Source organism: Peromyscus leucopus, chromosome 2 (genome assembly GCF_004664715.2).
Source record: "Peromyscus leucopus breed LL Stock chromosome 2, UCI_PerLeu_2.1, whole genome shotgun sequence".
NCBI lineage: Eukaryota > Metazoa > Chordata > Mammalia > Rodentia > Cricetidae > Peromyscus > Peromyscus leucopus.
In genome coordinates, this window is record NC_051064.1 from 140,414,067 (window position 1) to 140,555,392 (window position 141,326).

The 141,326-nt window shown below is 48.3% G+C and overlaps 1 protein-coding gene across 8 annotated transcripts; it reads left to right on the forward strand.

The window, feature by feature from the left end:
- The first annotated feature begins 2,149 nt into the window (after positions 1–2,149).
- Ubr4 (ubiquitin protein ligase E3 component n-recognin 4) lies at positions 2,150–118,568 on the forward strand. 8 transcript variants are annotated; one of them, XM_028875261.2, is made up of 108 exons: positions 2,150–2,373; positions 10,513–10,610; positions 13,326–13,429; positions 14,238–14,367; positions 14,473–14,612; positions 15,440–15,542; positions 15,680–15,821; positions 15,948–16,072; positions 19,012–19,136; positions 19,731–19,790; positions 19,872–20,062; positions 24,053–24,152; positions 24,284–24,421; positions 24,979–25,096; positions 26,048–26,235; positions 27,155–27,314; positions 27,393–27,478; positions 31,050–31,219; positions 32,350–32,632; positions 33,180–33,318; positions 33,524–33,603; positions 34,373–34,501; positions 35,273–35,455; positions 35,595–35,717; positions 35,806–36,035; positions 37,809–37,930; positions 38,804–38,901; positions 40,064–40,221; positions 40,908–41,117; positions 42,460–42,561; positions 42,859–42,959; positions 43,182–43,380; positions 45,028–45,216; positions 45,767–45,830; positions 47,109–47,300; positions 48,199–48,269; positions 48,349–48,496; positions 48,856–49,083; positions 49,549–49,719; positions 50,943–51,125; positions 52,083–52,241; positions 52,532–52,684; positions 53,039–53,266; positions 54,274–54,431; positions 55,319–55,490; positions 55,809–56,010; positions 56,763–56,926; positions 57,365–57,581; positions 58,707–58,923; positions 59,648–59,680; positions 60,786–60,849; positions 61,164–61,298; positions 62,374–62,548; positions 63,269–63,352; positions 63,442–63,582; positions 64,595–64,716; positions 65,584–65,695; positions 67,199–67,329; positions 67,440–67,617; positions 67,986–68,090; positions 69,532–69,669; positions 70,273–70,447; positions 71,738–71,834; positions 72,406–72,513; positions 73,446–73,562; positions 74,455–74,664; positions 77,028–77,177; positions 78,595–78,822; positions 79,595–79,673; positions 80,071–80,316; positions 80,971–81,139; positions 81,532–81,676; positions 82,371–82,456; positions 83,673–83,760; positions 84,013–84,206; positions 85,488–85,727; positions 85,839–85,977; positions 86,618–86,743; positions 86,846–86,974; positions 87,675–88,018; positions 89,630–89,720; positions 90,005–90,089; positions 90,227–90,354; positions 90,671–90,800; positions 90,897–91,054; positions 92,226–92,335; positions 92,764–92,905; positions 93,233–93,314; positions 93,600–93,773; positions 95,814–95,935; positions 96,670–96,867; positions 97,507–97,587; positions 98,415–98,502; positions 98,953–99,080; positions 99,895–100,002; positions 100,406–100,525; positions 101,067–101,257; positions 101,692–101,865; positions 102,182–102,281; positions 105,387–105,605; positions 106,511–106,624; positions 107,741–107,883; positions 108,215–108,376; positions 109,539–109,733; positions 111,925–112,149; positions 115,090–115,180; positions 115,842–116,004; positions 118,182–118,568. In XM_028875261.2, exons 1-108 carry the CDS (start codon positions 2,198–2,200, stop codon positions 118,244–118,246), a joined length of 15,702 nt encoding a protein of 5,233 aa, XP_028731094.1. In that variant the 5' UTR covers positions 2,150–2,197; the 3' UTR covers positions 118,247–118,568. The 8 variants fall into 8 exon arrangements, with proteins under 8 accessions (XP_028731094.1, XP_028731097.1, XP_028731095.1 ...); XM_028875264.2 differs by having other exon boundaries at positions 108,251–108,376; XM_028875262.2 differs by having other exon boundaries at positions 69,538–69,669.
- Positions 118,569–141,326: the final 22,758 nt, after the last annotated feature.

Sequence of the window (141,326 nt, forward strand, 5' to 3'; positions counted from 1 at the left end):
TACTGCCCAGCTTTTAAATTTTATTGAAAAGATTTTTAAAGGACTTATTTTTACGTGCATGAATGTTATGTCTGCATGTATGTGTGTGTACCATTTTTTTTTTTTTTTTTTGGTTTTTCGAGACAGGGTTTCTCTGTGTAGCTTTGCGCCTTTCCTGGAACTCACTTGGTAGCCCAGGCTGGCCTCGAACTCACAGAGATCCGCCTGCCTCTGCCTCCCGAGTGCTGGGATTAAAGGCGTGCGCCACTACCGCCCGGCGTGTGTGTACCATTTGCATGACCGGTGCCCTCAGAGATCAGAAGGCATCACATCCTTTGGAATTGGAGTTACAAATGGTTGTGAAGTTGCCATGTGGGTGCTGAGAACTGAATCTGGGCCCTCTGAGTCATTTCTCCAACTCCCTTAAAATTTGTTCTTATTGCCAAGCAGTGCTGGCTTACAATTTTAGTCCCAGCACTTGGGAAGCAGAGGCAGGTGGATCTCTGAGTTTGAGGCCAGCCTGGTCTACAGAGTGAGTACTAGGACAACCAAGGTTACACAGTGAAAACCTGTCTCAAAAAACAAAGTATTAAAAATTGCTTTTATTTATGTGTACCTGTGTGCCCAACTACTAACTCTAGCTCTAGGGGGAAGGCCAGAAGAGGATGTTAGAGGCCCTGGAGCTAGAGTTACTGGTGAATATAGGTTTTGGGATTTGAACCTGGAGCCTCTGGAAGAGCAGCCTATACCCTTAATTGCTGAGCCAACTCTCTAGCCCCTACAATTTGAAGGTTTCCGAGCCCTCCCCAGCCTCTCAAGGTTAAAAGTCCTTCATTTTTATTTTTAGTTAATAAAATATTACTATTCTGTAATTCCTATCTTATTTTTTAGGTCAGACTATTGATCAAACTTGTGCTTCATCTAAACTGCTTAGTCTTGTATATTCCTGGCAGGCTTGTATTTGCTATGTAGACCATGCTGAATTTGTGGCATTCCTCGGTCTCCCTAGTGCTGGCACTACGAAGCCTTTTAAAAAGATTTACTTTTAATTTATGTGCATGTATGTGGGGTGGGGTGGGGTGGGGGTATGTGCACGTCGGAATGCAGGTTCCCATAGAGCCCAGGAGAGGGCATCAGATCCCCTGGAACTGGAATTACAGGCCTTAGTGAGCAGCTGAGAATGGAACTCTGCTAAACCATGTCTCCAGCCCCTCAATCTAGATTTAGAATGTAAACGTTATCCTAAGTCTTTGAGACAATACAAGAACAAACCTCCACTACGGAAATGTACTTGATTTGCTACTACTGCCGGTGGCCGGATGTGGTGTGCACACCTATAATCTCTCAGCATTTGGGAGGCTGAAACAGGAGGATTGCATAGTGTTCCTGGCCAGCCTGGGCTACAGCGGAACAAAATAACCCCTCACCCTCGGAGTTCTAAACCGATGTGGAGACCCACACCTGTAATTCCACCGCAGCAGAGATAGGCTTGCCCAAGTCCGAGGCCCCTGAAAGAGCGTCGCGACGGCTCCTGACTGTGACAAGCCAGCACTCTGGAGCCTGAGGGGGGAAGGCTGAGAGCACATGTCAAAAACCTAACAACCTTCTCTCACGATTATTACTGAAGGGTCCCAAACATTCGAAGAAGTGACAGCAAAACTATGAACTCGTGAAGAAAATCATTGCTGTGAGGTGGTGTGCGGAGAAAGCTTTGTGAACTGGGAAGCGCTAGAATGTCTGCTCGTGTGGTACACGGGGCAGAGGAAGCGGCTAGCACTGAGCAGACTTTGGCCTCCTCTTCTCGTCCCTAACTGTCCCAGGATGGCACCATTTCGTTGCCTTGCACACCTCTTCCGAACCCGAGTCACAAAACACATTTTCCTCAGGATGGAAACCGTATTTCCGCTTAGTGCTGGCCCCGCGCACGCGCAGTAGTTAGTGCTCCCTGCGAGCATGCGCAGTGGCGCGCGCACCTCTGGCGCACGCGCAGAGGACATCGCTCCAGGCTCTCCTCCCCCGAAGCGCTCAATGCTGCGCAGGCGCACTGCCTCGGGTTCCGCCCCGAGAAGTCAGAGGCGGCACAGCGCCTTGCGTTTTTGTTGAGCGACCCGTGGCGCGCTGTCTGACGCGCACGATTGCGTCACTTCCGCCCCCTCCCGGGAGGCGGCGCTGGGCCGGTGGCAAGCCCCCGGAGGGAGCCGCAGTAGTACGACGGAAGATGGCGACGAGCGGCGGCGACGAGTCGGCGGCAGCGGCTCCAGCGCCCGGAGCCCCGGCGACCGGGCAGGACACGACTCCGGGCTGGGAGGTGGCGGTGCGGCCCCTACTGTCCGCGTCCTACTCCGCCTTTGAGATGAAGGAGTTGCCGCAGCTGGTGGCCTCAGTCATCGAGAGGTACCGGGCGGCTGTGCCGCCGGGCGGCGCTGGTTGGGGGGAGGGGAGGACCTGCGGGGTCGTGAGTCTCCGCTGCCCTGCAGCCTCCCGCGGGGAATCCGCCCCACGCACGGTTTCGGGGCTCCCGGGCGCTGGGGACTGGAGCTCCCAGGTTTCCTCCCCTGGCTGGCGTAAACCATCCCTGACTCGATTTCCCCTCCAGAGCAAAACTTTTATGGCTGCCCTTGCTGGAGGGCGTGGCCTCCAGCATTTGAGAACTGGATTTTGAGATGCAAGGTGCTCCTTGGCCAGTGTCTCCCGGGCTGCCCCTCTGTGTTAAGGTCAGGGTGTGGATGAGTTTGCATTTCTCCCTGCCAGCGGAGCCCGAGATTTACTTTGGACATCTACCACATAGTTTAATAACGGTCTTTCTTTGGTGTTGTGATCACTGGGGGCACGTGCTGTTTCTGTGACTGAAGCCACTAGTTACCACTTCAGTTTTACTTTGCATCTCTCGTACTTTGCACTTTAACTGCGTGTGTCCGAGAGCCGAGTCCTTCTCTTTCTCAATAAAATACTTTCAGCCTCTTACTTATGGGACTGTTCGTTGGCTTGCTGTTATGTGCTCATACCTTTTTGTACCGATTGTCAGATTGCAGGAGTCGTATTTCTTCATAGGAAGGTGGCGATCTTAGTGTCTACCTTTTCCTTACTACTGTGCTCAGTAGTCTTTGATGAGTTTAATAGTAGACTCAGGCTTTTAAAGTCTGTTTTCTCACTTTCGTTTTCCTAACCACACCTTGCTTAGTAACTCCCTGAAATTGCTAAGCGGGTCATTTTAGCTTGTTGGTCAACAGAGCATATCAAAATGTTATTTGGAAAGTTAGAAATCGCTGTGTGTTACTCAAGGGAGGCTCATGGTTTGACACATTATTTATCACAGTAATTGTCACTAACTGTGATGTTTTGAATGAAGGATCTTTAACAATTTATAATAAAACAGTGATTAGGTCTGATAATGTAAGATTTAACAGGTAGATTTTCCTGCTTAATCATGTTCAATAATGTTCTGAAATTGTAAACAAGTACCAACAAGTATTACACTCATATTATGTAGCCTCTTTTTATTTTAATCTTTTCTTTTTCTTTTTTAAGTTTATGTGTATGTGTGTATCATGTATATGTGAATGCGTGTGGAGGCAAGAAGAGGGCTTCAGATCCCCTGGAGATGGAGTTATGGGCAGTTCTGAGCCACCTGACACCGGTGCTGGGATCTGAACTTGTGTTCTGGAAGAGCAGGAAGGGTTCTTAACTACTGGGCCATCTCTCTGCTGTTTGTTAATGAATCTAATTATTTTAATCAGTGTGTGTGTGTGTGTGTGTGTGTGTGTGTGTGTGTGTGTGTGAGATGTGAGTGTGAGAGTGTGTTCTACTGCAGTTTGGAAGACAAGTTTTAGGACTCGATTCTCTCCTTCCGTCTTGGTTTCCAGGGATTGAACTCAAGTTTTCAGATTTGGATGCTGGACACTCTCCCAACCATGCATGCTCCTATTTTACTGTCTTAAATGTTTAAATTACTGATATTTTTCCTGAATCACACTACTTTTTTTGGTTTTTTGAGACAGGGTTTCTCTGTGTAGCTTTGCGCCTTTCCTGGAACTCACTTGGTAGCCCAGGCTGGCCTCGAACTCACAGAGATCCGCCTGGCTCTGCCTCCCGAGTGCTGGGATTAAAGGCGTGTGCCACCACCGCCCGGCTGAATCACACTTACTGCTTATAACCAACAATGTTCACTTCCTTTTAGAACATTTTCTTTTGTATTTATGGATGTGAACTGAGGTTATAATGTCATTTGTTGACACTCGTGTATATCCTATTCTCGTACATCCTATTTTTTTTTCTTTTTAAATTTAGAGCAACCTCCCCCCGCCCCTCAACCTGTTAAACCCAAACATGGAACTAGATTTGAATTTTGCTAAGCACTAGTCACCCCTCCACAATTTTCATTACCTGAGAGAACCAGGGGAACCGTCTGTGTTTGTAGACATGAGAAGATCTCTTTAGAGTTTGAGGAAATGTCATGTGTATTTAGTAATACTGTGTTTTATTGGAAGTCAGGAGTTTAGAACTCCATGTTCTGGTTTTTATAGCTTAGTGAAGTTTGAAATCCTGTTCTGTCTTCTTGGGAAAAATTTGATCACACAAAAAGAGTAAACCTCTGGTTCATAAGTTCCTTACATTGTAACACAGTGTTGAGTGTAGGGCCTTTCTCTAAAGGGTCAGGTAGTAACTGTAGGTCTGTGGACTGTGTGGGCAGCTCACTTCTGCCATCTTAGACCAAGGCAGCCATGTGTGATATTATCCAATTTTGACCACACATGGTGTGTTTAACTTCTTACAGGCTTTGAATATGCATTGCAGAAGATTCAGCCATTGAAAGATAATAAATCCCCTCGCACATAGGCAACTATCTGGGTTTAGACTATGGGGCCGAGTTTGCTGACGCCTGCCTTAGAGCACACTAATTATACTCTGTTACCAGTTTCCCAAATGTTTTCTTTCCAGAAAAATGTAGTAGGGGACCCAGAAACGTGGAAACATTTGTTGCCTAGGGCGTTAGTGTCAGACTTAGCCCAGGGTTTCCGCTGGGGTGGGCATTGTTTCTAGCTGCTGTGAAGTTCAGGGGCCCAGGCTGCCACTGTGCTGCTGCGGTGCTCGTGGGAGCGGTCCTCCTCTTTTGCACTCCCTTGTTTCCTTCATGGTTACAGCTGCCCTCCTTTTCCCTTCACCTCCAGGGACCCCTGTTTTTCTGTGGCAGTGTGCTGTCCTCTGCGTCCTTTTTCACTGCAGTCCTTAGTCCTTGTCTGTCTGGCAGTCACTCCCTCTTTGAATGTCTCTCGTGGAGCTGCTAGGTCTGACCCTGGCCCTAAGAGATTCTTCTCATTTCTCCATTTTACCCCTTGTCTCAAGTCAAGCTTTGTAATTGACCTTTTGAGGACAGACTCCATTGAGAACTCTTAGGATCTGATCTTAACTGTGTGATAAGATTGCTTGATGCTAAGCCGGGCGGTGGTGGCGCACGCCTTTAATCCCAGCACTCGGGAGGCAGAGACAGGCGGATCTCTGTGAGTTCGAGGCCAGCCTGTTCTAAAGAGTGAGTTCCAGGAAAAGGCGCAAAGCTACACAGAGAAACCCTGTCTCGAAAAACCAAAAAAAAAAAAAAAAAAAAAAAAGAAAAAAGAAAAAAAAGATTGCTTGATGCTAAGACCACGTTGAGAAACAAAGGGCAGTAGATTAGCATAGATGAACTGTAATGTGTACCCTCAAAAGTGTCATTTGACACTTTTGAAAGAAAATGATGTCTGAGTTTATTTAATTGAGTTCAGGTGGCTTCTATTGTCCATAGCCCACAGGTCTTTTAGTACATACTGAACACCTTTTAAGTGTTGAGTGCAGCCCTCTGTGTTACATGGCCAAAAGAATTCCTTTCAGAGCTCTACCAGACATGGTTGGGAGCATAGCTGACCCTGAGTCTTCATAGATTTTAAAAAACCATCCCCGCCCCCCTCCTGTCTCTGGCTTCTTTTATGATAAGCATTTTTGAAAAAATTCTGTCTCCCAGGTATTTTTTGGAATTTAGGGCAGAGCTACTGTCTGGAACAGGGAGGCTGTTAGAATACTCTGCCAAGTAATGCAGGTCCTTCCTAGAAGTCTCGAAGGAAGACAGTGCTGCACTGACTGTTGTCTTTTGATTTTACTCACTTTAGAGTGACATAGTTGACAGCTGGGCCACAGCAGGGAACCCATTACCAAAAGATAGAGTGTGCTTGGAGGTCAGTCCTGGTGTCTTAGTGTCACAGTCACCACTGGTCAGTCAAGAGCATGGGAGAAACATTGGACAGAAAACTCACAGTTCTTGGATTAAATGAATAGGTGTATATATAGCTGCCTGTGTGTGTGTGTGTGTGTGTGTGTGTGTGTGTGTGTGTGTATGTGTGTGTGTCTCGAAGTAATGTGAAGGAAATAACATGATGGATTTTGTATTTAGGAGTTGAAGTTGATAAAGGGGTAGGGAGTTGTTGGGCTTCCACGGTCTATGAAATCTAAGGGAAAAAGTGAGATGAACCCATATCTTTTATAATGCTTCCCTCCTCAGATCCCCCATTCTTTCTTTTTTTTTTTGGTTTTTCGAGACAGGGTTTCTCTGTGTAGCTTTGCGCCTTTCCTGGAACTCACTTGGTAGCCCAGGCTGGCCTCAAACTCACAGAGATCCACCTGCCTCTGCCTCCCGAGTGCTGGGATTAAAGGCGTGCGCCACCACCGCCCGGCTGCAGATCCCCCATTCTTTCTAAAATGAGCTAGATATTTCCAGATGCTAGCTAGTCCATCTGTTTGTTCTCTTGCTTCCTTCTTTCCTTCCTTCCTTCCCCCCTTCTCTCCTCCTCCTCCTCCTCCCTTTGCTCCTCTTTAACTTAAACCCCACATTAGATTCTCTGACTTGGCTGCCTTCTGTTCTTCTCTTTCCACTGACTAGGATAGAAAACTCTCATGGTCTTATTTTATTTTTATTTATTTATTTATTTATTTTTTGTTTTTTTTTTTTGAGACAGGATTTCTCCATGTAGTTTTGGTGCCTGTCCTGGATCTCACTCTGTAGACCAGGCTGACCTCGAACTCACAGAGATCCGCCTGGCTCTGCCTCCCGAGTGCTGGGATTAAAGTTTTCGACACTATCGCCCCGCCTCTCATGGTCTTTGTCTAACAGTTTTAGGTGCTGTGGGGACATTGTAATGGTGTTTCAAGAAAGTGGCTGACATGCTTTCAAATCTCATTTTTCTTGTGTATCTATGTTCAGTTTCTTCGTTCTCCCTTCTACTGACCCTTCTGCCCTTTGTTCCTCTTCTCTGGTATTAGCATCGCTGGGATGTTTGTGTTTATAGGTTTCCTGGGGGAATGGGTGACAACAAATTGTTATTTGGTGACATTTCTCCAAAAGCAAGAGATAAGAGAATCATGTCTATTCTTCTTTCTAGCCTTTTAAAAGCTCTTATTCCTGACCTCCCTAGTTACCCAAAGCATATTATTTTATTTTTATTTAAAAAATTTGTGTGTGTGGGGGGGCACTTGTGCTCTGGCACACATGTGGAAGTCAGAGTATAACCTTTATGTGGATTCCTGGCATCAAATTAAAGTTGCCAGGCTTTTTGTAGCAAGTACCCTTAACCATTGAGCTGTCTTGCTAGCCCACCATAAACAAATTATAAGTGGAGCTGAATATAGTACCATTTTTCCTTTACCAATACCTATCTTCCCTGCAAGGTCCATTCTTGTTACCTTATTGGAGTAAGGTTGCTGTATATTTGCAAGGGAGGGTGGTTGCATTTCTAATATGTCATCGTGGGATCTATGAGGTCCTGGGGTAAGACACACACACACACACACACACACACACACACACACACACACACGCGCGCGCGCGCGCGCCCTCGCGCTCGGGTGGGGTGGGGTGGTGGTGCTGGGGGAGAAAGAGAAAGAGGGAGAGCACAAGCACGGGAGCAGGGAATGTAGCTCTGGCAGGATATACTTGGCACATTCCTGTAATTCCAGCACCTGAGAGGTGGAGGCAGAAGGATCACACACTCAAGTCATTCACTCAGCCATATATAGAGTTCCATGCCAGCCTGAGGTATATTGGACCAGTGGTTCTCAACCTGTAAGTTGTGACCCCTTTGGGTTTTCAAAGGACACTTTCATAGGGGTCACCTAAGACCATCAGAAGACATAGATATTTATATTACAATTCATAACAGTAGCAGAATTACAGTAACGAGGTAACAATGAAAACAGTTTTATGGTTGGGGGGGTCACCACAGCATGAGGAACTGTATCAAAGGGTCACAACATTAGGGAGGTTGAGAACCACGCACTAGATTCTGTCTCAAAACAACACCAAATAGGGGGTGGGAGAAACGGCAACCCACCAACTCTCACATCACACCTCTAACTGAGCCAGGCAACTAGATAAATTGACTTATTCCTGTGTGTGTGCATGTGTGTTTATTTGTTAGTAACTTTATGTTGTTACCAGAATGGGAATGAATGTGCAGAATAAGTTCATCCTTTGGGTGAGTAGTTTTTCTCTAAGACTTGGTAAACTTGTGGGCTGAAAAGAGTGGAGGTAAGCAGAACTGAACTTTAGAAATACAGCAGCGAAGGGCAGTGACTCAGCAGACTACATGGAATTGAGGAGAAGGAAAACACTCAAGCAAGATAGACAAGGGAACTCAGGTGTGTTGGTGAATGGAAAGGTGTAGTCGGGAGCCTTAGACTCGGGTCACTAGGTAGAGCATGGAGCTAGATTTCTTTTCCTTTGCCTTTACCTATCATGACGAGTAGAGGGGTGCAACCTGATGGGCAGGTGCTCCAGGACTCCTTTTCTGATAAGGGTCTGATTTTTGATACACACTCATTTAATCCTCAGACAGCAAAGCACTTGCAGTGCCAGACTCCTGAGTGTGGTTTGAAGTGATTCATCACTTACATTGGCACTTTCCAAACACAGACATGGCATTTTGGCTCTTGTATTTATTTGGCAAGAAGATAAGCCTGCTGGTGAATGGATCAACTCTGTTTACATTTCTCTTGCTGGGTGGATACTTCTTGCTAGGGATTAATTCACTGAGGAAACTATTTAACCATCTCTCTGCTCTTTGCATCTAATAAGATACATTTTGTTCTTTTCTTTGCTTATATTAGTTCATGGTTGGTGCTTTAGCTTCTTATTTGATAAAGTGACTTAAATGTATCCAGTCTTTAGAGTGAGTTGGGCTCAAGATTTTTGCAGAAAAGGACAATTCTCAGCTAAAGACAGGGATGAGGTTTGAAACGGGACTAGATAGTCTGTTGCCATCTAGTGTTGGCCTCCACCAAGGGCCTGGACTTGGAGGAGGCTGTTGCAGTGGCTGTTGGCATTAGGGGACTTCTTACTGTGAGCTGTTGATTTTTTTTTTCCCCAAGTCCCTGTGCTCTGTGTTGTAGTTGGTCTTCAGAATTTCATTTGCTTCTGCTACCAGTAGGTATTGTGAGTGCCCTAGTCTGTCCACTTTTGGTTATCAACAATTAAGGTGCTTTCTAATCAGTAATAGAACAAATTGGAAATGTATTTTGGGCTATGTGTGTATGTGTTCTAATGCTAGGGGTAAGGGTTCTGCTACTGAGCCATAGCCTCAGCTTTGTTCTATTTGTACTTGTGTTTCCTTACTTCTCTTGTGTTTGTGTTTGTGGGGAGTGTTGGGGATGGAATGCAAGACCCCACACATTCTTCTACGGAGCCATATCTCCAGCTCCCTTTTAACTTTATTTCTGAGATAGGGTTTCACTGTGTAGACCTGAGTGGTCTAGAACTTGCTATATGTAGACCAGGCTGGCCTCAAGCTCACAGAGATCTGCTTGCCTCTGTTTCCTGATACTGGGATTAAAGATGGGTGATATTGTGCCAGCTCCAACCCCCTTTTAACAACTTCTGAGTTTGAAAATGGTTTCTCGGGGGCTGGAGAGATGGCTCAGAGGTTAAGAGCACTGACTGCTCTTCCAGAGGTCCTGAGTTCAATTCCCAGCAACCACACGGTGGCTCACAACCATCTATAGTGAGATCTGGCGCCCTCTTCTGTATACATAATAAATAAATAAATCTTAAAAAAAAAAAAGAAAGAAAGAAAGAAAATGGTTTCTTAGCAGGTGGTGGTGGCTCATGCCTTTAATCCCAGCACTTGGGAGACAGAGGCTGGTGGATCTCTGTGAGGCCAGCCTAGTTTACAGAGAGTTCCAGGGCAGCCAGCGATATACAGAGAAACCCTGTTTCAAGAAAAAAAAAATGTTTTCTCTTCACTAGCCTTTGCTTCAGATTTCTTAAACAGGATAATTAAATTTTAGTCTCTGAGCTTTTTGTTTGTTTTTGTGGTGCCGGGGTTGAACCCAGGGCCTTGTTTGTGGCCCTGTGTCCCAGCACCATCCCCAGGCCCCGTGTTGAATATAGGAATATAGGAAAGGAACGCAATTTCCTTTACTTCCTACCAAGTAGGTTGCCAAAAGGGTGGAATAAGGTGATTTCATAGAGGGATGCGAGGCACATGACAGTTGGTGACATTGTCTTCCTTGCAGCGAGTCGGAAATCCTGCACCACGAGAAGCAGTATGAGCCATTCTACTCATCCTTTGTCGCACTGTCCACACATTACATCACCACGGTCTGCAGCCTCAGTGAGTACACCTACCCTGTTACCTGGTGAGGGCTTGTGATGGGCGGGGAGGGTGTTATTCTCTCCTTGAATAGTTTGTTAATGGAGTTTTGTTTCAGCAACTCCCAGGCTGTCCAGCTGTGAGTGGGAGCAGCTGTTGATCCCCCCCCTTCCCTACCCCAGGAAGGAGTACAGAGACCTCCTTGCCTGGGTCAGCCACAGGAGCTTGAAAAGCTGCTGGCTTTACACCTGCCTCCGAGCCGTGAAGCCAGCCCTATTTTTCTTCTTAATCAAGAGCATTTTATTTTATTTTTATATATTTTCTTGCCGTTTCCATTTTAATTTATGTGATTCTATGCTTGCTTGCTCTTTTTGTTTGTTTTCTTTAGGTTTATTTTCATTTTTAATTATGTGTATAACTGTCTGTCTGGGTATGTGCACATGAGTGCAGGTGTTCTTGAAGATCAGAAGAAGGCGTGGGAGCCTCTGAAGCTGGAGTTACAGGTGGTTGTGAGCTGCTTGTTCCAAGTGCTGGGAACTAAACTTGGAACTTCTGCAAGAGTAGCACACACTTCAATGCTAAGCTGTCTTTCCAGCCTCTTTTTTTTTTTTTTTTTAGATTTATTTATTTATTTTATGTATATGAGTGCTCTATCTGCTTGTACGCCTGCACACCAGAAGAGGGCACCTGATCTCACTAGAGATGGTTATGAGCCATCATGTAGTTGCTAGGAATTGAACTCAGGACATCTGGTAGAACAGCCAGTGCTCTTAACCTCTGACCCATCTCTCTAGCCCATTTCCATTTTTTTTTGTTTTGTTTTGTTTTTTTGGTTTTTCGAGACAGGGTTTCTCTGTGTAGCTTTGCGCCTTTCCTGGAACTCACTTGGTAGCCCAGGCTGGCCTTGAACTCACAGAGATCCGCCTGTCTCTGCCTCCCGAGTGCTGGGATTAAAGGCCTGCACCGCCGCCGCCGCCGCCGCCACCGCCCGGCTATATTTTTTAATATTTCTTTGAAACCCTTACACACATACACACACTCACACACACATTGTTTTATTTATATCTGTCTTCTGCTCCCCCCTTCAACCACCTGTCCCTGCCTGGATCCCCAACACACACACACCCCTCCCTTCATGTTCTCTTTTAATTGTCAGTGCTACCTGGATGCACGCAGGTGTGGGTCCATTCAGTGGAGCATGGACAACCTGCCAGAGGCCCCACACCCAAAGAAAAACAGCTCTCCCTCATCAATTATCAATGATTCTTCAGCTGTGACTGGGGCCTTGTGAGCCCTCTCCTCCATTCATTTTTTTATTCATTGAGATTTATGGCCCAAGCTGGCCTTGAACTTGGCCTGGTGTCAAAGAATTTTGTTGAACTTGCATATACATGTACCTGCTGGCAGATTGATTTATTGAGGGTGATGCTGGTAGGTCATGACTGTGTTAGCACCTTCTAAGGAGGTTTCTGCTTCCTGGTTTTGGTGCGAACTTGAGTCTCTTATGTTCTTTGGTATGTGAAGAGATTTGATCTTTATTCCTTGTTTGCTGAATTTTTCCACCTTCAAAGTGACCAAGTTCTATTTTACATTACTTCAGAATTTCTACATTTTTTTAGTTCTGATGAATTGTAATTGTTTACTTGAATAATTTGCTCAGCAAGTAAACTGAAAGGAGCCTGTAGACTTGCTTCTGAACAACTCTTCCAGTCCAGTGTTGTTTATTACAAGCTCTGGCCAGCTTCTGGAAGCAACTGCAACCTTTGCATAACATCACTTAGTGCCTATGACAAGGAGAGGTCGTTCTCTAGTGACCAACAGCATGAACTTGTGAGGCAACCCTCCTGGACTTGATTATAGTTGTGTAACTCTAGGCAAGTCATTTAACCTGTGTATGCTTCAGTTTGCCCATCTGTTCCAGAGGTGAAAGGGAAGAAGGGTGTGCTGGTGTGTTCTGCGTTCCCACCATTTGGGAACGCAAGGCCGGTGTACCAGAAGTTCAGAATCAGTCTGGGCTACATAGTGAGTTTGAGGCCAGTCTGAATGATGTATTGAGACTGTTTCAAAAACAAAAGGAGAGGGGCAAGAGAGACGGCCTAGTAGTTAAAAGCAATCGCCGCTCTTGCCAAGGATCCAGGTTTGGTTCCCAGCATCCATGTGGTGGCTCACAATCATATCTAACTTCAGTTCCAGGGGGTTTGACACCCTCTTCTGACCTCCATGGGCACTAGGCATGCATGTGGTGCACATACATATGTACAGGCGAAACACTCAAAAACAAAATAAATAAGCCTAAAAATATGGTGGGAGGGATGATACTATTTCCCTTACAAAGTGGCCTACGGATTAGATGAGCTGATGCATTGGAAGTGCAGGAAGTGCAGTGTGTTTCCTGTTAAAGATATTCTTTTTTTTTTTTTTTTGGTTTTCCGAGTCAGGGTTTCTCTGTGTAGCTTTGTGCCTTTCCTGGAACTCACTCTGTAGCCCAGGCTGGTCTCGAACTCATAGAGATCCGCCTGCCTCTGCCTCCCGAGCGTGAGCCACCACCGCCCGGCTAAAGGTATTCTAATATCTAGTAAACACTAGATAAACTGATGTATGGGTAGTTGGCTTTTGTCATCCAGGGAGATTGCTGCTGAGTGAATAACCTATGAGCTAGCTCAGTGCTTGTTCTGCTGCTGTGTTGAGTGGGAGGCTGAGCTGTTGGCAATTAAGTGAATCTTTTTGCTTTCCCAGTTCCCCGGAACCAGCTTCAGTCAGTGGCAGCGGCCTGTAAAGTCCTCATTGAGTTTTCTCTCCTTCGTCTGGAGAACCCAGACGAGGCCTGTGCCGTGTCCCAGGTGAGAACAGAGTGTCCGTTTCTGATCTTTATTTTCAAACGAGCTGTAAGTATGGGAACTGATGGGTGGATGGTATCAGGCAAGGTAGATAAACCTTTCTTAAGGTTGGCCAGATCATTATTTGTGGACCATACTATGTCTGTTGCAGCCTGCCAGCACAGTCTTTATGCTGCAGACACAGGAGCAGAAATGAATATGAAGAGCTACAGCCCATTGAACTTCAGAAGTGGCTATAGTTTGCCAGGCTGTAGACAGGCTAGAGTCTTCCCAGGATGGCAAGTTTCTGTATGTGTAAGCAGGTAGCAGTGAGAAGGGTGTCCTGATGGACAAGTTGGCAGACTTGAAAGAAAAGGGACCAGACTTACCAAACTCTGACTATGGCTCATGGTTGCCATGCAGGATGGAGGCGTCAAGCTACTGTGTTGTGGATAATTGAGACTCATAAGGAATCTGAGTTTGTCTGAAGGCCTTCTGTTTTTATAAAAGTTAACCACAGCCATAAATTGAAAACAGAAAACAGTTATACACTCTGTGAGAATAAGACAGACTTGAAAACTAGTTAGCTATTGATTACCATTAGTTTGAGATCTCTGCTTGGGTATTTTTCACTGAAGTTATATTTTTTTTTCTCCTCCCCCTTCTGGAGGCTTCAGGGATGAACCCTGGGCCTGGTGCTCCAGCACTGTACTACATTCCCAGTCCTTCACATGGCAGTTACTTGTATGAACCTAAATCTGACCCCATACTAGCTAGACTCCCAAAGTATAGAATCTTCTAAAAGACATATGTGGATATGTTTTGTTTTCAGAAACACTTGATTCTGCTGATCAAAGGCCTGTGCACTGGCTGTAGCCGACTAGACAGAACGGAAATTATCACCTTTACAGCAATGATGAAATCTGCCAAGCTTCCACAGACAGTGAAGACGCTTTCAGATGGTGTGTGCCCGACACACCTGGTTACATGACCACCTCCGTGGCCATTATTGCCTTCTGTTGGCACTCTCCTCATTCTGCCCCCCTTTTTGTTTCTCAATTTTATAGTGGAAGACCAGAAGGAGCTGGCCTCGCCAGTAAGCCCCGAGTTAAGGCAGAAGGAGGTGCAGATGAACTTCTTGAACCAGCTGACCTCAGTTTTTAACCCTAGAACCGTACCATCTCCTCCCATTAGTCCACAGGCTCTGGTTAGTTCTTTTGCTCAAATATCCTCGTTTTCATGGAATGTGTTAAGATGATAGAACTGAGAAAAGATTGTATTTTATGTTTTACTTGAAAGATACAGCCAAAAAAAAAAAAAAAAAAAAAAAAAAAGTTGGGCAGTGGTGGCACATACCTTTAACCCCCAGCACTCGGAAGACAGAGCCAGGTGGGATCTCTGTAAGTTCAAGATCAGCCTGGTCAACAGAGTGAGATCCAGGATAGCCAGGGCTACACAGAGAAACCCTGTTTCGAAAAACCAAAAAAAAAGAAAAGAAAAGAAAAAAGAAAAGAAAGATGAAATATACCATTTTGGTCAGGAACAGAGCAAGTATACATGAGGATAAAACTTTATTGTCTAGAGACCTTGTAGACATCTTGGTTCGTGTAAGATTACTCAGATACTTGTCCAATGATAGAATCATTCAGTGAGGCATTTCTTAGATTATATTTCCACTGTTAAGTGACATGGCTTTGGTGGAAAAATATACCAAACAAGTCATACAAAATGAAGCAAATCTGCCTCCCATCTTCCTTTGTGTGGTTTGTTCCACTTGCAGGTTATTCTCTTGTACTTTTCTCAGTGGGATGCCACAGACACGTGCAGTTTTCCTCACGAGGCTTCCCTCTATGCTCGATGTAAAATAGACAGTTTATGAGCTGTTTGTTTCTGTACTTCTTTTGTAGTTTCTCCTGGGTCAGTAGTTTCCCATGTGTAGCTGAATGTCACAGCATGTCCAGGAACCTGGCTTGTACCCAGCAAGGGGCCTGGCAGCCGGCAAGTGGTTGTGACAGGGCCTGTATTTCTCTTCAGGTGGAAGGAGAAAATGATGAGCAGCCATCCACGGATCAGGCCTCTGCTGTCAAGACCAAGAACGTGTTCATAGCTCAGAATGTGGCTAGCCTTCAAGAGCTTGGTAGGAGTCTGTCTACTGTTAGAAAGCTGGTCTGTACAGATGTTTACCAAAACATCTTAGCTGTGCTTCTTCCGAGTGGAGGAGAACCAGGCTCCAGACAGTGGCCTGTTGGACAGTGTGCCTTTTTGTTAATCCAGGTGGCTCCGAGAAGCTGCTCCGAGTGTGCCTGAACCTGCCTTATTTCCTGCGCTACATCAATCGGTTCCAGGATGCAGTGGTAGCCAATTCCTTCTTCATCATGCCTGCAACAGTAGCTGATGCCACTGCTGTTCGCAATGGGTAAGGTGTTTCTTGACCTTGTACTACATTCTAGTCAAAAGGGATGTAACTGGCTAGTCTTTATCCATCAGACTGTAGAAGCCAGTGGTTCTAGGGACCTTGCTAATCTCCTATGTTATGTTCCAGTTTTCACTCACTGGTGATTGATGTAACCATGGCCTTGGATACTCTTTCTCTACCTGTGTTGGAACCCCTCAATCCTTCTCGTCTGCAAGACGTGACAGTCCTTAGCCTCAGCTGTCTATATGCAGGTGAGAAGTTATGTCTGTTTTCCTTTTCTTCAGTCAAACATGGATTTGATTCGAGGAAGTCATGAGAACCCTGAGAACTCCATTCCCCTTCCTTGGTGCCCTTACCCCTGAAACTATCTAATATCACATTGTGGCCAAGGGAAATCGTTACAGGCATCAAAGTGATCCTGCTGTTTAACTGCTGGCCTCGATTTGTGTGTGTGTGTGTGTGTGTGTGTATACGTGTACGTGTGTACATGAGTTTGCATGGGTGCGTGTGTATGTACAGATGTGTGCACATATGTGTGGGTGCATGTGGAGACCAGAGGTCAACTTTGAGTGTTGTTCTTCAGGAGATGTTCACCTTCCTTCTTTTTTGAGATAGGGTCTCTTAATGCCTAGGAGCTCACCAGATAGGCCAGCAAGCCCCAGGGACCCACCTGTTGACCTCCTCAGTTCTGACATTACAAGCATAGCCCACTTAGGCCTGGCGTTTTAAAATGGGTTCAAGGGCTGGAACAGTTCTCATGAAGAACCGTGGAGAACAGAGGGCGAGGAGAATGACATAAAGCAGAATGCAAGGGCGCTAAGATGTGGACACTATTTGGACACAGGTCAGGAGAGGTTGATTGAGTCTTGCTGTGAGATTGGATTTGAGGGTGGCTTCATGGGTCAGGTGGCGTCTGTGGAGATGAAGAATGTTATTCATGTTTCCATACAGCCTCTTTCCTACTGTTAGTCAGGCTGCCTCAGAAGTGGGACCTGATAACTGGTGAGAGAGAGAGAGAGAGAGAGAGAGAGAGAGAGTGTGTGTGTGTGTGTGTGTGTGTGTGTGTGTGTTCGTGTTCCTGTTCCTGGTGCTCACATACACCCATGTTCCTGTGTACTTGCTGTTGTGAGCACATGTAGAGGCCAATCAGTGTCGGATATATTCCTTTATTGCTATCTACCTATTTATTTATTTATTGGTTTTCCCACGCAAGATTTCCCTGTGTAACAGACCTATGTGTCTTGGAGCTCCATTTTTTTTTTTTTTTTTTTTTTTTTTTTTTGGTTTTTCGAGACAGGGTTTCTCTGTGTAGCTTTGCGCCTTTCCTGGAACTCACTTGGTAGCCCAGGCTGGCCTCAAACTCACAGAGATCCGCCTGTCTCTGCCTCCCTGAGTGCTGGGATTAAAGGCGTGTGCCACCACCGCCTGGCTTGGAGCTCTGTTTGTAGACCAGGTTGGCCTCAAGTTCATAGAGATCCACCTGCTTCTGCCTTCCAAGTGTTGGGATTAAAAGCATGCGCCACCACTGCCCATTTGCTATCTACCATTAAAAGAAAAGACTATTTTATTTTGTGTATATGAGTATTATCCCTACAAGTATATATATTTGTGCACCATGTGCATGTCTGATGCCATGGATCTCCTAGAACTGGAGTTATAGGCGAATATGAGCAACATACGGTTGCTGGGTATTGAACCTAGGTTCTCTGGAGGAGCAGCCAATGATTTTTAACCACTAAACCATTTCTTCAGCCCCCCATCTTTGATGTATTCATTTATTCTGTGTGTGTATGTATGTCTCCCAAGTGTTGGAAATAATGGTGTGTACTGCCACACTTGGCCTTAGATTTTCTTTTGAAGGAGTTTGAAATAAGCAGGTCCTACATGGTTTCCACATGCTTCCTATGCCCTTCATGGTTCCCTACTGATATTTGATCCATTTGTTGTCACTAATGAATCACTATTGACACATATGAACTAGTCCATAGTCCTGTGTGTGTGTGTGTGTGTGTGTGTGTGTGTGTGTGTGTGTGTTGGGATTGTGTGTGTGTATGTCCTTGTGTGTGCACATGGGTGTGCTTATCTGAGCTTGTGTCTGTAGGGATTTGAGGTTATTGTAATCAAGTTGTGTCTTCCTCTGTCTACTTGTATAGTTTTTGAGACAGCATCTCCCAGTAAACCCAGAACTCCTTTTTTTCATAAACTAGCTGGCCAGTGAGCTCCCAGGGTCTTCCTGTCTCCATTCTCCCTAGCTCGGGGGTTACGGACATGTACTGCTGTGCCAGGCTTTCCGTGGGTATTGGGATCTTTATTCAAGTCCTTATGCTTGCATGGCCAGTGTTTTCCCTACTGCGCTATCTCCCACTCTGTAGGTGTGGCTCTGGGTTCTCACAAATGTATAACATCATATTTTACTGTTATCATAGCAAACAGATAGTCACTGTCCCAGAGACCGTCCCATCACCTCTGCTGCTCCTTTTATCTTGAACTCCTCTCCACCCTTCATTAACCATTGGACTTCTGTCCCTAGTGTTAGCTTTTCAGAACGTTGTGTCATCAGTATTATATAGGATGTGCCCTTTTCACATTGGCTTCTCTGACTTAACAGTGGCCATTAAAGTTCCTCATGGCCTTTCTGTCTTTGTAGCTAATTCAGTGGAGATATATAGAGATAGAGGTAGATAGATTTTGGGGATTAAGCCAGTGGCCTTACTCATGCTAGGCCTAATTGTTATTCTTCTGAGTTTATATATAGACTCTTTAATTTTTATTTTGAGACATGGTAGCCAAGTTGCCCATGCTGACCTTGATCTCAGTCTGTAGCCTAGACATGACTTGAGCTTGTGGTCTTTCTGCCTTAGACTCCTGAATGTTGTGTTTATAAGTGTGTATTGCCATGCCTGGCTTTGTCTTGAAGGACGTCTTGCTTGCTTCCACTTGTTGGCAGTCACAAATAGAACTTCATTAAATGTTCATCTGCAGGTTCTTGTGGATGTGAGTTTTTTCTCATTTGGGTGAGTAGCTCGGAGTGTGGCTGCTAGGTCATGTGGCAGGACTGCATTTACACTTACCCTTTGGAGTTCTTTGAGAAATCCAATTATGGAATTGTTTGCAGCTAGGGTGTTCTATCTTTGTATCTTGGATTTGAGGCAGGTCCCCAAGACTGGAATCTGTGCCTGTTCTTTTTCAGGTGTGAGTGTAGCCACCTGCATGGCCATTCTTCATGTGGGTAATGCCCAGCAAGTGCGGACAGGGTCCACAAGCTCCAAAGAAGATGACTATGAAAGTGATGCAGCCACTATTGTTCAGAAATGTGTAAGTCAAGTGTCTGGTGACATGGAAGCCTTGACTGGTAAAAATGTGGGCATGTGGCTAGTTCTACATTTTTTTTTTTGATGGAGAAAAGGCTTGAGGCATCTACAGTCTCCACACCCCTTCCCTGGACAGTGACTCTAGGAGGGATTCAGCTAAGGTATTCTGCACAGTTGCTTCTAGAGATGCTCCACTTCCTTGTTGTACTGGTCCTGTGGAAAACACAGTAGGTTTGTGGCAACCATAAGCTTTAGAAAGGACTGACATTTACTCAGTAAACTGGTTGGGGCTTACTGGGTGCTGATGTACTTTCAAGCAGGATGTAGCAAACAAGATTTTACAGTAAGTGCATAGAAAGAATTAGTTGGGATGGGAAGCTGGCTGATGCAGGACTGGGTATATGGGAACAGCTAAGAAGGTGTCACACACTGAGAGATACAGGCAGTGCCCCATGGGGTCAGAAACTGATGGCAGTAGGTTATTGAGTGACCTGATGACAGTTACACTTCTTCCAGTAAACTGGCTCAGGTAGTAGGGTTTAGATTTGTGATGACGACCTGACCTACTCAGACTGTATGTCCGTTTGTTCCTGGGCAGCTTGAGATCTACGACATGATTGGACAGGCGATCAGCAGCTCCCGCCGTGCTGGTGGTGAGGTAAGAGGCCTCTGGGCTGCAGTTACCTTCTGTCGGGTGTGAATTTCCACGCTAATGTTTGGTTTTGTCCTTTTTCACCAGCACTTCCAGAACTTCCAGCTGCTGGGTGCATGGTGTCTGCTGAATAGCCTCTTCCTCATACTGAATCTCAGTCCCACAGCCCTGGCTGACAAGGGGAAAGAGAAGGACCCGTTGGCTGCCCTCCGAGTCAGAGACATCCTTTCTCGTACGAAAGAGGGAGTAGGCTCTCCCAAACTGGGACCTGGCAAAGGGTATGTGTCCGCCTCTGACCTCCACTTCTGGATGCTGTGCCGTGTTGTTCTGTTTCATGGGGTGATGAGCTGCTGACCTCACATCAGAGCTTGTTTATTTGCTTTCGTTCTGTAGATTGTAGCCAGGGTCTGTGCATGCTGAACACACTCTGTACCAAGGATTCAAGCCAGCCTCTCCCTCTAGCATCTGGATAGGTCATGGTTCGTTTTGATCTCATTTCCTCATTGAGAGGCGGAAAAAGTGTCTGACGTGTTGTTCAGAGTTCTCAACAAGTTCAGATCAAAAGATGAGATGTGTGTTGGGTGGTGGTGGCACACGCCTTTAATCCCAGCACTCGAGAGGCAGAGGCAGGTTGACTTCTATGAGTTTGAGGCCAATCTGCTCTACAGACTGAGTTTCAGGCCAGCCAGGGCTACATAGGACCTTGTCTAGAAAGAAAAAAAAAGATGAGTGGCGCTTGCTGGGAAGGAGATGATAGTGAATGTAATGTGTTGCTCAAGGCGGTTCCTTAAATTTGTCTGAGTTTGGGTGTTTGTGCCAAAGGGGTACAGGTGGAGGTCAGGGACAAACTATAGAAGTTAGCTCTCTCCCTCCACCATGTAGGTCCTAGAGGTCAAACTGGGGTCATTGGGCTTGGTGGCAGGTGCCTTTACCTAATGGATTTTATTTATTTTATTCTTTTCATTCCTTTTATGTGCTTAGTTTTAATTATTACTTTTAAGATTTATTTTATGTATGTGAGTGTTTTGCCTGTATACATATATGTATACCACACACATGCTTAGTAACCACAGAAGTCAAAAGAGGGCATCAGATTCTCTAGAACTGGAATTATGGATGGTTGTGATTCACCATGTGGGTGCTCAGATTCAAACCTAGATCTTCTGCAAAAGCAACAAGTGCTCTTAATTGCTGAGCCATCTCTCTTTATTTGTATGGGTGTTTTGCATATATATATATATGTATGTATGTATGTATGTATGTATATATGTATGTACACCACATACATGCCTGGAGCCCAGAAGAGGGCTTCAGATCCTCTTGATCTGGAGTCACATATGTTACGTTATATGGGTACTGGGGTCCCATCAAACCTGGGTCCTCTGTAAGAGTAGCCAGAGCTCTTAATTACTGAGCCACCTCTCCTGTCCCTCTTTCTCTTTTTTTTTTTTTTTTTTTGAGACAGGGTCTCTAATAGCCCAGCTGGCCTCGCACTTGCTGTGTAGCTTATGGCCCCAAGCTCCTGGTCCTTCTGCATACCCTCCCAAGTACTTGGCTTTATATGAATCTTCCATCACACCCATTTTGGATTTTGAAGTGGAGAAATAGCAAACAGCGGTACCAGCAAGTCCATTATGGATTGTCATAAGTCTTTTGAAGAAAGAGGCCAGGGCAAGTGGTTAGCAGGAGTTGTGTTGTGTTTAGATAGGAATTGTTGAGGATGAGTTGGAAGTAGGATGAATGTTATCATCAGCAGACTCTGTGCTGTAGCATAAATCTTAAAAGGTCTTATTAATAAAAACAAACCCAGAGCCAGGTATTGGGGTGAACACTGAAAGATCAGAGAGTCAGAACCAGCCACAGCTAACCTCACCTCACCAATTCCTCAGCTGATCTCGTTTCCTCAAACTGGAAGCCTCTGGTCCTCATCCAAATAGATCTCAGCTGAACTGCTGCTCAAAAGCCTAAAAGCTTAACAGACTCTAGTTCCTGGTTTTCATGCCTTATATACCTTTCTGCTTCCTGCCATCACTTTCTGGGATTAAAGGCGTGTGTCATCATGCCTGGCTGTTTCCAGTGTGGCTTTGAACTCAGAGATCTGGATGGATCTCTGCCTTCAGAATGCTAGGATTAAAGTTGTGTGTGCCACCATTTTCTGGCCTCTATGTCTACCTATGGCTGTTCTGTTCTCTGACCCCAGATAAGTTTATTAAGGTGCACAGTATTTTGGAGAACACAATACCACCACATTGTGCCATCAAAAGTGTTTGGTCTGGAGCTAGGGAGCTAATTCAGCTGGTACTGGGCTTGTTGTGCAGTCATGAGGACTCTTGTAACCCCAGCACTGGAGAGGCAAAGACAGGCAGATTCCTGTGGTTTGCTAGTGTTGTCCTGAGGAACAGCATCCAAGGTTGACCTTTGGCCTTCATGCACATAGGTGTGCTTGCACCCGTTTTGCATGAGCAGCTGGCTTGTATAGTGTATTGAGCTAGGGAATACTGTGTTAGAAGCAGATTGGGCTGGAGAAAGAGAGAGGAATAGGATTTTTCTCTTGTTTGTGGTGAGTTTAGCTGATGGCTAGTACTTTGTTTATGAGATGTTGAGTCCACAACTGGGTATGTGAACCTGGGATTGAAGAGATTAAATGCTAGGTTTCCGTGTGTCCTTTGCTTTCACTGTGGTTCTGTGGTGCTGCGTAGAGTTTAAAAAAAAAAAAATTCTCAAGAGGTAAGTAGAAACTCAAGCAGACATGCCAGCTTGTATCTGGAGAGTACTACTACGTAGAGGCAGTTGACTTGGCTGAGGATACTAAGGCAGGCTTCCCTGGCTGACTGTGAAGTGGGTGTTGAGATGGTAGGCACTCAACAGTGGGCTGCTAGGGAGATAAGAAACTTCCATAACAATAAGTAGCTTATGTTCCTATGAAGGCTTTTACCTGCTGATCCGTCACCCTGCCCAAAGTTGGTACTTTCAATTTTCTCAAAAAATCATTCCCTTAAAAAAATTCTTCAGGTGGATCTCCAAATTTGAGGCCAGCCTGGTCTACAGAGTGAGTTCCAGGACAGCCAGAGCTACACAAAGAAACCCTGTCTCAGGGGGAAAAGTTATTTTAGAAAAGTTAATTGAGAGAGAGAGAGAGAGAATGAGAATGTGGTAGGAGTGGTGTATACATGTGTGATGTGTGTTAAAAGTGGTGTGTGCATGTGCAGTGGTACACCTGTGGGAGTCAGAGAACAACTTAAGGGAGTCGATTCTCTGTGGGTCCTGGGCATAGCACTCAGGCTGTCAGTGTTGGTAGTAAGCACCTTTACCTTCTGATCCATCTTGCTAACCCTCAAATTAATTCTTTAAAAATTTAACTATCCAGCCACAATAAAAACACACACACACACACACACACACACACACACACACACACACACACACACACACAAACCCGAAACAAAACAAAAAAACATGGTTAGTCTGGCAGTGGTGGCACATGCCTTTAATCCCAGCACTTTGGTAGTAGAGGCAGGAGGATCTCAGTGAGTTTGAGGCCAGCCTGGCTACAGAGCAAGGACAGCCAAGGCTATATAATAAAATACTGTATCTAGAAAAAAAAAAATTAACTATCATTTAAATACTAGCATTTTTGATCCAGTAGTTTTGAACTGATGTGAAATAGTTTTATTTGGAAGCAGTTCTTACTCTGAAGCATTTAGATCCTGTGACAGTCAATACCTGGGCTTTGATAATGAGCTGCAGGGGGATTTTTTTTTTTAATTAAATTTTTTTTCATTTATTTTACATACTAACCAGTTTCCCCTCTCCTGCCTTCTCATTCCCTCCTCCCACCTCCCATCTCTCTCCCCATCTACTATCTCCTTCGTTCAGAAAGGGTAAGGCCTCCCATGGGAGTCAACAAAGCATGTCATATGAAGTTGAGGCAGGACCAACCTCTCTCCCTGCATCAAGGCTGGTCGAGGCATCCCAGCATGGGGAATAGGTTCTAAAAAACCAGTTCATGCACCAGGGTCAGGTCCTGATCCTACTGCTAGGGGCCCCACAAACAGATCAAGTTACACAACTGTCACCCACATGCAGAGGGCCTAGGTTGGTCCCATGCTAGGGTGATTTTTTTGTGTATAGTATTCCCTGCTTGGTGGAAAAGTTGTAGATCCTTAAAGGGGTCTAGGATGCCAGAATGGTGAGATAATGGCCATTTCTGAGGTTGTGCTTCATTGCTTATGATCTTAAGGTCTGTGTTTCTGTTTTCATTTGTGTAGGCATCAGGGATTTGGGGTGCTCTCGGTGATCCTGGCAAACCATGCCATCAAGCTGCTGACATCTCTGTTTCAAGACCTGCAGGTGGAGGCGCTCCACAATGTGAGGAGGCTCTTCTTTGGAATCTGCAGATCAGTTTGGGGTTCACTTGGGATTTTAGCTGGAGCTCTCAGTGAGGGTTCTTTCTTACCAGGGTAATATAACTAGTGCACCTCTGGTTTTGTTATCTTCAGGGCTGGGAGACAGATGGTCCCCCTGCAGTCCTGAGTATTATGGCCCAGAGCACCTCCACACAAAGGATTCAACGGCTGATTGACTCTGTCCCTCTGACAAACCTGCTCTTGACTTTACTTTCAACTTCATACAGAAAGGTGGGTAGGAGCCAAGCCATTCATAAATTGGAGTAAGGTTGACAGGGGCATGGTTTTTATAAATGCAGACTGTGGTAATAGTTTTGGAAAAGAACCTACCCTAGAACCCCTCTCTCCTTCCTTCCTGCCTCCCTTTCTTAAGGTCTCTCTGTTGTCTGAGCTGGGCTTCCTGCACTCAAGTGAGCCTCTTGTTTCAGCATCCTTGGATTAAAGGCACATGCTGTCACTGTACCCAGCTTGACAAAAAGAATAGTTCTTGGAATGTTGGAAGCAGTTATTGATTGCCAGTATTAGATATATGCTGACTTGTGGTGACAGGTCTGAAGCAGAAGCATGGTGGACACTCCAGGAATGTTCCTTTACATTCCTTGGCCATGTCTCTGGTTGTGAGTGCTTATGTAAGATAAGGCAGTGAGAGTCCTGCGTGGGGGAGCATTTGGAGAAACCTGATTTGAAAAGCAACTGAGACATAGAGACACTTGGAGGTCGTCAAGGAGATGAAATGGCCCAGCTCCGTTTTTGGATTCATCTGTTCTGCAACCTTGTGGTTTCCCTAGGCATGTGTCCTGCAGCGGCAGAGGAAGGGCTCCATGAGCAGTGATGCCAGTGCCTCCACCGACTCCAACACGTACTATGAGGATGACTTCAGCAGCACAGAGGAGGACAGCAGCCAAGGTAGCCAGAGATAGCTCTCTAGTTCCTTGTGCTTCTCTGTCTCCTCTTCCTGGTTGCCTTTGCATTTATGTGTTCTCAGATAATGTGCTGTTTAAGAGTAGCTTGAAGGGCTGGGAGTGCTGGGAAAATGTTTGCCTAGAGTGTGTGATGCCCTGGGTTGGATTGGCAGTCCAGTAAACCAGGTGTGGTGCACACACCTGTGTAGCACACACCTGTTATCCCAGCACTAGGGAGACAGGAAGAGGGTTAGATGTTCAAGGTCATTATTGACTACTTTAGGGAATTAGAGGCCAGCCTAGGCTACATGAGACCTTTTTAAAAATAGTAAGTTGAGTGTAGAATACTAAATGATAAATACTGTTTTCAACCAAGCCCATGTAGCTTTTCATTTCTGCCAGAATCAAAATGCATCTCAGTTGCTCATGTTTCCTCCTTTGTTGACACATGCTGGGACTTCTGCCCTCCCTGTACAGGTCAAAAGGCCATGTGGCAGGGGTTTGGTTTTACCATGGATTTTTAACTTAGGGATAATAGGGCAGAGCTACTTATGTAGAGGAGATGATTCTCAGTTTTCTTTTCATGGTCAAGTTTGTGGGACAGTGGGAAACACCAAAGGGTATGATTCTTAGCATCTTGGGTGTGTACCTGGTGAGACTAGTTTGCTTTTGTAAATGTTTAGCTTCTTTCCAGACAGGCAGATAAGAGGAAATGGTTTCTCTTCTTTTGTTGGACTCATTTAAAAAAAAAAAAAAATGAAGAAGAAATGAGTTTTACGGCACTATAACTTGTGTACAATTAAATGGAAGCACTATATGTATCCATTTAGTTGTCTTGGCAGGTTGACAGGATCAGTCCCCATCCTCTGCATCAGTATGCCCTGTGGTCTTTTTGACTTGAACAGGTTCACACACACAGAAATGGTTATTTTTGTGACTTTCTCTTTCTGTTCAGATGATGACAGCGAGCCTATTTTGGGGCAGTGGTTTGAGGAGACCATCTCGCCCAGTAAAGAGAAAGCTGCACCTCCACCCCCTCCACCACCCCCTCCTCTGGAGAGCTCTCCTCGGGTTAAAAGCCCCAGTAAACAGGCCTCTGGTGAGAAGGGCAACATCTTGGCCAGTCGCAAAGATCCTGAGTTGGTAAGAGTGGATTTCTGAAGTTCTGGCGGTGGGAGGAGGGCGATTTCTTCAGTCAGATGGCTGAGTTGAAGAGTAGACCATCTGAGCTAAAGCAGTTCTAAGCTGGATAACTGGTACTTAGATCTGCCTCTGTGTAGGATTTCCAGGGAGTAATCATGTGTGATTAAATAGCTTGCTTCCAATGCTGATGGTTATTAGCCCAGTCTTTAAGTTTAGATAGAAGTTGATTTGAAGCTTGCTTTTTCCCTCTTGATGGTTCTGGGCCAGAATCTGAATGTCTCCTTGTTGGGGAGTGATTGCACCTGCCCCAAACGGCTTTGTGAAAGTGTTTTCAAAGCCCGTAGCATAGGTTTGCAGCATCATAAATGCTTACTTATTGATTCAACCAATATTTATTGATTACCTTTCAGCCCATAGTCTAATAATTTATCAGTAAATGAGTCATGTACAATTCTTTCACGTAGCCTTATATTTATAGTTTCCTATTTAAAGGTTATGGGCATAAAACATATAATCATTTAATAATTAGTTTTTTACAATAATGGCAAATCAGTTAAATAATAGAGAAAGGTGAGGATGTATGTATGTGTAATAATCATTGATGTAGGAGTCAGTCTCTAGTATGTTACTAGTTATGTCTTGAGCTGGGTAGGGTGGGCTCTGGAGGAACAGGGGGAAAAAAACCGAGTGGGTGAGCTCGGAGGTCCTGCCTCATGTTATTTTGAGGTCTACACCAAGTGGCTGTACCATTCTGTGCAGCTGATTCTCATTATGGATGTAGTCCTGCTGTAAGAATTAGGTGATAGCCTTCAGTTTTGGCATGGAGGCTTCTGGGCTTGTATAATACTAGCTTGAATTTAGGGTTGGTAGAAGTACATACCCCATGACCCTGATCTGAGTTGTTTTCTGTTCTTTTTAGTTCTTAGGTCTGGCTTCCAACATCCTGAACTTTATCACATCTTCCATGCTGAACTCTCGGAACAATTTCATCCGGAACTATCTGAGTGTGTCTCTTTCAGAGCACCATATGGCTACCCTGGCCAGCATCATTAAGGAGGTGGACAAAGATGGACTCAAGGGTCAGTGGACAGGCTGGGTGTTGTTGCAGGGCACTTATGGCACCAAGTTCCTGAGTAACTGTATTCCTCTGTCCTAAGGGTCATCAGATGAGGACTTCGCTGCTGCTCTCTATCACTTCAACCACTCCCTGGTAACTTCCGACCTACAGTCCCCGAACCTGCAGGTTGGTGTGTACTGTAGCTGCCGAGGCAGGAGTGCATTACACTTTCCCTGGGATCATTGAAGGATGCTTTGTTCTTGCTCTCTGCTGGGCAGAGTTTTGCTTGGGTGTTCTGTGTGTCCCTGTGCAGTGATTGGGATCATTGAATGAAAAAGATGTCCTTTTCCCCAAGTCATGAACTTTAAAGAAAGGAAGAAAATAGCTCAACATCTCCCAGTGCTTCTCATAGTAGACCAGTAGACGGAACTCACCAAAAGTTATTTACAAAATAAGAGTGACACATGTTCACCAGTCTGACGGGGGAAATACGAAGTTAAAGGCACTTTAAAAGTGGCCATCAGGTCACAGCAGACATGCTTGCTTTCCCTTACAAACCTATCACCAAAACTGATTCTAGGACCTTGACTGAACATGTAACTGCAGGATTCCCTCCCTCCTGAGATAGGTGGTGGTTTGAATCCTAAGTCTCACCTGTACCTATACTCCTCAAATTAGACCACTTTTAGCTTACATTGAATGGCATTATGTGCTTTACTTTTCACATAGTATTCATCACAGGATGTCTGTTGCCAAGATTCGTCTGTAATGTTTCTGTAGTCCTTACTGCACTGCTGTGTGATACCTATTGTGCTTGGCTGTATGGCTTGATTCATCTTCTCTGTTTCCACTGAGGTACATTTGAATGGTGTCCAGGCTCATTGCATTCCAGATGTTGCTGTGGTCTTTCTTACTCGTGTCCCCTGGTATGTGTGGAGGAGTGGTTCTCCTGGCGCTGTCACTTGGAGTAGAATTGTCAGGTTATACAGTGTGAGTGTCGGCACATCAGGCCACACTGCTGCACGGTGACTATGGTTTTCATCCCCACCAGCAAGGGGTCAGATCATGTGGATTCATATTGGGCAATATCATAGTTTGATAATAATTTGGTTGTTTTTTATTAAGACTTGAGTTGTTTTAGTTTTATTAAGACTTCTCTAGCTCTGGCTGACTTGGGACTCTAGCCTAACCTGACTGTAAACTCTTGGCGGTCCTCCTGTATTAGCCTAGGATTCCAGGCATGGGTCATTGCATCCAGTAGGTTTTTTGTTTTTTTTTTTCCCATGGGCAAAGTTAGTCTTTCCTAATCTTTAATGTACACAGGGATTCCTGAGGAGATGGTTTAAAATGCGGATTCTGGTTCAGGGGTGCAGCTCAGTGGTACAGCACATGCCTCCTATTCATGCAGGGCCCTGGGTTTGATTCCAGCACCACAGACAAAAGGATGATTTCTTCTGGATACCTGTCTCTCAGTGCCATTTAGTCAAGTGGATCACTGAGTTTGACCTGAAACTATTTAGAAAGTTTTTCTGTTACTGTTAATTATTTCAGTGCCTGATGCTCAGAAGGCTGAGACAAGAGGATTGCAAATTCAAGGCTATCCTTGGCAACATAATGAGACTTTCATCTACAAAAATTCAAACAAAAACAATCACTTCAGCAGATAGCACTATTTTAGAGGCTTGTCAGTTTCTTCCAAAGGGATACAATGTAGGAAACTATTGGAAGAAGTGAAATTCTTAGAATCCCAAACTGTTGGAGAGAATCCTTGAAGTTTTCTTCTGTTGTTTAAAAAGATGGTTGTGAAATGTATTAATACCTGCCTATTATTAAGGGAAATTTATTTTGGCAGGAAGGAAATAGAAGTTGTTCAGTGTTTGGCCTCTGCAGCAGCTTCCCACCCTGTCTGAAGCTGGTCCTGCCCAGTGCTCAGCTCCTTCCCCCAGTCAGTTTATTTAGGGAAGCTTCAAAGTTCATAGTCTTGTTCTGCCTAAACTCATCCAGAGAACAGAGATGAAATGCTTTTTTCTGGACTGGAGTCCCTAGGCCTCTTGTCCTGATGTTGCCCTCAGCATTTGAGAGGAAACTGCCAACTTGTACAAACTCCGGACAGAGAATTCCCAACCTCTTTTCATCTGTGCCTGTTTGGGGGCTGTAAGTTCACTGGGAAAGTGTATGCATTGCTGATAGTGCAGTGCTTGGCCTGGAGTAACTACCTGGTGCTGGAAACAGCCCTTATGATCCATGATGTTGGAATGATGTTGAATTCCAAGGAGTTGAATTATCAACAGTATTGAAGAATAGAATTTAGTTAGTCAGACTTAGAAATTTCTTCTAGTTACTGGGCGGTGGCCGCTTTTAATCCCAGTACTCAGGAGGCAGAGGCGGGCAGATCTCTGTGAGTTGAAGCCTAGCTTGATCTACAGAGTAATTTCTAGGATAGTCAGAGCTACACAGAGAAACCCTGTCTCGAAAAACCAAAACCAACCAACCAACCAACCAACCAAACAAACAAACAAAAAAAAAACAAAAAAAAAAAAAAAGAAAGAAAGAAAGAAAGAAAAGAAAAGAAAAAGTCATTCTTCTAGCATGATTTGTGTCTTCAAAAGCCATATGGCAAATCAGGCATTTGTGTGGTGTTCCAATGGCACCCGCTTACCGTGTGTGTTTTCACTTAGTTCCTAGGGAGGGATACTCAGCTGGGAGCAAGGACAGCTGTGGTTCTTTTTCCTTCCATGAAGAGGGAGGGGACAGAAACCAATAAGCAGGGTTGGATGACTTCTGAGACAGCTCTTGGGGAGACAGTTCAAGTGTTGCAGCTCTAGTTTATTCCAGAACAAGAGGGGCATATAAATGTAAGACTGGGGACGGTGGCTGAGGTATCTCCTACTTTGCATTAAACAACTCTCCCTGTCATAAAGTTCCTAGTACAAGTCATAGTTACCTTTGGGCAGCAGGGGGAGCTCTAGCAGGGAACTGTGCCAAGGGTCACAGGAGAGAGAAATCAGGCATCCAGGCTTAGGGACAGCTTTCAGATAAGGTCAGGCCTCCAGGCTTTAGAGACCTTCTCTAAATAAGGGCAGGTAGAGAGCAGGAAGTCTCACTGGGGAGGGAGTCCTCCATGTTGCTGAGCTCTGAGAGAGTTGCCAGGCCATGGTAGATAGTAACCTCTGACCAGCTTGGGTTCCCAACTGATGGCCCTGCTGAGTAACACATGTTGACTTCTCACGGGCCTCATTTCTCTTCTTAACACTGTTTACCACTTGTCAGATACACAAGTTGTCAACCGCCTCTGTGTATTTGTACACAGAGTAATTGTCTGAGGTAACTAGCTGTAAATGAAGTCCACTCAGCCAGGTGTGCTGGCACATGCCTAATTCCAGCACTCAGGAGGTGAGTCTCTGTGAGTTCAGGGCCAGCCAGGGCTACAGAGGGATGCTGTCTGAAAAAACAGTCCATCTGCTGTGATGTCTGTTGAGTTTCCTTCTGAAGGTACCAGCTGCTCACTTGCCAGCCTTCTTGAAAACAGCCTTGATTGCAAGGTCTCCAAGCACTTGTCCTTTCCAAAGCCTGCTCTAGACGCTAAGTAAGCTACAGCTGTAATTGGGCTGCATCGTATTTTTCTCAGTTGTTGGACAACGTGATTTGTTTTCGGATTTCTTGTAGACATACGCTGCCAAGTTCTTTCGTTCATTATTCAGGAAAGGAGTGTTGGTGAGTGCACATAACCTTGACTTGTGCTGTCTCTGTCCTCCAGAACACACTGCTACAGCAGCTGGGAGCCGCCCCTCTCTCTGAGGGCCCTTGGCCCCTGTACATTCACCCCCAAGGGCTCTCCGTGCTTTCCCGCCTCCTGCTTATCTGGCAACATAAAGCTGGAGCCCAAGGTGACCCTGACGTCCCAGAATGCTTGAAAGTGTGGGACAGGTAAGATCCTAACAGAAGGAAGGTCTGTGGATGATTGGAAACTATTTGCAGGAGTCTGGCTGTGAGAAGCTGCTGTCTGTGCTCACGAGGGGTGGAAAAATGACAGGGGGTTTGGCGGATGTTCTGGTAAACAGTGTGGTCTGGGAAAAGACCCTTCCAGTAGCCATGGGAGGTTTGGTTGCAATTGTCATTCAGAGCCTGGATTCCAAAGATGACTGAAGGAGAAAGGCCTAACTGCCCTGGCTTAGTGTGCTTTCTATAGGAGCCCGTTTAGAGTGGCATAGTATTGGTTTTGGATACATTTTAAAGAACTTGTTTCCTTGGGGGAAGCTCAGCTTAATCACCTAAATCCTCCTTAGATGGACCTGTTTTTTGCCATGTTTTGTTTACATGGTTAGGCTTCAAAGCAGTTTGTTTTCCTAAAAGGCTTTACTATTCTATCCCCCAGCCCAGGATCAAATAGCTGTAATGTTGGATTTGCAAGATCATAGCCCTCTTTGTGGCAGAGTTTTGCAAGAAAGGCTTCTGGGAGCTGGGGATGAAGGAAGGACACTGTATTAAAATACAGATCTCGGGCTGGAGAGATGGCTCAGAGGTTAAGAGCACTGACTGCTCTTCCAGAGGTCCTGAGTTCAATTCTTAGCAACCACATGGTGGTTCACAACCATCTGTAATGAGATCTGGCCTGCAGTCATACATGCTATATACATAATTAAAAAAAAAAAATACAGATCTGTTTCCTAAAAGCCAAAGAACATGCAGACAGTTGGCTATGCTCATTCCTTCTTGTATAAAGTCTCTTCTGACAAGTTCTCAAATATTATAATAGTCCCTTCCCCACAGCCCCTCTGCCTCCCCTCCTCCTGCCTGGCTCTGAACTCTGTGGGTATATGTGCATGTGCGCACAGTCAATCACATGTGCCACACCATTCTTGTAGAGGTTAGAGGACAACTTGTGGAGTTGGTTCTAAGAGACCTGGGGTTGGAACAAGATGTGGCAGTCTTGGTGGCAAGCGTCTTGACCCCTCTGGGACACATTGCTGGCCCATGTCTGGCTTTTTGGCTTCTCTCTTCTTTAACTTGTTCTCCTTCCAGCACTGGGTGACATGCTCCCCTTTTCTCTATGCCAGGTTTTTGTCTACAATGAAGCAGAACGCACTGCAGGGGGTGGTGCCCAGTGAGACAGAGGACCTGAATGTTGAGCACCTGCAGCTGCTGCTCCTCATCTTCCACAGCTTCTCTGAGAAGGGCCGCCGGGCCATCTTCACCATGCTGGTGCAGAACATCCAGGAGCTGAGTGTTAACATGGACGTGCAGATGCGCTCCGTGCCGCTAACCCTGGCACGCCTCCTTTTGATCTTCGACTACCTACTTCATCAGTACTCCAAAGCCCCCATGTATCTGTTTGAGCAGGTGAAGACCCACACCATCTCCTTGCTTTCATTCTGAGAGCTCCATTCTTTAGCAGGCAGTAATGTTTTATTTGTGGCTATGAAGGCTTTATGGGTAGGGCTAGCTAAGTCTTTGGGATTAGACTTTCTGTTTACTTGATGGGTTTGTTGAATTGATGGGTGGCCTCTTGTTCACTCATGAATGTTCTTTCTCATCCCCCTGCTTACTTGTATAGCCACAGTGCCATCAGCTTTGGCCCCACATGTGTATTAGTGCCTGAGGAAGGGTCCCACAGTAAATGCTAGAGTTGTAGCCTTTTGTGAAGACACAAAAGAGGATGAGAGGGTGGGTAAGAGGTGCTGTGCTCAACAGTTTTTAAACTAATTCATGGAGCATCCTTCCCCATGATTCACTATCAAAAATGATTTTCAAAAAGAAATCGGAACAATCTTCAAAATTTCATTTTCATTTGATGCTAACAAGTTTTGGTATTACTAGATCCGTTGTCTCTGGTGTGAACAGCAGATGGCGACTGTATATCCTTAACTGGAGTGTCTGTGTTTCCAAGGTGCAGCACAACCTGCTGAGCCCCCCTTTCGGGTGGGCAAGTGGACCCCAAGACAGCAGCAGCCGCCGCCGGGCCAACACTCCTCTGTATCATGGGTTCAAGGAAGTAGAAGAAAACTGGTCCAAACATTTTTCATCAGGTCAGAAAGAAGGTTGTCAGCAAGAGGGTGATGACTGCTGGTCCTTGTTGGTGGCGTTAAATCTATAGCTCAGTGACTCCTGGAGGAGCTTTGGTCTGGGCCTCAGTCTCCCCCTTGAGGATGGTCCATCACCTGCTGGTTCAGAAAAGTTGTAGAAATTGACTTTTACATGCTTCACAGTGTTAACAAGCTCATCATTTTCCAGATGCAGCCCCACAGCCCAGGTTCTACTGTGTCCTGTCCCCAGAGGCCTCTGAGGAGGATTTGCACCGACTCGATTCTATGGTACTGGGATTTTCTTTTTTCTTTCTCTCTGTCCTTTTTTCTTTATTTTTTTCTTACTCTCCTTCTGGAATTTTCTTTTTCTTTTTTCTTTATTTCCTACTATTCTTCTGGACTTTTTTTTCTTTTCTTTTTCTGCCTTTTTTCTTTATTTCTTCTCTTCCTCCTTTTAAAGAATTAGAATCTTTTCTTATGCTCTTAAGCTGGCTTTAAAAGCCTGAGGGAGGTCAAGCAGTCATTCTGTATCAGCTTCCTGAGTAGCTGGGGTTATAAGGTCTGCCCTGCCCTGCTCTGCCCTGCATAAGATTTTAAAGCCTTTTTTACCTGTGGGTCAGATGCTCCCCGCCCCCGGCCCCCCCACCCCCATGGAGCACTCTCCACTCCTCACACGTTAGCATTTGAGTGTCTAAAAGGAAAACATCAGACATTTAACAGAATGGTTGCCTCACTCTCTTCATTCCGCAGCTGTGTGCTTGTGTTAGTACACAAACTTAAGTGTGAGGCCCCAGAACTGGCACTCTGCTGTGAGGAGGAGTTGATGGGATGTCTTCACAGTCAGGAGACTAAGTGATGATGTAGGTCCAAGAGGAGAAAATGTTCCAGTATTCAAATGTCTTCTTTTTCCCTTCCTCTCCCTAAGACAGGGTCTCACTGTGCAGCCCACTGGTCTGGAACTCACAGAGATCCCCCTGCCTCATACCCCTGAGTGCTGGAATCAAAGGTGTGCAGTACCACCTCAACCTATATTGTTTTTGGTCTTTCTTGGTATTAGGCATGTGAAGTTCTTTTCTCCAAGCTCGTCAAGTACGATGAGCTTTACACCTCGCTGACAGGCCTGCTTGCAGCTGGTTCTCAGCTGGACACAGTCAGGAGGAAGGAAAATAAGAACGGGACAGCCCTGGTAAGACTGGACACTGGGAGGGGCTGGACGTGTGTGTGTGTGTGTGTGTGTGTGTGTGTGATCAGTCCTTTCAACCTCAAGTTCCCTTCTGGGCATGAACTCTATTCAACATTGTTTTCAAAACGGACTGTTTCTGCAGCATTTCTACGTAGTTTGAGTGGTTTTGTTGTTGTAATTTATGTTTTGGTTAATGTTGAGAGAAATGTGACTGGGGTTGGTGGCTGCCCAAGTGTTGACAGCATGTGGGTTTCTAGACACCTTAAAACAGGTCTGGGCCTGGCGGTGGCGGCGCACGCCTTTAATCCCAGCACTTGGGAGGCAGAACCAGGCGGGTCTCTCTGAGTCTGAGGCCAGCCTGGTCTACAAAGTGAGATCCAGGACAGGCACCAAAACTACATGGAGAAATCCTGTCTTGAAAAAGCAAACAAAAAACAAAAAAACAGGTCTGAACAGTTCCATGCTGTTTACTAAAGGGCTGGCTGCTGACTATGGTCCTGCCCAGCTTCCATCTTCCCCTTGGTTAGACGGTAAAGTACCGGGGAGCCAGAGCTGTCTGAGAGCATCCTTGTAGCTTCCTAGTGTGCAGAACAGAGCAGAGTGTCATAGTGTATCTGCCTGTTTGGCTTAGTGTTTGTGTGCTGAGATGCTCTGGGGACTCTCAATTCACAATTTCACACCATTCTGCTTGAAAGGCTATCTTTTGGAACAGTTATTACATTAGGGAGATCTTGAGCATGCCACATGCTTCCATTGCTCTGTTCACCTCCTCAGGAGGCCTGCGCCCTGCAATATTACTTCTTGATACTCTGGAGGATCTTAGGAATTTTGCCACCTTCAAAGACTTACATGAACCAGCTGGCCACGAACTTACCTGAGATGAGTGAATGTGACATCTTACACACTCTGCGATGGTCGTCCCGCCTCCGGATCAGCTCCTATGTCAACTGGATCAAGGTGCCACAGGGGAGGAAGCTCAGTGCTGTGAGGGAGCTTCACAGGCGACTTGCTTCCCACTATGGGGCTTTTAAAGTTAATGAAAGCTTTTAGATTTCTAGGTTATTTTCCTAAACACTCTTTCTTGCTGTCCAAATAGGATCATCTTATCAAACAGGGCATGAAGCCTGAGCATGCTGGTTCTCTCGTAGAACTGACCTCCACCAAGTGTAGCTCAGTCAAGTACGATGTTGAGATTGTAGAGGAGTACTTTGCCCGACAGGTATGCTATCATTCTAATCCTAATGACAGAAGTAGGCTCTGCCACAGCCTTCGGCCACAACTAATTAATATTCTGGGTGCTTTTAAAGATCTCGTCATTCTGCTCCATCGACTGCACCACCGTCCTGCAGCTTCATGAGATCCCTAGTCTGCAGTCCATCTACACCCTGGATGCTGCTATCTCAAAGGTCCAGGTCTCTCTGGATGAGCACTTTTCTAAGATGGCTGCGGAGACTGATCCTCACAAGTCATCTGAGATCACCAAGAACCTCCTTCCAGCTACGCTGCAACTCATTGACACCTACGCCTCGTTCACTAGGTGCAGAGACTAGCACTCACTCGGAGAGGTCCCTGGGGTCTGAGCCTGCACCCTCCTTGTGTGTCAGCTTTGCTTTTCCCTGTGGTGCAGAGTGTCAAGGGGTGGCCAAGAGGGCAAGTCCCAGGACGTTGAATTTTTATAATTCCATCAAAGACTTCTAGCAGTGTAGTTTCAGGGTACAGAGGATAGGCGTTTTTCTGAGTGCCACTGTTCCAGTTCTCAGTGGGAATGAAGCCCTCCCAGGGCTTCCAGTCTGTGGTACCCAGATGTAGGAGCAGTTACTAACTCTGCTTTGAAACAGTCTCACTCTGGGTTACTCCCGAGCTTGTGACAGTCTTCCTCTCTCACCTCCTAGATGCTGGGCTTACAGGCCTGAGGCAAATATTCCTTATTGGGTTGGAGGGTGTTCCAAAACCTTTCTTTTTCTTCAGCAAACCCTATAAACTACATGTTCTATAGAATTTGCTCAACAAATGACGTTTAAAAGGTTTAAAATTTATTTTCAGTATATACAAGTTGGAGATCACCCACAAATTGAGACTTCTAGTTTTTCTTAAATTAGAACTGGAAGATTCTGTTCTCAGTACTGGGAGTGAAAAGAAGGAACACCATGCCCATGCCTGTAATCCTAGCACTTAGGAGGCCGAAGCAGGGCTAGTTGACTCAGCTACATGAGACCCTGACTTCGCTTCTTCACCCCTGTGAAGTGATAGTGAGCAAGTGTGAGTGAGCTGGCAAAACCGTCCTCTACACAACAGTCGGGTTGAGTGGAGGAGTGGCTTCTCCTTGCAGCAGGTCAGCCTGGCCATCCTAAGTTCCTTGCCTGTCTGGTCCCTGGGATCTCATTGTCAGTCCCTGCTCTGTTCTGATTGTTTGCTGACAGGGACCTGGTGTAACTGGAGTCATCTTGTCTGTTAGTGTGAAGCCTTGTAGACTGAGGGCTGTAGCTGGAGGCAGTTATACTGAACAAACACAGGGCGTAACTAGTAACAAATACCCTGCTGTGTGCCAGGCTCTGTTCTTGATGTTGATGTGACGCAGTGGCCAACTGCAAAGCACGAGCCTGCCCTCTGCAGAACCTAGGCTTTGCTCTGCCTGCTGGGCCAGGGCTTTCCAAAACTGAGCTCCTGGTGGGTTTTCCTTGGCAAATAAGTTGGAAAATGTTAGGTAAATTAAAGCTGAACAGGTTTTGTTTTTGTTGCTGCTTTTATTTATTATTTGTTTGTTTGTTTGGTTTTTCAAAACAGGGTTTCTTTGTTTTTGTTGCTGATTCATTCATTCGTTCGTTCGTTCGTTTGTTTGGTTTTCCAAGACAGGGTTTCTCTGTGTAGCTCTGGCTGTCCTGGAACTCACTTATAGACCAGTCTAGCCTCAAACTCACAGAAATCTACCTGCCTCAGCCTCCTGAGTGCTGGAATTAAAAGTGTGTACCACTACCACCTGGCTTATTTTTAAAAATATATTCTCAGAGTGTATATATGTGTGTGCATATTTGTATGTATATATATATATTGTTGGTCTTCAAGGATGGGGGAAGGAGGGTAGAGTGTTCAGTGCCCTTCAGATTTGTTCTTCATGGACTCATGTTTTGGGAGATTTTCTGAGGGTGGGCTATTCTTTGGGAAACACTTCCCCATGAAGGGACTGGTACTGTCACCTGTCCTTACGTAGATTGGGAACTGAGATGCTGGTTCCTGAGTTTCTCTGAGGTTCCTTTCTCCTGAGCGTGGTGTAGGACACGATTCCTCTAGCCTCTCCTGCTTTTCCCTTCAGAGCCTATTTGCTTCAGAACCTTAATGAAGAGGGATCCACCGAGAAGCCTTCCCAGGAGAAGCTGCACGGCTTTGCAGCGGTCTTGGCTATTGGCTCTAGCAGATGCAAGGCAAACACGCTGGGTAAGTGAGCATGCGTGCTTCACTGGCCTTTCCCACTTGCTGGGCCGCCTTGAGTGTCAGGCATTTCCCTAGGCGTATCTGGGTGGATCTTCCCAATAACTCCGTCAAGTGGAGTTCTTCAGTTTGCTCACTGAGGTTTAGGAGAAGTGGATTTGCCATGACTCCTACGCAAACAGTGAAGCCAGTATCTAAACCAAGACCAGCTCGTTCCTGAGGACAAGGCTGCTTTTACTGTGCTCCTCTGGTGTTCTTTGACTTGCTGAGCTTAACCAGGACCTGATATCTGCATCAGGCCCACAACCTCTCTCCTGGTCTAGGAATGATCTGGCAAAAAATAGGGCAGAAAATCAGAGCTCTTGAGCAGGATTGGAGTTCAGTTCAGAAATTCCCCTTTACAATTTACAACTGTCTGTGTGTCCCCAGTGTCACATTTAAATACTCTTAATTTTTGGGGTCTTACTTAGTACTGCTTCAATGAATGCTTGCTGTTCATGTGGATTCATGATCCCTGCCCTCAGGATTTGTCAGGGCGGGGAGTCAGGGTTCAAAGCAACACTTCCTCTGAGACTGGGGCTGGGGGCAGCAGATTTGGTGGTGATTGGAGCCTGACTTGCTGAGATGCTTCCCCTCTTTTGTTTTCAGTTGTCATCTTTACTGTGGAGATTAGAAAGTGACTGATTGGAAGGGAAAGCCTTACTATTGCGATTGTTAGCTGCTGAGTAATTAGCTGTTTCTTGGACATAGTACAGCTGCTGAAATAGCCATGCAAGCTGTCTTAGTAATGGCTCTGACAGTTGGGGCTGCTTGAAATACTGTCATTCCTTCTTTCTTGGGATGATTGCTCTGATTGCTTATCCTTACTGTTGCCTCCAGGCCCAACGCTGGTGCAGAATTTACCGTCATCAGTGCAGACTGTCTGTGAGTCCTGGAATAATATCAACACCAATGAGTTTCCCAACATCGGATCCTGGGTGAGTCCCTATGGGTTGCAGGGCTATTACCGAGCACTAAACCACTCTGTGTGTCCTTATTCTTTGGGCTTCAGTTGGCTACTGGGAGATGATCTCTTTCCTATAGCTGAATTAATAGTAGTGTGTTTGATTACCCAAGTGTTCTCATGTGGTCCCTTTGCTTAGCAGTCCGTGTTACCAGAATACAGACCACTGTATTTCTCTGAGCCATTGCTGTGCCACCTGTTAAATTCTGGTTAAGTATGGTGTGCTGTCATGTGTTGTGCTTCATGACCTCTCAGTGTTGACTGTTCTCTTGCCTGTGTCAGGTGCTACCCTGCCGTGAGTTGATGTAGGCAGAGTTTCTCTGTGTCTCGGCAGCTCCCAAATAACCAGTCAGAGACTTCTTATTAATTATAAATGCTCTGCCAATAGCTCAGGCTTGTTACTAGCTAACTCTTACATTTTAAATTAACCCATATTTCTTATCTGCCCTCTGTCATGTGGCGGTACCTTCTTTCAACACAGTACGTTCATCTTGCTTCCCTCTGCATCTGCTTGTGACTCCCAAGTCTGCCCTTCTTCCCAACATTCTCTCTGCCCCAAAAATCCTGCCTAGCTATCGACCAATCAGCTTTTTATTAACGATGAGAATAATACATATTTACAGTGTACAAAGATTGTTCTACAGCAAGTTGATGCAGCAAATCTTAGGCTTTCTAGGTTGTTGGTTGCTGTGGCATTCTCCTTGTGTCTGTGCTGCTTAGACTACCTCTGTGGACAGTTATTCTTTCTTTAAAGTTCTGTGGAGGAGCAAAGTATGATTCATCTTCCTCTCTTGGCTTCCCAACTGTGGCCTTAGGACAATTATGATTTTAGTAATGGAGACGAGGTGCCTTGCAAAATCCAGACCCTTCCTAGTTATTCTAAACAAGCAGTAGTTTTACTGTTACATGCTCCTAACAATTGGAGGGAGTATTGGGTGTTTGTTGTGTTTAACTGCTAACCTTGTTCTAAATACAATTTATCTGCCTCCTCCCCTCAGCTCAGTGTCCTCAGGAGGAATGACAGTGGAGGGCATTGTTTGCAGACCTAGTGAGGCCTTACCTTAGGGTAGATTTCTTTTGTAGATTTTGTCCAGGGGAGATGATGTGCTCATTACTCCTGATTCTCTTCCTTTTAGCGCAATGCATTTGCCAATGACACCATTCCATCTGAGAGTTACATCAGTGCTGTTCAGGCTGCTCATCTGGGGACTCTTTGTGGCCAGAGTCTGCCCCTGGCAGCTTCCCTGAAGCATACCCTCCTCTCCCTGGTCAGGTTGACTGGGGATCTGATTGTGTGAGTACTAGAGCCTGGAGCCCAGCGTCACCCCCACCCCAAACGTGTCCATGATGTGCTGCTGTATTGTGGCTGAAGGGGAGTACAGTGCAGTTGAGGCGATGGTGACATTACTCTTTAGTGTTGCTAGAATCAAGGAGTAGGGCAGGCCGCCAGAGGGCCAGTTTGTCTTCCTGTCCTTAGGTCACAGGAGAAACATATGTTGCATTGCCTTCAGAGTGGTCCAGATTCCTGACTGCTCTTCTACTGTAGTCGAGGAGGGATTGCTTTCGCTGGTTTTAGTTTCTTTTATGCTTACTACACAAATATATCTTATTAATTTGCTATTTTAATAAACATTTTGTTTTGTGTTTTGAGACAGGGTTGTTTTTTCTGTGTAACCCTGGCTGTCCTGGAACTCATTTTATAGACCAGGCTGTCCTCAAACTCAGAGTTCCTCTGCTTCCTGAGTGCTGGCATTAAAGGCATGTGCCACCACTGCCTGAATAAATGAATTTTTTAATGTGGAAATGTATTTTGCTTCTGACAGTGAAGAATAATATGAAGTGGTGTTGCCATACACACATAAGAAACAGCTGTCAAGGAGGGACGAGGCTAAACTAGACGCTCTCCCCAGTTGGCCTAGCCCCAGCCTTGCAGCACTTCAGGACATGTTCCCTAATTTGCTTCCACCTCCATGGCTCCAGGTGGTCGGATGAGATGAACCCAGCACAGGTCATCCGGACCCTGCTGCCCCTTCTCTTGGAGTCGAGCACAGAGAGTGTTGCTGAGATCAGCAGTAACTCCCTGGAGCGCATCTTGGGACCTTCGGAGTCTGATGAGTTCCTGGCTCGTGTGTACGAGAAGCTGATCACTGGGTGTTACAACATTCTGGCCAACCATGCAGATCCCAACAGGTGAGCAGTTGAAGAGAGCTGCTGCAGCTGTTGGTGAGATGTACCACTCCTGCCCCCGTGCCATGTTGGTGACAGACACCTCCTTGGTTCTGGGCGTTTTGCTCTCATGTGGAAGTGTGTGAAGAGGTACTGGAATCTTCTGCAATGACTGACTCTTAGTAATAACTGTTGAGAGAGTGGAATGTTAAGTGTTCCAGGTAATTGAAGAGATGAGATTAGGTGTGGTGAGATATACGGAGGCACCAGTGAGGTTTCTTCTCATGTTGTGTGACTGTCTGTCTGAAATGGATGGTCTGGGGAAAGGAAGTCTTTGACCTGAGTCTTTAGGCTGTGCTGTGGGGATGTGCTGTACCCCAGGAACTGTGTGGGAAAGGCTGAAGCAGTAGCACTTCCGACCTCCTCAGTGTTGAGGACTTGGGGTTCTTCAAGGACCTTCCTCTTCTTCCTTTCCCTTCCCTGATTCTTGTTTGCTCCTCTCCTGCTGTGCAGCCAGGTCGCTTTGCACTTGGCTTCCTCTTGCCTCAGCCTCTAGAGTACTGGCATTACCAGTGTGTATTTTCTGCATGTGTGTATATGCTTCCCTGTGTGTATATGGCTCACCCTGGGAGTCTTACGTGCTCATTCTCTACTGTATTCTATCTTAGTGAGCCAGGATCTCAGCTGAACCCTGGGCTTAGGGTTTCAGCAAGGTCACTCCTGGGAATCCTGTCTTTGCCTCCAAGGTATCTATGTGGGTGTTGGGGATCTGAACTCGGGCCTTCACTCGTGTGGCAGATAGTTCACACACTGAGCCTTTCCTTAGCCCCTTCTTTTTGTTTGTAGACAGAAGGAACTTGAGTGAGTTAGGTCTGCAGAAGTGACTCATGCAGACTGTCTCCCTCCTCTGAAAACAGTCATGGGCTGACTGTTGCTCACTCCTAGCTTCAGATGCCTTTCCTCTTTTGATTTTTACTTGTACTTTTCATTTTATGAGACTAGGTCTGTCACTGGAATTCAGACTGGCCTGGAACTTGTGATATTCCACTTTTGCCTCCCAAGTGCCGGGATTGCAAGCATGTGAACCCACACCTGGCTTATCTCTCTTCTTTATTTTCCCAGGAAACAAAGTAGTAAAATAGAATTGAGGTCTTGCTGTTCTTGGATTAAACATTTATTGGACACCTAGTATTTATGTTAAACTTGGACAAAACAAAACTAGATGTTTGCCTCAAGGTCTAGTCATCATGTTCTTCAGAGTTAGTTGGGAGGGCTCTGAACTGTGGTCTTATTCCTTAGTGGACTGTGGTCTCGCTCCTCAGTGGGCTGAATGAGTCCAGCCACTGAACTGTGGTCTCCTCCTCAGTGGGCTGGATGAGTCCATCCTGGAGGAATGTTTGCAGTATCTGGAAAAGCAGCTGGAGAGCAACCAGGCCCGGAAAGCCATGGAGGAGTTCTTCTCTGATGGGTAAGCACTGTCTCCCTTAACTCAGTGTTCAAGGCCTCCTGAAAGTAGGGCCTATATGTACCAACTTAGCTGTCCTCAGGAACCACAGAAGACCTTTTTGGGTGTCTGCCTCCTGGGGAGGACTTGGGTACTGACCACCTTCTTGAATTTGTTGATGGGGGCCAGTATTCCTTGCGCACCTTGTGTGGTTGACTCACAAGTGACCATTTTCCCCCATGGAATGAGACTGAAGCAGAAGCAGATTCTTTTTATGTGAGGCTTAACGTGGGTCTCTCATTATCCCCTCACGCCTTGCAGTGGGGAACTTGTGCAGATCATGATGGCCACAGCCAATGAGGACCTCTCTGCTAAATTCTGTAACCGAGTCTTGAAATTCTTCACCAAACTCTTCCAGCTGAGTGAGTGACAGCTTTTGGTAATCTTCTTATGGGAACTTTGATGTCTGGCTAATACTGTGCCGGGCTTCTGCCTGAATTTAGCCACAGCATGACAATGCTAACAAGTGTAGAGAATCCTTCAGAGAAAGTTGGGAAAGGTGCTGAAACTCTTGAGGCCTTTCCTCCTCCTCCTCTGGCTCTGTTTGCCCTCCTCACTGATGGAAGCCTCTTGTCCTGTTTCAGCTGAGAAGAGCCCTAACCCGAGCCTCCTTCATCTCTGCGGCTCTCTTGCCCAGCTGGCCTGCGTGGAGCCAGTGCGCCTGCAGGCCTGGCTCACCCGCATGACGACATCGCCCCCGAAGGACTCTGACCAGCTGGAGGTCATTCAGGAGAACCGGCAGCTGCTGCAGTTGCTGACCACATACATCGTCCGGGAAAACAGGTAGGAGTGTGTGTGTGTGCTGCCTGGAGAACGCAGAACTCTGCAGTACAGCTGTAGCTTGCCTTCCCTTAGGGTATTTCACATCTCTTCGACTCCAGGAGTCGAGCATCCTTCTTGAGTGTTCCTATGGAGGAACTCTTGGACTGACCTAGTCTGTCAGTTGCAACCTCAGTAGATGGTCTGTGCTCTAGTAGTTCAGGTCCAGTTTTAAGATTGATATGTTTATTTATATATTTAATCATTTATTTATTTATCTCCCCCCCCCCCCCCCAAGACAGGGTTTCTCTGTTTAGTCTTGGCTGTCCTGGAGCTTGCTCTGTAGACCAGGCTGGCCTCGAACTCAGAGAGATATGCCTGGCTCTGCCTCCCGAGTGCTGGAATTAAAGGCGTGTGCCACTGCCGTCTGGCCTTAATACTTACTTTGTAACACTAAGTAGATTTTAGTGATTAAATTTGTACTTTGGGGGCTGGAGAGATGGCTCAGAGGTTAAGAGCACTGACTGCTCTTCCAGAGGTCCTGAGTTCAATTCCCAGCAACCACATGGTGGCTCACAACCATCTGTAATGAGATCTGGTGCCCTCTTCTGGCCTGCAGGGATACATGCAGACAGAACACCATATATGTAACAAATAAATCTGGGGCTGAAGAGATGGCTCAGTGGTTAAGAGCACTGGATGCTCTTCCAGAGGTCCTGAGTTCAATTCCCAGCAACCACATGGTGGCTTAGAACCATCTGTAATGAGATCTGATGCCCTCTTCTGGCATGTAGACAGAACACTGTATACATAATAAATAAATAAATCTTTAAAAATAAAAGACACTCTCGGGGGCTGAAGAGATGACTCAGTGGTTAAGAGCCCTGACTACTCTTCCAGAGGATCTGGGTTCAATTCCCAGCACCCACATGGCAGCTCCCAGCTGTTTGTAACTCCAGTTCCAGGGGACTTGACACCCATCAACATAGATATACAGACAGAGCACCAATGAACATAAAATAAAAATAAATAAAAAGGAAGACACTCCTCATGATAGTAAAGGTTTAAAAAAAAAAATTTGTACTTTGGTGGTTTCAAGCCTGTTTATATGCTTTCTGATCACTCTCCCCTACATACCCCTTAAAATACTCATTAGTTCATTCATTTATTTTTAGACATGGTCTCTTTAGCCTGGCTGTCCTGGGACTCACTGTGTAGACTAGACTGGCCTTGAACTCACAGAGATCTATCTTTCTGCCTCTTAAAAAGATTTTTTAATATTTTATCTTTGTGCGAGTGTGAATGAGTATGTTTTCCTACGTGATGTCTGTGCATCACTTTTGTGCTTGTTGCCTGTGAGAGCCTGAAGAGGGCTCTGGGGCCCCTAGAACAAGAGTGACAGGTGGTCATGAGCTGCCATGTAGGTGCTGGGAATCAAACCCAGGTCATCTGGGATAGTAACCAGTGCTCTAACTGCTGAGCCATCTGTCCAGTGGGCAACCCCCGCCCCCAGCTTCTCATTCCTGTGATCCGCCCCCACAGATCCCTTTCCCACATTCATGACTTTCTGTTTTGTGACCCACTAAGTTTACCCAGATGTTTACCTCTGCGAGACTGGATGTTTTAAACTCTCCATTGTACCCGATGTTTAATTCTTTTTCTCTTCACCAGCCAAGTTGGAGAGGGTGTGTGTGCTGTGCTTTTGGGCACCCTCACCCCCATGGCAACAGAGATGCTGGCAAATGGTGATGGGACTGGCTTCCCCGAACTCATGGTTGTGATGGCCACTCTGGCCAGTGCCGGACAAGGCGCTGGCCACCTTCAGCTTCACAATGCTGCCGTGGACTGGCTGGGCAGATGGTAAGAGGCACTTGCCTGTATAACTGTTCTGTACTCAGAGGAGAGGTGGGGAGTTGCAGGTTACTTCCTTTATAGTTCAGAGTTATTATAAAGTAAACCTAAAATTTCTTTCTTTCTCAGTGTTATGATCTAACTAGGCTGTTCATTTCAGACTACCTGCATACCTATTTGAGCATGTGAATACACACACACACACACACACACACACACACACACCCCTACCTTTGAGACTGGGTCTCACTATGTAACATAGGCAGTCTCAGACTCAAAATCCTGTCTGAGTTTCCCGTGTACTGGGATAATAGACACATTGCCATCTTCATTATTTGGTGGAGTTTCCTGCTTAGGCACAAGAGAAGTCCTGGGAAAACAAGACTGAATACACTGATGGTCCTAAGATGAGGCAAGGCCAAGCTGTGTTCACTGTGCTACTGGAACAGACTCCTTTGCTTGACAGTATCTCAGCTTGATTGGAGGCTTGTGAGGGTGCGTCCTTCCATTGGTCCCTTGGATGACTGTGTGTCCTCTCTCTCTTTTTCCTTTGGGACAGCAAGAAATACCTATCACAGAAGAATGTGGTTGAGAAACTGAATGCCAATGTAATGCATGGAAAGGTAAGGAAAGTGAGGAGTGCTGAGGCGGGGAGCCAGGGAAGAGGCTTCTTTGGTCAGATGAAAGTCTCTCCCTTCCGTAGCTCTTATGTGTCCTGGCCTGCAGAAGGCTCGGCCAAGAACCTCAGTGACCCACTTGACCGGGTAAAGTGTACCTGCTGACTGTAAGCCTTCGGGCCTCTTGCAGGTCTCAGGAAGTGATTCTCTGGTAAGGACTCAGCACAGTCCTTTCAAGCACGGGGACTTCTTGTTGCCTGAGATGCTCCTGTGTTGCTGCCTTGAATCATTGTTCTGGGGGTGAGGGGTGGCCCTAGTCCAGATCCTGTAGCTGATCAGTGTGCCTGCAGAGCTCTGGCTGTGCAGAGGGGCTTGAGGATGACAAAAGTCTTAGGTCAAGCACTTTCCTTGACTCCCCACTCATGAAACTAGCAAGCTGGTTAAATTCGGGATAGGGCTCTGGTCTCAAAACCCCAGTAAGTTTCTCCCTCCTTTTCTGTAATTATTGTCCTTTTGGCACTGAGTTGTCAGAGTGAAGAGGCTGCTGGGAATTTAGAAATCTGAGCCTGATATCTGACTTGGTGGTTGTAGGCGTTTTAATGCTTTAAAATTTATTTTATTGTATTGTATTTTTATGGGGGATGGGGTTGAGGCAGGGTCTCTGTAGTCCTGGCTGTCCTGGAACTTGTTATATTCAGGCTGGCCTTGAACTCAGAGATCCCCCTGCCTCTGCCTCCCTTGTGTTGAGATTAAAGGCATGCATTATCATGCCTGGCTTTCTATTTTTAATTGTGTGTGTGTGTGTGTGTGTGTGTGTGTGGTGGTGGTGGTGGTGGTGGTGGTGGTGGTGGTGGTGGTGGTGGTTGTGGTTGTGCCTACAGAGGCCAGAAAAGGGTGTTAGATCCCCTTGAGCTAGAGTTGAGGGCCACCTATTGTGGGTACTTGGAACAGAACCCAGTCCTGTTAGCAGCATGTGCTCTTAACTACTGAGTGTCTCTCCAGCCTCTGTCCACTGGGCTTTTAAGAGAAACACAGAACTACCTGCTATGGTTTGCTTCTCCTTTGGTCTTTGGAGCTGTGTCTTTCTGTATGCAGCATTTAAAACCAGTTAACAACTTCATGAATGGTAATGCTAATGGCAGGGAGAATGCTGATGAGCCTCTTAGAAGCCCATCTTGCTTGAGGGGTCTTAGTTTCCATTTTTACTCCATTCTTCCAATTTCAGTTTTACTTTATCTTGTAAGATAAATTGAGAACTAAAGCTTCTCTGGGTTTCTCTTGCAGCATGTGATGGTCTTGGAGTGCACATGTCATATTATGTCTTACTTGGCTGATGTCACAAATGCCCTGAGCCAGAGTAATGGCCAAGGACCAAGTCACCTCTCCGTGGATGGGGAAGAGCGTGCCATTGAAGTGGATTCAGACTGGGTAGAAGAGTTAGCAGTGGAGGAGGAAGACTCCCAGGCTGAGGACTCTGTAAGTGCTGAGGGGGAAGGGAATGGCTGTCGAGCATGTCTAAATCTTTTCTATTCTTTTCCACCCTGGGTGGCCTTCAGAATTTGGAGTCCTGTTGCATTCTTTTTGCCCACATGCCTAGTGCGAGGCCCTGCTCGTGCGTTGTTCTGGTCCTGCAGAGCAGACGTGCGAAGCCAGTCCCTTGGTGAAGTAACTGAAATGGGATTATATGTCTTTCTTCTCCCTGGAGCTGCCTGTTCTGCTTCACCCAAGACAAGTTTAGGGAGGGATGCATTCTTCATGAGGTGCGGGGCCCTTGAATTCACTAAGGGTTTTTAATTGTCTGCTCCCTGTAACGTGAATTGCTAAATGGTCTTTTAATAAAAACCCTGGAGCCAGATAGTAGAGTAAATGCTGAGAGATCAGAGAGACAAAGGAACAAGCCACAGCCACATCTTGTCTCGCCAACTCTACGAATTCTCTTGACTGAACACCTCTGAGTCCTCAGCCTAAAGCTCTCCAGCTGAAAAGCCATTAGTTCCTGTCTCCTCATGCCTTACATACCTTTCTCTGCCCGCCATCACATCCTTCCTAGTGCTGAGATGCCTCCCGAGTGCTAGGATTAAAGGTGTGTGCCACCACTGCCTGGCATCTAGGGTTAATCTAGTGGCTTGTTCTGTTCTCTGATCTTTAGGCAAAGTTTATTAGGGTACACAATATCACCACCCCTCCTCCCTCTAAAAAAAACTAGAAAATTGCACCTGAAATTGTAGGAGGCTTCAGACATCTGGCTCTTTCAAATCAGGGCAGGTTCCCACTAGACCTGGTGTGTCTCTCCATGGAGTGTTGGAGCAGATGTGTTTTATGGGTTCCAATGTGGAGATTATGTGTGATTAAAAAGACCTATTGATCTTTGAAGGATGAAGATTCTCTTTGCAATAAACTCTGCACCTTCACCATCACCCAGAAGGAGTTTATGAACCAGCACTGGTGAGTTCCTTTAAAGTCAGGCTATCTGGGCCTCTGGTGCTGGGACCTGTGACTTAGTGCTGGCTTTTGTTCCTTGTAGGTACCACTGTCATACCTGTAAGATGGTGGATGGGGTGGGGGTGTGCACAGTATGTGCGAAGGTGTGCCACAAGGATCATGAGATTTCCTACGCCAAGTATGGTTCTTTTTTCTGTGACTGTGGAGCCAAGGAAGATGGCAGCTGCTTGGTGAGAGATGGAACCTTCATGATGTCATACGGGCAACTTGTTAGTAACACAGGAATGTCTAAGGCAGACCAGAAAATTCCCATGTTAGCTCTGTATGGCCAAGGATTTGTTCTCATTCTGAGTGACGTGTCCGTTTGTGGCCCCAGCACTTCACTTAGAGCATTAAAAGCCACAACCTCCTCTTAGAGTCAAGGCCTGATGCTCTGAGTGGGCAGTGAAGATAGGCGTTGGGTGAGCCCCATGGATCTGGGCTTGGGAATCACATGTATAGCCAGTTCCTCCTCTACTTCCAGTATCTTAGCAGTATTTCATCTGGCTTGTGGCAAGAACTTGGGGACACTGACCTTTTCTGTCCCTAGGCACTGGTGAAGCGAACTCCTAGCAGCGGCATGAGCTCTACCATGAAGGAGTCAGCATTTCAGAGCGAACCGAGGGTTTCCGAGAGTCTGGTGCGCCATGCCAGCACCTCACCCGCTGACAAGGCCAAGGTCACCATCAGTGATGGGAAGGTTACTGAGGAAGAGAAGCCCAAGAAGAGCAGCCTGTGCCGCACAGTTGAGGGGTGCCGTGAGGAGCTGCAGAATCAGGTGGGGCTTCCTGATGGGCACTAGTGCATGGGACAGAGTTTAGCAAGTCTGAGTCACTAGTGTGAGGCTCTCCTGGCAGCCCAGTGTTCTCTCTCGTTCTTGCATTGATCGTGCCAGGAGTGTGTGTTGTCCTTTTCTGGGGAAGGATTTACAGTAGTGGGAGTCATTCTAGAACATGCTTTCTTGGCCAGGGGTCCTCATCTGGCCCAGAGTTCAGGAAACCATTGAGTGATAGGAGAGAGGTAGTTATACATGCTGGGTGCTTTGAATGACTTAGGGTGTCTGTGGGACCCTGGCTTAGAAATATTCCTCTCATCAGTAGTGCATTGACTGCAGTCAGAGCTAGGATTCTGGAGAGGGGAAACCAGTTTGCTAAAGGCAATAACTGTCAAGATTATTGCATATGACCCATGATTTTTCGTTCTTTTTTTTTTTTTTTCACTTGTGTATTTCGATTTCTCTCAGGCCAATTTCTCCTTCGCTCCTCTCGTGTTAGACATGCTCAATTTCCTCATGGATGCCATTCAGACCAACTTTCAGCAGGCTTCAGCTGTGGGGAGCAGCAGCCGGGCACAGCAGGCCCTCAGTGAACTCCATACAGTGGACAAAGTTGTGGAGATGACGGACCAGCTGATGGTGAGTGTGTTGTAAAGGGTAGCAAGGTTTGGTGACTATACAACCTGTGCCTCACGGCTTCCCAATATGTGCCAGAGCAACTGGGAATAGATTTAGAGTTAGTTGGTCCCAGGCCAAGCAGAAGCTAGAATCTGTGGTCTCCTCCTTCCTTAGCTATACTCTGAGCAGTGTAGAAACCCACAGATGAGCTGTGTCTGGGTATTTAGGGAGTAAGTCCTCTTTTTATTAAAGCTTCTGAATGCATGAACTCCTAATGCTCCGTTTTGGGAACACTCTAACAGAAACTCCTTTGTAGAAAAATTGAAAGCCTCTTGACTGTGTCTTCCTTCCTAAGGCTCAGTAGCTTTGTCCTTTTCTGACTTCTAGCCCTGAGTTAAAGACAGCTTTTCTTTAGTTATTCTTTCGACTTGGGATGCAGCCTGTCAGTCATCTGCCTTAAGACTGCTCGCCCAGCTCTGCGGGGGTAGGTAGAGGCAGTTCCTGGAGGGGCAAGTGTAGACGCCAGGAATGAGGTCATAATAGATTTCACAAGGGGCCTACCAGTGAGTTGTACCCAGGAATACACACGTGGACATATGCCAGTGCTTCATTAACCACCAGTCCTTTCAGAGCAGAGGATTTAAGGTTTCAGATAATGATTTCCAAAACTAAAGACATAAGTTGATGACCTATCAAGCTGCCAACTTCACTTTTGCTGGGTGGGATGCATAAAAGAAAAATACTGTATATCTCTACCATCGTTTTATAAGTAAAAATAGATTTTAACATTTAATAAGCAGCCAGTACTTAATTTACTTTCATGGAAAATTTACCCTGCTGTTCTAGACAGACTGAAAATAGTAGATTTACTCAGCTGAGCATGGTGGTTTGGAGGCTGAAGTCTATTACCGTGGTTTTTTTTTGTTTTTTTTTTTTGAGCCCTTGCTAGCCTGAACTCATTATATAGACCAGGCTAGCCTGGAAAACACAAAGATCCACGTGCCTCTGCCTCTCAAGTGCTGGGATTAAAGGCTTCTGCCACTGTGCCCTGCTACCTTTTCTTTGTTGTTGTTAGTAATTTTTTGAGAATAGTTATTTGAGAATTATATACCAGCATATAATTTATTTTGATCAGATTCACAAACCCTCAACTCCTCCCAGATCCAATGCTTTTGAATGACTAAAGTGTGCCATGCTTATTATTTGCTTACTCCAATACTTTCTCTGCTTCTCCCTTCTTCTAGGTTCCTACCTTAGGCTCACAGGAAGGTGCCTTTGAGAATGTGCGGATGAATTACAGTGGAGACCAGGGCCAGACTATCCGGCAGCTCATCAGTGCTCATGTACTCAGGCGGGTGGCTATGTGTGTGCTCTCTTCCCCCCATGGGCGCCGCCAGCATTTGGCTGTCAGCCACGAGAAGGGCAAGGTAGGTTCTGTGATTCCTTCCTAGTCATTTTAGGTCCTGATGATCTTAAATGCTAAGTGGAGCAGAGAGATGACCATGTTCAGATAGACCCTGTGAGGGGATACATCTGCTGCTTTGGTTGTGAGAATGCTTTCAAGACTGATCTCATTAAACCTTTTGGCTTGAACCTGAGTCGATTGGTTATCCCTAGAACTGAGATGGCTAGGGAAAGGCTCTGGCGAAGGCAGTGATCAGCCGGTGTTGAGGACAGCATAGTTCCCATTTGTGCCCATTTTGGGGCACTGAAAGGCACAAGCAGAGAGGCAGAATCCTTTTCAGGAAGACCCGATGTTCCTTGTGTAGTCCTTTCTGCTCTTTAGAAACACAGTGCTACTAAGTTGGGGTGGAATGTATCTGTTCTCTGTTCTTGCCTCTCATCAGGGCTGTTTTAACCTTAAGTGAAAGCATGGATAGTTCTTAAAGCAGCTGGCCCATAAAGTACTAAACGGGATGCTTGAGGACAGTGGCTCACAGGAATTAACTAGTTAGGATTATTATTGATTGGTTTTTTTGAGACAGGGTTTCTCTGTGTAATATCTCTGGCTGTTCTGGAACTTACTTTGTAGACCAGGCTAGCCTCAAACTCAAGAGATCTGCCTGCCTTTGCCTCCTGAGCGCTGGAATTAAAGGCATGCACCACCATGCCCAGCTGGAATTAACTATTATGAAAAGATTCTGCACAGAAAAGTTGGTTTAATTACTCCTTTCTTTTGCCCTCACTGGGAGGAGGGCATGAATGTCCTTCCATGTCTTTCTTTGGGGAGAAATAGAAGCTAATCTTCATCTAGACATTTCCTAAGAGATGTAATCCATAAAGCAGGCCAGTGACCCACACCCCTTCCAAGGGAGCCTTGTTCTGCTCTGGACTCAAAGGGCCATCCTGGGACTGGGGCTAAGCAGATGGTGGTTCCTTTGCAGATCACAGTACTACAGCTCTCAGCGCTTCTGAAACAAGCGGATTCCAGCAAGAGAAAGTTGACTCTGACCCGCTTGGCTTCTGCCCCAGTTCCCTTCACAGTGCTGAGTCTTACTGGAAACCCCTGCAAGGAGGACTACCTGGCAGTGTGTGGGCTGAAGGTAAAGATCCAGTGCAGGAGTGACTCCCAGAGCTCTGAGCTCTGACCAAGTCTGCCTTGGCCTCACCTTTACCTTCTCCTCCTCACTGATAGCTAAAAGCATAAAAGCTACTGGAATGCAGAGTCTTTCTCTGAGCTCGCTCCATGTCTCTCGTTTGCTCCCATATTCGTGTGTTCGGGAATCCTGAGTGTCTAGGCAGGGAATGTTAAGATGGAAACATGGGAGCTCTGAAATGGATCAGCCCACTTTACTAGGCACATTTAACAGTTTGTTCTTTAACCGGTGCCCAGGACTGCCATGTGCTCACCTTCAGTAGCTCGGGCTCTGTTTCGGATCACTTGGTGTTACATCCCCAGTTGGCAACAGGGAACTTCATCATCAAAGCTGTGTGGTTACCTGGTTCACAGACTGAGCTGGCCATTGTCACTGCAGACTTTGTCAAGGTAAGTGATGCTGGCTTGCTTTTAATTCTAGAACACTTGAATTAAAAACAAATATTCTGATGCTTTCAGTTACATTGTTAAGTAGATAGATACGTGTCTCTAGGAATTGGTTCTTTACACATCTGTGACTACTTGTTATAAATCTGTGTATTTCTTCCTGCTCATACCTTGAGGGATGTGGAAGACACTTGTTTTTATGTACACCACGGTGCCTAGCACCTTACTAGTTAGGGACTTGTTGACTGGAGGGTGAATGCCCATAACTGTGAAGTTGTAGCTGTTAGAAGTTGCTGGGGTACTTTAGGGTGGGACTGAAAGAGGTCATCTTTCTTTACTGCTCCTGTCACCCTGCAGATTTACGACCTGTCTATTGATGCCTTGAGTCCAACCTTCTACTTTCTCCTGCCGAGCTCAAAGATAAGAGATGTTACCTTCCTTTTCAATGAGGAAGGCAAGAATATCATTGTCATCATGTCCTCTGCTGGGTACATGTACACACAGCTCATGGAGGAGGCCAGCAGTGCCCAGCAGGGGCCCTTCTACGTCACTAATGTCCTGGAAATAAATCATGAGGACCTGAAGGTTAGAGACCGTCTTGACACTTCCTTCTGTTCCCTCTTTGACTTGTTTAGCAACTCCTCCGTTGTCTCCTTTCGGTTTCCTTATTTTTCCTCATGTGTACATGCATGTGCATTTAGCTTCTTCTTACCTAATAGCAAAATCTAAATCACTAAGGCAATTCAGCTGCAAGGTCCTTGCTTCTTAGAATCTGTTATCAGAGTTACTATGTCGCTATGTTACTAGAGTGACGTGTCGCTCCAGCAATGAGGGATTGCTAACGAAAAACACCTTTCTAAAAAATATAGCTATTTTATGTGTATGGGTGTTTGCTTGCATGTATGTCTATGTACCACATTCATCTGGCACTGAAGACCAGAAGAAGGTTATCAGTCCTCTGGAATTGGAATTACAGACAGTTGTGCGCTGCCATGTGGATCTGGGAATTAAACCCAGGTCCCTGGAAGAGCAGCCAGTGCTCTTAACCACTAGAGCTATTACTCCAGCTTAATACTCCAGTATTAATCGCACATGACCAGTTCTGGGTAATGCCCAAAAGGAAACTGGTCCTAAACAGAAATCCCCTTCAGCTTTTATGGTTTCACAGCCCCAAGTTACACTTGAGCAATTAAACATGTTTTACAGAGACAGAGATCCCAAGGTTTGGTTGTTCGGACAAATGGGGAGATTTACAGTGTAGAGTACTGTCAGTTCTCCTGAGACAGATCAGGGCTGCTCTTCCCAGGTAGCTATTCACCAGGGTCATCCTGCCTACCTGGCAGAACTGTGCCCTTCCTGATAGAGGCACCTGTCAGCCAGGGTCATCTTCTCTTACTTGCCCTGCAGCTAGAATTTACTTTTGTGTGGCATACTATTTTCTGAGAATGTCAGTTTATTACGTCCATCTCAACCTTCCTGTGACAATTATATGAGGTCTTATGCTTGGGGTGTGGTGGTTTAAAGTCCTACCCCAGAACCTGGGTTCCAGCTAGTAAGAGAAATCCTGCACATGTGTGTCTTTTCTCCTGCAGGACAGTAACAGCCAGGTGGCAGGTGGCGGCGTGTCTGTCTACTATTCGCACGTGTTGCAGATGCTTTTCTTCAGCTACAGTCAGGGCAAGTCCTTTGCGGCCACTGTCAGCAGGAGCACTCTGGAGGTGTTGCAGCTCTTCCCCATCAACATCAAAAGGTGAGAGCACTGGTGGGTGCCGGCCTCCTGGATGCCCTCCCTTCCCATCCCCACCCCTCGCCTCTCCACTATTACTTCACATACTGGCTCTGACCAGGCTTGCACTACTCCAGTTGAGTATCTTTAAAGACAAACAGCCATGATTGGCAAGTTGGGCTACCTGCTTGCTTGTTCTTCACCATGGAAACACCAAGCTATAACAGGCTGAGAGGATTTACTGTTACACAGAGAGAAAACCTGTAGTCAAGGCAACTGGTGTGATTTTAACAATGACCAAGTTTCAAGGAGGAGACAGTGCCAATGAGACACTCACCCTGCCCCAAGGCCCTTTCATTTTTGCCTTCTTGAGGAGCCCCCCTCGCCCCATCAGTAAATAGGACACACATCAGTCCTGGGGGTGTGGCTAGAACTGGGGCAGGTAAGCATGTTTATCAATTTTCCTGATGTCAGAGGCAGGTGTGAGGTGGTGAGTTCTGTTTAAGGAAGAAGAAGAGATTCAGAGTCTCTTCTACTCCTTAGCTGCTACAGAAGAGCTGTTTTAGATCTGTAGGGAATTAGCCTGGTTTGGAATGCCATCAAATGGGCAGAAGAACTGTATAGGATACCATGTCATCCACCTTAGGCAACCCTGTGGCTTTAATAGTTGGTAGTCTCGAAAGGTCACTCATTCCAAGTAGTGAAGTTTCAGGAGGACTCTTGCGGCACACACTGGAGTGATGGTAGCATACACATGGCTCTTAGTAAACTGACCCTTGGCGAATCTGAATCCTTGGCCAGGGATTCTGTTCTGAGTAACTTAGCTACTCTTTGTAGGACAGTCCTTTTTAAAGGCGGGGACTGAAAACCAGGGAGGGGACTGACACCACGTCTACTTCTGTTGTCTGCAGCTCCAATGGTGGCAGTAAGACTTCTCCTGCGCTCTGCCAGTGGTCTGAGGTGATGAACCACCCTGGCTTGGTCTGTTGTGTCCAGCAAACTACTGGCGTGCCTCTGGTAGTCATGGTGAAACCAGACACTTTCCTCATCCAGGAGATTAAAACTCTTCCCGCCAAAGCAAAGGTCAGTGCCCTTTCCCACATTTCCTGCTTAGAAATTTATTCTATCTCCATATTGTGCCATAAATCCATCATTCTAGCACTGGGAAGTCTGAAGCAGGAGGGTTAAGAGTTTGGGGGCCAGCCCAACCTGCATATTGAACCCCCATCTGAAGAAACAAATGAAGGAATGGCTGGGCCTTTGCTGCCCTTCTGCCCCCCAACCTGCCTGTGGAGCTGAGGTTTCCCCCCTCTCTCCGAGACTCTCTCCGAGGCTCCGAGCCACAAGTGTGAGAAGTAACCCAGTGTCCCACCCCACCCGCCTTTTATCCTCTCCTCCTAGATCCAAGACATGGTTGCCATTAGACACACTGCCTGCAATGAGCAGCAGCGGACGACCATGATCCTGCTGTGTGAGGACGGCAGCCTGCGCATTTACATGGCCAATGTGGAGAACACCTCTTACTGGCTCCAGCCTTCCCTGCAGCCCAGCAGCGTCATCAGCATCATGAAGCCTGTGCGAAAGCGCAAAACGGCTACAATCAGTAAGGCCCTCCAGAACCCTGGGGCAGGGTCAGCAGTCTTCTAGACAGTGACAGAGCAGGTCCCTGGGGTGGTCAAGAGATGAGCTGGCTTTCTTGCTTGCACATTTGGTGAGGTCAGAAGCTAGTCCTAGTCAATTTTCTGAAACAAAGGCTCATGTGGGCAACCACCATTTGCTACCTGCTTTGAGCCAGCAGTTTTTGGTGCCCCATAAAGAATGTTGTCTTCAGGTTTGGGTTTTCTTTGGAGTTAGGGAAGGTGGCTTACCTGTGCATTTGATCTCATTGAAGCGTAGATCCTTCAGTTGCCTAATTTCCCACAGACTAGTGTGGACGTCAGGTCTTGCTCCTGGCTGTGAGAGGACTCTTTGAAGAACAGGAAGTGTGATTTTAGGAGGGAATGATCCTGGCTAAGTGACGTATACTGTAGGCATCATTATGTTTTCTTAAGTTGTTCTAGAGTTTTTATGTTTGAGATGATGATGTAGCTTATCATCTTGTAAAGAAATAGATTCTGTTGTGTTATGAACTGTACACTCCATACTGATACCAGGTTCTGTATGGTGGGTCACAGGGGTTGGGGTAGTACGCTGGAGAGCTGATCTTGATAAGCATCGTGATGGGACGATGATGGAATCTCACTTGGTTAGAGATTAGAGCTTACGAGCACAGGCTCCGAGTTTAACCCGGAATGAGAGCAGAGGTGCTGAGACCCAGCACCAGTGCTCCCGGGCAAACTGGCCCTGTCCCTACAGCAGCCCGCACATCCAGCCAGGTGACCTTCCCCATCGACTTTTTTGAGCACAACCAGCAGCTGACGGATGTCGAGTTTGGTGGCAATGACCTCCTGCAAGTCTACAATGCACAACAGATAAAGCACAGACTGAACTCCACTGGCATGTATGTGGCTAACACCAAGGTGAGGAGCACACAGGGCTGGCTCACTTTCTGGGTTAGCACTCTGTCTTTTCAGCACTAGGCTTGAACCCAGGCACCCCACCATTGAGCGGCACTCCACACATCCTAGAATCAGACATAGAATATGTACTCAAGAGTTGCTCACTTTTGCTCAAATGATCCTTGAATAAACCGACATTCTTTCAACTGCTGAAGGTCTTGAGTCCCACTAGGCTAAATTTGAACTGTTAGCAGGGTTACTATGTACAGAACGACAGGGTGGTTAATGCTTGTGGGGGCATGGAGTTGTGGGGGAGGGAGCCTGACACTGTCTCTCTCCTCCCTTGGTCATGACATGATTAGGATGGAGTTAAAGAAATGAGGTCTTACCTAGTAGCCACTGAGGCAGTGTGGGAAGAAGGGTTCTGGGAATTTGTGACATGTGCTTTTGTCCTTGCAGCCTGGTGGCTTCACCATTGAGATTAGCAATAACAGCAGCACTATGGTGATGACAGGCATGCGGATCCAGATTGGGACCCAGGCAATTGAACGGGCTCCATCATACATTGAGATCTTTGGCAGAACCATGCAGCTTAATCTGAGCCGTTCCCGCTGGTTTGACTTCCCCTTCACCCGAGAGGAAGCTCTGCAGGCTGACAAGAAGCTGAACCTCTTCAGTGAGTGAGCCATCCAGGGCAAGCTGGAGCCTTCTCATTCTGACTAGAATAGACGACCACTAGGTGGCCCTCCACTGTTAGGGATTCCTGCTCTACCTAGTTCTCCCTTGATTTGAGGTGTAAGAGGTAGGCTGCCGGAAAAGGAGACTGCTTTTTTTCTTGTTGATGGTACAGACTTTTTGCATGTTAGGTGAATATTCTACCACTAAGCTATATCACGAGCTCCTTTTAAACTTATTATTTTGAAACAAACAGGCCTTGAACTTGGGATCTTCCTCCCTTAGCCTTCTGAGTATCTGGGATTACAGGCCAGTGCCAGTAGGTCTATTAAAAAGAATAGATGTGGTGGTACAGAGAGGGCATGCTCAGTTAGCTATTTGCTTTGGTGTTGTATTGGCCTCATCGATGGAGCTCTTCTATGTCAGAGGAGGCAAGACTGATCAACATGAAATCAAGAGGCATGTGCTCTATCAACTGAACTATATCCTTGGCTAAAAGCTTTTTACATTTAATTCAAGCATTCATTCATAGACAGGGTCTCATGTACTTCAGCCTGTCCTTGAGCTCACTGTATAGCTGAGTATGATCTTGAACCTCTGATCCTCCTGCCTCTACTTCCTAAGTTCTGGAATTAGAGGTTTGTGTCACAATGCCAGTTTATGTGGTGTTAGGGATGGAACCCAGCAAGCACTCAAGTGAGCTACATCCCTAGCCCCAGGCTTTCTGCACTTTACATGTCCCTGAGCATTTACTGGCCGTTTAGCTGAAGTTCTTTCTCCTAGAAATAGTTACTTTTGTGTGGATGGTGATGACCTGTTTTCTGGTGACAAAGAAAGTGCTTAGAGACCACTGGGAATAAGGTCTGGAGGTGGAACGCCAGTGAGCACCAGAGGATCTTTAGAGTGATGGTTAGGGTCTTTCCCAAGTTGGATACATCAGACTGGTCCATCGAACTGTTCTTGTGCATTCAGCAGTGAGTGCTGCCAAGTGCCTCAGCAGACACGGTTTCCGAGTCTGTGATGGATGTGATTTGCACCTGTGCCTGACTGTGCTGTGCTTTGCCTTGGAGTGTGACACAAGCTCTAAGTAAATATGCTTCCTAAAGGATTCTCTTGCCTATTGCAGTCGGTGCCTCGGTGGATCCAGCAGGCGTCACCATGATAGATGCTGTAAAAATTTATGGCAAGACTAAGGAGCAGTTTGGCTGGCCTGATGAGCCCCCAGAAGAATTCCCGTCTGCCTCTGTCAGCAACATCTGCCCTTCCAACCTGAATCAGAGCAATGGTACTGGGGAGAGTGATTCAGCTGCTCCAACTACGACCAGTGGCACTGTCCTGGAGAGGTACCAGTGTTGGCAGGGTTTGGCTTTGTTCTTAACCATTTTGCATTAACTGCAGAGCCCTTCTGTGTCTTGAGTCTCCCAAGTCTAGTCTGTGATTGTCAAGTTCTCACACTGAACATTCAGTTTCTCCCTAATACACACACAGAGCCTGGGAAATGGGCTCAGAAATCTGGGTCTCTGTCCAGATAGAAGCTTGGTCGTTTATGGAGTGTTCCATAAGCATTTGACTAGCCAGAGACTGCAGACTAGAGAGTGTTCACAGCCGTGCTCTAGATGAGGGTCCAGACTGAAACAGCAGCACACATCTGCCCTCTGTGCCAGTCCTGTCGTCTTCTCATCTTCCTCTGTGGTAATGACACTGCCAGCAAGAGAGGCTGCCGTAGCATCTTGCAGGAGAGAGCAGTGTCCTTAGAGCTCCCTACGGTGGCATTCGTCAGCACATGCTTGGCTTCCTTGTGCTGGGTGGCTGCTGGTTTGCCATGGTAGATGAAGCAGGTCCTGATGTAAGAGTGAGTTTCTTACATTGTAAAACCTGAGATAGCCATGCTTGGAGTTGCTGCGCCCCACCAGCAGCCTCCCCACTTCTGCCTTTCTTCCCTACCTCCCCACCCCCCCACCCCCACCCCACTCCCGATTCATATATCGTTTGCTTAGGATGTGTTTCTAGGTTTCTCTGAGCTTCACATTTTTTTCCTTTTTTTTTTCCCTTTGCTTCTCCCCCAAGTTCTGAAACTGAGTCCCTAACCAAGCTGGACCGGTTAGTATGCCCTGTTTCTTTTCTCTGCACGAGTGCGTGTGTGTCAGAGAGCAGCGTCCGCATTGGTGTGGCTTTGCGCTGATTGGCTTCTGTTCCAAGTCCTGCTACTTTTCTGTTGTGGTCATTGCATGGCTGCAGAGCTCTCCATGTGTAAACTGGAGCCTACCTGGGACTGTGAGTGCACCCTTGGTGTTGGCCACATCAGCCTCTCGGCTCTGTCTTCCTTAACCCATTCTTCCTGCTCATTCTGTAGGACAGATGCGAAGGGATGGGGGTAGAGGGGCAAAATGCCCTACCAGTTCATAAGCTCCTGGAGCTTGTTCCACTTCCCTTTATCCTGTGCTTCCTCCATCTTCCCTCTGTCTTCGGCGCCTTCCTTTATCCCTGCCCTTTCTCACTCCGGCTACCTTCTCAGTGCTTTCCTCTCCTGTCCAGACCCCAGCTCTCAGGATGATGGTTGTTTTACTATGCCACTTAAATTCACAGGAGTAAGCCTAGAGCATGTTATCTGATAGATTACTATTTAATGGCCGAACTTCCTGCTTCTTTCCTAATGGAGAAGTTCCATGTTCTATCTTTTGAATGTTCCAGTGGCATGCATCTAAAAATAGTTTGTTTGTTCCTGTACTTAAAGCCCATAGGAAATGCCTTGTGCATTTTCCTGGCTGTGTAAGCAGAAGCCTAACCTTAACATTGCCAGTGTAAACAGATGGCTTTAACTTCTCCCTTGTGCCTCCCTTTGCCCACTGATCTCTGAACACCTGAGCTTCGGGCACTGTTGCATCGAGACTTAAGCCCCTCTCAGGATCCCTGCCACAGGCAGTAGAAGGAAGCACATTTATCCTCTTTGAGGAAGAAAAGCTCGTCTTTGAGTGGCGGATTATGAACATGGCCTCAGGTTGATCTCCGAGCAGGAGCCAGGTTTCTTCTGGCCTGTAACACAGGCAGCGATATGCATGGCGCCTGTGGCAGGTTTTATTGTGCTTTGATTTTGTATTTGGCATTCGATAGCTGTCCCCAAGATCCTCACAACTACAGCTTGCCCGGCTGACGTGAGGCAGAGAGAACAGTGCTTGTACTCAAGCCAGGCTTTCTGTCTCCCCAGGCTGGTTGTGAGTTCTTTGGAAGCCCTGGAAAGCTGCTTTGCTGTTGGCCCAATCATCGAGAAGGCAAGTCATTTCTTCAAAGCACACGGGAGCTTTCTGAAGAGGCAGGAAGTAGGGTTGTTGGCTGAGGCCTGTTGCCTTAGAGCATAAGAGTACTGACAGCACAGTCTTGATTACAAAGCATCCCTGATCTCTGCACCTGTGTTGTAGGAGGGTTCTGGTTTCGAAATCTTCTTGTCTGATCTTTCTAGTCCATGGAGGATAGCCTGTCTTGGCTAGCCTGCAAGGAAGGAAGGGGAGATGGGGAGAGGGCAGACTAGAGGGTATTCCACACTGCATCGGGGGCTCAGTGCTAACCCTATTGTCTTCCACATCAGGAGAGAAACAAGCATGCAGCTCAGGAGCTGGCCACTCTGCTGCTCTCCCTGCCAGCACCTGCCAGTGTCCAGCAGCAGTCAAAGAGTCTCCTGGCCAGCCTGCACACCAGCCGCTCGGCCTACCACAGCCACAAGGTAATCAATCGTCCCTCTCTGGGAGTCCTTCTGTAGAAATGGAAATTGTCCTCACAGGGAGCCAAGTCAGTTGGGTCTTCGTCTGGAAAGCAAGGCCCTAGTGGAGTGAGAAGGAGGAAGGAACTCACACTGAGATTAGAGCCAGTCCCAAGTTTCTCCCAAGAGATGTACGAATGCTACTCTAGACTGAGAAAGCAGGCTAGTAGGCCACTGGAACTTGCTTTATTTTTCTGTCTGTGACAGGATCAGCAAGTTTAGAAGAGAGTGACTATGGGTGGGAGAGTGCGAGGATCAGGATGTGCCCTAGGTGATTAATATTCTGTTGTTCCGAGCCCTCAGCTGGGGGCTGGGGTGAGAGGCACACGTGTGGCAGGCAGCTGATGAGTGGGGTTATTGTTGGGCCTCAGAGGGTCTCCAGAAAAACCAGCCAATGTCTGCTGAAGGAGGTAAGCTGAGCCTCTTTGGGTAGATGGGAAACATGACAGTGCAGACCAGTTGGAGGAAAAAGCACTCGGGGGCACTGCCAGCCTGGCGTTTGTGCCTCTGTCCCGTAACATCAAGGAATGTATTCAGCTTGCCAGGCTTCCCAAGGAAAGGTTGTTCAGAAGCATCATCCTTGGGTAAAGGCCCTACTGAGGGATGGCTGCTGCCCGAGGAAGTGATCTGCTGCTGTAGTTGTTGATTGAGTAGATACTATTTTCCTAGGACACTGTGAAGCCATTTATGTGGTTGTTGAAATTTTTGTTTGTCTTTTGTTTTTCAAGACAGCGTTTCTCTGTGTATCAGCTCTGGCTGTCCTGGAACTCGCTCTGTAGACCAGGCTGGCCTTGAACTCACAGATCCACCTGCCTCTGCCTCCAGAGTGCTGGGATTAAATGTGTGCGCCACCACCACCCGACCGACTGTTGACTTTTTAAAACACTGTTGATTTTGTATCAAGCAGTTGAGCATTGGGCAGCCTGAAGATTGGTTTTGATAGCTGGTGACAGTTCTTGACAGGAGTTTCCAGCCCTCCATGTGATTTAGTGCCCTGCCTTTGTTTACGGTTAATCCTCTGTGACCCTGTGTTTTATAGGACCAGGCCTTGCTGAGCAAAGCTGTGCAGTGTCTCAACACATCTAGCAAAGAAGGCAAGGACTTGGACCCTGAGGTGTTCCAGCGGCTAGTGATCACAGCTCGCTCTATTGCCATCATGCGTCCTAACAACCTTGTGCACTTTACGGAGTCAAAGCTGCCCCAGATGGAAACAGGTGAACTTGGCCTATGTGGCCGTGGTCCTGAAACCTGCTAAATGCACTTTCTTTGCCCTCTGTCATGCTCTTCTTGTTCTTGTTGGCTCTGATGACAGATAATCTGTTCCCTGTTTTTTAACTTTGTAGGGTCTCTGATGTTGCCCCATTTTAACTAACCTGACCATCCTTGAATTTGCTTAGTGTTCTGAACCTCAGCTAGTCTGTTGTGAAGTTACGCCAGGGTGAAGCTGAGCTTGGTTTCGCCCTGGTGCCACAGCAGAAGTATGGCAGGAGTGGGATTTTCCTACACTGGATCTCTTTGTAGAGGGTGCAGAAGGTTATGCTCTGGGTGAAGCTGAGCTTGGTTCCGCCCTAGTATTTGGAGGCAGTGTGCTGCGTGCTGTGGTGCTGGTCTGGCGGCAGTGTACTGTGTGTGCAGTGGCTTCTCAGTGCTTCTTCCATCCTCTCCTCACATTGGCTGGCTGTGGCTCAGTACCAAACCTGGTTTGCCATCATTAGAAAGAGCTTGTGATGCCCCTGCAGTCCCCTGTCACCTGTGTGTTCCTGTATGCCATTGCTTTCCTGTCTGTCCTTCTAAGGATGCAACCCTGCAGTCAATCCCTTTGGTTTAGTCAGACAGTTGAAACAGGCATCTTTGACTCTGCTGTACAGATCCTGAATGCTCCCCTCTCTATCTAATTCTAACACACAATGTTTTCTGTGATGTTCCTTTCCCAGACTGTTTTTTTCCCAGATGTGCCTGCTGGAATCTAGGGATAGTTGGCATATTGATTGGGGCCCCACTTGAAACTCCCTCCGCAGGCAAGCTTCCTTGACCTGAGTTAACCTTAAAACAAATTAAATTCTTTCTTAGATTTACTATCGTTAATAATTTCTTTTCTCCTGCGTAGAAGGAGCGGATGAGGGGAAAGAGCCGCAGAAGCAGGTGGAAGGAGATGGCTGTAGTTTTATCACTCAGCTTGTGAACCACTTCTGGAAACTCCATGCTTCTAAGCCCAAGAATGCCTTCCTGGCCCCTGCCTGCCTGCCAGGTATCATGCTAGCAGGGCTCCTTGGACTTGAGACTAGTGAAGTAGGTGTAAGCCCTTCAACAGTGTGGCCTTTTCCTCCAGAGCAGTGGCAGAGAGACGTGTGTGAGCTCAGTGCATTGCACCCATGGAAACGAGCAATGTGGTGGGCAGGTGTGCATGTGTCGTATATATATCCTACCTTCGTGTGGGATTGCATAGTTCACATGGGGCCGACGATGATGACAACTCTGTACTTGTTATTCAAAAACAAAATATGTGAAAGATTTGAGATTAGCACATGCCTTAAATCCCAGCACAGGCAAAGGCAAGTCAGTGTCTGTGAGTTTGAGGCCAGCCTGGTCTACACAGTGAAGTTCCAGGATATCCAGGGCTGTTACACAGAGAAATCCTGTTTTGAAAATAAATTAATTAATTAAAAAATAAGAAGAAGAAGAAAGACTTGGTTGAGAGACTTATATTCAGAGGTAGGAATATAAGAGAACCTGCCATGGAAAGTGTTTTCATTTCCAAGCTGTTGTTGCCTTGGTTCTCTTATGTGTCACATTCCTGAAAGCTGGGGGAAGAGGGAGGACCCCACAGCCAGAGAGAAGAATAGATGTCCAGGGCCCATTGTTGTTTGAAGATCACTTGAGACCTACACCCTAAAAGGTCTGTCAGAGACCTGCTTTGTCAACCCCCCAGTTTTTGGAGAATGTGGGGATGTTGTTACCTGCCCACACCGAGTTTCCCTGCCTTGCCTGGAGCTGTCTCCAGTGATTCCTGCTTCTCTGGGACAGGCTCTGCAAGGGCTTTTGAGGACACTTACAGCATGGGGGCCTTAATAAAAGCAGCTCCATCACAGCTGACAGGCCACTCCACAGTGTGGGTTGTTGGCCTGCTTTGCTGTGTGTCTGTCTGTTTTTGTCTTGCTGCCTTCTATGTGATAATGAGAATTTGTGCTTTTGTCTCAGGCTTTCAAGGTAGGAGTTGTTTTTGTCAACAGATTTTTATATGATCCTTTTCTTCCATTCAGGCCTCACTCACATTGAAGCTACTGTTAATGCACTGGTAGACATTATCCATGGCTACTGTACCTGCGAGCTGGACTGTATCAACACAGCATCTAAGATCTACATGCAGATGCTGCTGTGTCCTGTACGTATCAGCACAACCCTTGGTGCCTTTGGTCAGCCGGGAGTGTGTGGAAAATAGCCTTAATTTGCTAACCTAATGAAATAAAATAGACTTCCAAACTGATGGGAGGGGCTGGAGAGGCGGAGGGGCTCAGCTGTTAAGAGCACTGGTTGCTCTTCCAGAGGCCCTGGGTTCAATTCCCAGAAACCATATGGCAAGTACCAACTGCCTGTAACCCTTGTTCCAGGGGATCTGACACTCTCTTCTGACCTTGGGCATTGTATGCAGGTGGTACACAGTCCCACAAGCAAGCAAAACACCCACACACAAACAATAAATAAACCTTTTTAAAAAATTGATGGGAGTTAGTAATTGCAAATATCAGTAGAGGCTGTAGGGAATGAGACTGGGAAGGGAGGGCGTGGTCCTTCCTCAGTGCTTTCTTTCCTGCACGTACTCTGACGCCTGCTGTGGAACCAATGCTGAGTAAGTATTGTTTAAGTGAATGCACGAATGGCTGTGTTATTGTGCCTGTTACAGAAGATAAGTGTTAACAAGTGCTATTTATGTCATGGAGCAAAGAGGAACGTGAGGGCTTGATTATGTGATGAAAAGTCAAAGCTCATTTGTAGAGAGCCAAAGTGGCTTCAGGATCAAATGGCCTTGCAGACTATCCTCGGCAGCTAAAAGACAGAAAGGTGGTGAATGGTCTTACCATGCCAAGTCTGGAGAGGCTGGCCTGCTCCATCCTGCTGCGTTTGGCCAGGAGGACGCAGGTGAGAGTAGACAGACTTCTGCCTTGTCTAAGTGGCTGACAAGAGAAGACGGTGGAGTCGCTGCTCATGTTGATGGAATACCTGAGCTTGACACCTGCCTTTCAAACCCTAGGATCCTGCTGTGAGCTTCTCCTGCAAACAAGCTCTAATTCGAGTCCTAAGACCCAGGAACAAGCGGAGACATGTAACATTGCCCTCCTCCCCTCGAAGCAACACTCCAATGGGTAATGTGAAGTCTGAGTTTGGGGTGTACACAGGGTGGGCCTGTGGGCCCAGGAAGAAGGTGCAGCCTTGGGATATGCTACTTATGTTGACCATGGGCTTTTCGGTTTTCTGTTCCTTTAATATTTTATACAGTAGTGTGGCACATAAAAATGTGTATAAATAGAATAAAATAAAGCCAAGGCTATGGGAACATAAAGGTGCCATGGTAACATGTCCAGGACACAGCACCTGCAGGACCAGTTTCCGCATGATTAGTAAGGGAAGATCTTGCATTTGGCTGAAGCATCCTAAAGCCAAAAGTAAGTTACAGTAAGTTTAGTAATAATGTGATATATTGCTGTTTTAACTATGAGTTAGTATAAAAACTTAGGGAAGAGCTTTGCATTTTGTGGTACCATCTTTGAAATTCAGTGTCTGGCTCTCCCTGGCAGTTTGTCTCAACTTGGACTAGCTGTGTCTCAGGTGCTCAGTAGGTACATAAAGCTGTGCCTAGTGTGGACCAATCATGGCTTCTTTTGCAGTGCTGGAAATTGAACTAGGCCTCATACGTGTTAGTGCTTTACTGTAGTCCCATCCCACAGTGCATGTCTAGAGGAATGTATATGACTAACTTTCAGACACTCTTCTAGAATAACATTTATTGTGTGAGGGGGCCTAGCAGATGACTCAGTTGGTAAAGTGCTTGCCTTGCAAGCAGGAGGACCTGAGTCCAGACCCCCAGCATTGGGGAAGTGGAGATGTGCGGACGCCTGGGCTGACTGGCAGCCAGTCACCCTGAGTCAGTGAGTGCTGGGTTCAGTGGTCCCAGGGAGGCCTGATCTCTACTTGGCCTCCACAAACATGCATGCACACATCCACAGTGTGGGAAGTTAGTATTTCTAAGAAAGGACTTGCTTTAGCACCCCAGCAAGTAGAACACAGATCTCCATCCTTTTCTAACAGTCTGAGATCTCACTGGGGCTTCCTCCTTGGTAGAAGGGTTTCTACAGCCTTCTGGCAGGACCTGCCACAGTGCCTTGGTTTCCAGTCTAGGGCTCCAGATTTCAGTCATGGTTTTGGTTTTTCTCATAGTGATTGTATAGTTTGACTCTCACAGACCTGTTTGGAAAATGGAGTCTAGGCTGCAGGGACAGGGACACTGACACTCTTGAGTTCTTTTCCTGTCCTGTCAAAGCTTTGTCTTCTGAGAATGGAGCCTGGAGGGCCTGTGGGGTTCAGTTTCTCTGTTTTTTGAAGTCTTAAGTTTTTTTATCCTTTCTGGACTGTAAGAGTTTTTTCCTGTCAGGGGAGGGTTGGACTGTTAGTGCTGACCACCATCTTCCCCAGACCCTGCTAGTTGCAAGGAAGAAGGAAAGTAGGCATCCAGTGGAATACCTACAAGTTTGCCCTCACAAGTGCAGGGTGCCAGCTGGAGCCTTCTTTAGGCTCTTTTGCTATGTGACCAATCACATTATATGTCAAGGAATAAGTGCCTTTAGGTGACTGGGGTTTCTTTGACCCAGGAGACAAGGATGATGACGATGATGATGACGCAGATGAGAAAATGCAGTCATCAGGCATCCCCGATGGTGGGCACATCCGTCAGGAAAGCCAGGAACAGAGTGAGGTGGACCATGGAGATTTTGAGATGGTGGTGAGTCTGGCAGCAGGAGAGGGGAGGAGGAGCCTCCAGCTCCCCTCTGGTTCCTACGCAATAGCTTTACTGTGTGCTGTGCGACACTGATGGGAGTTTTTTCTCTGCAGTCTGAGTCGATGGTCCTGGAAACAGCTGAAAATGTCAACAATGGCAACCCCTCTCCCCTGGAGGCCCTGCTGGCAGGTGCTGAGGGCTTTCCTCCCATGCTGGACATCCCACCTGATGCAGATGACGAGACCATGGTTGAACTAGCCATTGCCCTGAGCCTGCAGCAGGACCAGCAAGGTAGAAGGCAATGCCAGGAACATAGCAACCTTGCACAGGGAAGAGGGCGTGGCAGTTACTGATACCCTGCTGACTTAGCTTGTCCCAGACTGGGAGAGAGGTTGATCTGGGTGAGAGCTGCTCAGAGGTACAGGTGGAGAGTGAGGCATGGCTCTGACAGTTCTGGGCCAGGAGCCAGTCTCACAATGACCGCTGGTTTGATTTGTGAATGGGTGCCTCTTGAATCTGTAACTGAACTTGGTGGGTGGACAGCAGTGGCCAGAGGGGTCATGTGCTGGTGTTTAGACTCCTGAGGACAGCAGATGGCCAAAGCAGTGCTGTGGATGGGGCTGAGGGGATGCTGTGTTCACTCTCCACTTGTTTCCCAGGCAGCAGCAGCAGTGCCCTGGGCCTGCAGAGCCTGGGACTATCCGGCCAGGCACCCAGCTCTTCCTCTCTGGACGCAGGAACCCTCTCTGACACCACAGCATCAGGTAACTGTCCACAGCAAGGAGCTTGGCTCAGGGCCCTGAGACCCTGCAGCCCTGTTCAGTGCTGTGAGAGTGTGACGGGCAGCTGCTTTGACAGGCCATCCTGGACTTCCTGTTTCTGCCTCGGCTTTAGCCATGTGCTCTGGAAGGCATAGTGCTGCCGCTTGGCATCAGCGCTTGTGGCCCCGCTTCCTCACACTTTGCATGCTGCCTGGCTTTGGCTGATACACAAGGAGAGGTCCAGGGAGTATCGTGTTGGCTTTACAGCGTTCTGCTAGAGTTCTAACATGTTAGACAGTATAGAAAGAGACAAGAAATAAAGCCAAACTTGACTCTTAGCCTTCATTTGCAAATTGATTGAAGCCACAAGCAGCCAGCAGTGACTTGTGAGCATGGGAGAGAGGTTTTTGTCCAATTCGGTCTCTAGGAAACCTTCTCTTACATTGTCTTTGTTTTGAGTCTCTTTCTTAGCCTGGTAAAATTCCATATAGAGAGTTGGACCAAACTGTGGGTGGCAGTAGCACATGGGAGAGATCCTTTGAAAATCAGCCCAGCCATGAAGGGATGGGCACTTGTGCAGACTGCTGCATCCCTGCATTTGCTTATTTTCTTTTGGGAAGGTTAGCCTGCTTAGATTTAGGGAAAAAACCAAAAACAACAACAACAAAAACCAGAGTGGCTGTCCCTGCCTGCTGTCATGGCTTTTTTGCTTCTCTGAAGTCTCTTTGGTTGCTTCAAGGTGATGGTCGTGGTGGTGATGTGTTGGTCGTGTCTGTCATGCTCTCTGGCTGTCTTGGCTTTCCTCCCCTGTGTATCTCATCCAGCATTTTCCTCCTGTCTCAGCTCAGCCCTGATCCTGGATGCTGTGGCTGTCTCTGGGGAATTTCCTTGCTTCATTATTAGCATCTGATGAGGATGATGAAGAGGTGTGAAATTTTCTAATGAGCTCTTCTCTGGGCCATTTGACTAAAAAAAAAAACAAAAACAAAAGACAAAAATCAAACAGTTGACTCGAGCTCATGACAAGTGATTTCATAACAGCAGATGGATTGCTGAGCAAACCTCATTGAATTCTGTGCTCTGAATGGCAATGGCTAGTTTGGATCTCTCAGTAGGTGTCAGTAACACCTAGACAATGGTGACCGTGAAGCATTTAGCTAGAAAACTCATTGTCCATGTCACAGAATCTTACTGAATCTGCACATGCTGTAACAGCGAAGGAAATGCCCAGTGCACTGGGCTTTCACTTCTGTCCGAGTGCTGTCGGCAGCACACCTTGTAGAGTGTCTGTCCCTTTGTCCATTCATCGGCAGAGCAAATCTCGCCCTTTTTTCTCTGACCTCTGGACACTCAGACTGCCTCGTGTCCTCTGCAGTGTGCTGTGGTGCTTTCACCCCACGGAGGGAGGGGTTTGTACCTGTAACAGCTCTCGTTACTCTCTCAGCTCCAGCCTCAGATGATGAGGGCAGCACCGCAGCGACCGACGGCTCCACCCTGCGGACCTCGCCCGCTGACCATGGCGGGAGTGTGGGCTCGGAGAGCGGGGGAAGCGCAGTGGACTCTGTGGCTGGCGAGCACAGTGGTAATGTGCCCCGGGGTCTTGGTCTCTTTGGGCTGGGGATGGCAGACAAGGTAGTAATCCCTGCCTTGTGATTTTTTTTTTTTTTTTTTTTTGTGTGTGTGTGTGTGATTGCTTTCTGCAGAGAAAAGTTGTGGGGACTCACAGAGAGTCTGGTGGAGTTCATTTGACCTTAGCCATGGAATGTCAAGTTTTCTGTGACTGGAGCTCAAATTCAGTGGCTAATATGGAAACATTTCACAGTGTCTTTCGGTTGTCTTTTAGTTCAAAAAGAGCAGTGATACTTATGCTAAATGACGATTAAAATATGACCTCAACCCTTATTTCTATGTTTTTTTGCTACCTACCTCCTAAGGGAATTCACTGATAAGCAAGTCGGTCCCCTAATACACCCACTGTGAAGTTTGCACTTGCTAGCAGTTTTTTAGCTGAGGCCAAGGACAGTTTTGCGGGTTGCACAGGTGAAAACTGAAAGGGTGCAGTGGGACCAGGACCACACCAGGGTTCTGCTATATATCATGCTTCGGAAAACTGTTGAAACTAACATTTTCCCATCATGGCCAACCTTGGGGGTTAATGTGTGCTTCTGAAATCATTTCTCTCCAGTGTCTGGCCGGAGCAGTGCGTACGGTGATACCACAGCTGAGGGGCACCCAGCTGGACCAGGGAGTGTCAGCTCAAGCACAGGTGCCATCAGCACCACCACTGGGCACCAGGAGGGAGACGGCTCTGAGGGAGAAGGTGAAGGGGAAGCTGAAGGAGATGTGCACACTAGCAACAGGTCAGGACCAGCCTGTCACTGCCACCCGGCCTGTCTGTCTGAGCATTCAGAACTGGGAACAGAGTGGCGGGTGCTGAGAGTGTGGGCTCCCAAGTATTACAGGAAGTGAAAGCTGCAGTTTCCTCCCAGGCACTGCCGACTTGAGGGTGCTGTGGCTCCCAGCATGCTTTGGAAGTGGGACTGTGCTGCTTTGGCTAAGGTCTGGCTGGAGAGTTTTTGAGGGCTTGTGGAAGGCACCCAGCTGGGTGTGTTCTTTGTAATACTGTATTTCTTTTTCAGTGTAAGTCAAAGCCCATACAGCTGTTTAAGGGTATGAATTTGTAGTAGTTTGTCTTTCTTATTGTACTTAAGCCAAGCTATGGGGATGCCTGGTCATAAGTTAACCCTTCATGTCTCTAGGCTTGGTTTGCTAGTGTTTGTTAAGGTCTGGAATTTTCCTTTAGAATGTCTTTATCACGATGCTATTTTGGCCTCATAAAATGAGTCCGAACTTGCTTCGGTTTTCTTTTTTCTCTGGAAGAGTTTGTATAAGATTTATTTCTCTCACAGATTTTTTAGAAAAGTTCACCAGTAAAGGTTGGTCTGAGTCTGGATTTTCCTTGAGGGAAGTTTTTGTTTTTGTTTTTTTGTTTTTTTTTAAATACAAAATCATTTTTTTGTGTGATAATTATTTCTGTTTTGTTTGCTTGATTTTTGTTTTGTTTTGGTTTGTTTTTGTTTTTCGATACAGGTTTTCTCTGTGTAGCCCTGGTTGTCCTAAAACTTGCTCTGTAGACCAGGCTAACCTTAAACCTATAGAGATCCGCCTGCCTCTGCCTTCCAAGTGCTGGGATTAAAGGCGTGCCACTGCTGCCCTGCTATTTCTGTTTCTTTATGAATCAGTTTAGGCATTTTGCGTTTTATATACAATCTGTTCATTATGTTAAAGCTGTTGGTTGGGGGCATAAAGTTGTTCACAATACTTTAAATAATAATAGGATAATAACTTCTATTATTATTATTATTATTTTGCTCTTGTAAGAAAGTATTTCACCAAGTACCCACAGCTGCTGACCTGGAACTCACTCAGCCCAGGCTGGTCTCCCACTCATATTCTCCTGCTTCAGTCTCCTGAGTGCTGGGATGGATTGCAGGGATGTGTCACTGTGCCCAGCCTTAGTTCTTAACATGCTAGGCTTATTCCTGAGTATCCAGCTCCTCATTGGCCCCAATGGCGGAGGCAGGAGCTGTACTCAGCTGGATCTTGATTGTATGCCACTTGATGTTTCTTGTACATCCTTGGCCTTTCAGGCTACACATGGTTCGCCTGATGCTCTTGGAGAGATTACTGCAGACACTACCCCAGTTACGAAACGTTGGAGGTGTCCGAGCTATCCCATACATGCAGGTATTGCTCAGTTCTCCTGGATCAACTGTGTTACAGTCAGGCTATCCTGGGACAATGCACTTTTTCAGGCCTCAGAAGGCTGATGTTACAGTATGTAACATGGTGTGTAGCCTGAGCTGCAAGTTGCAGCCCTGAGCAACCCTTCAGGTTATAACTGTGGTTGGGGGATGCCTAAGGTCAGCCTGCTAGGTAATTTACAGAACTAGAACACAAGGCTTTTCCTGACACACAGTCTGTGTTGTCTCTCTGTCATAAGTACTGGGGTACACACTGTTCTTTAATTCTCAGATCAGCACAATGTCCTGTATCACACCACTTAGATTAGCATGTTACTCATTATTTTTATAAAGTTTCTATAAAGTCTTTTCAGTGATGCCTCAAATGGCACAGGTCAAAATTTGATTTTTACAACCCTGAGCTCTTAAACTTGGGCAGACCTGGAATCTAGAATGCCTCCTTGTATCTCAGGCTGGGCAGAGAAGTCAGCAAGGTCGGGATTGCTTCATGACACACATGTTCAGCCATTCTGCCTTAGGAAATTGGCTCTCTGTGTTCACTCTCTGTCTGCTAGGTCATTCTGATGCTCACAACAGATCTGGATGGAGAGGATGAGAAAGACAAGGGGGCCTTGGACAACCTGCTCTCCCAGCTCATTGCCGAGCTTGGCATGGACAAAAAGGTAAAAGTGGGAAGGTGTGCCATGAGGAGAGCGGGGATTAGCCAGGAGCCTTTCTCAGTTTCTTCCTTTCTTAGAGGAGCTGCCTCTGGGTTCTAGTTCTGGTCGCTATGACAAAAGCAGCGTTAAGGGAGAAAGGACTTACTCAGTTTACTGTTGGGTTATCGTCCGTCATTCAGGAAAGTAGCTGGTCGCATTACATCCAAAAGCAGGGGGCAGAGTGAATGGACACGTGCTACTGCTCACCTAGCTTCTGTGTATCTAGTCTATTTTTTTTAGATAGATAGATGAATGGATGGATAGATGATAGATAGACAGACACACAGACGGACACACAGATACACCTCCAGACAGGGTTTCTCTGCATAGCCCTGGCTTTTTGGAACTCTCTCTGTAGACCAGGCAGGCCTCTAACTCAGAGATCCACCTGCCTCTGCCTCCCAACTGTGAGATTAAAGGAGTGTACCACCACAGCCCAGCTGCTTTTTCTGTTCTTATACAGTCCTGAGCACAAATCCCAGGAGTGGTGTCTGACACCCACTTTCAGCCCAGGTTTTCCTGTATCCATTAAAGCAATCAAGACAGTCTCCCACAGACATTTGCACAGGACAGCTTGATCCCTAAATCTCAAATTAAGACTCTCTTCCCAGATTACTCAGGGTTATGTCAGGTTGGCAGTTAGAGTAGCCATCATAAGAAGTGACTGCCTGCTGTAGCCTCTAGTCCAGGGGACTCAAAACCGAGTGCAGTACCTACCTCAGCCAGGGAAAAGGAAAAGCATTAAGTTCAGTGTTCAGATCTTCCCATGGCCTCTGAGTGCAGCGCCCTCTATTGCCCCAGGTGTGGGGGAATCGCCCTCTATTGCCCCAGGTGTGGGGGAATCTTATCAAGCTTAGAGGAAGCATAGGCATCTGGGCTTCTGTGTCTGCCTACAGGATGTCTCCAAGAAGAATGAGCGCAGTGCCTTGAATGAAGTCCATTTGGTCGTGATGAGACTCCTGAGTGTCTTCATGTCCCGCACCAAGTCCGGATCCAAGTCTTCCATCTGTGAGGTATTTGTGCTTTGAGTTTATGGGTTGGAGGCAAGGTAAGAGGATGGAGTGGTTAGTGCAGGGCTAAGGGCAGAGGTGACAGTCCTCTGCTAACCATTGTCACCTAGGGAACTACGAGTTTGTCCTTCTTTAGGAGCAGAACTTCCATTTTCAGAATCCCTTCCAAGCCCAGGTCTTTACCAACAGTCCCTCCAATGGAGGGGTTAAAGGGCTTGGAGGTTCCACTATTGAAAAGCAAGGGCCTGTTCTGCAAAGCAGAGTAGCTAAGAGGATTCCCCAGTGTCTGTTGCTATAAGGTATGGTAATAGAGCAGAGAGAAAGCCAAGTGTGTGTGCTGAAAGGAGATTAGCACAAAGCAGAGACGGTGGAAATCGAGGCTGAACTGCATCCAATCTTAATGAGCTTATGAGCTGTGGGGTTTGCTGGGATTTTCAAGGCTCTCCTAATGGTCTTATGTACAGTAGCTTCGCTCCTTCCTGCTTCTTATGCATGTGCTCACTCACCCTATCTCCCTTGCGAGAGCCCCTGCTGGGAGGGAGAGTTGCCAAGGAGGACCTAGAGTGGAACTTTTTGTCTCTTTCAAATGAGCTGCTGATGGCTTTGCTTCAGGGGAAGGGGAAAGTCTGGATCTAGAGGAAAAGGCGGTCATGACTTCGCCTCCCTGGCACAGAAGGAGGTCAGGTTGAGAATTAGCATTTGTTTTCTCTTAGATGTAGGTGTTGAAAGAACTGGGGAGAGTGAGTGAGCCAGCTGAGAAACTTGTAATGCAGTGGTGAATGCATGTCTATAAGGACTGATCCTAAGATTGCTGTGTGGTGAGTGTGTCGCCTGCCTGACTCTGGCTCAGTTTTCACAACACAGCCTTGCCTGCTCTGTGTTTTCTCCCTTTCAGTCATCTTCCCTCATCTCCAGTGCTACTGCTGCAGCCCTGCTGAGCTCAGGGGCCGTGGACTATTGTCTCCATGTGCTCAAGTCTCTGCTGGAATACTGGAAGAGCCAGCAGAATGATGAGGAGCCTGTGGCCACCAGCCAGTTGCTGAAACCACACACGACCTCATCCCCACCAGACATGAGCCCATTCTTTCTCCGCCAGTATGTGAAGGTGAGGCCTCTTCTCAGAGCTGTGTGCTCTGCCCTCCATAAGTAAAGCTGGGAAGACCAGCAGTAGGAGCCACACAGGGAGCTGAGTTCTAATCTCAGAATGACTTAGCAGTTGGTCAGTCCTCCCAGCCAGTTCTGGGGGAGATTTGGATTCCTGTCTGTAGTTGGAGTTTTCTCCAGTCCCACCTGGGCCGCAGCTGCTCAGACCCAAATAAACACACAGAGACTTATATTACTTTAAACTGTATGGCCGTGACAGGCTTCTTGCTATCTAGTTCTTATTATCTTAAATTAACCCATTTTTATTAACCTATAAGTTGCCACGTGGCTCGTGGCTTACAGGTACTTTACATCTTGTTTCTCATGGCAGCGGCTGGCAGCATCTCCTGACTCAGCCCTCCACTTCCCAGAATTCTCCTCTCCTGTCCTGCCTATACTATACTTCCTGCCTGGCTACTGGCCAATCAGTGTTTTATTTATCAATCAATCAGAGCAGCACATTTATAGTATATAGAGCCATATCCACAGCACCTGCCTCTTTTTGTAAGCCTGAGGAAGTGAGTGAAATAAATCACTTCATCATATAAAGCTTCTTGAGAAAACGTGAGGGTATAACATGAGACAAGGTGACGGCAACAGCAATGGGTCATGTCCCCATTTGTGTGTCACATACTCTACATACCTCATAAGAGGCTTGTGAACATGTTAGTTAGGATGGGCCTCTGGTTAGATGAGCCCAGGAAAAAGAAAATCTCACAGAATCTTACCTACCAGCCAGGAAGCATGGAGAAATTCTACTCTGCCTCAGTTTAAGCTACTAGTAGTACCTGAAGAATAAGGATGCCAATCTTTACCTGCCTCACAGGGTCATGAGTACTTCCAGCTTAATATTTATAAAGGCCTTAGTGCCTGGCATCCACCACTACATTATCAGTGGTAACGGTTGTTACACTTTACTCTCTTGGAGTCCAGTTAGTGGACCCAGGAGGGTAGACCAGCTGCCTGCTTTGAATAGGCAGGGATATGAAAGGCAAAAAAAATGTCAGTCTGACCATGTACTTTTCTGTCTCTGTGTCTTCTTAAGTAACTGATAGTTTTGTATAACTTATTTTTATTTATTAAATTTATTTTATGTGTAGGTTTTTTTTGCCTGCATGTATGTCTGTGTACCATGTTCATGCCTGGTGCCCATGGGGTCAGAAGAGAATATCAGATTACCTGGGACTGGAGTTACAGATGTTTGTGAATTGCCATGTAGGTGCTGGGAATTAAACATTCTGAAAGAGGAGCCATTAATCTTAATTATTACCAGCTGTCTCTCCAGGTCTATAATATCTTTGGGGGTTAAAAATTATTGGGGGCTGAAGAACACTTGCTGCTCTTTTTTTTTTTTTTTTTTTTCGAGACAGGGTTTCTCTGCGTAGCTTTGCGCCTTTCCTGGAGCTCACTTGGTAGCCCAGGCTGGCCTCGAACTCACAGAGATCCGCCTGGCTCTGCCTCCCAAGTGCTGGGATTAAAGGCATGCGCCACCACTGCCCGGCAGAACACTTGCTGCTCTTGTAGGACGTAAGTTCTGTTCCCATTCCCAGCACCCCAGGATGCTGTTAATGGTCACCTGTAACCCCCAGTTCCCAGAGATCCAATACCCTTTCCTTGGCCTCTGTAGGCACTAAATGTATGTGACATTTATACAGACACACAATTTTAAAAAAAATTAAGTTTTTTGGTTGTTTTTTTTTTTTTTTCTTTCCCCTTAATTGGGGACTGGAGATATGGCTCACTGGTTAAGAACACTTGATCTTGCAGAGGGACCTGGGTTCAGTTTCCGCCATCCACATAGTGGCTTACAACCATCTATAATCCTATTCCAGGGCATGCAACAGGCATACATGTTTTGCACATATATGCATGCAGGAAAAGCATTCATACACAAAATTAAAAATATATATATAAATAAAAATAATACAATTGAAAAAAATGTGTGTATGGGTGTGTACCCATACACCTGTGCATGTGCTTGCAGCAGCCGCGCGGCCCCCCCCCCCCCCCCCGTGTGTGTGTGTGTGTGTGTGTCCGTCCCCGTCCCCGTCCGTGTGTCCGTCCGTCTGTCTTTCTCATGCATGAGTGTGTCAGAGGACATCTTTTCAAGGTCAATTTTCCCTTTATCATGGATCAAGAGATCCATCCTGTACAAATGCCAGAGCTTTTAAGGACTATATGGCTCTGTGTCCACTGTCATTCTCGTGTGAACTAAGGCTCCAGCTTTGAAAGGCATCTTAATGATTAGTGATTAACCGGTCTTCTTCCTGCTTGTGATCATGGGAGACTGGCAAGCCCAGGTTCTAATGAAGATGTCCTTCTAAGGGTCATGCTGCTGACGTGTTTGAAGCCTATACCCAGCTGCTCACAGAAATGGTGCTGAGGCTTCCCTACCAAATCAAAAAGATCGCAGACACCAGCTCTCGAATTCCTCCTCCTGTCTTTGATCACTCCTGGTTCTACTTTCTCTCTGAGGTGAGTGAAGCCCCGAGCAGTGTCCTGTTCAAGAGGGAAGTTCCGCGTTCCCCTTTGTAGGCTAGTTTCTTCCTAATCCTCACTCAGTGTCCTGCTCAGAGCCTTTCCACTCACTTAGGTTGTGCTCTTGGCCCTTTGGAATGTGTTGTGTAGTGACCCTGGAGTACATGTATCAGAGTAGCTGTTGGCTCTTGTTTCTGTCCATGTAATAATGTCCCTATAGGGCCAGTCAGGAAGACAACGCACAGTGTTTCCCATCCCCTGTTGAGACAGTGAGGAGACTGGTGACTGATGAAATAGTTCACAGAGAAACGAGGTAGAAAGGGAGCACTGTGGCCACACAGACACCCACAAGCAGCCCTAGCAGGAACAGGAAGCCCAACATTTTGATCATGGCTCTCTGGGAGGGAATACTGTTCTCGGTGCCTTGGAGCTCTCAGGAGATGCACTGTAGACCTAGTACGGAGCAGAGCTGCTATGAGAGCCCACTAGCTCTTCCATGAACAGCTGTGGCTGGGTCAGCCCGTCCTCCTGCCTTCAGCTTCCCTAGGGCTCTCCAGCTGCAGACACTAAGAAGGAGGGTGCCTGATTCTAGCCAGGCCTCACAGCAGAGTAGGATGGTTTGGAGCTGAGATGATAGTTTAATCAGTACAGTGACCCAAGATCAACTCTGAGAAGACACCCAAGTGCCACTCTGAGGTGCATGCTGTGCCTCCTTGCCTCTTCTCCAGCTCCTTACCTGAAAAGGAGAGTTGGGTGTTTGACTCTGGGCTGGTGTGGAGACCAGCTTCCTTCTCGATTCCTTAGTGTTTGAGGAGAAGAACATGAGTGTTTGATTGTCCCCCTCACCCCAGGTTTAAAATTTTCATTTCTGTGTTACTTCCTCTTGGTCCCTTTAAGGAATTCTTAAGTTCCTCAGAGGCCAGTATGGTTGGGAGTTGACCCACTTGGCCATTGGTAGCCATGTGTCCTGAACCCACAGGTATAACCAATTAGATCAAATATACACCAAAAAATGACATCTGTGCTGAGTATTTGAAGACTTTTCTTGCCAGCATTCTCTGAATAGCACAGTATAACCACTTAGAGAGCATTTACACCATGATAGGTGTTTGAATAATGGAGAGATCATTTAATGCAGGAAAGGTGTGTGTAGGTTATCTGTTATCTGGAAATGCATACCATCTTAATAAGGGATTAGCACCCCAAAGCCTCTGTGGGAATCCACCCCACTCAGTTCCCTGTGGATGACTGTAGCTTGGCTTGTATTCTCTTACATTTTTAGTAACAGTTTGTTTAAAGAGAAAAAAAAAGCGGGGAGGGGGGTGAGGGAGGTGGAGGATGTGTGTGGGGGGGTGTTATTCGCAGGTGGTGCTTACAGTCCCTGAATCATACACTGTGTTGTTTATCCCTCAAGTACCTAATGATTCAGCAGACCCCTTTTGTGCGTCGCCAAGTCCGAAAACTTCTGCTCTTCATCTGTGGATCGAAGGAGAAGTACCGGCAGCTCCGAGATCTGCACACGCTGGACTCCCATGTGCGTGGGATCAAGAAGCTGCTGGAAGAGCAGGGCATCTTCCTTCGGGCCAGTGTGGTTACAGCCAGTTCTGGTTCGGCTTTGCAGTATGACACACTCATCAGCCTGGTACGAAGGTTGGGATGATAGGGCCAGGGGTGGGCATGTGATGTGGCTCAGCCAAAAGGAGGTAATAGCATGGGGCAGTGCAGGGTTTTTAACTATTTCAGAGAATGCTGTGTCTGGAGTCAAGTGCTACGTAGATCACTGACATTGAGTAGTTGACTTTAGGGTCTGGAATTCCTTACCCAGACCATCAGGTTCCTCGCCTGTGAAGTAGTGGGCGCTTTGAGCGTCTTCCAGCATCATTTGTTCAAATCATAGGGTCAACCTGAGATTGGTACACCTCTGGGTTTTGTCCTTAAATACTAAAGAAGTGGTGGGTTTAGTATAAATATGTTCCACTGCCTAAAGAGAGACTGAACTTGAGAGAGTAAAAGGAGTATTTTTATTTGAGCCTCTCATCTTTGGTGTTAAGGAGAGCCTGGCTTCCTTGTTCAGTGTCCTTGTTGTTATAGTGGGAATAGGGAAAGTGAGTTGAGCTTCTCAGGTGGCCTGCCTTTGCCTTTGTAACTAGCCTGAAGCTTCCCAGGCTAGGGGTTGGGAGGTAGGAAAGAGGGGGTGTAGGAGTGGTGGATGGAAGCAGAACAGGGGCATTGCCTATAAGCTACAGGCGTGTGTGGACCCTGCTCTCAGGTCTACCAGCCAACCCAAAGGACACTTGTCTCACATGGAAAACCAGGGTTACTTGGTGGTCCCAGGCCAGAACCAGCACACAGAACAGCTGGTGTTATTTCATGGCCTGATGGCATCACTCACCTGTGATTGGCCCTTGTTTCAGATGGAGCATCTGAAGGCCTGTGCAGAGATTGCTGCCCAGCGAACCATCAACTGGCAGAAGTTTTGCATTAAAGATGACTGTAAGCTATCCTTCTGGGTTGCCACTGTTCATCCCTGCAGAGACTATCTGTGGAGAACACTGTATTAAGCTGTGAGCTGGGCTGGAGAGACAACTGTTAACAGAACTTCAGTGACGAGGGTTGCTTGTCTAGGTTAGGCCGCTGCAGGAGCACAGAGCAGGAGTGGCTGACTTCCACTTCAGAGAACAGAGGAGTGTCGAACTTGTTTACTCGAGGCAGTGGTGGCTGGATCCCCCTGTAGTCATCCAATCCCTTTGCAATCACTCCACTGCTCCTGGTAGCATCTGGCAGAGAGAAGTGGGGGAGCAAGCCTTGTCCCGTCTATAGTCAGTCACTCTCTTGCTCGTGTGTAAGTAGTTCAGTTATTCCAGAGCTGACTCCATCTTTCTCCTCACAGCTGTCCTGTACTTCCTCCTGCAAGTGAGTTTCCTGGTGGATGAGGGGGTGTCCCCCGTGCTGCTGCAGCTGCTCTCCTGTGCCCTGTGTGGCAGCAAAGTCCTCGCAGCCCTGGCGGCCTCCACGGGGTCCTCCAGTGTGGCCTCCTCCTCAACCCCTGCTGCGGCCAGTTCTGGACAAGCCACAACTCAGTCCAAATCTTCCACCAAAAAGAGCAAGAAAGAAGAAAAGGAAAAAGAGAAGGAAGGTAAGAGTCACTGTGATCCTGGGATGGGTGATGTGCTGACCCCCTCAGAGTACATTGTTTACTCGCAGATTCTGAATGATTTGGACCCTGGTTTGTCAAAAGCCCTCTAGTGTGTGTCCTTCTGCTCCCATGTTTTGTCATGGTGAAAGGGTCACCTTGACTGTGACTCTCTGTGCCAAGTGATAGAGACAGGAAAGGACAGGGCACACTGACCATTGTTAGTACTAAAACTGGGTGATCCCCAGCACATGCTGAGTACCTTCTCTATTGGCCAGCCCTCCCCTTTGGCTTCTCTACTTTTCATGGTCCTCAAAGACCTGAGATAGGTGATCAGCAAGGGAAAGAAACAGTGAATTACCTTGTCATCTCTGAGTGAGTACAAAGCATCTCTTACTGTGGAGACTCTACCAGACTTCTTCAGGGCCATTCCTCCACTGTAGCTGTTGGCTCAGTGCCGTGCTTACTATCCTATGCATGGGGTGCGAAGGGGGCAGCTATGTACCCTGTATATGTCCCCCAAATAACTTGAAATCGTTTGGCAAATTCCAACCATTTAGCAGACACTTTTAGAACAGATAGATTTCCTTCCTTCCTTCCCACCTAGTCGAAAGACCCTGGGCCCTTGGGTGAGTTGGTCCTGCTCTGGTGTTGCAGGGGAGAGCTCAGGCAGCCAGGAGGACCAGCTGTGCACGGCTTTGGTGAACCAGCTAAACAGATTTGCAGACAAGGAGACTCTGATCCAGTTTCTGCGCTGTTTCCTGTTGGAGTCCAACTCTTCCTCAGTGCGCTGGCAGGCCCATTGCCTGACCCTGCACATCTACAGGTGGGACTGTGGTAGCTCCGAGTTCGGGTGCATGCTCATGGCCACTGTGTCAGTATCTGTGCCAGTCTCAAGCCCTGGAGGTCTCTTGGTTGAACTATTTGCTTTGTAGCTGATAAGTCCTTGGCGGGAGACAGTTTCCATCCAGAGGGCTGTGGTCAGGAGCTGCTAAAATGACAGTTGGCTAAAGAAATCTCGGCTTGTGCTCTGGAATGAGATTGGATGAAGCTGGTAAATTAGCTGCTAGGATTGTCAGGAGCCACAAGACCCTGGCAGCCTGAGCCATGACTGTAAATGGGAAGAGACACAGTACAGACACAGTGCTTAGGCCTTGGTGGGAAGGGAGAGGCCTCATTCATGGCTGCCTGCTAACCAGAGCTGCTCTTTACCTACAGAAACTCTAACAAGGCTCAGCAGGAGCTCTTGCTAGATCTCATGTGGTCTATCTGGCCGGAACTCCCAGCGTACGGTCGGAAGGCTGCCCAGTTTGTGGACCTACTGGGCTATTTCTCCCTGAAAACTGCACAGACAGAGAAGAAGGTAAAAGAGAAGTCCCCATCCCCCATGGACTCTCTTTTTTTCTTGAGTGCAGAATAATATTATGGCCATCTAGAGAGAGTGTCCACATGTGAAATCTTTTTAGAATCTATCTAGTGTTACATTTGTTACTGTTGAATATAATTTACCAGTCTAAATGCGGCGGAGATGGCACGTGCAGCAGTGGCTGGCTGAGGGAGGGAAAGGTAGCTGGTTCAGCTTGGCAAAGAAGAGCTGGGAGGCCTGCTTGGGAGCCAGGAATGCTGCCGCAACTAGATAAACTACTAGATAGCTGACTTCTCCGTAAGAGTGAGATAATCTTTCTCCAGTTGGCAAAGACTGTCTAGTGCCAAAGGACTATCGATACTTGTGAAGAAGGTAGAATCTGTTAACGGGTTGGGAGTTAGGACCAGCAGCCAGAATTACAAAAGCAGGTCTTTCCCCAATAGGATTTAGATCTTAAAATGTCTTTAATAATTTTCTTGATTGATGTGTGAGGATGGGGGGCAGTGCATGTAATGGTGTACACAGGGAAGTCAGAGGACATCCTGCTGGAGTCAGTTCTCTTCTGTCACGTGGGTCCTGAGGATCAAACTCAGATCATGAGGTTTGGTGGCAACAGTTCTAACCCAGAGACATCTCACAAGCTCAGGACTCAGGGGTTAACAGTCTGTTTCTTTCCTGAATTCTGTTTCAGTTGAAGGAGTATTCACAGAAGGCCGTGGAGATTCTGAGGACTCAAAACCACATTCTCACCAACCATCCCAACTCAAACATTTACAAGTGAGCTCTGTTCGCTTCCTGCATTTGAAGAGCAGTCACAGTTTAGTCTGTGTTTGTTAATGGGAAGTGCTAATGTGTGAACTGAGTGCCCCTTAGGTGTGGTCCCCCCAGCTGCTTGACCTCTCTCCTGTGGAGCCCAGGCCTTTGGGCTCTGGAAGACACACAGATGTAATTGCCAAATTCCCTTTGCTGAGCAGTAAAGCCGAAGGGCTGATTTCAAGAACTTCACCTAACCATATAAAACAGGTGTACAGAAATGCCTGCCTTTTTTATGAAAAGAAGCACCCACCTCTGTGATTGTGTGCTGTCATGTCTGGGGCTTGCATGCCATGACACACATGTGGAGGTCAGAGGTCAGCCCTGTGGAGTCAGTTCTCTCCCTTCCCAAGGATGGAACTCAGATTGCCAGGCTTGCTCAGCCAGCCCCTTCCTCCTCTGACCCATATTGTCAACCCCAGAGAAACTTGTAAAAGAAGAGGACATTGCTTAAGTTTATGGTTTATTATTATGTTGGTTTAGTAATGACTGTTTTTAAATGTGTATTTGTGTATGATATGTGTCTGTGTTCTCATGTGTGGGCACATACGTCCAGCATATAAGTCCCAATGCTTTCCATCTTATTTGAGGCAGGGCCTCTCAGTTGAGCCCAGAGCTTGCTGATGTGGGTAGTCTGGCCAGTTTGCTCTAGATCCCCTGTCCCTGCTCTCCAAGTGCTGGAATTATAGACAAGCTGACACACACACACACACACACACACACACACACACACACACACACACACACACACGGCATTTATGTGGAATCTGGGCATCTGAACCCCAGCCCTCATGCTTACATGTCAAGTGCCATGTCCACTGAACCATCTCCCTGGCTTCCTAAGTAGTGAGTCTTAGAAAACAACCTCGTTAAGTAGTATTTACTAACACAAGCATTTTAAACATAATTTAGGAATTTTTAAATAGTTAATTTAGTCATGACTCTTTGGAGTGAGATTTTAATTCCTTCCTGGATTCAGACATCAGCTTAGAAGTAGGAAACACCCAGGGTTGATTAGTTGGCCTTTCTTCCTGTGCCTATGAAGCCCTTCTGAGCTGTAGTCCCTTTCTTTCTGCTCACAGGGGAACGGGAGTGTGGACGGGAGTGTTGGGAATGGGAGGTGGCTTTGGCTTGGTTCTGGAAGGAAACTCTGCTGATGCTGAAACTGGTTTCTTCCTAGCACCTTGTCTGGTTTAGTGGAGTTTGATGGCTATTACCTGGAGAGTGACCCCTGCCTGGTGTGTAATAATCCCGAGGTGCCGTTTTGTGTAAGTAGTACTTTGAGCCGGACAGTGTTGAGGTTTTCTAGCTCTATGGCTCCTGTTTCCAAAGATTGGTTATTATTATGTAGGGGCTCCTCTCAGGTTGCTGCCTGGCACTGTGGATTCTTACCTGCTACACTTGCTACCTTGAGTAGAAACTTCATCTGTGGGTGGAGAAGGGGGTTATGTTGATCAACATTAAAGAAGGTAGATCGTCCAATGCTCATCGTGTTGTGTTTCGTGTACTCTTGTATTTAGTATATCAAGCTGTCTTCCATTAAAGTGGACACACGGTACACCACCACCCAGCAAGTTGTAAAGCTCATTGGCAGTCACACCATCAGCAAGGTGACAGTGAAAATTGGGGACCTGAAGCGGACCAAGATGGTGCGGACAATCAACCTGTACTACAACAACCGAACTGTGCAGGCCATCGTGGAGTTGAAAAACAAGTACGGGCTTTGTGGGTATTGCCAGGTGCAACTGTGTCCTGCAGGGGGCAGGGCAGACATGCCCAGAGGCTCTGCAGCCTCTCAGCCACAACACAGGGACACAGGGCACAGGGACAGCAGTGAAGCAGCAGTTTCTGAGGCTGTTGACAGAGTGAGTTTTAAAGGCATTAAGTAGCTCCCTAGGGAGCAATGAAAGTTCCTCACAGCCTGCTCAGGGTGGGGGCATTGAAAAGGGCTCCAGGTCCTCTTGCCATAGAAAACCTTGAGCATTGGAAAGTAGTTGGCATTTTTGGGCAAAGCAACCATGCATCTGCTCACAGAGCAGGTAGTATTCTTCTGAGTCTTCTCCACTGCATGTTCTTCCATTTCTGCATGTGCCTGTCCCCCATGTAGGTAAGCCAGCATCTGGGGTAGGCATGTCACATGCTTGCAGCACCAGCTGCATTGTGTTGTCCAAGTCTGGGTGTTATAGCTGAGCAGAGGTAGATGTGACTGGTCTGTCAAGGCTCAAGCACTGCTGTATACATAGAAGGAGAGGACAGCTCACAGTAACCAGTGACTCAGGTTGCAAATCTGCTCTTGGAGAAGTCGTTGGCCTTGAAAGGGCTGCTGCCTATCAGGGTAGGCTCTCTCTCCCACAGAGAGTAAGCACAGCCACTGGTAATGGTTCAGGGCTGCCATTTGATACTGGACGGCCAATCTGTGCGCCCTTCCCTGGGGAAGACTATGTCTCCTGCTCTCAGCATTCCTTAGCTGCCTGTACTACAGTTGAGGCCTTGTGAGCTTTCTCCCATCCATATTAGCATATTGTCTATTCAGGTAGTGTTTAGGCAGCCATGTTAGTGAAACTATGAGTGTTGCTTCTCTGGTGTGTCTAAGACAGCACACTTCCTGTTGCTGTGGCTCTTAGGATCCTTCTGCAGTGATCTGTGAGCCTTAGGTGCAGGGCTTATATTGTAGATGGATCAATTGGGACTGGGCTCCACAACTCTGCATTTGGATCTGTTGTGGTTTTCTATATTGGTCTCTGTCTATTGCAAGGAGAAAGTTTCCTTGATGGTGGCATGAGGACTGCACTTACCTGACTACCCTGGAGAGGGGTCCACCTTATACTTTTTTCAGAGGAAACCATGAAGGAGAATTCTTTTTTCTTTGAATAGCCACCTAATTGCCTTAGGGAAATGGGCAGGGTGGGCTTTCTCAAACCATCAGTCTTCATCATTGAGGGTCAAATATAGGCTCTTCAGCCTTCTGCTCCATAGCTTTTGTCATCTCTCCTAGGCCAGCTCGCTGGCACAAAGCCAAGAAAGTTCAGCTGACACCTGGACAGACAGAAGTCAAGATCGACCTGCCTCTGCCCATTGTGGCCTCTAACCTGATGATCGAGTTTGCAGACTTCTACGAGAACTACCAGGCCTCCACAGAGACCCTTCAGTGTCCTCGTTGCAGTGCCTCTGTTCCCGCCAACCCAGGCGTCTGTGGCAATTGTGGGGAGAATGTATACCAGTGTCACAAGTGCAGGTAACTTGTCATGCACACCCACGGCAAGCATGTGCTGCATTCTCTTCTGTAGCTCACTTTTTCTTACCCCAAACCTCTGCTCCCACTGACCTGAGCACTTTGGTTCTTTAGGTCCATCAACTATGATGAAAAGGATCCCTTCCTCTGCAATGCTTGTGGCTTCTGTAAATACGCCCGCTTTGACTTCATGCTTTACGCCAAGCCTTGCTGCGCTGTGGATCCCATCGAGAACGAAGAAGATCGAAAGAAGGTAGGGTTGCATCAGGCCGAGGCCCAGGCCATGGCTCGCCTCTGAACGTCGGGGAGAACTGGTGTAGTGAACTGAGCCTTCGACTCACAGTGTACAAGTCTCAGGGAAAACGGGCAAAGATGGGACTGGCTTCTGGGTAGAGCCCGTAGTAGCAGAAGGCACACTGGCCTCAAGCATAGCAATGGGGACGTGTTGTTGGTGCAGAATGAGCATCTCAAGGAAGCAGGTCAGTTCAGATTCAGAAGGACAAAAGGAGCCAGGTGACAATAGTCATCATCAGCTGGGTCTGGTAGTAAAGGGCATCGGAGGGGTGGGTGCCTGTTCAGGGTGACAGTGGGACATTTGTCTTTGGGGTCAGAAGGACAAAAATGTTCACAGCAGTTGTGTTATTTTGTGTGTGTGACCTGCCATGCTGAGTCACTTTTCAGCACTGAATTGTTTGAATCCAGTCCATGTACATTACACACTGCTATTAAGAATAATGTGTCACCTCCTAGGGTTGTCGTGAAGGACAGATTTTGTGGAGCCATGTCCCTGGTCCGTGTAGAGGACATGTTTCAGTGGGTGGCTAGCAGTTAGGGCCACTGAGGGAGAATGAAGCCGAAAAGTCTTTCCTCAAGTGCCTGTCTCTTTGGTCTAGGCTGTTTCCAACATCAACACACTTCTGGACAAAGCTGACCGTGTTTACCATCAGCTCATGGGACATCGGCCACAGCTGGAGAACCTGCTCTGCAAAGTGAACGAAGCAGCTCCAGAAAAGCCACAGGTAGTCCCAGCCCGGAGGGCATTTGGGTCAGGAGTGGAAGGCTGCCCTTGGTGAGGTCATCCCTAGGCAGAAGTCTCACACTTGACCCTCTTGGGATTGCAGGAAGACTCCGGAACGGCAGGGGGCATCAGCTCCACTTCAGCCAGTGTGAATCGCTATATTCTACAGCTGGCTCAGGAGTACTGTGGAGACTGTAAGAGTTCATTTGATGAGCTCTCCAAAATCATCCAGGTAAGGAGTGGGAGTCGCTTGCAGGGGCTTTATGCTTCCCCAGCGAGGCTCCCATTTTTAGTGTTGCCCTTGTCCAGGCCACGCTGGCTCAGCAGCTGCACCAGTAATTCCACCCTCTCTAGGGTGATGGCCACTTGTCAGAGAGAGCTGTTTGCAGTGGGACATTAGTAGACAACACCTCTTTATTTAGTAGAGGGGTTCCTGTTTTTAAAAGTGAGTGTTGAGATTCTGTGCCCTCTTGGACGCCATGTTCGCAGGAGGGTCAGGGTTCTCCAGCTGCAGTCAGCCAAGGTGGGCCGTGTTTTCCTTTAATGTTCCCACATGATTTCCATGGGTAGGATGCTGGCCATCAGCAGTGGAGCCTCATCCCAGAGGAGCAGCCAGTTGCCCTGACTCCCTAAGTTGCTGATGACCTTTGCTAAATGATCTGGCTTTCTAACCCTTTAAAAGACAGTGTTTGCGGCAGTGAAGAGTTGGGGCCTGTGGTCAGTCTGATTTCCACTTCTGCCCTTGACCTTGGTCAAGCCAGCATTGTATGCTCCAGTTTCCTCCTCTGTTGAATGAGGATAAAATAAAGGAGTGATAGGGTTAGTGAGAAGAATAAATTCCATCATACATGTAAACTCATAGTGAACCAAGTTTCTTCTTTCTCCTTCATTTATTTACTTTGTCAATTTCTTTCTTATCTTTCCATTCTTAGAAAGTTTTTGCTTCACGCAAAGAGCTGTTAGAATATGATCTGCAGCAGAGAGAAGCAGCCACAAAGTCATCCCGAACATCCGTGCAGCCCACGTTCACTGCCAGCCAGTACCGTGCTTTGTCGGTCTTAGGCTGTGGCCACACCTCCTCTACCAAGTGCTATGGCTGTGCCTCAGCTGTCACGGAGCACTGCATCACACTCCTGAGGGCCCTGGCCACCAATCCAGCTCTAAGACACATCCTCGTCTCCCAGGGCCTCATCCGAGAGCTCTTTGACTACAACCTCCGCAGAGGGGCTGCAGCCATTCGGGAGGAGGTCCGCCAACTCATGTGCCTCCTGACTAGGTCAGAACTTGCTCCTTGACCTAGGGTAGTGACAGCATCAGTGCTAGCCCTAGGGGGTGCAGAGTTGAGCCGAGTGGTAACTGGCTTGTCCTAGAGGAAGTGAGGGAAGGTGGTAGGTGAGTGGATGTGGGAAGCACCAAAGTCAGCTCTTTGAGTGGTCTGCTCGCCAGTGCTTTGTTGGGTCAGGTGGTGTGTCCTGTGAGTGATCAGGTGGTGTGTCCTGGTCCACTGGGTCAGATAGTGTGTCCTGAGGGAACTTCCGTGGTAGGGGAGGATAAGTGAATAAAGGAACACTTGAACTCAAGAAGAAGAACCAGAGGGGCCTAGGGATGAGTACTTAAACTCCAGTCAGAAAGAAAGGACTGGGCTCGATCTGGCACTGTGCACTGCACTTGGACAAAAGACTCATCTGAAAAATATCAGTCATAGTAAATACCTTAAAGACAGTGAAGGCAGGGGTGAAAATTCAGTAATTAGGGTCTGGAGAGAAGGCTAGGGCTGGAATTTGGTTCCCAAGCACCCACATTGGGTGGTTCACAATTAGCTATAATTCCAGTTTCAGAGGCTCCAACATCCTGTCCTAGCCTTTGCGGGTACTGTATGTATGTTGCAGAAACCCTCAGAAAGTCATACATGCATACACATAGTTAAAAACAAAATACTTTTTAAAATTGAGTAAATAACAACCACATTGTCATGCTTTTTGTTACTGGTTACTATGTGGAGTAAATTCTGGAACATCTTAGGTGCTGGATACCTTTTACATGCTGTGCTGTTTACTCCCAATTAACATGCACTGAACAGCAGGCACTTGAGTGGCAGGCACTGCTGAGCACTGTGGACACGCAGTGGTTTACATTTGAGATGGGGTTGTTGCAATAAATAATGACAGATACGTTGGAAAATACGGTTACTCAGCTGGAACAGGGCTAGCAGTCCCAGGTGTAGGATGACTTCTCAGAGGGGTAGTACATGAAAACAGCCTTCTAGAAGTGAGGCTGTGGGCTATGTGTGAGGACGCAGCTAGTAGAGAGGCTGGGACAGGTGTGTGCCAGGATGCTGAGAGTTTCTGAGGCCAGCAGAGCTGGAGAGCACAAGGATACAGGTGGTGTAAAGAGAAAGGAATATTAGCACTTGGAAACAGCAGCTCCTGTAGGGTCCTGAGTGCCATTTGAGCATTTGGGTTTTCAGGTGTGCGGTGTATTTTGTTGTTGTTAATAACAGTAGAGATGTTGTTATTAAGGGGGAACATAGATGGGAAGTGGGCTGCTGTGGAGGAAGTGACATGGGGCCCACACGGAGCGAGGACTCGGGTTTTGGAGATGGACATCAGCAGCTCCTAGAGCCCCGCCACCCGCAGTGTGGCCCTCTGTGCTAATGCATCCTTCCTTCTATCACTGTCCCTAGGAAAAGGGACTGTGTTAATCCTCTTCCATCACAGACCCAGTAAGATCAAAGATGCAGTCTTGTTCCTGGGAAGAAGTAGAAAAGTTGGGACCAGATAACCTTCACCATCCATGCATTCATTTTCTCTGAGCCTCTAGGTGTAAAGAGGGGCATGGCATTGGCATGCTCACTGTAACTAACAAGACTCTTACTTTCCTTCCACAGAGACAACCCAGAGGCCACCCAGCAAATGAATGACCTGATCATTGGCAAAGTTTCCACAGCCCTGAAGGGCCACTGGGCCAATCCTGACCTGGTGAGCAGAGCAGTTATCCTTTCTGATCTCACCCTCATGATCCTTCTGTGTCCCTGGCCTCTTCTCCAGGCCAGTGTTGGAGACTGAGGTGGGAGAGAGTGACCTGTTTGCAGAGTTTATGTCCCAGCTAGAGCCTATAGCACAGGGTCTCCGATGTCTCCTTGTCCTGGCAGGCCACCCATGACTAGAGATTTTAGTAGGAGTCCTGTAATCAGAGTTTAGACCTTGCCCTGGTCCCTGGACTCTAAGACCCCCTGACTCCCCTCATCCTGTTGGCCTTCCAGGCAAGCAGCCTTCAGTATGAGATGCTGCTACTGACGGATTCCATTTCCAAGGAGGACAGCTGCTGGGAACTCCGCTTACGCTGTGGTGAGCTTGAGGACCACCTGGGTGGGTGCTTCTCAGAAAACAGAAAACAGGTGCAGTGGGGGAAGAGGTGGCACTCGGGCAGCCTTGCTGGGGCAGGTGACCCATGTGTACTGATTGTGACTCCTGCCCCTCACCAGCCCTCAGCCTTTTCCTCATGGCGGTGAACATCAAAACACCAGTGGTTGTGGAGAACATCACCCTCATGTGCCTGCGGATCTTACAGAAGCTGATTAAACCACCTGCCCCAACCAGCAAAAAGAACAAGGTGCTGTGCCATCGGGCATGCGGGAGGGGTACATACCTTCTGAATTAGTCTTCACTAAGTGGAGAGTAAAGCTCCACTTTCGTCGTCCAGTAACTGTAGCCACATATATGCAGCTCTAGGAAGGCAGTACTTGGAAGTCTGTGGCCTCTGCATCAGCATGGAGATGGCACTCCTCACTTGGGTGCAGACAGGTTTAGCAAGAACCCACACTGGGGCAGGCAGCAGAGCTGCATGTTGTTGTCGCACGTCAGCGCCATTCCAAGCTGGGGCCCAGGTGTGCAGGCGACCTCTCACCTTGTTCTGCTCTCTTATCCAGGACGTCCCTGTTGAGGCCCTCACCACGGTAAAGCCATACTGCAATGAGATCCATGCCCAGGCACAGCTGTGGCTCAAGAGAGACCCCAAGGCATCTTATGAAGCCTGGAAAAAGTGTCTGCCTATCCGAGGTATGTCTCTTCCCTCCGGCCACTCTCAACAGCCCTGCTTCCTCCTTGCTGTCCTACTTAGCCCCCTCCCCCTGGCCTGCCATCTTTACCTTGCAGGGGTAGATAGCAACGGGAAGTCCCCCAGCAAGTCAGAGCTCCACCGTCTCTACTTGACTGAGAAGTACGTGTGGAGGTGGAAACAGTTCCTGAGCCGGCGGGGGAAGAGGACCACTCCTCTTGACCTCAAGCTTGGCCACAACAACTGGCTGCGGCAGGTGAGTACCCTCCACCTGCCGTTTTCTGCCCTGCTGTCTCTGCTTTCCATTTACTCTTGTTCATGTCCCTTCAAATGGAAGTTCTTGGGTACAGCCACCAACAGGGACAGGTCAACGCAGAGCTGTCCTCTGCTGTTTGTGCTCTCTGCCACCCACCCCATTCCTTCAGAGGAGCAAACCAGTGCCTGCGTTCATGCCCCTCGCTGCCTTCTGATATTGAGGTCCACTGTTTTCTCCCTCCATCTAGCTAAGTTTTAAAGAATGAACTTCATAGTGAGGCCTTTGATCCCAGCATCCGGGAGGCACATGCAGGTGCATCTGAAAAGAGTATGAGGCCAGCCTGGTCTGCATAGCAAGTTCTAGACCAGCCAAGGCTACCTTGTCTCAAACCAACCCCCTCCCCTCACCCCTCCCCTCAAAAAAGTCATTCTTTGGTATCTGTTGCTAAGCAAGAGCTTCTCAGCTTACGCTGAACTAGTTACCCCACTGACAGGTATCCCCAAGAAAGGACTCTCAAGGGCCTGCCAACGAGAATGCTTAGTTGGTTTCTCCTCCCTCGTTTCCCTTCTGTGGCTGTGATAAAACACTGACCAGAATCAACTTGAGAAGGAACAGATTTATTTGGATTGTACATTCAGGTCACAGTCCGTCATCGACGGAAGTCAGGGCAGAAACTCAAGGCAGGAACTTGAAGCAGAAACTGTGGAGGAACACTGCTTGCTGGCTGGCTTGCTGGCAGGCTCATCCTCAGCTAGCTTTCTTACATATAGCCCAGGACCACCTGCCTGGGGATGGTGCCAGCCTCAGCGTGCTGTGCTCTCCTGTATCAGTAATCAAGACAGTCCCTCACAGGCCAACCTGATAAAGTCAGTTACTCAATTGAGGCTCTTTTGAGGTAATTCTAGGCTTTGTCAAGTTGACAGTTAATGCTAACTAGGGACAGATATGTTCTTCAAGATGCTTGGAGAAGTTTCTGTGAAGCGGGAAAGCTCTTTAACAGCCTTTCTCAGTCTGCAGCCACTGGGTACTGGGTTAACTGCTGGTGTGGACTCTTCACTGTGCCCAGAGAGATTTCCAGAGTTCTAGATAGGTGGAAGTCAGCTCATGCTCTGAGCCTAGAAAAACAGGATGGCCTCTGAGCCCGCCCCATTTGCTCTCCTGTGTCTGGCAGGTGCTCTTTACCCCGGCAACACAGGCGGCACGGCAGGCAGCGTGTACCATTGTGGAAGCCCTTGCTACTGTCCCCAGCCGCAAGCAGCAGGTCCTCGACCTCCTCACCAGGTACCCTGGGGGGGGGGGGTAGGTGGCTAGCATGGTTGAAAGCCTTTCCTTTTTCTCTGGTGAATACACAAGTCAGGGTTGGGAGGCACCCCTGAGTGCTCTCGGACCCTGCCACAGAAACCAGACAGAGCTTTAGGGCATTAGTGGTAAGACAGCAGTGGGTAGTTGTTGAGAGCCTCTGAGTACAGACATGATTGTCACTCACTGTCCTCTGCAGTCCCTGGGCATGGAGACACAGATGCTCAGAGGCTTGGCAGCTATTCCCTCAGGTGTTGTGAAGAATCCTTTCAGTGAGGGAAGTGTGAGGTTTCTCAGATGACCTCCGTTGACCTTGAGGAAGAGGAGGGAGAGAGGCTGAACAGTAGATACAGAGGGAGCTACTGGGCTCGTCAGTGTTGGTCTCTGAGGGCACCCTGTCTCTGGTGCAGTTACCTGGATGAGCTGAGTGTAGCTGGGGAGTGTGCTGCGGAGTACCTGGCCCTCTACCAGAAGCTCATCGCCTCATGTCACTGGAAAGTCTACCTGGCTGCTCGGGGAGTCCTGCCCTACGTGGGCAACCTCATCACCAAGGTGATTGATCTGTCCCTCCCCAGTTCTGTCTCTACTTGGAAAGGAGCTTTGTCGGATTCTTGTTTTTGAGAAGGAGCATTTGGTGAAAAGAATTGTTTTCCAGACTTTACTGTAACTAGAATGGCCGAGACAGTCTTTTGGGGCATTTCATCTGTTTCGGGGTTGAACAGTTCCTCAGCCGTATTTCCGCCACCTTTGGCTTCTTGGAAAGGCATCTTTTGAGGCTTAGAGTGAACACGTGACTTTTGAGCACCTCTGGTTGGTGCCACATCACGGGATGGCACTGGAGGTGGTCCCCATCACACTGTGCTTGTCATCCTGTTTTAGGAAATCGCCCGCTTGCTGGCCCTGGAGGAGGCCACCCTGAGCACAGACCTGCAGCAGGGCTATGCCCTCAAAAGTCTCACAGGTAGAGAGCCACCCGACCCTTCCCTTGGGTGTCTTGGGTATGTATGCTTTAGGCCTGAGCCTCTGCTCCTGGGTGCTGGATGACTCCTCTCTGGGACTTGTCTCCTCATAGATGGGCCTGCACTTCCGAGCTCTTCACTGCTGGCAATTTGGCTCAGTGAGCATCTGCTCTGTGCTGTACAAAAGAAAATTTTCCTTGCTTATTTATTTTCTCCTTACTCTGGATGGCACGGGCCTTCCGTGTTCTCTTCCAGAGATCTTATAGCAGGTTTTCCTGTCCCTGCAGGCCTCCTCTCCTCCTTTGTAGAGGTAGAGTCCATCAAAAGGCATTTTAAGAGCCGCCTGGTGGGCACTGTGCTGAATGGGTACCTGTGCTTGCGGAAGTTAGTATTGCAGAGGACCAAGCTCATCGATGAGACGCAGGACATGCTGTTGGAGATGCTGGAGGACATGACCACAGGTAACCCCATCTGGCAGCTTGGAGCTGGTGAGGTGCACATGTGTGTTGTCTCTCGGTGCCACAGTACCAGAGGAAGGGTGACGAATCTCACATTTGGGGAGAGAAGCCCATCTCAAGAGCACTGTGGTACTCAGTGTTACAGTCTGAGAGCTGGGCTCATGTGTACTTTTCCTGGATTGAGCTCAGAGGGAAGGGAAGGGGTTGGAGGTCTCAGGCTGGTGCTTTCAGTCACCTGGAGTGTTCTCATTCTGTATGTCAGTGGCCTTGCTGTGTTCTCCTACCTTTTTCTTGGGCACCTCCACCCTGTCTTTCTTATGCACTATTTTATCCTGTTACTTTACTCTTGAATTCTTAGCTCTCTAGATTTTGTAGCCAAGACACTTCCCATTTCTTTCTTTTTTTGTGGGGGAGGGGTTCAAGATAGGAAGATAGGGTTTCTCTGTATAGCCCTGGCTGGCTTCAAACTCACTCTGTAGACCAGGCTGGCCCCTTGAACTCACTGAGGCTGCAGAGTGCTGGAATTAAAGGCATGTACCACCACTGCCTGACTGAGTTAGTTTCTTAACTTTCTCATAATCTTGAAGTTTATAAAGCATATATCTGTCTGATCACTCTAAGTTTCTACAGATTGCCTTTCTGTTTCCTAGATGGTGTTCTCAAACTGATATTTTATGATTAGGGTGGTGACTTCCTATTTCTGAAATTTATTGTAGAAATTCTAGAAGCCAGGAATGATGGTACCTGCCTTTTATCTGGCACTTGGGAGGTTGAGGCAGGAGGATTGGCCTGGGCTACATGACAAAACCCTGCTTCATAAAATAGGAAGGCGGGCAGTGGCGGTGCATACCTTTAATCCCAGCGCTGGGAAAGCAGAGGCAGATAACGAGGCCAGCCTGGTCTACAGAGCGAGTTCCAGGACAGCCAGGACTACACAGAGAAACCTTGTCTCAAAGAACAGAAACAAAAGCAAAGCAGCTAAAACACCCACTGAGAGAGGAGCTGGAGAAGGCTGAGTGCTTAAGTGTTCTTGCAGAGGATCTGAATTAGGTGCAGCACAGCTCACAACTACCTATAACTCCAAGGGATCCACCATCCTCTTCTGGCCTCCGAAGGTGCCTGCACTTCAAACACATGCAAACACATGCACATACAGACACACAGACATTAGTGAAAATCAAAAGCAGAGGAAAGAACATTCTCTAGGCCCTGCGCAAGCTGGTCTTCCCCGGGTGGGTCTGTGACTGCTGTCTCTGTAAGGACTCGTAGGCTGTCCCTGGCATGCCTTCATCCAGCTTTCCCAGACTTTGCGGCAGTGTGAAGTTTGGGTGCCACACATGTGGGAGGAGATAGCTGCTTAGTGCTCATATTTGTGCCTCCACTCATTGTCATTAAAGAACAATTTGCTTTCAGTTGTATGGATGGAGAAAAGAGAAAATGGTTTCCAGTTGATCTTCACACTGAGAGAGCAGCTGTGCTGCTGAGGGACCAGGTGTGAGTGGCCAGGAGGATGCAGGGCATTTCCTGCTGTTGCCCCATCTCAGCTGATTCAGGACTCTGGAACAAGTACTCGGATCCTGACAGGCCATGGAAACTAAAGCTTAAGACCCAATCTGCTGCCTCTCTCTGGGGCCCTGACTCCTTCTGTGGGCTTTTGATCTTCACTGGTGTAATAGTTCACTGACAATTTGAAGCTGTTTTCAAGTGTCGGGTGTGAGGAGTTCAGCTTGTGAACCTCATCAGCCTGACTACCCAAGAGGGAAGTCCTTTGGTGCTTTTGAGAGTCTGTTTGGGGAAGGGATGCTAGGTCAGACGAGGTGTCCTGCTCCTTAAGGGAAGTTGTGCTCCCAGAGAGAGCAGAAAAGCACACAGCTAATTGGGATGTAGGACTTCTCAATAGGAACTCCTGATGTTATCATGGACAGCATTCAGAAACCTACCAGGCAGAAAATACCTGGCGGTGAATGGTGTTTCATTGTCTCAGCTCAGTTCATGTGGCTGATGCATTTTCCTAACTCACTTGGCCACTATGCTTTCTGGCAGGTACAGAGTCTGAAACCAAGGCCTTCATGGCTGTGTGCATTGAGACAGCCAAGCGCTACAATCTGGATGACTACCGGACTCCTGTGTTCATCTTTGAGAGGCTGTGCAGCATCATCTACCCTGTAAGCAATGTGCTTGTTGCTCCCCACGACCCACAGGTGTCAGCAGCAGCGACGCTCCCAAATTGTGGACTATTTCATATCATTATCACCAGATCACTGACAAAGAATAGAAGCAGCTTCCTAATCTCCATCCTCTCATGAGAGGAGGGCCAGCGGTCTTCCTAGCTAAAGGCCAAGATTAGCCTTTTTGACACAGGTCTCACATCCCATTGCAGTGCAGCAGCAGTTTGGTGTAGAATTAGGTGCATTGTCACCTCTTCCTCCTCCTCTTTGTCACCTTGGGATATGCATGCTTGCCACATGTGTGTCTTTCCTATGGGCTGGTCCAGAGACCTTTAACATGGTTGAGGGAAATACCGACATCCTCATTAACTGATGACAGACCACTGGGGTCAGCATGCCTGAGTGTCACAGAGAGAAACCCCTCCTCCAACTCCAAGTCTCCAGTGACTCGCCTGGCCTCAGACTGGTCAGCCTCTCACCAGACAGCACTTTGTTCCTTGTCTGTTGTTCCATTAGGCTCGCTCTCCTCATTAAGCTGTGAGGAGCATGTAATGTTTCAGGCTGCTTGCATTGTGTTTAGAATGATCTCGGGCCCACCTGTCCATTAACATGTTTAATGTATAAGGGTGTGCTACACTTGCTGTGTTTTCTTCCTGGTGTCCACAGGACAAGTCAGTGCTATAAATCTTTTGTGCTCTCCCTTCTGACACGTCCCTCTTTCTGTCCTTTAGGAGGAGAATGAAGTCACTGAGTTCTTTGTGACCCTGGAGAAGGATCCCCAGCAAGAAGACTTTCTACAGGGCAGGATGCCTGGAAACCCATATAGTAGCAATGAGCCAGGCATTGGGCCTCTTATGAGGGACATAAAGAACAAGATTTGCCAGGACTGTGACCTGGTGGCTCTTCTGGAGGATGACAGTGGGATGGAGGTAAGAAGCTGTGCTGGTCACTTACCAGCAGCAGGGCTGGGTCACACCTGGGTGTTTCCTGTGCGTTTCTTGTGACTGGGTAGGAAGTTAGTATGTAAAGTGGGGCTAATAGTCCTGTCTTCTGCCTCTCCTGCTGGTAAGCTCGGTGACCCATGGAGGGCTCTGTCCAGTTCCTGGCATGAAATAGGAGAGCGCTTGATGGTTGTTGCTTGGAAAGATGGTAGGATTTTGTTATTGTTTCTCTGGCAGAGTTTTCTAGAGGTTCCAGGTTGGTGGAGCCCCAGGAATCATGGTGTTTTGACTCCAGTACATGGGTCATAGCCCCTGGTAACACCCTGAGTCTTGTGCTTCTAGCAGATGACTTCTCAAGTCTGGTGTTACCATCTGTGTGACTAAAGGCAAAGGTGGTTTTTCTGGTGCTGAGCCTGAAATGGGCTCAAGATCCAAGGTCTTGAGTCAGGTGAAAGCTGGAGTCCATGGTGGGTTAAGGGACGGTGTCCCCAGCATTGTGCACAAAATGCTGGTGTTGTACACACGTACCTTTTCCCTAGAGCGGAAGTGTTGACAGAGCCCTGAGCCCTGCAGTCTGGATGTGGAGTTGCATAGTTCTGTGTACTAATCCCCTCCTCTACTTTTCAGCTCTTAGTGAACAATAAAATTATCAGTCTGGACCTTTCTGTGGCCGAGGTTTACAAGAAAGTCTGGTGTACCACCAATGAGGTATGTGCTTGCTTTCTCTCCGGAGCTGTGGGTGGGCTGGCTTTTCTGCCTTAAGGACTGACCGAGTGGAACTGACGTTAATCGTGGTCTGCTTGGAACCACTGTAGCTTCACTTTCTTCCTGAGTGTGAGGAAAATCTATCACTTTGTCAGCTTGGGAGGCATTTAGCTACATGTAGGTCAGGTAGCTTCAAGGAGTCATGGTGACCTTGCACCCTGCTTCTCATCTCTGAACTGAGGCTGGACCTCCAGGGTCCACAGCATGATGCCTAGCACAGGCGGACTTTCCCAGCAGCTCCGTCCTGACCATTCCAGGCTGTGGGTGTCAGTTTGGTGATTGGGATGAACCCTCTCTATTGTGTAGTAAATGAAGACCTTGTCTGTCCATAGGAAGTCTGATGTGCCTGCTCTCCCGTTCCTGAAACTTGAACCAAACTCTTGGTCCAGATACACTTGTTTGTCCTGATCCTTTGGGTTGTGGGCCCTAGTGGGGAGAGAGAGCTCCTCCTGAAATGGGCCTGCACTTCTAGCCTAGGCAAGCATGCTGTCCAACCTTTTCTAACAGGCCTAATCAGCGTAGGACTCAGCACAGAGTAAAACATTGGGGACTAGTTGTGGGAGTGTTTACCTAGCCTTCTAATGACATAACTAGGACCGAGCCTCTGCAGTGTTCACAGTGCGGTGCCAGGCCTACAGCAGACACTGGACAAAATGAGTCTCTCCCACCTAAATTACAGGCTGCCTTACAGTCCCCACCTTGTTATCACCAAGGCATTGAGCGAGGCCAGGGGTGAAGGCTTACCTTTGTCTCCAAATTTCTCTGCTTAGGGAGAGCCCATGAGGATTGTTTACCGAATGCGGGGGCTACTGGGTGACGCAACTGAGGAGTTCATCGAGTCCCTGGACTCCACCACAGGTATGGCTCTCTCCACATACGTGGTTGCATATTGGACTTCCGGTCAGAGCAGCCATGTCCCAGAAGACGGTAGCCTGTGCTCTGCATCACAATTGTAGGGGAGAAAGACAGGCATCCACGGCCTGATTCGGATACCTATTGAGATGGAAACATTCAAGCTATTAAGGGAAAGATGCTGTTAGCAGATTTGATTCAGATTTCTTTCTGCCCTAGCTCTCTGTTTCATTGAAAAAGGTGTTTGCTTGTACTTTGTTGTAATAGCAGAAAACATTAATTGACTTAAACTTTGATCAAGGCTCCTATGGGAGTGAGAGCATAGAGGTCACAGTAATGACCTTTAATGCAGGTCAGGAAAGAGCCACATACTCAGCCTAGGGGAGGGTTGTGCCTTTTGATTCTTTTACTTCCCTTTTCAATTTCTCTCCTCCTCCTCGTTCCCCTTTCTCCCAGATGAAGAGGAAGATGAGGAAGAAGTGTACAAGATGGCTGGTGTGATGGCCCAGTGTGGGGGTCTGGAATGCATGCTTAACAGACTGGCAGGAATCAAAGATTTTAAGCAGGGACGCCATCTCCTAACCGTGAGTTGTGGGCAGTACACAGAGCTGTGGCCATTGAGCCACTTGACGCTAGAGGGCAGTGTGGTGCAGCAGACGCCAGTGCCAGCCAGCAAAGGACCTGGTTTTCCCAACCCTTTGCCATCTAAGTCTCCCACTGCTTTCCTCCTGACCTACTCCTCCTAAAAACCGGGTGGTGGCAGTCTTCTTCTGTTTCTCTATATCAGAGGAACCAAGAACTGTTTCCCCTAATAACTGCTCTTGTGCTAGTCATTATGATTGTTTTATAGTTGCCGTTTAAATAGATTCTGTAATTAACTCATTTTTCCTGTCCTAGACTTGTGTTTGGACAGTCATCTGTCTCAGTAGTCAGGGATTCCAGTGGCACCACAGAGATTTCACTAACCTCTTTACCTTCCGAGGTGTATGAGGACAAACACCCAGTGTCATTTACGTGGCCCGCCTGCTTCTTGGCCTCCGTAGGCTCTGTGTGCTGGCATAGTCTGTCTGCCACTAGTTCAGAGTCTTGGTTGGTGCTGGATTTCCCCAGGATGGTGGGGCACCACCTAATGTACTAAGAGTCACTGTCACTACCGTCATGTGGGGTGGTGGAGGGAACTGGAGAATGTTGTCACTTAAGATGCCAGTCTGGTCTGAGAGCCCAGCCACCGGGCCAAGCCACTTAAGGGTCACCTCTTCGTGCATTTCAAGAAGAGTACCTACTAATGGATATGTCCCCTAGACACTTTACTGTGGCTACCTCTTCATCACTCATGCTTGCACATTTTACACATGGGGGTTCTCTCATGGGCCTGCCTGAACTGGCTTCCCTTCGCAGGTGCTGCTAAAGCTATTCAGTTACTGCGTGAAGGTGAAAGTCAACCGGCAGCAGCTGGTCAAGCTGGAAATGAACACGCTGAATGTCATGCTGGGCACTTTAAACCTGGTAAGAGTGCGGGCCACAGGTGATGGGGGGGGGGGGGCTGAGTGCTGAGTCAGGGATCTCAGCTCTAGGCCTAGTCCTTGAGCTCTCTTATTCTGCTGGCTCCCACTCATCCTGCTCTTGTGGCGCCTCAGAGCTTCCTGTCCCTTTGCTGAGCGCTGATTTGAGTCTAGGAGCAGAAGTCTATAGAACAGACCCAACCTGCAAGAAAGTAGTGCCTCTCTCTCCTCGGGGTACCCAGAGCATCACATTTCTGCTGTCCTCCTCTCAGACATGCACACGCACACACACGCGCGCGCACACGCACTCCCGCACTCCTGTGCTTTAAGACCATGGAAGAAGGCTGAAGGTCACCAGCAATGCGATGCTGTGGTTGTATCCTGAATCACTGGGTCTCCTCCTTCAGGCTCTGGTAGCTGAACAAGAGAGCAAGGACAGTGGAGGAGCAGCTGTGGCCGAGCAGGTGCTGAGCATCATGGAGATAATTCTAGATGAGTCCAATGCAGAGCCCCTGAGTGAGGACAAGGTGAGTGGGCCTGCTCTCCTCTGCCTGTAGACACTGGGGACCAGCAGTGGGCTTGTCTGCAGCTAGCTGAGCTCAACCCAGAATGGCTGAACTCATTCATGTTAGGAATGGCCAGACTACTGAGGGTGATGTCATTGTGCTGAGCCTGAGACCTTTGCATTCAGGGGAGACAAAGCTGCCAAGGATGTTACTTCAGTCTGAAAGTGCTCATTAATGGAGCCCAGGCATGACCTGGATGAATAGGCAGTGCCGTAGTTCAGCCCTTCACCTGGCAGTTGAGAGGTGATATGCCTGCTGCAGTCAGGTCTAGGGGTCAACATCAGCCCACTGCAGGCTCTCCTGTCTGCGACTGGGCCTTTGCCTCCAGGATGTTGCAGTGGTGTAGTCTGGCCACCGGAGAGCCATCACAGCAGCTTGGAAGCTCATCAGTGGAAACCCAGGCAGCTTATTGTTCCCCAGCAAGCACCGAGAACAGTTGTGTTTGGTGAGAGTGGCTGACTTTGGGGTCAGTTTTGGCTATAGCCGTCCTCTTGTGTTGCAGGGCAACCTCCTCCTGACGGGTGACAAGGATCAGCTGGTGATGCTCTTGGAGCAGATCAACAGCACCTTTGTTCGCTCCAACCCTAGTGTGCTCCAGGGCCTGCTGCGCATCATCCCGTACCTGTCCTTCGGAGAGGTGGAGAAGATGCAGATCCTAGTGGAGCGGTTCAAGCCATACTGCAGCTTTGATAAGTATGAGCCTGGACTTGGATACAGCAAGCCGGGCCCGGGGCAGTGCCCACAGAAATCCCAAGCTAGCTTTGTGAGGCTGAGCGAGTCACCTGGATTTTTGTTGAGTGTTTTGTGTCTGTGATCTGGAATTTCAGGGGCTTTGTCTAGTGGGGTGGCAGTCACCAAATCACATTATATTAAAGTAGTGTGGGAAGGGAATGAGAGGGGGAAAGACTTGACAAGGTGGGGGGAGCTGCATTTGCAAAAGCCTGAGGATGCAAAAGAACAGTGCAGTCTTGGACACGGGGTAGGCAAAGGGGAGAGAGGCAGGTCCTGGTCTGAGGTCTCCCAACCCTGTGGGAGTGTAGACTGGATCCTTTAGATGGTTCACCTGGTTATTCCCCAAGGGTGATGTCAACTCTGCCTTCATACTGGGACTTTTTATGCTCTCCTAGGTATGATGAAGATCACAGTGGGGATGACAAAGTCTTCCTGGATTGTTTCTGCAAAATTGCCGCCGGTATCAAGAACAACAGCAATGGTCACCAGCTGAAGGATCTCATCCTGCAGAAGGGAATCACCCAGAATGCTCTAGACTACATGAAAAAGCACATCCCCAGTGCCAAGAAGTAAGGCGCCCTCTCTTGGGCTTTGTGCCCCCTCCTCATACATGGCCCTTTTTCTCAACATCTTAGTGTGGTGCTTCCTGTGTGCCCCGTGCCCCTCCCGCTTCAGGAACCTGTCCAGGGGCCACTCAGCCACTATAGCGTCCTTGGGCTTTTCTGCTTCTGTTCAGGTGCTCATCTTTATCTGGCTTCTCAGCTGGATTTGCCCTTAGTGACCCCTCATTACATTCTTCAAGGATCCTGTTTGAACAAGCCAGTCTCAGCAGCAGATTGTCAGCATTGCTTCCTGGCTGCTTACGTGCCCTTGTCTGTTCTGCAGCTTAGATGCTGACATCTGGAAAAAGTTTCTGTCTCGCCCTGCTCTGCCATTTATTTTGAGGCTTCTTCGGGGATTGGCCATGCAGCACCCTGCCACCCAGGTGAGTGACCAGCATGTCTGCAGACGTCAATCTGTGTACAACCAGCAAGTCACCCATAGTGTGGCTTACCCTGTTGCTTGAGGCTTCTAGGGTAGGAAGCCTCAGCTTCTTTAGTTCCCTGTGTGCAGTGTGAGTTGCACACTGTGTCTTAAGCAGGGCTCAGCATGCTGCAGTGGAACTCTGAGTTCTAGCTGACAGTTCAGATTGCTGGCCAGTTCAGTCACTTGGGTGTTTGAAACGCCATCACCACTGTTTTCTGCTCTGCCTCAGACAGCTGACAACTTTACAGCCCACTCCTGATCTCCTCACTGTTGGTAACCACTCACGGCTCCTCACCCATCCCACACAGACAACATGGGCTGCAAGTTTTCTTTCTAACCCATTTTTAGAAAGCTATAGATTCCTGGGCAGTGAGTCATTAGAGAAACATCTTGCTGAACTTCAGCATATGTTAAAACTAACAGTGACCTTGGTACTGAGTCCCTCTTCTGCCCTTCCATAGTGTCCACATTCCTCTGTGCCCCTCCCACAGACTTCTGCTAAGCTCTCCATTTCTGTAATGTCACGAAGGTGGGCCCATGAAATATGTCACCTTGGGACTGGCGTTTTCTGTTCATTGGGATTTTCTGAAGAGACTCCTGGGTCATTGCACGTGTCTTGTGTCCTTCCTGTTGCTGAGTAGTGTCCTGCCACAGGGATACGTTCCGGGCTGTAACCATCCACCTGTTACAGGACAGCTAGTCATTTCACATTTGGGGTATTACCTACCAAACCGAGGTGAATGTTTTTATTTTCTGGGGCACATGCCCGGGAGTGTGTAGCTAGTAGGGTAGTAGCTGATGGGTAGTACTTACATGTTTGGTTTCTAGGAAGCTGCCAGACCAGCAGTGTGGCTCAGTAAGTAGTAAAAACACTTCCCATGCCAGCTTGACCTTCTGAGTTATATTCCAGAATCCATACAGAGTGGAGGGAGAAGTGGCTCCGACAGTCTTCCTCTGCCCTCCACACTCATGCCTATACTCACAGGGACATAGCACACACACCAGTTAGAAAAAGAAGCTGCCAGACTCTCCTGGAGTAGCAGACTGCTTTACATTTCTGGCGGCAGTGCATGAGTGGCTATTTTTACCCCAGCCACACTGCTAAGTGGGCTAGTGCCTGGCTCTGGTTTTGACTTGCATTTCCCTAATGGTTAATGATGCTACACTGCCTTTCCTGTGCTTTGTCTGTGTCTTTTGCATGAAATGACTCTTGTGTCTTGCCATTTTCTAGGTGGATGGTGTAAGGCTTAATGCTGAGTTTTGAGAATCCATAGAGTTAATTATTTTGCTTTTAAAACGTTCTGCATTGAATATAGTTCTGCATTTTCATTTGGCAGCCTGTTCTGATAACTCACCTCAAAAGTGTAATGAGTCAGTCATATACAGTGAAGGTCTTACTCAGATCTCTATCATTAATAGGCTTTGTCTCAATCCAGTAGATAGCCACAGTTGATATGCCTTCCTAGTACAATTTTTGCACACATTTTTCCACTTCCTGTAACAGCTGTGTTTTGGATAGGATACCAGGGAACAGCTGTGATTGGGCTAAATGTGATGGCTCTTCACACATCTTAGTGTGCAGCCCTAGCTGGCCAAGTCTTCCCTATGAAGCTCAGGCTAGCCTCAAACTCCCAGCAGTTCTCCTGCCTTAGCTCCTAAGTGTTCTGATCACAGGTGTGGACCCTGTACTCGCATGCGTCTTCCTCCACCGGCAGTGCCATGCATGCTGTAAGAAGTTAGAGAGATGATGAATGTGTGCTGGGCTTTTGTCATGATCCAGGTGAACGAATGGCCAGTGGCCGCTCGAGCAGAGACCTGGGAGGGGCTTAACTGGGATATGGAGAGAGAAAGGGCTTGGTCACTTTAGAACTCTGCCCGGTCTTTTGGTTCAGGATGAAGGGAATGGTTGTTCCATCAGAGGAGATGGACGAGGTTGAGGGTAGAGAGAAAAGGGATGGTACGCAAGTCCTGCATGTATAGACCACCCTTCCTGTTTGTGTGTGAGCATCGTGTAGACAAGGTCTTGTGGTTGCCCTACTCCTACTTCACACACGTCTCTCCGTGTATGCACATGCACACTCACAGGAAACACTGAGGGTGTTGAGTTCGGGGTGTGGGTGCCTGTGGAAAAGTTTGCTAGGTTTTAAACAGAGCTCATTCAGCATTTAGAACATGAGAGGCATGAGATAACATGCAGTTTTGCTGAGGTATGGGTTTGCAGTGTTCCTGTAGTGAGGGTGGATTTACGAGTTAGTGAGTGATCTGAGGCAAGCAACTCAAACTTTCACCTCAAGTGGGCTCTGTTGTTTTCAGTTTTACATCCCACACATAGTAAATCCCACCACGAACTTGTGATGCTGTGAGACCACCCACCGAGCTCACCTGGAGGCCTTTCTCCACTACACCTGCCTCCACTCCCGTCACATGGGGCCACAGGGGCCTGAAGCCAGCTTTGCCAAGCTCGGGTTTGATAGCTGTTGAACTTTTTGTCATCTCTACTCCCACATGCTGGAGTTTTGCCTCTGGTATCTTATAGACTGGGAGGGCTGTCACCAGTTGGACGGCTGCAGCTACCCAGAAGCAGAACTTAGGGAATTCCTGTGAATTCAGGGCTTCTGCCTGGGGTGCTCCTCTGCAGACCCTGCCGGGTGCTCCCACTGTTTTCAGCAGGAGCAGCTCTCTGGTTTTCCCTTCACAGGCATGGTGCTTCCCATGCTGTCTCACTTTCCGTCCTTACAGCTGCCTGGACACCATCTTCATTCTGGGTGAGAATGAATGCTGGAGCTAATGAGTGGAAGTAACTCGGTAGAGGTCACTGGCAAAGCCAGACCTCCCAGTTGCATCTTGAAGCAGTGGAGAATCTCAGGCTCTGACCTCTGTGAAGCCAGTGACACAAGCTTGTGCACTTGGGCTGATTGTAAAGTATTGACTGGGCCTGGGTGACAGATTCCCTCCGTAACTGGATAGGTTGTGCACTCACTAATGGTCAAAGGCTTTGACTGAGCCTTGATGGAAGGCTGCTCTGTAACTAGATACATAGGTCTTACTGGATCTCTTTGTATAGGTTCTGATTGGAACGGACTCCATCACAAACTTGCATAAACTAGAGCAGGTGTCCAGTGACGAGGGCATTGGAACCCTGGCTGAGAACCTGCTGGAGGCCCTTCGAGAACACCCTGATGTGAACAAGAAGATTGATGCGGCCCGCAGGGAGACCCGGGCAGAGAAGAAGCGCATGGCCATGGCCATGAGGCAGAAGGCTCTGGGCACTCTGGGCATGACGGTAAGGCCTCTGAGTCTCCACTGTGAACAAGGGCCCTCCCCCTGCTCCCGCACCCCAGGCAGACTAATGTGTTTCCCAGAGGAGCTGGGCAGGATTTGTGAAGGCTGCACAAGGAAAGAGGCAGAGGTAGTGTGCTGGGCACTTCCAGATGTGACTGCTGCCATACCACACTCGGGGACTCAGAGTAAAGTGACCTGGCAGGTTCGTGCAAACAGTAAAAGTGGAGATAATAATTACTCTATATCCAGGATTTGCTGCATGCCAGACACTGCAAGAACCTCATATATAAGATATATTTAAACCCTCAAGTGGTCCTGTGGCTTGACATCGTTATACCCGTGTCCAGATAAAGAAAGTGAAGCACATTGGCCATGGCACATAGCTACTAAGTGTGGACGGAACTTTGAACAGGGTCTGATCAACACAAAGGGTTCCGTTGTCCTACTTTGGAGGAAATGGTAGCCCTGGAAGAGCCTTGTCTTAACAAGCAAACTCGTGTGTCAGCAGTTTGACGCTTGCTGGGAACAGTAAATGATCAGAACACAGCGGCCCTTGGCAACTGAGACGTGGTGGGGCTGGCACAGACCAAAGGGGCTTTTTGGTAACAAGTGGCAACATGGCAGCATGCCAGCTTCCCACTGCTTGGTGTCCTCTGCTTTGATGGTTCCTCACTGGATCCCGGAGCTTTCCCTCAGTAGAAAGCAGTGGAGACAGCAGGTGTGTGGCTTAGTGGTAGAGTGCTCGCCGCTTGCTGGGGCCAACAAGGCCCTAGTTCTGCCCTCCAGCACGGCAGAAGGGCTCTCCCTTCCACACAGCATTCCTTTATGTCTGTGTGGTCACCTCAAGCCAGGGTGAGAAGGCATGTGGGAATCCTCTTATGACGTGCTGCCTCTGTTCCCTTGTAGACAAATGAAAAGGGCCAGGTGGTGACCAAGACTGCGCTCCTGAAGCAGATGGAAGAGCTGATAGAGGAGCCGGGCCTCACATGCTGCATCTGCAGGGAGGGGTACAAGTTCCAGGTAGGGCTGCTGGGCAGCACGTGGCTGCACATGCTCTGGCTGTTGTTAGCACAGCCTGGCTCTGTGTCTAGACATGCCAGTCTCCTACAAGCCATTTTGTACTGAGATAGGCTTGTGTCTTGGGAGACTGACACAGGGGCCAGCTGCAGGAAGGCCAACTGGTCTGAGCATGAGCATCGTTGGCACCTGAAGAGACCATCTTTTGGCATCCTCTATCAATGCCAGGGCACTTGTCTTTAAACCCTATTAAAGGCCCCAGTTGATGGGTAGGGATGCAAAGGGCACATGGCAAAGCTAGAATTCCAGCTGGCGTTCTGCTAACCCCAGGCCTGGGGACTTAAGGTTATACTGCATTGCTTCAGTTCAGGACAACTAGGAATGATGAGAGCCCCACTTTCTAAGTGTGTCCAAATGAAGTGACATCTGGAAAGAGCAGTGGGGAAGTGGCCTGTTTGCTTTCTGACAGTACCAGGAGAGGCCTCTTCAGTCCCACTTTGCTCCTAGGCTGTGGAAGGACTACTAGTGTCCTGGTTGGTATAGATAACTGCCCGACAGCTTCGTAAAGCAAGTGGCCATGGAGACACTGTGTCTCCCTTCTAGATAGATGAAGCACAGACAGAGGCCTAGGCTTAGATCTCTGCACCCCCACCCCATACACACACACACACACACACACACACACACACACACACACACACACACACACTGAATTATTTATAAGAACAGAGGTTTGGGGCTGGGAGTGTAGTTCAGTGCTAGGATGCTTGCCCGTCATGCAAAAGGCCTTAACTCCCATTCCTGAAACCACACATACACACACACACACACAGAAGGTTATTGAGCTCAAGGTTCTGGAATTTTAAGAGTGGGACCCTGGGATCTGCTAGGTTCCTGTTAACCCCATAATAGGGCTGTCATGACCTAGTCGCCTCTTAGGCATCCTCTCAATACTGCCCCAAGGAATTGAGCTTCACTTGAGTTTGTGGCAGCAAATGATGCTCACACCTATCTGAAGGGAGATGCTCAGGTCCCCATGTCTTGTCAGCTCCTTGCACAGCTTGGCTGGGAATTTCCCCTCACCCCGGCCCCCTGCACCCTGCTGTGTTGTCTTTTCAGCCCACGAAGGTCTTAGGCATTTACACCTTCACCAAGCGGGTAGCTTTGGAGGAGATGGAGAACAAGCCCCGGAAACAGCAGGGATACAGTACTGTGTCCCATTTCAACATTGTGCACTACGACTGTCACCTAGCTGCTGTCAGGTAGGCGTTGGCTCTTGCAGAGCGGCTCCAGCCGGCCTGGACCTGTGTAGCTTCAGATGAGTGGACCATGGCTCAGAGCCCTGGGTTGCTGGGGCTTCTGCTTTTCTTATCTCCAAGCAATAGGGTGTCTACCTTAGCTCCCATAGACCCCCATGAACTTACCACATGAGAAACTGTTTGGCTTTGGATGTTTGGCCTTGGCCAGGACTGGTGGAAGCAGTCCTACTTGACTGAATTAATGAAGCAAACACTTACCTGTAGAGTTTACAAATGACTAGTGTTAGCAAGCCCTCAGCACCCAGGTGCCTCATTACCAGATTAATCCCAGCAGTTCCTTGTCCCTGCTCTCCTCCCTGTCCCCATCCAGATTGGCTAGAGGCCGGGAAGAGTGGGAGAGTGCTGCCCTGCAGAATGCCAACACGAAGTGCAATGGGCTTCTTCCAGTCTGGGGCCCTCACGTCCCTGAATCAGCTTTTGCCACTTGCTTAGCAAGGTGAGTGTTGAGTGTTTTCATAGCAGAAAGGGGGCAGTTTCCAGGAGATGGAAGGAATCAGCTCTTAGACCATAGACCAGCCCCTGGTGATGCCATCTCCCAGACACTTCAGTGGGCATCCATGTCTGTCTATGTTAGCTGTTCTGAGCAGATAGGGCTGAAAAATAGGGTTGACTAAAGTGACCTGCTGGCGTGAAACCGGCATCCTTGGTTTCTTGGGTTCCATGGAAAATTTCTCATTAGCTTTCTTCCTGTAATTAGTCCTTAGGGTCAGAATCTCCCCAGAGTTCACGTCTATGGTCTGTGGCTCTGGTGTTTCAATTGTGAAACCACCCGGGGTGGGATGGGGGTTCCTTCTAAGGCCTCTCTGTTCCCACATCTAGTCTGTAATAGCTGAAGCTTCTGGGGTCCTTGTGCATTTGGGACCTCGTGGAGTCCTAGTCTACAGCCCACAGGATAAGGTACTTAGTCCACCAGACCCCGGCAGTGATGATGCCAGAGTGGTGGTGGGTAGCATCCTCAGCTGTGCGCTGTGTGTCCCTGCTGCACATGTGAATAGACGGCATAGGTGGAGTCATTACCCAGGGCCAGTCAGCAAGAGGTAGAGCCGATTGTATATGGACTTAGGAAGGGAGAAAGCACAGCATAACGGCATATGGGTGAAAAGATCATTCTTAAGGATAAATCACCTTGTCACCAGAATAAGTTCACATTTCTCCACAGTGTGTCATCACCAGTGGCCATGACATCTGTCAGTTAAGAAATGAGCCCCCCTCCCCCTGCCAGGTGGCAGTGGCACACGCCTTTAATCCCAGCACTCGGGAGGCAGAGGCAGGTGGATCTCTGAGTTTGAGGCCAGCCTGGTCTACAGAGAGAGATCCAGGACAGGCATCAAAGCTACACAGAGAAACCCTGTCTCAGGGGAAAAAAAAAAAAGGAAGAAAGGAATGAGCCCCCAAAGTGGTGGTCCCTTGCCCACATTGAGAGCACCACATGCAATCACAGCAGTAGTAGCAGCAGCAGTGTCCTAGGGTCTGTCTTGACAGCCTCCACTTGACCTCTGCAGTCAGCAGGCGGGAGTGACCAGGAGAGCTCTGCACTCCACCCCAAGCTTTTACCAGGAGTCTGGCTTCCATGTCATGTTGCCTCTGCTTCTCCCTAGGCACAACACTTACCTCCAGGAGTGTACCGGCCAGCGGGAACCCACGTACCAGCTCAACATCCATGACATCAAACTGCTCTTCCTACGCTTCGCCATGGAGCAGTCTTTCAGTGCAGACACTGGTGGGGGCGGCCGAGAGAGCAACATCCACCTGATCCCGTACATCATTCACACCGTGCTTTACGTCCTGAACACGTCAGTGTCCTATGGCCCCAGATGCTACCTTGACTGACACTCTCTGTCTCTCTGCTTAGCTACATCCCCCAGCCTTTACTAATCCACGGTTTTGACCGTTGCACAGAGCACAGCAGTGAGGGTGACTTCCTTCCCAGAGCTCCCCCATCCCCACTGTGGGCAGCTAGAGGCTCTGGTCTTGGGCTGGTCTTCAGAGGGAGCAGGCACGGAGTAGCTGCTGCTTCCACTTCTCAGACTCAAAGAGGGACCGTGGATGAGAGTCACATCATGTCGTTGGTCTGAGCACACGGCCGGTACAGCTGCAGGCTTCTGGCGGGCCTGAGGCGGTTACAGGAGTGGAGCACTGGCTTTCTTAGTCTGCCAGTGATGCTGCTGGCAAGGAAGAAAGAGCTGTTGGTGTCTGTGTGGCTGCAAATGGGGTGGGTGTCAGAGGCCTCGGAGGAGACAGAAGCCCTTCCCACTCGCAGCCAGGCTTAGAAGCATGTTAAGATATTTCTGTGCCTGCGCTCTTGGATTTTATCTGACTGGGTGTAGACCTGCCTGCAGACCCTTCTCCCTGAGATCCACAGCTTTAGGAGGTAGAGCTGGTAGCCATGGGAAGGCAGGGCACAGTCCTCCCACGCAGCCACCATGCTGTTGAGATACCGAGGCTCTTGTCCTGTCCCTGCCTTCTCCCTTTTTCTTGTGAGATAAAATCTGACCTTGAGACTTCAGGCTTCATTGTTAACTCAACAGGGCAGGGCTCTTCATAGCACATGACATCATCTGCCAAACACCCTGGCTGTCAGAAGAGACACCTGGCATTGCCAACAGCACAGGCTTTCCACTGTCTGGACCCTGCTGCAGGCCCCAGCAGTGCTAATTGCCAGTGTTCTTAGGGCCCTGACAAAGGCTGTGGGTTTTGCAGAGACATGCCTCTTGGCAGCGGTAAGCTAGAGTGGACTGCTCAGGCAGAGAGACCCAGTGAGGACAACGCTTCCCAGGATTGACCCAGCCATATGGAACTGGTGGCTCCAGGGGTCTGCTCTGTTGTACTTTCCTTGGGCAAGCAGGGCCTCCTTCTCAGCCACAGGCTGCTTCCTTTGCTAGCCATTTGACAGCGGCATGAGCTTGGTCATAAGGCAGTTGGGTCTTCGATGGACATTTATACACAAAAGCAAATGTGCTATGCTAGTGAGCCAAACCCGAGCCTGAGAAGAGCCTGTCATGGCCACAAGTCTGAGGTTCCCACAGGGGTGGAGAGCTAGGTAGGGTTCCAATTGAGTCTCGGCTTGCCCATTTTGCAGGAGCAAAAGGAAGCAGGGCATCTTTGTACCATCCTTCTGCATCCCTATAGCCACATATAGTGACTATGGCCATGCTACCTGCAGCCTGGACACTGGGGGTTTGGGTGATGTTTTGTCTTCCCTCATAGATGAGCACCAGTAGGTTATAGGGATGCTGATGGAGATTCTTGGCCTCTTTGTGTGGGTCCTGGCAGTTGGCAAGACTTTGTCATGAGTAAGGGGTAGAGTTGATGACAGACTCAAGAACCAGGCCTGGGGCCTCAGTCTAGGTTTTGCTTGGCAAGGGGCTTAGATCCTAGTATTGTAGCTTGCTCTCCTGTACAGTTGGACAGGTGCTTCTTGTCTCGAGGGCTTCTTATGCCTGTTAAATGAGATAAGGCACGTGCAGCACTGAGAAGGATGCCTGGCAGTGTGCTGTCTTCTTCGACATACAGTTCAGACAAGCAGCAGCTACCCGCCTGGAAGAAATTGCTGATGATGGGGAGGGAGGACAGAGCATGAGCAAACAGCCCAAACGGGGAGCCTGGGTGCCAGGGCTACTGCAGTGCAGACTACGTCATCATAATAGAATTCGTGGAGAAGGTGGGCTGTTGACCATGTCAGGAAACCCACTCTTGGACTCCATTGCTTACTGGCTTGGTGACTTTAGTAAGTCACCTCCTTTCCCTGGGCTTCTAGAAAAATGATGACAAGTCCACACTGGAGAAGTGGTAACCATGCCCCGTCCAAGAGCCAGGAGGTGTTGGGGACTGTGTTGAAGTGACACAGTCACGGACCTGAGAGGGCAGAAGGCTTGGGTTGTAGAGAGGAGGGGGTGGCAGAAAGTACGAGCCCAGAAGACTGTCCAGTGCCATCCTGGTTAGCCCTACACCTTCCCTGCTGCCATCTGAATGCTTTTCCTCCAGGACCCGAGCAACATCCCGGGAGGAGAAGAACCTCCAAGGCTTCCTGGAGCAGCCCAAAGAGAAGTGGGTAGAGAGCGCCTTTGACGTAGACGGGCCCCACTACTTCACCATCCTGGCCTTGCATGTCCTACCCCCTGAGCAGTGGAGAGCCACGCGTGTGGAGATCCTGCGTAGGCTGCTGGTGGCCTCACATGCCCGGGCAGTGGCTCCAGGAGGAGCTACCAGGTCAGTGCCTGCTTTGGAATGCTGCTCCATTCAGCGTCTTCCCGGTGTTTGCAGCCTGTCTTGGTCATGTGATGTGTGCCTGTTGTGCTCATTTGCCTTGGCTGTAGACTCTGGCTCCAGTCATCACCCTAAGAGTTTGCTTGAGCCCCTCTGGGTCTTGTGTTGAGCCACTGCAAAGGTGAATCTGGGTTTCCATCTAGAAAATTCAGAAAGGAAGACAGCCAGGCCTCAGGGGATATGGCTGGTGAGGCAGTTAGGGCCAGCATCGAGGCTAAGCCCAGGAGCCAGACTTTCTGGCTCTGGGGGCTTTGGTATAAACTAAGGAGGTTTCAGTGTAGCTGTGGTTGTGGCTGTGGCTAGGGATTTTTTGTCCAGTGACTAAAAGTTTGTCCTTCTCTTTCCTTCCTGTCTCATCTGCCCTACCTTACTTAGGCCTCCTAGACCCTCTTTGCAATCCTGTGTGCACCAACTGAGGAGCACGTGCAGGAAGTGGTCCTTGTTGTCTTGACTTTGCATTGTAGTTTGGGTCAGATGGGGGCTATCGGAAAGAACCATCTGCAAGTGAAGTCAGAGCCTTCCTCTCAAGCTCTTTGACAGTAGTACCCCAGTGGTCACAGCACACAGAATAGACTCAGCCTGGCCCTGAATAGTCCCTGCCCACCCTGGGGAGCTGCGCCACAGCCTATGGCCTGGTAGCTTTATTTCGCCAGTGGAGGCCCAGGTGTCCTTGTGTAGTCCTGCTGTAGCTCTGAACTCATTAGCTTAGACTCAGGGATCGTTTCCACACTTAGAGGCCAGGAAGGGAGCAGGAGTCTCCCTTCCAGCCATGGTGATGACATGTCCTGTGGGAGCAGCAATACCTGAGTTGGCCCACCTGAGGCTTTACCTTTATTTAGCTCTGGCACTTCATGCCCCCAGAGTGACCAGTTTGCCACTGTCCTGTTGAGTCTAGCCAACAGAAGCCTATTTGGGCCAAGTGGGAAAGAGTGAATTGTTAGGTTCCTGCCCCCATTCCAAACATGTCATGTCCAGGACATCCTAAGAGCCCTAGTGTTAATGATTAACTAGATGCTTGAAATCAAAAGTTAGGTCTTCAGACGCTGAAGTTGTTAAAGTGAGACAGGAATTGCATTCATAGCACACAGATGGCTGCTTATCCGGCAGGCTTCCGCATGGGGTAGAGGCTGAGCCCACCCGAGCTGTTCTTTCAGCCAAGAGGGAAACTCATTCCTGTCCCCGCAGTTGAGGAAAAGCTGATTTGGTCATGGCTTAATTAGGAAATTCAGCTTGAGCTGCATTCATGCATTGCGATTTTCTATGTAGCACTTTAGTCACCTTTCCTAATTAGCTGTAAATAATTAAGCTGGGCAGGGTCACCCAAGACTCATGCTTACCAAAGCAGGACAGCCACAGTGAGGGCCAAGCCCGGCTGTGGTCCAGGTTCCAAGCCTGCTGTTTGCCAGACAGACTAGAAAAGGTGCTGAGGGATTGCCCAGGATTGGGACACTCTTGAAGGAGAGGCCTTTCAATCAAGGGCATGTAGAAGGTGTCTCTTATACCGGGGTTGGGTGCCATCACTGGCAGCAGGTTCTGTCTGAAGTCTGTACATTTTGGGGTAGGAGGCAGTAGCAGATACACAGAACCATAGCTTAATGGGCTAGGGCTATAGCTCAGTGGTTGATCACTCGCCGAGCATGTGTGAGGTCCTAAGTTCAATTCCCAACACACACACACACACACACACACACACACACACACACACACACACGAGAGTATATAAACTATAGCTCAAGAGAAGCTAATGACTTCTGTGTGTTTAACATTCAGCAAAATAGATTCAGCAGATATTTTAGCCTAGAAGTTGGCTAGGCTTCCACTGGAACCTTACCTGGTATGTGGACAGTTGTCCTTACCCTCAGGCCCATCTTAAGTACCATTGACAGCTGTGCCACCCCCCACCTCCCAAGCCGGTGGGCAGAAGGGAACAGAGCAGAGGCTACAGGTAGCACATGCCAACAGGCTTGACTTTGTGAGTTAAACGGCTGCTGAAGGCAGTTGTGTCTGGCTCCTCTCATGATAGGCAAGCCCTAAACTAAACGAGTAGTTGACGCTGAGCACTCTGCTGCTTGTCTTTTGGTCATAGGATATGTACCAGAGTGTTGTGAGATGTAGAACTTGACCTTAAGTCATGACAGGGGCTCATCTGGCCTTTACTTTCCACAGCCATGAATGAGATCTCCCCTTGTGCTGGGCATTCTGATCCTTCAGAGCCTGGTGGGATGGCCCCTTACAAGGGGGATGTCCACGGCAGGCAGTGGACCTTGACAGAGGCGCCCCAGTGTTCCGGCACTTGGCTGGCCTTCAAGCCTGTGCCAGGTCACTCAGGTGCTGATGACACTTGTTGGAGAGAGACAAAGGGGTGTTTGAGGGGCTCTGAGATTACCCTAGGATTTGGGAGCTATTGGGTGGTTGCCGGGGCAGTCCTAGACATCATGGTTGCTCAACACTGATTTTCTACCAGCTTGCTAGTTTTCTGCAGAGCACATGTTTGGCTAATTTGGCTGTCTAGTAGATTTCTCCTGGTGGCAGGTAAAACCTGAGTTAGAAACTTTGTTTTCCCTTCTTCGTTGTTAGCCACCATTACATTTGGGAGCTTGTGGGGGGCAGAGTACAAGGGAGCATGGGAACCTTGTGCTTAAGTTAGAACTTTTGAGTGCTGTGTACCTACGTCTCCCTGTTGCTGTTACCCCACTTTAGAAAAATGCTAAGACTGTCAGATGAAGTTCATGCAGCAGCCTGGGAGCCAGGGCTTCCAGGTTCCCTACCCACAGCTGCTTTTCACTCAGGCCATGAGCAATAGCTTCTGTGTACCCTCAGTCCCCAAGGACTATGTCCCATCTCTGCAGGGTCCTCACAGACATCTTTGCCCTGCATTTCCAGGTTAACAGATAAGACAGTGAAGGACTATTCTGCCTACCGTTCTTCTCTGCTCTTCTGGGCTCTTGTTGACCTCATTTACAACATGTTTAAGGTAAGGAAGCCTTCGGGGCTCAGCCAGTTCCATGAGATATGGGATATGTGCATCCTTGCCCAAAATCCATTGGTGACCACATTCTGACACTCCTCACTAGCTTTGGTGCTTTGCCCTTGAAAAGCTAAAGGTCTCCACTTGAGAGGTGAGCACCCTCAGCTCAGACCTGCACACCCAGATGTCAACAGCTGAAGCCTGTTGTCATGCACCCTCCAAGCAGTGAGCACACTGACAGCCTTCCCACTCTTGTCCTTGCCTGTGGATAGCACTTTGCTCTTTGTGAATTTGTCCTACATAGCCCCAGTTAGAGAATGTCTTGCTTCCTATCTGGGCCTCACACGTCTTAGAGGGTTGGTATGTGGAGTGAGCCCTGTGATCATGAGTGGAATGGTCCAGTCAGAGATGCCAATCATCTTGGTCTTGGAAATGCAGGTGTGGGGAAGACCCTTGTTAAAATTGTGGGTCCGTGTAGAACATTGCAGAAACAAGGAGGGCCTCGTGGAGAGTAACTAAGGCCAGTGGGCCCTGGAGGTGTAGGGCCTCCTTGCTTCCAGGAAGGCTCTGGTATGTGTTGGGTGGGCTCTCCACAGGGCTGAGATGGAGGCAGAGAGCCAGCTGCATTCAGTTATTCACTGGCTCCATGTCCCGCTGGTTCTTGTAGAAGGTGCCCACCAGTAACACGGAGGGCGGCTGGTCCTGCTCTCTGGCCGAGTACATCCGCCACAATGACATGCCCATCTATGAAGCTGCCGACAAAGCCCTGAAAACCTTCCAGGAAGAGTTCATGCCAGTGGAGACCTTCTCAGAGTTCCTCGATGCTGCAGGTCAGTGCAGTTTTCTCTGCGGCAGAACCCAAGTCTGTCTCAGTGGAACTTGCTGTTATTTTCATCTTCACAGAGCAGAGGAAACGGCACACAGTAGCCACCTCCAGGCATAGGAGAGGTGTTCATTCAAACCTCCCACTTGCCAGGTGTAGTGGCACTTGCCTTTAATCCCAGCAGCAGAGGCGGGTGGATCTCTCAGTTCGAGGCCAGCCTGGTCTACATAGAAAGTTTTCAGGATAGCCAGGGCTACATAGTGAAACCCTCTCTCCAAAAAAAAAGTCAACCCAAAAATGAGAGAGCTTCAGTGCAGCATGCACTGGTGCCTGTGGCCCCCAAGCTCCACCACTGCCCGTGGTCTATGAGCTCAGTGTTCCACGCTACTCTGCTTGGCCTCATCCTGTTGGTGCTGTTACAGAGACTAGAGGTTAGGTAGATATGGGTAGCGCAGAAGAGGCGAGCACCTTCGGGCTCTGACTTTTAGTGACAGCTCAGACTTAACAGGAGAAAGGTCCCTTGTCTTCCTTGCCTCACGGCTGCCTGGGCAGGTGTGGAAGGCTCTTGTGGTCATGAAGTAGGTGGAGGCGGTCAGCAGGGAGCACCTTGGAGTAGACACACGCAGGGCAACATCCGAGCCGTTGTGCCCCAGCTCCCAGAGCTCAAGTCCATTTTCTCCCATCTACAAATGATGTGTACAAATTGGTCACTTAATTGCAAATACTTTGGAACTTACTAGGTTTCTTATCTGAGAAGTGATAGGAATGAGGGTGACTTGGGCTCAGGCCAGGGAAAATCACCCTAGGATTACAGGTGACACTCTTAGGTCCCAAATGTTGTGTCACAGCCCCGCTCCACTGGTGCTGTCCTAGAGAGGAAGCCAAAGCAGAGGAAGCCTGCCCTGGCCAGCTCCTGTTGGTTAGCTGGTTCCCGGCTTCTCGACTTTGTGGTGTTCACTGTGGAGATTGTGTACAGATGCAGGGAGAGTTCCCCAGGCCCTGTTGCCAAGTGAGCACTTGTGTTAACATTCCCTCTTAGCTTTCTGTCCTCTGGGACGGAGACCCACTGAAGGCCCGGGATCCTGTCCCCATGCATTCTTCTGTTGCCCAGTACTGGGCACTCTGCCGGCCCCTGGTCTTCATGGCCCAGTGGGGGCTCTGCCCTGGGATGCTGTCTCTGCCTTGCTATCTGAGCTGCCACAGCCTCCCTTGATTAAGTCTCTGTTTCTTACTTCAAAGCTCCTTGATCTTCCCACCCATGTCTTCCCAGCCTGGCTGACCATTTTCCTCAGAGTTAATCCTGACCAAGAGCACAGAGCTGTGTCCTTAGTGCCAAACCCTGTGCTTGTCACATGAGACTATCAAAGTGACCATGAAAGTCAGAGCTAGTCCAGCCACAAGACCATTGGCGATTGCCTTTCTTAGGTCAATTTAAGATGATGACAAAGACTGAGGAGATGGCGTGCTCCCATCAGAAATCACTTACAGGGGCCAGGGAAATGGTTCAGCTGTGGTCGGCCATGCAAGCATGAGGTCCTGAGTTCTGATCCCCAGCACCCCATCAAAGCCAGGTGTGGGCAGAACTGCAGCACTGGAGGCTGCAGGTGGCAGGGTCCCCTACTGAGCTCGCTGGACTGCCAGTCTAGCCAGCCAGCAAACTCTGCGAACCTGCCTTAGAAAATGCGGTGAGAGCAATGGAGAAAGACACACATCTCCACACAGGCACTGCTGGGGGGGGGGGGGGGCTAGCTCAACTAAGAGTGCTTGCCTGGTGTGCCTGAAGCACTGGGTTTGGTCCGCAGCACCGAGTGTGTCGGTGTGGTAGCACGGAACTTCAAAGGAAATCCTCAGCTCCAGAGTGAGTTTGAGACAGACCAGTCTGCAATCGGAGAAACAACCTTAGGATTGTGGGTGTGGTTACAGCCCCTTCAGTGGCCCCTGGACAGGTTGAAATCGTCTCCTCCAGGGAATTCAAACTGGCCTTGGCTGCATTGTCTCTGGTGGCACCCGCTTCTGGAACAGTATTTATCATACAGTGATCACCTCCCCCTCATTGCCGGAGTCCAGCAAGTGCTTACATTGGAGCATGTTTGGCGCAGTATGTTCTGTACGTGAATGAGGCGTCTGTGACTCAGTGGAGCTGGAGGCCCTGAATACCACTCCCACTCTGTCTCTGCTTTCCAGGTCTTCTGTCAGAAGTCACCGATCCAGAAGGCTTCCTAAAGGACCTGTTGAACTCAATCCCCTGACCATCCCCACGGAAATGAGATGGCGGTGACGAGATTGAAGCTAGCTTGCCTTCCTCCCTCACCCGTCCCTCCGTGTGCACTCACTTCCCCACAGATGCTGCATTAGCACCCGTCTCCTCCCTCATTTTTCTCGGAGTGGCTTGGGGTTTGTAGGCATCCTGTTCTATCGCGTGTGTGTGTGTGTGTGTGCTGCGTTGGCTCTGAAGTTGTCTGTAGCCCGAGCCATTGAAGGACCTATACATACCTAGGGGCTGTGAGCTGTCCCAGCCAGCTTGAGTGTGCCCATCTTGAAATAAATGAATGACTTGGTACACATTGGAAAGGGGGTTTGGCTGCTCCTTGCCAGTGCTTGCCAGTGCACTTACAGCCTTATGGAGACACACCAGGAAGACTGCCGAATTTGAATTGCCTTCTGGGGCTGGGGGGTCAGGGGGCTAATGGTGTTCTAGTCCTTAGCCAAAAGAGGGCTCAGCAGAGCAGGCCCTGGTCAGCATCTCCTTCAAACTTCAAAAGCCTTGAAAACATTTGACAGTCTCCTGCTGGCTGCCGGGCAGAGAGGAGAGACCCCAGGGAAGACTCAGAACAGTGAGAATAGCTGTTCCCACTGCTAGGCCTGTCCTCTGCTGACCCTCCCCAGCAGCTGTGTGAAGAAAGAGCCTGTGTGTTGACCCAGCACCCCAAGTCCCCAGCTGGGACGTCAGTTGACAGGTGTGGTGCCTCTGATGTTGCATTTTGGACTTCTGAGACCTGCTCCCCACCTCCTGGGCTCCCCGGAGCCTTTCTCAGACTTCAGCAAAAGGCTGACCCAATCACAGCCGTGTGTGGAGGAAGAGCTGGCTAGCTCTCATCTCCTTTGTTCTAGAAGGCCAGTCAACTAAAGGCTCTGGGTGACATCAGCCCCTCTGAATGTCTGGTTCACAAGGCTCGCTCCCTGGGCCTGTGGTGCCTCTGGTCCCATTTGGAAGACGTCCACAGCCAAGGCACCATGTCACTCCCCCAGAGCCATTGCAGCCACAAGGTGGAGTGTGGTGCTCAGACCTAACAGAGGGACAAAGGTGCTCGGTTTGGGTACTATTCCGAGGTTCTGGCAGACCAGACAAGCACACTGAGGGATGGGTTAGCTCTGGGACAGCAGGACTAGGCTTCCCTGCCTGAGGCTGCCACCTGGGTACCTCTGTAGGCTTCTCACCTGTAAAAGGAATGGTGGCCACCTCGGGCTGGGGAGACGACCTGCTTGCCCTGGAGGACGGACACAGTAGCTCCCCTTGGAAGAGGCCTATTCGCCAGCTGCTTAGACTCTGCAGCCCTTTCCCATGTACCTCCATGCCAGGTGGGGTCAGAAAGAAGGATAGAGACCTTGGCTTTTGAGTTTTGGGGTCTCCCCTTACACACACTTGTCTGTCCTGCTGGATTCCAGAGACGCAGTTTAGGCATTGGGGGGAGGGGACAGCCACCATCCTGTCACTTGGTGGGAAGTAAATTGGAGCAGCTTCATGTGGGGAAAGGGCTGCCAGTACAGATGGGGACTTGCTGTAGGCCAAGCCACATTTATGGTCACACCTCATATTAATACAGCACCTTCAGAAGGTTAACCAAAGCCTGCAGAGGGAGTCACCAAAGCTCTTTACAAGGTCCCTCCTGCTTTTTATTATTTCTTGCAAAGGCTTGTTCTGTCTTGGGAGAGCGACCTGTGGTAGCCATGCTTTTGGTTTGGAGTGAGCATATGAAGTAGCAAGTAGCAGAGAAACAGCAAGTCGATAGCAAATCATGGCACTCAGTGTCCCACAGAGACAACTGGAGTAGCCCAGTGGAGAGCGAGCAAACAACTCGGGGCTCATGGCCATCGGCAGAAATGACTGGGGAAGCGGCACTGAGGCAGCTGAGTTCCCAACCGAGGAGCCAGGCAGAGCAGAGTCCTCATGGAAGAGCATGCAGCTCTTCTTCTCCCTGGGTGTTTTTGATGTGGGCTCGACAGTGGTGACTAATGACGGAAGTAGTTTCCCTTCTTGAAGTTCTCAAAGACTTTCAGCACCCTCAGCTGTTCGCTGTCCTGTCCTCATTACAGAGTCGGGACCCAGCCTGTCCCAGGCCCGGGCCTTCTGAATGCCGGCTGACAAATGACAAACACAGGTCTGCAGGAGCCGCCACCCTTGCTCCAGTCTGCTCTGTTTGAACAGCGTCATCGCTTACCATAGAGTGCACATTACAAGGCCTCTGAGGATTTGGGGCCCGGCCCAAGTTTGTCTTGTTTTCATTGTCCGGCTTTTCTAGGTGTCTGCTCAAGGGCACTTCCCAGTAGATCTGCACCGTCCCAGACAAGCCGCTGACACAGCAGCCCTGCGGGTCTGTGCCCGGTTCTAGGGCTAGGCCTTGGCTGTGCCCGAACAGTGGTGGAAAACAGGCTGGCGGTAAACAGCCTCCCCACGCCTGCCTCCCATAGCAGGGACACTGAAGGACACCAGATGAGCCAGCCCTCTTTCCTGGGGCCATGGTGCTCAGCTGCAGGTCCCATGGGAGTGAGGCCAACTGTCAGGCCTAGTGAGGTCTGCAGCCTTCAGTCCCTGACGTCATTCAGCATGTTAGGTTCCCAAGAGAGACGACCCAAGGTACACAGATTGGAGTACCCCTTTTTCCCATCAAGTAGCCCTGCCCCATGCCTGATCTCAGGGTCATTTATTTGTCTGCCGTTGGCTATGGTGTCCCAGGACACTAAAACTTTCAATCTGAGTCATCCCAGCAGTGTTAAGGGACCGCTGAGAGGGCTGAGTTCCCAGGCTGAGCCCCTGGAGCCACATGCTGAGGGGGCTTCCACAGGGCAGAGCGGGGACCCGATCTCTGCACAGGACAGGTTGGTCTCTGTCCATTTAATAGAGGCAAAGTCGTGACCAAACAGGCAGATGCAGCCCAGACTCTGTCCACGCCCACAGGAGCCACCAGCCTGGGCACACAGTGGGTAATGGAAGAGCAGGGACAGACAGTTCTGTTTGGTGTCTAACCCCCTGCTAAGATAGAAATGAGTCCACATGATGTGGAACAGAAGGTCCATGGTGAGGGCAGAGGTGGGTCTGAGACAGAACGGGGGCAGCCTCCGGCCAACCTGAGACCTTGAGGCTAGTGGGAATGTTTCCCAAGGGTAACAGTCTCCTCCATGGGCTCCTGAGTCTCAGCAGGGGCCTGGGCCAGGTTCCTGTCCTGTTTGTGATGTTTTGACAGGCAGGGTCACCACAGCAGGCTATAAGGAGTCAAGGACAAGCGAAGTGGGAGCCCTTAGGAAACATGTCAGCCTCTGTATCTCAGTGTCAGGTCAAAAGTCCCACTCGTGTATGTGTGCACACTCACAGCCAGCAGAGCTCTGTTACCTAGGTGATGTTTGTTAAGCTTTTTTCTGGCCTCTGCTGGTCTGTTTCCTGTCTCAGGTGGGGCCCCTTCCTTCCCTGACCAAGGTTTGGCTGCCACTCATCCTATGGCCTCTCCAACAAGCCCAAAGAGGCGGGACTAGGGACCAGGCATGTGCGGACACAGGGCCACCTCTGCCGCTCATCCTGTTGGCACTGCCCCCAGACTCCTTGGTCCAGCCCAGCAGAAGGCCCCACTGCCAGCAGCCTGGGTCCTTTGCTTTGGCCCTTTTTGTCTAGGGCTGGAAATAGTGGGCAGAGTTGGGGGGGGTGGGGGGGAGGACTGTCTGAGTACCCACCCCTTACCACAGGAGACCTGGGCACAAAGGGCTGGAGCAGCACTTAAGATTGTCACTGTGAACCAAAGGGGAGACAGGACAGGAGGTGGGGTGCAGAAGTGAGACAGTGCTCCCGTAAATAAACCTCCACCAAAAGTACCGTGTCCCAGCTCACCTCTTCCACGACACTGGCTTCCCAGGCCCAATGCAGACTGCTGCTTCCACCCTTCTACGAACCCAGGCTGCTGTGGGAAACCCGACTTCCTGCTGCAGGAGGGTGCTGCTGTCCCCTTCAGTCCCTCTGGGGCAGAGCCAGAGAGGACAGAGGTGAGGTCCCAGGACATTGGGGGGGGGGGTCAAGGAAACATCTGGGGGAAAGTGACCACCACCTCACAGTGGTGCAGGGGAATCTGCTTGTTGCTCTTTGGGCTTCATCCCTCAGGTACCTCTGCCTCCTATTCCTGGTGCCCTTGTCTCTCCGACCACCCTTGCTGTCCTCATCAGTCTTCATGTAAGTCTGTCCCTGCTGGACACCTGGTAGGCTGTTGATGGCCTTAGGAATTTGGGAACCCTGCAGTACTCTAAGTACCTAACTCTGCCAGAGCACTGTGCCTGGGATGATCTCTAATCCTTAAGTTTCTGTTGCTTTTGCCCGTCCAAGGAGGATCCTGAGGCTCACTTGCCCAAGGCTGCACAGCTTGCCAGTGGGATTCAGCTCTGTCCGAGCCCTGCTTGTTTACCTGGGCTGGCTCCCTGTCTGTCTAGGCACAGATGCAGATCACCACAGCTTCCCGTGGCTTCAGGAGCCGAGGCTTGGCCAAGAGCCTGACAGGCAGGTGTGGTAGCCACAGCCAAAGGTTAACTGACCTCATGCTGGGAACCAGGCATCTGGGTGAGATGCAAGGCCATGGGAGCCAGCTGGGAGCTAGGATGACGGGTTCTGGGCACCAGTCGGTGCAGTTAGAAGGTAGCTTTTGTTGGGCGGAACCTTGAGGGCTGAGCCCCAGCCGTTCGGCCTCTCAGCCCCAGCCCGTCGTGTGGCAGTAATCTCTGGTCACAGTCCTGTTGCCTGTAATTACGGGCAGCCTGACAATGCTGTGTCCTCTCCTGGCTCTAGAAGCAGTTGTCCCCAGGCTGGTCATTCTCCCAGTGAGTCTTGGCTTGATGCCAGCCATTCTTGTGCCCGTTCTCAAAGGCACTTTCTCAAATGGGAACTCACCCATGGACGTGTCCAAGCTGCTGGCAAACAGGCCCTTCATTGCCAATTCTGCCTCAGCAGCTCCCATCCTGAGGCCTGTCCAAGGATGTGTTCAGCAACCAATGAGCAGTTCGATTGTGCTCACACTTGCTGGTTCCGTTAAAACAGAGGCCTTGGGGACATCTGAACTTCAGATGTTGGTCTGAGCACCTCAAGTACCTGAAACGGCGGCACTGACTAAGGCCCATTGGGGCTCATGCTTCCTCACCTGGAGAAAACCCCTTTGGTCACATCCTGGCTCCAGGGGCCTAGGGTACAGCCGTGCCTGACTGGAAGCTAGGGTGAGCATGGTGTGTGGTAGACAGGCCTGGAGTGTTGAGGATGGGATGACAAGGGGCTGAGGTTTATTCAAGAATGAATCCCTGATTTGTGAGTAGGGGGTGGGAAGGCATATGCCCTTCAGCAGCCATCCTGTTACATGGCCAAATTGAGACCCCTAGGTTCTCTCTCCATCCATTCTAGCACCCCCATACATTTGTCCAACCCTGTGTGGGCCCTGAAGGCCAGGGCTGGAAGACAGAGTTTCTGGGGTCACAGTCCGGAGTCAGGTCTCAGTTCAGGGCTAGCTGTGTGTCCTTACACCAAGACCTTCACCTCTCTGGGCCTGTTTCTGCATGTCTGAACTAAGCATACCTCAGGGGCTCTAGTTTGAATGACTTCATCCTGGGAGGGGCTTGACTTCTAAGGAAAACTCAGTAAGAAGCAGGATCCTGCAGTGGCAAGAGGCCTCCAGGCACATGACAGTTCACTAGTGTCAGAAGTATGGTGGGGGGTGATGATGTCAAAGGTCATGATGGTCATGCCCCGTTGGAAGGCTTCCTAGCAAATGGAAAGCTCGGGGCTTTGGTGTCAGTCCAGAGTCCTAACTGTGGCTGTGGCACCTCTGCCTGCCCGCTGCGACCCCTGCTTTTCCACCAGCAAGACTAGCAGTTCTGAGTAGATGCAGTGATGGGTTCTTGGAGGCGTTCCCTGAGGTGGGAAGAGAGACCTTTGTGGGGCAACGGAGCCACCAGGCCTCCTCTAGATTACCCTGCGGGGCTGCCCAGTGAGTCAGAGTGTCCATCAGGATCCCCAGTGCCAAGAGGGAACCTGGGGAGGGCCTGGGTCAGAGACATCACTGCTACCTCCAGGGCTGGGTGAGTGTGATTTTTCCCAGCCAGGGCCAGTGAGCAGGGCTGTGCTTAGTCTGGCAGTGTGGACAGCAGACGGACCCCCGTGTGTGGCTGTGCCTAGTCTGGCAGTGTGGACGGTAGACAGACCCCTGCGTGTGGCTGTGCCTAGTCTGGCAGTGTAGATGGCAGACGGACCCCCGTGTGTGGCTGTGCCTAGTCTGGCAGTGTGGACGGCAGACGGACCCCCGTGTGTGGCTGTGCCTAGTCTGGCAGTGTGGACGGTAGACAGACCCCTGCGTGTGGCTGTGCCTAGTCTGGCAGTGTGGACGGTAGACAGACCCCTGCGTGTGGCTGTGCCTAGTCTGGCAGTGTGGATGGCAGACGGACCCCCGTGTGTGGCTGTGCCTAGTCTGGCAGTGTGGATGGCAGACGGACCCGTGTGTGTGGCTGTGCTTAGTCTGGCAGTGTGGACGGCAGACGGACCCCTGTGTCTGGCTGTTCTTAGTCTGGCAGTGTGGACGGCAGACGGACCCCTGTGTCTGGCTGTTCTTAGTCTGGCAGTGTGGACGGCAGATGGACCCCTGTGTCTGGCTGTTCGCATCTCAGTAGCTTGAAGAACACAAGGCCCTCGGTGATGTAGTCCAATCAAGGACTTTTAGAAAGTGGAACCTGGGAGGAAAATGGAGGGGTGCTTCAGAACCCAGCTTCATCAGGAAGCTGGCAGACATGCTGTCCAGGGGATCCCACCCAGCAGCGAGGCCCAGTGCTTCTCAGGTCACACTGACCGGCTGCTGAGAAGTCTTAGGGGATGTTTCAAAACCAAGGCCATCCTGTCAGAGCTGGGACTTAAATCCGGGTCCCCCTGTGACCGCCATCCATGGGCATCATGTCTTTGCCACCTGATCTTGGTCTTCAGTCCCATGTGGGATGAACACGAGTGACTTCTTGTGGCTCCTGAAGGGCTGGCTTGGCTGATCGTGGGGTGTCCACTCCAGAAAGGCTGACTGGGCCGGGACAGTTGCAACTTGTGTGTTTACACTTCAGGTGTTTGGGGGGGGGTGGGACTCAGTGTGCACCACACACCACGTGGGGCCCTGAAAGCCCAGAAGAGCCTCTTGGCTCCTTTCAGAAAAAGGTTGTCAAGCCAGGCATAGTGGCCTAGGCTTTCAGTTCCAGCATTTAGGGGACTGAGGCAGGAGGATCGGAAGTTCTGTGCCAGCTGCGTCTACATAGAGCGAGCCTGTCTCAAGCAATAAAAAGAAATGGCATGCCAAGAGTGGCAAGGGAACTCCAGTGGGTTAGAGAAGACTTTTGCCTCCTCCTCTCAGCAGACAGGGAGAGGACCGGCATGGAGGGGCAATGGGGCAGCTATGGGTTCAAAGAAGAGCTTGGAGTGGCCTAAGGTGGGTGAGCACCATGGTCTGCAGCTGCTTCTTCATCTGTGAGGGGCCTGCGGCCACACCTCCCTCGGGGTTTCTGCAAGCATTGTCAAGGACAGTGTGTAATAGCGACAGTCACATCTGCAGCCATCGGGGTCGACCCAGGGCTGAAAGCTTCACATTTGACTTGAGTCCTCAAAGCAACTTCAGCAGCTGGTTTGTCCAGCTGAACCATGCGACCTTGAGGGACTCATCTGAAGTCATCCAGCTAGGCAGTAGCTTTAATGAGAAGCCCTTAGCAGGGGACTCTGAGGTTCCCCCATAACTCCCAGTTATAGCAATTCCCAGGGTCGGGCCCAGGAGCTGGGAGCATAGTAGTGACATTGGATCAGATGACTGATGAGCTAGCAGCTGGGAGTCCAGACCATCACTTACCAGCCTAGATCATCCAGGGACTTGCTGTATGGATCTGGGTGTGGCTGGCCTGGCAGATAGGCAGGGCTAGGGTCTTTGAATGACTGTGGGCTCCACTCCAGCCTGGCTCCCCTCATCACTCATGACCCTGACCCACCTGAGCATGGCTGAGGAACAGAGCCCACTGCATTCCGTAGGAATTCCTCTAGGAAACCTTCCCCACATAAACCTCCTCACTGTCCCGTGTACCAAAAGCAGGCCCTCACCCATCTGGTCTTTGTCGGGAGACAGGCAATGACTCCAGTTGGCTTTGATAGACAGTCCTTGCTGGGGCGCGGGGGGGGGGGGTGGTTAGACAGAGCAGGCACCTGACTGCCCAGGCTCCCTGTTCATGGGAGGGCAGCAACAATGTCTGCAGCCCATCTCTTAAGTCATCCAGCAGAAGTCTCACCTTCTATTCTTGTTAACAGGATATATCAACATAGGCTCCAGCACTGGGCATGGCTGCCCTGCCCCCGGCCCCTACCTAGACCCTCCCCCCATGGCCTTGCTGCTTTGAACTGCTCCCTCTGGCTTCAGACTGGTCAGGTGCATCTGCATGGCTTAGTCTAAGTCCCATGACCACACTCCACCCCAAGAAGACCTAAGAGGCCTTTAAAGGAAGGTGTAGCGGGGGCTTCCATCAGAACTGAGGTGGGAGGACCAAGGACATTGTCACTGCAGACTGACACTGGCCTACCCCAGGAGGTGGCCTGAGGGATGGGGATGTTCATTTTTCTTTTCTTTTTCTTTTTTTTCTGTGCATGTATGTGTCCTTGTGTGTGTTGGTACCCATGGAAGCCAGAAGAGGGTGTTAGATAGTCTAGAACTGGAATTACCAGCAGTTATGAACCGCCTGATGTGGGCGTTGGGAACAGAACTCAGGTCCTCTGTAAGAGCGTCAAATGTTCTTAGCTGCTGTGCCCACAGGGGGTAATTTACAGAGAAGCTTTGATGTCAGACAACCAGCCCCGCCCCTGTCACACCGCGGACCTTGAACAAATTGCCTCTCTAATTTCTGTTCCTCAAAAAGAAAGTAACACCTCAAACAAGCTACATAAGATCAGTGCATGCTGGACTAGCTGTCCATCATGAACCTGGTATGTCTTTGTGTGAATGGCGTTGGCCCAGGGCTGGCCTGCAGGACCCCTCCCCACACACCTACACAGGCCACCTGCAGACTCTCAGAATCACATCAGGAGTCCTGGTAAGGCAGAGGACAGATGCAAGGAGCGAGACCAGAGGATTGAACAAGGGGAAGGACCTCCTGGGGCTTCAAGGGAGGGAGAACCCCCATATGGTTATGACAGGAGGGAACTTCTTGGAGGTGGTGGCATTGGAGATGAACTTGGCTGAGAGACCACAATTGAGACAGAAGGGGAGCAGGGCAGACTCGAGGAGGGGGGCCTGGGAGGAGCCACACCAGGAGAACCCAGCAGTGTGTCCTTCAGTGGGGAAAGCACTGCCTGGAATGTGCTGGGAAGGCCTCCTGTTAGTACTGGGAAAAGGTGGCTGGGTGGGATTGGCTGTAGGTACAGGGCACTTTCAACATGGGCCTGCAGAAGTGGGGGGAAGGTGTGATTCTGGGCTTCATGGAAGGACAGCCACCTCACCCCTCATTAACTGTGCTTTCACCTCTGAGAGCCGCCTTCCAGTGTCCCTGGAAGCACCCCTCACCCCAGGCTTCCCCTTTCTTCAGCTCCAAAAGGCCCATCAATTACCCATTCCTGGTCTTCTTGGGGCATTGGACAGTGATATAATTCCTGTCCCCAGATGTGTCCCCTGCTTGTCCCTAGGGTAGGTATGAAGCTGTCACTCAGTGTTTTCAAAAGTCAGGTCCTCTGTCAGTACCTTGAATTAAATCAGTTCAGCATACACTGAGGAGCCAAGGCCTGGGGTGTAGAAGGATAAGGCGATGCCCCTACTTTTGGCCAGGCTGAATGAGCCCAGGACACCACACCCCTGCTCTGTGCTTTCTTCCCCAGGGAGCTCTGCTGCCTCTCGTGGGTATAGGGCAGAGCATCATCATCTCATGATGACAGTGATGAAGGTTGATGCTGAGGACAAGGTCGATGGTGACTGTAATTGAGCTTTTCTTCTTGGGCTGGCAGTTCACAAAAAAATGACACAGAGACTTACTATTAATTATGAAAGCTCGGCCTCAGCTTAGGCTTGTTTCTAACTTGCTCTTATAACTTAAATTAACTCATATTTTTTAATCTGTGTTCTTCTGCATGCTCATTACCCCATCTCCATTTTGCCCATCCTGGTTATTCCATGTCTGGTTGGTGACTCCTCCTTTCTTCTTCTCTGAGACCTCTCTGTCCCCAGAAGTCCCACCTAACCTCTTCCTGTCTAGCTATTGGCCATTCAGCTATTTATTAAACTAGTCACAGTGATGCATCTTCACACAGTGTAAAGGAATATTCTGCGACATTTCCCCCTTTTTGTCTAAATAAAAAGGAAAGATTTTAACTCTAACATAATAAAACTATATATAATAAGAACAATTACTAAGTAAGAATTACATTTACAATGTCCAGTCCATTTGTATTTGGCAAATTCAGAGAAAATACTCTCTTATCTATCCTCTCTTGATTAGTCCAAAGTTTTATACTTAATTTACTTTCCATCATGACTAAGGGAAACTGTAACTGTAAACTGTCTAGTCTTCAACCCCATCAGAGACCTGAGAAGGAAATAATATTACCTGAGTAAACAGGAAGTGCAGAGCAAGCAACTTTCAAAACTATGAGAAATGACAGAAATGGCTGACTGCCTGGACAGTCACCCAAGGTTCCTCTGTAACATTGCGGCATCCATCTTTGGCCTAGGGGACTAGAATATCTGACAGGCTTTTCTGTGAAACAGGAATTTTGAAAGACTGTCCTACCTTGTCTCAGGACAGGAGCAGACATGTCTCACTTATGTTATTATAACATTTTAAATGCCATATTCTGTAAGTCTTTGAAGTGTTTGAAGATTACCTATCTTCTTGATCTTGAAAACATACCTATCATGACTGTAAGTTTGTTATAAATGACTATTAACCTGTATTTCATTATTATTCTAAATAGCTTCCAAGTACTAAAACCTTACATTACATTTTTAAATGAGCTGTATAGGTACAATACCTTAAACAAGAATAGAAACATATATATAGTATAACAAAAATAACCTTAAATTTGTATCGACATACAAAAATCCATACCAATGTAAAATATTTGAGATTAGTGGTTGTTCAAAAGTAGACTCAACAATCTACGCTTTTATCCCATCATTTCTATACTATATCCCCCTTTTTCCCTTCAGAAAGAGATCCCTGAATCTAATATCCCTTGTTCATCTTTTTTCCTGACCATGATCAATAACCACTTGTAACCAGTGCCCCCCTAAATTATGACAAACATCCATAACCCACTGAATGACCAAAAACTACCTACTCCGCCTCTTGGGAATGTGGGCATTGTGTTCTCTAGACTGCTTCCTGTTGTCTGGAGCAACCACATCTTTAGGGGACTCTAAGAAAATTGAGCTACTGGCCAAGTCCTGGGAGAGCTAGTCATAGCATTTGTTGTCCAGGCTCTGCAATGGGAAAATGCAAGGCTTATCTGCAGTTCTGGCTAGAATAGTCTATGAGACTGGATTAGCCAGCAGCCTTGAAGCTGTTCTGGATGTGGAACTCTGAGGAAACTGCAACAGAGGCACTCTGAGAGGCTGGATCATCTGGATCACCATTTTCATTGGTATCTGGTCCCCTTGCTCTGAAAACACACAAATTTAAAAGGCAACATACATATCTGTGTTAACACAAATATGGACTGTGCATTGTACACAAGCCAGTCAAAGATGATTTTTTGTTTTGTTTGAGTAGGTAAAATATACATCACCTGTCTTGTAGTTTTTCTAAGTTTATTTCCTTATGTCTGTAGTCAGGATTTTCAGGGGGTCTTCCCTGGTCAAACCTGATCTCTTCAACTTTGAATGAATCCACAGCCTTTCATTTTCTGTGGAAACAAAAGCATAACCTTTTCCCAGAAGCAATACATTTTCTGACTTCAATTTTAAAGTTAAGACATTCCTAAAGTATCTAGGCCGGTTTAATTTACCAGTCTTTCATACAATCCTGTGTCTCTCAGCAGCTGCCATTTGCTCATCAGCAATCAAAAAATTCAGTCAACACAACACCATATAAGATCCAGACTCTCTGTGTATTTCCCATCTTTATATGACATATCCTTTTTATATTTTTTTAAAATATCTTATTATTTATAAACTATTTTTCTATGACAGTCTATACCCATTTTCTTTTCTTTTTTAAGCCTACACACATTTTTCAAACACACTGTAACCTGTTTAGAGGTTTTTCCCATCTGGATCTGTATTTACTGAGCATCTGTAGTGTTCGATGACCATGTGAGACAAATCTTAAACTGTTCTGTCAGCTCTTGGCACAGTTCAGCATAGCACATGATGCTGGCAGCTGGCTCCAGCCCACAGGCAGTGTGGCCAGTAGCTGTATCTCTATACACCACTGAGCCTACCTCAGAGACTGTGGTCACCAGGAAGCTATGTTTGACTCCATGTTCCAAACTTTTTTTTAAGCTTTCTCAGGACTTATGAGGATATACGTGGCCCCACGTTGGGTGCCATGTGTAATCAGGCTTTTCTTCTTGGGCCACCAACTCACAAAAAATGACACAGAGACTTATTATTAATTATAAAAGTGTGACCTTATCTCAGGCTTGTTTCAAACTATCTCTTATAACTTAAATTAACCCATATTTTAAAATCTGTGTTCTTCCATGTGCTCCATTATGCTCCATTATGCTCATCCTGGTTATTCTGTGTCTGGCTGGTGATGCCTCCTTTCTTCTTTCCTGAGACCTCTCTCCCCAGAAGTCCCACCTAACCTCTTCCTGTCTAGCTATTGGCCATTCAGCTCTTTATTAAACCAATCACAGTGATACATCTTCACATTGTGTAAAGGAATATTCTGCAACAGGTAGGCACTGATAGATGTCTTCTCTTGCTCTCTCTCACCCTATGCTAACTCCTCAGAGTAGTGTTCTGTGATGGCAGAGAAGGAAACAGGCCCAAGAAAGGGGAGCATTTACTCCAGGGGCTCAGGGTGGGAAGGGCTGAGCTGGAATACATGCCCAGATTTTTCTGATGTCTAAACCTACAGGCCTCTTTTTAAACCAAATATTTATTGCTTATTTTTTTGTGTTGAAGTGTGCATGTGCCAAAGTCTATGTTAGAAGGCCAGAGAACACTTAACAGGAGTTGGTTCTAGGTGAGGGGGGTGTTTCTTCATCCAGAAATCAGGCTAAGGCACCCATAACTAGGAAACCGGAAGAGATGGGGTGGCAGACATGTCTGTGCACCTCTGGGTCACCACAGACCCCAAGGCCTTAACAAATGTCTGTGACACAGAAACAGGACTATACTGTTTATAATATATGTTTATGTTTATACAGGTCAGATGTCAGCAACCCCTGATGAGCCCATTTGGGCTTTGTTATAGATAAGACAGAGGATGCCTCTATCCTCTGCCCCCTAAGCCAATGCAGTCTGTGACACAGACCTCTGCTACCCCAAGCCCTAGCAACATGCTCACACAAGGATGTCAAGTGCTTTGGGTACCCCAGGAGAGGTCCTACCTCAAGGGAGCTCAGGTGAGCCCCCCTCAGGAGCTGCAAGTGGCCATGTGGAAGATCTGACACTTGAATTACAGCCATTGCCCTGCAGGCTGAAGGTATCCCCTGGACATTTCTTCCTCCCTCAGTCCCTTAGCATGCTTGTGCGCATTCTCTCTCTCTCTCCCTCCCTCCCTCCCTCCCTCCCTCCCTCCCTCCCTTCCATATTCCTCCTCTTTGCCTTTCCCAAGGTCAGCCCCTCTCCACCTTGTCCTCAGCAAAGTCTCATGTTGTATCTCTCAGGTCTCCAGACAGGCCTGGGAGGGTAGGGGAGCTGGGGCCCATGGCACATGACACAGTCCCAGCCTCCTTCCCTGTCCTGCCATGGTGACACACCGATCTATCACCCTCAGCAAAGCTTGTCCCTGGGCCACAAATCATGGCATCATCTACTCTCAGACAAGCTCCATCTGCCAGGGTGGGGCCCCCAGGGTCAGCCTGGCACGTGTCTGGGCACCTGAGTCCAGGCATATTGGGAGGGGTGCCCAGGGCTCAGTGTCTTGGGAATTTTCTCAGCTTATTCAAGATTCCATGGTCCTCCCTACTCCTGGTACTTTGGGTTCCCAAAGGACAGGAGTTCTTGACATCTTGAGGCTCTGCCCCCAAAACTCAGAGTCAAGGGAAGCCAAGTTGTAGTAACAAGGAAGCAGAGAATTTACTTTGTGACTGGTTAGGCAGGGAACTAGGCAGGTGCCCCCATGAGGCCTCCTGGACTATGAGAAAGGGGTTCAGCCTTTCTTCCCTCCAGGAAGCTGAGGCCTGTCCACCACAGGGCCTTTGCTCACGCTGCCTAGTGCCTGAACATGCTTTCCTCGGGTTGTCTGAACTCCTTCAGGCACGCGGCGCTTACAGCACAATTCATACTGTCAAAGGGACCTCTCCAGGGCCTCTGTCTGAACATTCCCATACTATCCCTGTCCTGCCTAATGTCCTGTCACACTCCAGAGTCCCCACAGTGCCTGCTGACAGCAGTCCTGTCCCTCCTCCCATGCCATGAGCATGACCGGCTCAGCCACACTCCTGAGCTGGGGAGCCATTGCCTTTCTTTCTTATTTATTTATATTTAACATTTATTTGTTGAGTGTGTTTGTGTATGTATGTGTGTGTGCATGCATGTGCTCAGGTGTGCCACGACGGCATGAGTGTGGAGATCAGAGGACAACTTGTGTAAGTTGGTTCTGTCCTTCTACCATGTGGGTCCTGGGGCTTGAACCCAGGCCATTAGACTTGGTATTTTGTACAAGCCCGTCTTTCCAGGGGGTCAGGGATAGGGTCTGGGACCAAGGTCCTGCCCCTGACTTCCCCTTATCTGGCTGTGACTTTGTTTTCCAGCCTGGGAAGAAGAGCTAGGCACCCTTGGGACGTCCTGGAGAGGGTAAGGGCCTGCAGATTTCGGGGTGGGCAGAGGTCTTGAGCCCCCTGGAAGTCCTGCCAGGTGGGCATTGCCTCTGCTTGCTTTAGTGTAACCCCATGCCCAGACAATGCCGAGATCCTGCCCCCCACCACTGGAACTTAGAGGAACCCAGGCTGTTCCCACCGCAAGGAGTGGAGTCTGTCTGCAGTGGGGCCAGGCCAGGAGTTCCATTTGGAGCTCAGCATGGGGTTGACTCACAGCAGTGCCGTGGCCACAGGAACCTGGTTTCCCTGGGGCTCCCACGAGGCCATGCTGGTGGCTCAGTCCCTGTACACGTGCGGACCTAACGAACATTCCAGCCCAGCCTGCCACCCCGCCTAAGATGCGGCCCAAGCAGGTGAATGAATTCCTGGCTGGAGGAGCCGCCCTCACCCACAGGCAGTCCTGGCACTGGTGCCTGCTGACTGAGGGATCTGGCTGCCATTGCTGCTGGCTTCCGCCTATGAGACTCAGATGGGCTGAGGCCACCATCCCAAGAAAGGCATTGGTCATGGAATTCGTGAGGGACAATGAGGTAACAAAGGGCTGACCCCTGATGTCAGAAGACACACAAGACATGCTGGTTACAATCGAAAGGGGAGGGCAGTGGAGATTCCAGGAAGGGGAGGATGTGGCTTCCAGGAGGCCGGGGTGTGGGTACCAAACTGCCATGTAATGTCAGCCCTTGACTTTGAGCTCTGCGGCAGGAATCGGACTGCCTGCTCCAGTGATGTATGACCCACAGCCAAACACCCAGTGTTCCCAGGAAGTGCTCAGGGGTGGGGGGAGCATCCTGAGCCAAGCACCCCTAAAGAAGGAGGCAGACTGGTGGGAATTAGCGGGGGCTATTGCAGAGGCCCAGGCCTGGGCAGGCAGTCCTAAGTGTGGTCCTGGCCTCTGCTACCCAGCATGGATGCTGTGGACTTGGGTCAAGGCTGAGACTCCAAAGCACCAACTGCAGAAGGGGTTTCTGAGCCTCGAGGGGGACCTCACAGGGCTGCTACCGACACTCTGTTTTACCCAGCCTAGGTAAGCTGTAAAGTGCCATGGAAAAAGAGCTGTGGGCCTGGGGACGGGCTCAGTTGGTCAGTTGGTGCTAGTATGCAGGAAGCCCTGGATTTGATCCCCCGGACCACATGGCTGTCCACTACATAAAACCAGGCATGGTGGTCCACAGGTTTAATTTCAACCCTCCAAGGGTGGGAGGAGGAGGATCAGAAGTTCAAAGTCATCTTCAGTTACATAGCAAATTCAAGGTTGTTCTGGACTATCTGAGACCTCATTTCAAAACTAAGTAAGTAAATAAATACATAAATTAGTGAGAGCTGGTAAGCAAGCACTCTAGTCCCAAGTTCACCTGGGGAGGCCTGTGGGCCCTGCAGGAGGCAGCAGGAACCAGGGGGTCCAGACAGGTGCCCTTCCCACTCCCAAATGGTCCTATCTGAAGCCAACCCCCCTCCAATTCCTATATGTTCCTGCCAGGAAATCACTCCACAGCCTGGGAGTCTCAGCTCCCGGGGAGTATGCGATGAAGAGCCGGGGTCTGGTCACACAGACCCAGGTTTCTATCTCAGCTTGGCTGCCAGCCGAATCAAAGGAGGAGTCCACAGGACATTAGTGTCCCAGAACGGATAGAGCCTGGCAACGAATAGGGTGACCGGATAGAGGGGAGGCCTGGCAGGGAGTGCCAGGGCCCGAGGGGAGAAGAGAGAGAAATGGAGACAGAGAAAAAGGAGACAGAAGGAGAGGAGGTACTGAACACAGCAGGCAAAGATGTTAGGAGCAAAAGACAGAAATCAGCCAGGTGGTGGCGCATGCCTTTAATCACAGAGGCAGATGGAGCTCTGTGAGTTCGAGGCCAGCCTGGTCTCCAGAGTGAGTTCCTGGACAGCCAGGGCTGCACAGTGAGAGCTGCATACTGTCTCACAACAATAATAAAAAGCAGAAATTCCCATGCGAAGGAATGTAAATGATGCAAGGAGGAGATGAAATGCGTCCTCTGGGTTGGCTTGGAATTTGGGGAGCCTGTGTGAGCTCATGGTATTCAGTATCAGAGAGAGGGGGTGAATACAGATGGAAATGTGTGTTCTGTTTAACACACAAACACACACACACACACACACACACACACACACACACACGCTGTCTCCCTCAGTTACCAGAATCCTGGGGTGCCCAGATGCTTTCTATAAAATAGGACACTATTTACATATGACTCTCCCGCTTCCCTTTCCTCCTTCCCATCTCTTCTTCCCACCCAGGATTGTCTATATAGCCTGGGCTGGCCTTGAACCCATATTCTTCCTGCCCCAGCCTCCCAAGTGAGGTGATTAGAGCTGTGTACCACTTCCCGTGGCCCTCTCACAGACTTGTAACATCTCTGGATTGTTTATAATACCTAATACAAGTACTGTGTAAATAATTCATGATGCCTTGCTCCAGGACTGACAGGAAAAGCCCGTGTGTGTTCAGTATGAATGGAGTTTGGTTTTTCCCCCTGAATGCTTTCCATCTGAGATTGGTTGAATCTGAGAACACAGGACTGCAGAGACAAGTGTGGTGTGTGTGGTGTGTGTGGTGGTGGTGTGTGTGTAGTGTATGTATGGTATGTGTGTGTGGTATATGTGTGGTGTGTATATGGTATGTGTGTAGTGTATGTGTGGTGTGTGTGTATATGATGTGTGTGGTGTGTATGTTGTGTGTGGTGTGTATAGTGTATGTGTGGTATGTGTGTGGTGTGTGTGTGTGTATGTGTGTGGTGTGTGTGGTATGTGTGTGTGTATGTGGTGTGTGTGTGTATGGGTGTATGGTGTTTGTGTGTGTGGTGTGTGTAGTGCACACTGATTCTGCTCTCCCTTAAAGGGAGCCAGCTTCTGGGAACTGTGGGTTGTGCTAGGTCTGATTCTGGCACAGGGAAAAGCAGAATGAGCCTAGAATACCTGTGGGCACCATGGGCCCTGGCCCCCGGCCCCCGACTGGGAGTGGCTGCAGCCTTGCTTGCTTGACCTTGATCAGATGTCCTCCCTATTCGGATTCCCTACCGGTATCCACCCTTCTGAATGCTTAAGGGAAGTTCCTTGTTGTGTATCCTGCATTTTGGGCAGTTAACTACTTAGATGCAAGAATATAGAACATTGAGTCTGGAATGTGGACCATTGACAGCGAACTTCTGCCCTCCGGGGGTTCCTCCATTTGTGCTGTAAGCCTGTACGTATTTAAGGTTTCTTCCCTCTTTCAATAAACGGCATTCGACATCCAATCGTACGGATGACCCGCTGTCTTTTGTCTCTATTTTTTAATCCGCAGCCCTTCGCTCAGACAAGGTGAACGGTTATCGGTAACGCGGGCGTTACCGCAACAAATGGAGGTCCCACCGAGATCCGAGAAAGAAGGACCAGCTGACGGACACTCTTGGAAGGCCGGCCGGCATTTTAAAGGTAAGAGTGAATTGGAACGGGTGCAGGTAGCTCACAGTCAGTTAATTGGACTGTTGAAGCAGGAAGGCACCAAAGTTAAGTAAGGGCAAGACAGCTAAAGATTTTAAATGAAAAAGGAAATCTTCCCAATAAAGAAGAGGGAAGGAAAGGAAATCTCCTGTTAAAAATGGGAGAAAAATTTTAATCAAGAAAAAAGAATTTTCCCGGTAAAAAAGGGAAAAATTTTTGAAACTAGGCCTAAAGATTTGGACCTTGTAGAGGAAGGATGAAGGAAAGAGAGAAGCCTCTTCCCAGTGGTAATGGAGAATGTAAAGACTTTTTCCAGTTGTAGAGTTTTCAGGATAGCTGAAAACTCTTGAGCTCTTTCTTCCCGAAAGTGCAGAGCAGCAGCATCTGAATTACAAAGAATCGGCAGGTAGGCCTCATTGCTGCTGGCTGAACAGCAAGCGAGCCCAGAGCTTAAAGTTTTACTGTCTGTTTGCTTAATTTTGGTTCAAATGTTTTTTATTTTTCCCTCAGAGTGGGAATAATTCAATATTTAGGATCCCTTCGTGGGAAATGTTTTTCTGTTTTTCCCTTATGGTGGGAATAACTCGTTATTAGGTAGTCCCTTCATGGGAGTAGAAAGTTTAAACGTGAATTTGTGTGTGCGGGGCGTGCTCAGCGGCTGTGGCGGACAGAGGCGTACAGGAGATAGCCCAAAGCAGCGGGCGGACAGGTATACACCCGGTGGGAGGCAGAGCCGTGATGGAGTGCGGCCCAGACAGGTGCTGGCAATAGAGCCTGAGCACTGGGCAGAGCCAGCGAGCTGGGGCTGGGAAGGGACTAGCACTAAAAGTTTAAACCGGGCCTAACTTCTGGTAAAAAATGGTCTCGGTCAGGACATTGAATGCTAAGTCAATGCCGTTTGAATAAAGGATGTTCTGTTCTTTTGATTGTCTTAATAAAAGTTTGGATGGATGAATGTTTGGATTTTCATGATAGATAAACTAAAGGAACAGGATTCATAATTTTGAACTATATATTAGATGTGCTCTTGTCTGTTGATCATTACTGAAAATTTGGCTCTGTAATTTAAGTTAAGTCTAGAAATTCTTGGTTTAGTTCTATAAAAATATAACACCTGAAATGAATTGGGTTATTAGCCTATTAAATAATGTTGCTAAGATAATCCATAAATGATAATCTCTTCCTGATAAAGAGGTTACAAAATTAATTTTCCAGTAAATAAAATACAGGTAAATTGTTTGGTCCACATTGTTAATAATTGGCTATTTGTGCTAATATGTTATTTGGGATCTATAAAAAAGAATCCTCTTTTTAAGATTTTATAAAATACTACTAAAGAGTATTACCTAAAGTTTACCTCTTCAAATCCTATAGAGATTGTATTTAATACTTTTATAATTGGCATATGTAATAAGGACCATGAAAACAAAAGCTGGTGATAGAATTGCTCAATTATTATTGCTTTCATATTTTAAATTCAAAATGGTGCCGATATATAGAACTGGAGGCTTTGGATGTACAGAAAAAAAAAGGTGTTTTGACAAACAGTTATCAATGATAAACAGCCTAAATTAAAAATAAAATTATATGGGATTGAGATTGGAAGATTATTGGATTCTGGTACTGGATATATCTATAATTCCACAAGAATCCTGAGATCCCAATTGGCCCCTTAAAAATTCTACCTCTAACCTACAAGGTATCAGCACAGCTCAGACGCCATTGCAGAGCAGGCTACTTTTAAATTGGAAGGATGAGGAAGGTCATGCAGAAACTTTTCAACCATTTGTGCTACCTGACATTCCAGTGAACTTGTGGGGACGGGATGTGTTGGATGGCATGGAAGCGGTGCTTACTACACAGCCTGTACAACAGATGCTAAAGAGTCAGGGCTACTGCCCGGACAAAGGCTTAGGGAAAATGTTTCAAGGAGACCCGCTCCCTGCAGCAGACAAAAACTGTGTCACTAGGGGTCCTGGCGATACTAGAGAATTAGGATCTTTTCCATAGAGGTCACTGCACAGCAGCCTTCAATAATACAACCGATAAAAATCACTTGGAAGAGTGACCCTGTATGGATGGAGCAATGGCCCCTTGCTAAGGAAAAATTGGAGGCTGCGTATGCATTGGTTAAGGAGCAGTTAGATGCTGGACATATCATTCCTTCCACTTCACCTTGGAACTCACCTATATTTGTTATTAAAAAAAAAAAAATCAGAAAAATAAAGGCTGTTACAGGATCTTAGAGCTGTAAATAAAACCATGCTTCTCATGGGAGCAACACAGCCTGGCTTGCCTGCCCCTGTGGCAATTCCTAAGCATTGGCACTTAATTGTGGTTGACTTGAGGGATTGTTTCTTCACCATTCCTTTGCATCCCGAGGACAGTCCTCGCTTTGCTTTCAGTGTTCCTTCAGAAAATCTTAACCTTATCAGAGATATCAGTGGGTGGTATTGCCTCAAGGAATGGCCAATAGCCCTACTATATGTCAAATTTATGTGTCTTTGGCTGTAGCTCCAGTTCGAAAAGCTTTTCCAGGTGTTTATATAATTCACTATATGGATGATATATTAATGGCTGCTAAAGATAAAAAACTTGTTTTTGATGCCTTTTCTTATTTACAAGAGGTTCTTAGCTTGGCTAACTTACAAATAGCCCCAGAAAAGGTACAGGTATCTTTTCCCTATCATTATTTAGGTCATGAATTGTTACGCACGGGCATACGCCCACAAAAGATTACTCTGCGTATGGATCAGCTACGCACACTTAATGATTTCCAAACCTTTCTGGGAGATATTCAATGGCTTCGGCCCACTTTAAAAATTCCAACAGGTCAGCTTCGCCCCTTGTATGATGTCTTAAAGGGCGACCCTGACCCTTCATCTCCCCGTAAATTAACAGCTAAAGGACATGTAGCCCTACAACATGTACAAGAGACCCTAGAACAGGCTCACGTACAGTATATAGATCTTAATTCTCCCTTATTGTATTTGTGTAAAGAATCATTGTTTTCATGCTTTTGCTTACATGGGAGTGCCAAAATGCATAAAAACTGATAATGGTCCCGCCTACAGTAGTACGGGATTTTCAAAATTCTGCCAAGATTTTTCTATTGTTAATAAGACTGGTATTCCTTATAATCCTCAAGGGCAGGCTATAGTAGAACGCTGCCATCGTACCTTAAAAACTTATATTGCTAAAGTAAAAAAGGGGGAGTTAGGGGCTCATCTTTCCTCTCCACATTCTATTCTTTCCCTAGTTTTATATATTTTAAATTTTTTATCGGTGGATTCTGCTGGAGTATCCGCTGCAGATAAGCACTGGAGGGCTCCTGTTGCAAATCATCCTCTGATGCAATGGAAAGATCTTTCTACTGGCACTTGGAGGGGACCCGATCCGGTGTTGGTGTGGGCCCGGGGATCTGTTTGTGTCTTTCCACAGGACAATGAAGTTCCTCTCTGGGTTCCTGAACGCTGTGTGCGCCCTGTGGCTGCTGCTGAATCCCAACATGGCAGAGACCTATTGGGCCATCGTAAAAAACTCTCCCCTTCTGATGCCAATGGGGATTGAGAGCCCAATACGGCCAGCCTTGGCAAACATTATTCTAGCCTAGGAACTGTAGCCATGTGGTTGGATTCCTCAGAAGGTAATGTATGGTAACTTTTTCAAAAAACATTGAGAATGTACCACACCTTGGAGATTAAGGATAACTCTGAAGGTCAATGAACTTCAGTTGTAAACAGTAGCATACCAGCTAAGCCTTTTTCGCATTTTGCAACCCCCCTCAAGCTGGTGTAGTACCTACTTTTCAGGAATGGCTCTGTGCAACATTTATTTGCCTCCTGAAATTCATCTAGCCTTTTTGAAGATGCCTCAAAATTTGTGAGCCTGAATGTAGCCATTATTGAGGCCATTAGTTCTGCTCCTTGTTTGCTGTTTTTGTTTTCTGTTTTCTTTGTTTCTCAGTTGTTCTCTTGCAGACCTGCCAGCCTAAGTAGTGCTGGGATCAAGAAAAATGGGCCTTGGTGGTTCGTGTTCCTGGAGCCGTGTCCATGCCAGTGGACCGTGGCAGCTAGACACAGATGATGCTCACACGCTCCAGAAGAGACTCTGACATCGCTGTTGCCGTTGTTGCTGTTATAGCAGTGGTGGCCACTGCTGCTATTGTTTCTGGGATTGCTATTTCATATTTGGTTACTACAGCTAGCACAATGGAGACCCTGGCAGCAAAAGTAGTTACCACAGTTAGTTAATCTTTCTTCTTATTGGGCATGACAAATTTAATTCCACTTTTATACATTATAATTGGCTTTGTAAGTTGTAAAATTATTAAAACTCAAGTTCCATTTGCTTATGGGATACCACCTTACAAGGACTCCAATTTGCAGTAAGGCTCGTTTAAGAAGGGAATGGTTCAATTGCCTTTAGCCTCCTGGCTATGGGTGGGTTCGGACTTCTGTTGGTCTTTTCTGTGTCGCACAGATTGCAAGCCCAGTGCCACTTTGAAATCTTTGGCAGCAGTCACTCTACAGCTCACATGGTTGAGTCTGTATGATAATGAGTATTCAGAGACGGGTAATGCTTGGGGGGCTGCCACCAACCTAAGACAGAGCACTTGTGTGGCCTGGGCAAGTGTCTCTATGACGGGTAAGGTGGTCTGCTGGTCC

Bases quoted from the DNA above. Each gene is read 5' to 3' on its own strand.
- Ubr4 (XM_028875261.2), top strand. From the start codon at position 2,198: ATGGCGACGAGCGGCGGCGACGAGTCGGCGGCAGCGGCTCCAGCGCCC. The intron at 56,011-56,762 runs GTAAGGCCCTCC...CTGTCCCTACAG, and splicing joins GCGCAAAACGGCTACAATCA to CAGCCCGCACATCCAGCCAG. The intron at 98,503-98,952 runs GTATGGCTCTCT...CCTTTCTCCCAG, and splicing joins GTCCCTGGACTCCACCACAG to ATGAAGAGGAAGATGAGGAA.